We start from the raw sequence: 125,746 nt of genomic DNA on the forward strand, positions 1-125,746 counted from the left end.
TTGGAAAGAACACTTTCTGTCAGTAGTTTCCTGGGCGGATTATAACATGAAATGAAATTCAAATTACCATATTGCGGTAAGTACACTGAGACTGCGACCATCTCATGTCCGTCGTTTCTATCTTGGCTAATCAAACAGGACTGTAGCGAGTTTCGCACATAAATTGCGGTCCCACCACCACGGTGACTCAAACGATCGCACCTATATGTGCGGTAATTAGGCAAATTTATACGCACGCATGGCGTGGCAAAAGTCTCTGTTACAAGGGCAATATCAATATTGTGATTGTTAAGGAAGTTTAAAAATTCCGTCAACTTGTTCTGAATGGCATGAGCATTCCAGAATGCTAATTTTATGGGATCTCCTTGTGTGGTGTACCTATCCATTAAGATCTTTATTTATGGTAGTTTTGTCCTTATGAGTAGGTGCATTTTGTCCTATTTGCTGTGTTAAAAGAAAGCCGGAACTCTTAATGACCGATACAAGCTCGGCCAGGTGTGCAAAAACAGTTTTTGCTTCCTTGATCGTGTCTGCATACAAACCAGTAGACAGGGCTTGTGCAAATGATTTATTTTCTATAACCCTACTAGTATAGACTTTTGGCTTATCCTGTTTCTTTTTAGGGAACATCTCACAACCCCTAAAGTTCGAGGTGTGAGATTGTTTACAGTTCGCACAACATGGTGGCAAGTCAGAGTTTTTATTAGGGCATTCAAAGGACAAATGTCCCTCTCCGCATCTCACGCACTTGGGTGCATAGTTACAGCTAGTTTGCGTATGATGAAATCCTTGGCACCTATAGCATTGTAGCGTGCCCGATCTACCTTTATAATTTTCGACTTTAATTCCTACGTCACATAAATGAGTTTCGTTGTGTATATCTTTGGATTTGGGTTTCTTAGGCAGAGTAACTAAAAATAGCGGGAGTTTAATAACCTCCCCTTTTCTTCTGCGCGTAAGTTGCTTAACTGATTCAACTTTGTATCCTAAATCCTCTAACTCCTCTTGTATTTCTACCGTATCTGTATCTCTTAAAAGACCTCTTATCACAACTTTTATGTCTTTATCCTCAGGAAGCGTGAAAGAGTGATGTTCCACTTTCGTGTCTTTTAAATAAGTAACAGTCTGCCTGTAATGTTCAGGGTTTCTGATGAAAATTTTAATCCCTTTATTATTCTTATTAGAGTTAAACTCAATGTTTCTCTGTTTAAGTGCCCTAGCTATGTTTTTCCAAGTAGGGTAATCTACTTTAACAGTTATGGGGGGTATCCGTGACTTTTTCACAAATTCCGCTTCTATGTTTTCATCTGAGCTTGTATTTTGTTTAGACGTACTAGCGTCTGTGTCCATACTATTGTTATCCTCACCATTAGTGACATTTTCACTAAGTCTCTCCTCCATAGTGTTCATTTGAGTTGCGCCAGCCTGGGGAATATGAGCGTCAGTTCGCCCAGTCGGGCACGTGACCTCATCTGGATAACTGAGTGGTCGCGCTGCGTTTTCGGTTCCAGACCTACTCGCTGCAGCCTGTTTCTCAGTTCCTTCACGAGATGGCGCCACATTATTGTGGCTGCTGACCGCAAACTCAGAACTCAGTGTTTGTGTAATTTTACTACCTATGTCCTGACTAGGCGAGATTTTTAAACTTTTGGGAGCCTTCGGTTTGGGATTTCGTTTCAAGCTAACATCACCTTCATGTCTGGTACTGTGCCATTAACGATAGACTACTTTTTTATTTAATACTCATTTTCATGTGCATTTTGCTGTCATCTGGGCACTCCTACTGCTAAGCTCCGCCCACTGCTCATGATTGGATATAACAGCACTTTTACAATTTTTCGTGACATGCTCTTACCAGGACTATTACTATTATGAGAAAAATAAGTGTTCATAATTCTACTCGGCAGATAAATTTAAAAAAAAAAGTGTTTATACGTTTTTTAGCCCTAGCAAATGGCAAGGACTCTCGGCCATCACATGACATGGTCGACTACTGGACTTTTATTCTCCATGTAAATATTGTAAATACTTTTTCATATTTTATCAAGACTCTCAATTATCGGTACTCTCATCTGGAACTTTTTTCCCCTACTTGAAATTATCTTTGTATCTTATTAATGTTTCTGAACTCATCTAGTATTTGAATTATTTATTACACCACCCCACGATGTAAAATTCTGCAAAGGCAAAGTGCCACCTTTCCCTTTATTTTTCACATCTTGTTTCTGTGACACCTTTTGCTGATGTTCTTACTTCCAAGATGCCATATTAGAAGACAACTGGCAAAAAGCCTGCAAATTCACGCCGGCTAGGCCCAGTATAACAGCGGTAAATGGAATGGTTCATTTATTCTGGTTCCTGTTTCTTTGCTCCTTGGTGTCCTGTTCCAGCCCCCATTGGAAAACGATGTTGCGATGCGTGCCAGCCAGCGACTAGTGCCGTGGTTCCAGTTTGCAAGATGACTTTTCCTGGATTCTCAAAAGAGGCTACGATGTGAGCGACTGCCGTGGCCGGCATCCTGTCTTCATGAAGGCGGCATCTTCAGCACAAATGGGTTTTTTTTTTTTTTTCGAATTAGCGGCGATTTAAAAAAAAGTGTTTATACGTTTTTTAGCCCTAGCAAATGGCAAGGACTCTCGGCCATCACATGACATGGTCGACTACTGGACTTTTATTCTCCATGTAAATATTGTAAATACTTTTTCATATTTTATCAAGACTCAATTATCGGTACTCTCATCTGGAACTTTTTTTCCCCTACTTGAAATTATCTTTGTATCTTATTAATGTTTCTGAACTCATCTAGTATTTGAATTATTTATTACACCACCCCACGATGTAAAATTCTGCAAAGGCAAAGTGCCACCTTTCCCTTTATTTTTCACATCTTCTTTCTGTGACACCTTTTGCTGATGTTCTTACTTCCAAGATGCCATATTAGAAGACAACTGGCAAAAAGCCTGCAAATTCACGCCGGCTAGGCCCAGTATAACAGCGGTAAATGGAATGGTTCATTTATTCTGGTTCCTGTTTCTTTGCTCCTTGGTGTCCTGTTCCAGCCCCCATTGGAAAACGATGTTGCGATGCGTGCCAGCCAGCGACTAGTGCCGTGGTTCCAGTTTGCAAGATGACTTTTCCTGGATTCTCAAAAGAGGCTACGATGTGAGCGACTGCCGTGGCCGGCATCCTGTCTTCATGAAGGCGGCATCTTCAGCACAAATGGTTTTTTTTTTTTTTTTCGAATTAGCGGCGATTTAAAAAAAAGTGTTTATACGTTTTTTAGCCCTAGCAAATGGCAAGGACTCTCGGCCATCACATGACATGGTCGACTACTGGACTTTTATTCTCCATGTAAATATTGTAAATACTTTTTCATATTTTATCAAGACTCAATTATCGGTACTCTCATCTGGAACTTTTTTTCCCCTACTTGAAATTATCTTTGTATCTTATTAATGTTTCTGAACTCATCTAGTATTTGAATTATTTATTACACCACCCCACGATGTAAAATTCTGCAAAGGCAAAGTGCCACCTTTCCCTTTATTTTTCACATCTTCTTTCTGTGACACCTTTTGCTGATGTTCTTACTTCCAAGATGCCATATTAGAAGACAACTGGCAAAAAGCCTGCAAATTCACGCCGGCTAGGCCCAGTATAACAGCGGTAAATGGAATGGTTCATTTATTCTGGTTCCTGTTTCTTTGCTCCTTGGTGTGCTGTTCCAGCCCCCATTGGAAGACGATGTTGCGATGCGTGCCAGCCCAAGGAGGTTAGAATACATGGAGATGCCCTGCGCGCAGTCCAAGTGAAGCCAAAAAGTGGGGGAAAGCATGCCCTTAGTAGTCGTGGCTTTAGAAAGATTGACGAGCTCTTCAGCCAATGAGGCAGAACCTAGCCACACCCAGTTTCGTAAATTAAAGACCGTGGATTCTTCGCGCGCTTTTTCCTTCACTTTTTCCCGCCATTTCATTTTATTTCTACATTTTCTATCATCTTGTAGACGGCTGCAATATTGTTCCGAGAAGCAATTTTTATTCCTGCCAAAATGGTAAATTCCTGCGTCGCTTTCGGCTGTACAAATAGCAGAATAGCAGCATCCGGTATTACATTTCACAGGTAAATATTCTTTTAACATATATACTATCATTTATTTAATTATACTTTGCTCAAAGTTAGATAAAAGTTTGCTGTGCATGTTTAAAACATATCCAAGGAAACGGCTGCAAGTGCTGATAATTGTATCAATTCTAATGATTATCAGGATATGCAGAGGGAAAATATATGTACAAAGGGACTGATTCCATTAAAATGAGTTAAATGAGAAATGCATTATGTAATTACATGCTGTCATTAATGAATGCTAGCAATAAAGGTATTGTGAAAATAAATAAATAAATACTCAAACCATTAATTGATTATATTTTAGTTATTCTAAATATATACAGGTATAATTCTCAATTTTCCATGTTAGAAATAGTACTTACGTTTTGAAAAATATTAAATTGCATGAACAATGATAAAAAATAATATTTAAATTCTGCATTATTATTTTTAAAACTCCCACAAATTTCACCCCAAATTAAATCCTGTTATTAAATATTTACTTGAACAGAAAATAAAATTAAATACATAAAATATGACTTGTAATATAATATGATCACACCTTTAAAATGACGCGTTTTCTTTTCCAGGATGAGCTGACCACTCCCCCTTCCCTTGTTTACTTACCGTTTTGCTTTTACAACTCAGTTAATTACGAGTATAATACTCAAACCATTAATTGAAGAAAAATCTGAGAATTATAGATGTTTCTTCGCGCACGTCACACCGAGAAAATACTCAAACTCTTTTCTGACGGCTTTTCAAACGCACATTTCAATTATTCTACTTATTTATGCATGTTAAAAAAACATTCTTTTATATGGAAATGAAATCCGAAATGTAGACATTATTTCAATGTAACCATTCAGTACCTTATAACCCTCTCACTTCTTCACATAAGAAATCAGAAAACACACTCAAAACTTCAAACAAGCTGACGTTTAACCTCACTTCACATAGTAAGGGAAGCGTTTTCTTGCCCTCACGAGGCGTGGCTTATTTGCTTCCCCCGGCTTCACTCTCCTCGTATTGCGACAGCAGAGACGCCATCTCCATGTATTCATTCTAACCTCCTTGGTGCCAGCCAGCGACTAGTGCCGTGGTTCCAGTTTACAAGATGACTTTTCCTGGATTCTCAAAAGAGGCTACGATGTGAGCGACTGCCGTGGCCGGCATCCTGTCTTCATGAAGGCGGCATCTTCAACACAAATGGTTTTTTTTTTTTTTTTTTTTTTCTAATTAGCGGCGATGATTTCCCAAGCTGTGACTTCTCGTGTGTAACTACAGTGAGCGGCGTTTTGCCGGTTTAAGTGCTCTCGAGGATTTAATTTAATTTTCAGGTGCCTTCTTAACCACGAAGCATGGACTTACTGAAAGTGTAGCGAATTTCATTAAAACCGCGTAATTTCTGTTTAGTGATATGTTTTTCGCATATTGAATGCTAGTATTTGGAGATAAGGTAAAATATTATTTAATAGTGTAGCATTCTTTAAAGGAAAAACCCTTGGGGTTAATGGATGATCAATTAAGTGTAATTTTTTTTTGATAATGGTTATGTTTCTCTTTAAGTTTCTGACATTGATTAAATTTATTCATTGTGTTTTTATTTTATATATCGTTAATAAATTGGTTAAGTTTAAAACTTTTGTCTTCAATGTCTGCACAGTACATAACCCTAGGGAGCTTCTATTGCTACTTTTGCTAAAAGTTTAATTTTACAACTTTAAACTTTGTTTTTGCATCACGGACCTCAAAGCCACAAACTTACGCATGCGTTTACAGGGTTTACACACATGCGCTTCCGATAGTGAAGAAAATGACAGAGAAGAAATGAAAAAATTTCGATTGACAAAGTTAGTCGGTATTCTCGACACAGCAATTACAGGACTTGAACAGTGGAACTTTGTAACTGAACAAGAAATTATGTCTGTTTATAGAATTAAAGAGAAAGTATTAGCACAAAAAACGAAGCAACTTAAACAACTTACATTGAAAGAAGGAAAGAAATGTTTAATAAAGTAAACAAATAAATATTAAGCTTTTTTTTTTTTTTTTTTTTTTTTTTGTAAATTTTGATACCCTTTAGATCACAATTGCTCTTTATTTCATAAAGTACGGTTTCATATTTTTAATTGTATAATTTTTGCATGCCAACTTACCAGATTTAAATTGATGATCTATAATCCGGAAAAAACCCTAATCCGGAATCGCCGAAGTCCCGACGAGTCCGGATTTCGGACTTTGTACTGTATTAAAAAAAATGTCTGATAAGTAAGCTAGTTTAGCACACCATATTTTATCTTCCAACGAATTAACAAAATCATAATTTTTATTTTGTTCAAAAAAACATTTTCATTTTGTCTTTAAATGCCAGCACACGAGATAAAACTTTTCTTCTGGACAACCACCTTAAATGTGTATGCATTAACAAGGATTCATACTTAACTTCCATAGCTTGGCAGAGATTACTAAATAGTGACATTTTAATGGTCTCGATTTTACATAATTGACTATTTTAACACATTGTTCCAAAACTAGTTTCAATTCTGATGGCAAATCTTTTGTAACAAGTGCTTATCGATGCAAAAAATGGGTAACTTATACATCCGCTTTCAGTTCTTTAACACATGCTACAAATCCTTTTAGATGTCCAGTCATAGCTGGAGCATCATATGTGCAAATGCCAATACATGAATTCCACGAAACTTTAATTTCTTCTAATCTCTTCTTTACATGAAAAATACGTTTGCCAGTTATAAAATTAGGTAACTCACAACAACATAAAAATTGATTAATTATGTCATTTTTGTGAATAAACTGAACAAATGTAATTAATTGAGCCTTTCCCATAATATCTGTTCTTTCCTTGATCTGTAGAGCAAAATTTGAATTTGCGAGAGTTTGTAGTTTCATGTTGAATATTTTGCAACATATCTTTGATTCTGCGATGGATTGTGTCATTTGAAAGTGGTATTTTACAAATATCAATATCTGCTGATTCAACAATCATTATTTTTATAATTTTACGGCAACCTGGTAATATTAATTGGAGCTTACTTGGAACATTAGCACTATTTGATAATTACAACCACATATCACACACTCTGGAACAACCATGTCATTTCCCAATGTAGATGTAAATCCAAATTTCAAAAAATCATCATTCTATTTCCAATGAACAACATATTTTTTGGAGTAAGAAACACCTTTACTTGTACCAGGCGTAGGCTCATTAGCCTGATTGCTAATGTTATTATTATTATCATCATTAAGCTTTCTTCTTTTTAACCATCTATCCATTTTCAGAAGGTTCTGTTAAAATAAAAATAATACTGTCAAAGCATTATTAAAATAAGCCAAATCAAATAGTACCTTTGAATATGTTTTATTCAATTTTGAGAACACAATACTGCAAAGCAAATTTGTATATATAATTTTATAAACCGAACAACCCAGCAAGCAAATAAATAGTAAACTGAACCACATGTTCCTATTTGAACGAGAGAAAATGCACAATAGAACCTACTATGCAACTTGTTGGGAATCCACTGTCAATGAAACAACCTGTTTTTGTATGCACTAGTGAGGTTAGCCATCCTTTGGATGCGTTTTCATCCAAACACATTTCGTCAGGAAACGAACAATAACTTTCATCAGAATTCTCATATCTTTCGCTAAACATGATCTTGTGCAGTAATAATACATAAGCATAGTATGCATTGTGTTATGTGATAGCAACTTTAAATTGTTATTGTCAGATAACCAAACAAGCTACAACATTTCTCATTACATCATCAGAAAATTTGATGTTTTCTCCGCTTATGATAATCGATACACCACTAAGATATTTCTTGAAATAAAAATTTTCCTCTCTGGTCAAAAATTCCTCGAATGGGAAAGGAATGCCTTCATGGATAATTTTTTAAGAAAATTAATAAGTATTCATATAATACGAGGGCTATCCAGAAAGTAGATTACGTTTTGGAATAAAAAAATAAACAAAGTATAGGAAACAAATTTTATTATATACAGATGAAAGCCACACTCAAATACTACTTTTCTACATAGTCACCATACAAATTAAGGCATTTATCGTAGCGATGTACGAGCTTGGAAATTCCTTCGTCGAAAAATTCGGCCGCCTGCGCCTTCAACCACTTCGTTACCTCTTCTTGCCTTCCATCTTGCACAAAACTTGTGGTAACCAAGCTTTTCGCTGATGATTTCGTGCAACAAACTTCGCGAAATTTGTGGAAAACTCAAAGAAAGTTCCGTTATTGTGAAATTTCGATTTTCACGGACTTTAGCATCGACTTTTTCGAGAAGTTCGGCGGTCACTATGCTGGGTCTCCCACTTCGATCTTCGTCGTGAACATTGGTTCGGCCATTTTGAAATCTTATGACCCACTGACGCACTCCACCTTCAGTGATAATGTTGTCCCCATACACTTCACGAAGCTGCCGATAGATTTCTATCGGTTTACAGTTTTTTGCAGTCAGAAACCTTATTACTGAGCGCACCTCGCAGCTCGCGGGATTTTCAATTAACGCAGACATTTCAAACCGTCACAGTATCTGAACGGAGCACAGCACGAACCTCTCACTAGCACGGCTAGATGCAGACTGAGCTGCGCAACGCTCTGACCCCAAGATGGTCGCGCTAGCCCCGCCCCTAGCGGACACAGACGGAAACGTAATCTACTTCCTGGATGGCCCTCGTACATGATAAAAATATATAAATTTTTATGCAATTAATCTATTTCAAAAGAACCAAACTCGGAATGAACAACTAAAGTTCAGCAATCTTATCATGCTAATTACATATGGGTATAAACTGAAATGAACTTCCAGTTTTGACTTTTAAATACTTATGAAGTTTTATATTCATGTAACAGAAAAAATACTTGAGATAATCCTCTGATCTTTTTATGTGCCTAAATAAAAAAATAATAATAGCATCAATATCTACAGCAGGAAGAAAACAAAAAGCAACAAAATAGAAATCCCAAGTAAGATACGAATTTTGTCTAATGTAAAACATTTTCCCTTAGGAAATTCAACTTGAAGCTTAATTCTTTATCTGCCATTCTTTAAATGCTAATTCATGTTTTTATGGTTTCTTTAATGTCTAACTTGAACTAGTTTCTTTTAGAAAGTTCACCATGAAGGTATACCTTCCCTTAGGCAGATAGCCCTTGTATGCTTTGTCATATTCAAATAATCAAACCTATTACACAATTTGATGAACAAATGGATGAATTCTTCTATAATTCAAATGCTGTTTTCTCATACAGTCTTATTTATTTAATATAGGAAAAAAATATACATAATGCTAATTTCTAAATAACAAGAAATGAGCTAAAAAAACTTATAATCTAAAAATTTCAAGATTATAGTCAAACACTTTGAAAAAGAGCTTAAAATTAAATACATTTAAAAAACAATTTTTTTGTAATGAATAGAGGTAAATACTGTTACTTGCATATGGCTTTATAATAAATTTAATACACACAAATCCGAAGACAGCTTAATAAAATTTATTTTCCCAAAAGAAACACTTTACAGTTCTGGAACTTTCCACAAAAGTATTCATATAGCTCTTCCAAGTATGACAGAGCACAATCAGTAGTCACTACTTCAAACAACTAAGATCATTAAGTACAGCCCAATGCAAAGCACAACTCAACAGCAAAACTCATGCAAAGATCTCTCAATACTCTGAAGTCAGCTCTGATTTAAAAACTGAGAACTGATGCTATCCCTGATCTTAAATGGTTTTCCCTTGGTCACCAAGAAATCTCTAGGACTGTACATTTCCTGAAATTACTGGAAGGCATACATGACTAAAATTACAAGGGCCGGATATGGTTACAGTTATTCAATTACAGTATCAATTACAGTTATGCAGGGACCTGACCAAAATGGCATCAAGCAATAACCAAGTTCCATTTAAAAGTTCATTTCTTAAAGTTCCATTTAAAATCTACTTTTCAACGTAATTACCTCTGTTATTTAAGCATTTGTTGAGGCATGATACAGTCAAAAGTCGTTAATTCGGACACCCATAATCCGGAATGATCTATAATCCGGATCTCAAAGCTACAAACTTTCTGCGCATGCGTCGCGTTGAAAGTTTACCGCTGCGAATTTGCGTGTGCGCGTGCGCAAAATACGTTTACGAATGCGCGTTTAATGTATAACGGACGGATAAGCTAAGCTAAAATTATCTAATTATCTATCTCAGTTAATGTTGCAAATTGCGTTGTTCCTTAATCTTCGAATTGGATCCGGATTATTATTTTTTGCAGACTGTTAGAGCAATTTTATAAAAGTAAGCTTGAACTTTCGATTATGTCAAATAGAATTTCCGATATATATTTACTAATATGTAAAGGATATACAAAGCGAAAGTATCTTTCGGAGTCCATTAAACAAAAAGTAGATTTGCTGCAAAAAATGGATAAAGGCATATCCTTTGTTTATGTAAACTTTAACGTTTGTTTATCTAAACATTGTTTATCTTTAACACCGGGCGGCGTGCAATGAATTGGAAGTTGATCCAGCACTATCCTTATCTTAAGAGCAGATGTTTTTATTTTATTTGGCTTATAATTGCTTACTCAATGTAGTATTTCATCTCGATGTGTCTTTGATATGATTTAAATCAAATGCCTCGTCATTATAATTCGCTTCGGATAGCGAAGAAAGTGATAGAGGTTATTGAAAACGAAAAAATTTCGATTGACAAATTAGTCGGTATTCTTGACACAGCAATTATAGGGCTTGAACAGCGGAACTTTGTAACTGAACACGAAATTATGTCTGTTTATAGAATTAAAGAGAATGTATTATCACATAAAAAACGAAGCAACTTAAACAACTTACATTGAAAGAAATGTTTAATAAAGTAAACAAATAAATATTAAGCTTTTTTTTTTTTTTTTTTTTTTGTAAATTTTGATACCCTTTAGATCATAATTGTTCTTTATTTCGTAAATTACGGTTTCATATTTTTAATTTTATAATTTCTGCATGCCATTTTACCAGATTTAAACTGATGATCTATAATCCGGAAAAATCGATAATACGGAATCGCCGAAGTCCCGACGAGTCCGGATTAACGACTTTTGACTGTATATGTTTTTCGATGCCTTCTGCAAAGAAATCCTGTCCAATGTCCAATAACCACTGTTGGGCTGCAGCTTTCACTTCGGCATCCAAATGCTTTGAAAGTTCTTGTTTCATGGGACCAAACACATGGAAGTGAGGAGGATACTGGTCTATAAGTCTGGGCTATAAGGAGGGTGATTCCACACTTCCCACCTAAACTTTTTCAGAAGGTCACACGTTTGTTTTGCTGCATGCAGTCTTGCATTGTCATGCAGGAGCACAATGCCGTTCGACAGTTTACCTGGCCGTAGATTTTTAAATGGTTGTTGCAATCGTTTTAGTGTTTCAAATTAAGAAGATGCATTAATTGTGGCACCCTTCGGCATGAACTCTGTATGCACTACGCCTTCTCTGTTGAAACACAGCGTCATCGTCACCTTTCCTGCAGATGGAACAGTTTGACACTTTGTTCATGTTGGGGAATTGCAATGTTTTCACTCGCGCAAGCTGCGTTTCATTTCAGGTGAGAAGTGGTGAATCCAAGTTTCATCTTCAGTCACAATATTATCTAAAAACTCATTTCCTTCCATTTGGTAACGTAGCAGAAATGCAAATGCACTTTCAAAATGCTTTCCTTTATATTCCTCTGTCAATAGGCATGGCACCATCGAGCACAAACTTTAGGAAATTTTGGCAATAATTCTATACACACTTCCATGAGAAATATCCAGTTCATTTCAGATTTTGTCCATCGCTATGCATCTGTTTGCAAGAATGCGTTCATTCACGCGAGCAGCGATTTCTGAATTTGTTGCAGTTGATGGTCTTCCCTCGCGCTCAGTGTCGTCAATATCTGTACATCCATTCTCAAACATGTTGCACCATTTCGCAATAGCTTGACGTGACACTGCATTTTTACCATACACTTCATGCAACTGCCCATAAATTTCAGTGCAGTTGCGCCTTTTTGCCCAGAAAAAACGAATCACTGCACACATTTCCAATTCGGATGCTATTTGCAGCTGTCGAGATATGTTTGCGACTGATTATCAGAAAAACTAAACTTGCCTTGGGAAAGCTGCTACGTCACGCTATAAAGGTACATGTCTGAAGTGTTGCCACGCAGTGTCATCCAAATAGTCTTAGATGAAACATATTTATGCAGTAGTGCAACAAACTTTCTGACTGACCTACGTATTTACATAATGAGGTGAGGCAGTTATGCCATGAAGCTGTATTAAAACAATTTACACTTTTAATATATAAGTAAAAAATTTTATGACACAAAAATAAACAAACAAAAAAAGGTAAAATCATCAATTATACATGGATAACAGATTCAGACTTTTTTGTTATCTTAGCCAACGTTAAAATACTCTCAAATAAGAGCTTCAAGAAAATAATAAACTTATTGACATATATGCTCGTATTAAATCTTGCAACAGTTAAACTGCAATTAAAGAAAACACAGCTTCAATCAAAATAGTTCATGTATTTCCTACTAACATATTATTTCAAATGAGAAAACTAAAAATATGCAAGAAAAATAGTATTGTTATAATAAAAATTTAAAAAAAGAGATATTGATTTTAATGGTTTGTACTCCAATTTTATGTTACTTTCATTACTATTAAAACGAATGCGAATAATACAATCGGAAAATCTACAACTGGTGCTAAATCAATTTACCAAGATTATACATATTTTATTCAAGGACTTGAAGACACAGATTTAATTAGCTTTTCTTCGCAACTGTCAACATTTAAATAAATACCTTCAGTTATGAATTTTTTAAATGAGAATAAACAAAACAGAAGAGAAACACACTAAAGTGAAATATAGAATTAACAAAGCAAGCAACAACCCTGTGCTTGGAAATTTAGCCAATACCACAATTGATTTCAAGTGCAAACAGGTATAAGTCCCTCTTCATTAGTATGCGATGCATTGCAAGATTGGAAGTCTTGCATGTAACAAAATTTACAAAAGACTTTTTTTGAATGGCATTTAAGGGGAAGGAAAAAAATCAACCTTGAATTACTCTAATTTATTTATTTATTTATTGATCCTTCAGTGTGAACGGAATATGATGTGAAAAAATTTTGAAATTAATTTGATCATTTTTTGTCATACAGTTTTTGTCGTGTCAGACTTTGTTTACAAACTTCTCTGCATGACTTTAAACATTTTTGTAACTGGAAGTATATGTCTATGAACAATGAATACAAAAAGTAACGCCAGTAAGAACCTTTGTGGACACAGTGAATATATTTAAATTCAGTCTGATCTTGTTAATTAAAAAAAAAAAAAAAAATATTCACCTATTAACCACTTTCAAATCTTGCATTTATCCCACATTACATAAACACAGTAACAGAGAATTGCTGTTTGTGTATTACTATAAAATTTCATGATCGCCATTAGATTTTAATTTATAATTTTATGATCGATATATTATATATTATTCGAAACACACAACACATTTCTAGAACAAAAGAACATTTATTTCAACATATTACTAAAAAGTGTGAAAGAATAATATGATATAAATTATTTTTCTCTTTATGGACTTTTTTTTTTCCCCTCTTTATGGCACTTTTATGTAAAGAAAAATAAAAGATTTTATGCATTACTGATTGGCAATGGTATGTTCTAATGTTTTTGATTTGATTCGTAATTGACAGGATTTTTAACACGCAGTGAAAATAATAGCACATTTTTTAAAAAAATTTTTAAAAACTCTCCCCTCTCCCAAAACTGGTATTACAGTCTTGGTTTGACTCTAGAGATGATTTTTAACATGAAATCATTATCAGCTGCTTATATTTTTAACAGAAGAAATCCTCAAATTTTATAGTACAAGACTGTTTCAGAAGAATAAGGGACCATAATTTTATGAAATAAAATAAATAAATAAATACACAAATAAATTGATTTATACACTTTGTCACAAGTTCCTTGGTGTGGTGTATTTAATTATGGCAAAGCACACTAGGGTTATCTGCCTAAGGGGAGGGATGCCTTCGCGGAGGTCTTTCTAAGGGAAACTGGCTCGTTTACACGTTACACATGGGGAAAACCACGCAGCCAGCCCATTCGCGGGATTCGAACCTCGGACCGAACTACCAGTGTTCAGCGACTTTACTGCTCGGCCGCTGGTGGGCCCACAAGTTCCTTAAAACAGAGAGATTTTGCAAATGACCCGTCGGCTTCGACAGTTTTGATAACAACCATTTAGATGTGTCAGTTTGCAGCAAAAATAATTGTAATTAATAGCACTTCATTAATTAAATATAGGAAAGTCAATAACATTCTATAATGGGCTAAATAAACTTAGAATTATCAATAACACATGCCTAAAAGTAGCCTTAGAATCAGAAAAGCACTGAAACCGCTAGCAGGTGATATTGCTATAAAGAGTATCTCTTCAAGCACACATATATCTGGACAGCTATTCTTAAATGCACAAGAATCCAAATCCCAAGACAAACTTCAGAAATCTGTACCCCAAACAATCCTAACCCAACAATGAATGGAAGAAAAGACAATATGACCCTGTTTCAGATTCTAGATAATAAAATTTGCAGGCCATTCACATCACATCATAACTGAACTCTTAATATGCTTACACCATAAACATCAGTTTATTTCAACAGTGGAACCTCGAGATATGAGCATCTCTATATACGAGAAATTCGAAATACGATGAAAGTATGAGAGAAAAATTTGTCTCTAAATACGAGCAATGGGCCAGGCTGTTAGTATGTGTAGCATCATTTCCCAATCCGGCTCGACTCGGGGAATCCCCTCAGTACTCAGTAGATCATTCAGTGTAATTTGATCTACATTGTTGTACGCTAGTGAGTTAATTGTTTATTACATTTAACGTGAAAATAACTATTTCACGATGCCTACCAAGAAGACTGTTGCCTCAGATAGATAAATAAGGAAGCCAAGCCCATTTAAATTAAGAAAGAAATCATAGATAAACATAAGCGTGGTGTAAGAGTGATGGAATTGGGCGAACACTTACGGCCTTTCGACATCAACAATCTGCACTATTCTGAAGAAGAAGGAAGAAATTAAGAAACTTGCTGTAGGCAAAGGAGTTACCGTTACTTCCAAGCACCGTCTAAAACTCCTAGAAGTTGGTGTGGATTAACGAGAAGCAGTTAAGGTGAGTGTCAGAAACTATCATAAAGGTAAACTATGGGTTATATTATTTACCTGTGTTGTTTATTAGAAAAATTGATTTTTACGTTGATATTTTGGGTGTGCAGAACAGATTAAGTAGATTTGCATTATTTTCAGTGGGGAAGTTTGTTTCTAGATACGAGAAATTCGCTATGCGAGCTCAATGCTGGAATGAATTAAACTCGTATCTCGAGGTTCCACTGTATATTTATTTTAACTATAGCCAACAATATGCTCATGGTGTAAATCAATCAAATAGCTTCAGCATTTACTGCACCTAGGCCAAAAAGTGCCCTTCAAAATGCACCTTTTTAAAGAAAAACTTGTATCTAACATGCACATGTAAAAATTAGCAAAAACCCTAAGTAGTCAGCCTGCTCAACTATCAAAAATAAACACAATGATAAACTAACAGCTTTTAAACACTCAGCTACACTAAATAAGCTTCTGTAAGAAAATATTTTTTATTCATACTCTGATATTTTAATATATTTACATATGAAAACTGCTGCTCTACCTGCTACAAAATACACCAAATATTTTCTTTGTTTCTGTGCTAGCATCACTATTTTTCCTGCAAGATACATGTGATAAATAGAAATATTATTCAGTGTAATGGTACTCCAGACATTGTAAGACTATATCAGAATAAACTGTATCCGACTGCATAGTTGCTAATTATAACTAAGATTTGTTATAATATTGAAAGAAATCTGAAAATAACTTGAAATAATGTTGGGTTAAATCTTAATCTTTCTTTGATAGAAATTCAATATTCGACGTCAACATGAGCTTATACAAATTTATTCAAATTACATTACTGCATGACAGCTTTCGAGATTGTCAACATCAAAAACTTGATGAGCTGAATTAACTATTTTCAAATTACTTATGAAAGTTCTCCATGCTCGTTTTAAAATATCAATCTAATAAAAGGTAAACAGGTAGTTGTGCAAATTACTGATTATTATAAGAAAAAAAACAAATGAAAAATACACTGCATCTGTTTCTCAAATTTGTTTTTAAAAGTAATTAATAGAAAATGGAAATCAATAGTATAAAGGATAATGAAAAATTTTCTACAACAAATAATTGCTGGTTCTGCTAAACTAATATTAATTCAAATTCAATGTATGGAACTGTCAGCTCCAAAATAATGATACGAATGTAATAAAAACCAAAAGTGTAATTTATGCACTTGAAGCAAAGGTCTGAATGCCTGAAGAAAACAGTAAAATAGAATAACAAGGATGAACTTCCATATTGAAACTGGATTTCAAGAAACGATTTTAAGGTATTTTAAAAATGGATGTACCTAAGCCTTTTGGACCCATTTCCTATACAATTTCACAATCTTCTCCAAACTTAGAATTTATTAAGAGCACATGAAAAGCTGAAATTTAAATTTAGATCGATATACTAACAGTTTTGGCTGCAGCAGCATATAATTGTACTTTATCCTACTTTATGCTTGTACAGAAATTTCTCATAGCCTTCTCATCTTGGTAACATCTCCAACAGCTGTAAAATAAAATCGGCTGCAGTTGAAACCATGGAGATACAAACCTGCTGTTGACAAAAATCAAACTGATTACTGACAAACTAGTAAAAACTCAAGCTTATCCTTTTCATTAAACCTTTTCAGTACTGTATTCTTGTTCTTTTGTTAGTAAATATGATTGTATATTTATTATTAATTTCATTTATATACAAATAATCCAATCTTACCATTGCTGCTTTATTTTTAGCCCAGAAGGGCTGTTAATTTAGTTTTGGGATTTTGTATTGAAAACTTTAAATGTCTGTTTTCCTTATCAAATTGTTGTCACCAAATATTATCACCCTGGACTATATTTAAAGAAATTAAATAATGAAGAATCTGCATAAATATATGTATGTGTCTCCCACTGTGATAAAATGACAGTAACCAGAGCCATCAAATTTTGAATAACAGAATCTTACACAGAATATGGGCATCTGGAATCCTAAATTTGGAATTTGTTTTATTATCAATTTCATATTTTGTAACACTTTAACAAATTTTTGAGTAACAAACTCCACGACTTCAATGCCAGCAATGTATGGGGGGGGGAAATTTACCTCTAGCGTGCGAGACTGTGTATCGGAAATTCTACAGTCTTTTAAAATTATTTTGCGATATTGCTGTTGAACTGAATTTTATGGTTTAGGTGCGAAGAACATGATATTTAATAAATAAAGATAACACACAAAACATTAAAAAAAGGTCCCTTTGGGTGTAATGTAAAATCTGAAAGTTTCAAGTTTTTTTTTTTTTTTTTTTTTTTCTTTTTTAACAACAAATAAAGATGTGAATTCATATGGGATGCTATTCAGTCAATTTTTTCTAAAAGTGGACATGGAACCAAAGAAGTTTGAGAAACAGTGGTTTAGAATAACTAATGCAATCCAGATTAGTCTGAAATTTCTGCTTACTAAGATGTTACCTCAGTTACCTGTGTTTCCAAACTATAAATTTTCACAATTGTGATGAGCAAGTGTTGCAGCAACAGAAGAAAACCAATAACATTATACAAAAAATATTAGATTAAAATTCTGAAATTCCAAAACTCACAGAATTCAAATTAGAATAAAAAATTAATAGAACAGAACTCATAGAATTAAAACGGATTCAGAAGGTGATAACATTTTGTAGAAAAATTACTTTTTTCAAATATAAGAAAATTATTTCAAATTAAAATATAATATACAAACAATGGAATAATCAAAATAATACACAGAATGCATAATATGGAATAAATTTATTCATTTTAACAACCATATGTATTGAATCACATATGTCTTTTTATAAATGATTATGAAATCCTTTTATACAGTTGTTAATTCAAAAAATATGGTAGGGTACGAACTGCGCCAAATTTGATCGAAGATCCTCGTCCCCCCTCTTTTCTAATCCACGAACTGTGCGACGTTTCCTGTCCCCTATTTCTTTCCCAAGAAGATTGGGTGCTACAAAAAGTCATTTATTGCCATTAATGGGACATTCTATTGACACTGCAAGCCTTCATTTTCGTTTATCAATATTGTAAAAATTGTGCATGCAAAAAAAGTCTGGCGTGTGCTAAAGTAAAAATTAATTTCTTTTACACTCATTTTAAAGTTTTATGATGCTTAAAGGAATGATGAGCCAAATCTTTTTCATTCTCTGTAAGAATTAAAAACTTTCCAAGTTGTAGATTTTAATCGCTGATTTATATATATATATAAATCAGTATAGTATATCATTAGTATATCACTTTTGAATAGTAAAATTGATAGATTAATGACATACACAAAGCTGATACATGATCAACGTATCAAATATCAGATTTGTAGGTCACCTTAAATAAGTTTCTTGTCTAGATAAATATTAACAAATCGTCTTAGATAGCAGAATGGTTTTAACTTTTAAATTTATCATTTTATTTAAACAGTTCTAATTTAATTTAAAAATTCTCTTTATTAAATCTAAAAATTGGACTTCTCAAGTCGTTCTAAATTCACACTAATATTATTGCAATGTATTCCCATATTAAGCTTTCCATTTTTAATCAATGAAATTATTTTAAGGTTATTTAACTTTGTTACAAATTCCATGTTTTAATACTAGAAATGTTTAAATATTTATTATGCTTTCCACCTGATGTACTTTGGCATACATTTAATTTCTAATACACATTTAATTAATAAATTAATGAGTGTCAGCGGAATTTTCATAATTAACAAACAAAAAAAATCTAACTCCCTTATATTCATATCCTGGGATTTTCAGTTCCCTTTTAATCCTCCTTTTTCACATATTGTTGCACTGTACTCAAGTTTTCATCAGGGTTCGTACACATTTCTGCACATGGAAATTAAGGACTTTTAAGGACCATTAATGAAAAAAATTAAGGGGACTGAATGGGAACTGAATAAATTCAAATGGGGACTGAATAAATTCAATTAAAAATATTATTTATGCCTGAAATTCACTTTTGTAATACCATCCTAAAAATAAAATAGATCCGCAAGTAGTATGCATTATTACTAAACATGAATTAATTAACATAATTATTAATAAGTAAGATAATAAAATAAACTTTATGCAATTTATCAAGTAGCATTAAATATTTTAAACTTATAATAGTTGAACATATTTGAAAGAAGATAAGTGACATTTATGTTTTATTAGCTTTATGTTTTTGTCTCATTTTGTCACATACTTGGTCAGTCTAGAGGTTTAGTAAATAGCATGTAGATTTTATGTAAAGCGGCATAGGTTAAAATGAGAAGTAAGATCTTGTGTGTATATCTTGTGAGTTATGGGGTTGCAATGAGACAGGCCGTTGACACTTTTGGAAGAAAGATATACAGTCAAAAGTCGTTAATCCGGACTCATTCGGAGTTCGGCGATTCCGGATTATAGATCATCAGTTTAAATCTCGTAAGATGGCATGCAGAAATTCCAAAATTAAAAATATGAAACCGTAATTTATGAAATAAAGAACAATTATGATCTAAAGTGTATCAAAATTTACAAAAAAAAAGCTTAATATTTATTTGTTTACTTTATTAAACATTTCTTTCAATGTAAGTTGTTTAAGTTGTTTCGTTTTATGTGATAATACTTTCTCTTTAATTCTATAAACAGACATAATTTCTTGTTCAGTTACAAAGTTCCGCTGTTCAAGTCCCGTAATTGCTGTGCCGAGAATACTGACTAACTTGTCAGTCGAAACTTTTTCGTTTTCACTAACCTCTCTGTCACCTTCTTCATGTCTTTATCCATTTTTTGCAGCAATTCCACTTTTTGTTTGATGGACATCGAAACATACTTTCGTTTTGTAGATCCTTTGGGAGCTCCAGCATCAGAAATTCTATTTGACATAATCGAAAGTTCAAGTTTACTTTTATAAAATTGCTCTTACAGTCTTCAAAAAATAATAAGCCGGATCCAACTCGAAGATTAAGAACAACGCAATCATCAACATTAACTGAAATAGATAATTAGATAATTTTAGCTTGTACCGTTCGTTATACATAAAACACGCAAGTGAAAACATATTCTGTGCTTGCGCACATGCATATGCGCAGTCGTAAAGGTCTAACGCGCAAGCGTAAACGCCTATGCGCATGTGTCAACGCGGCGCATGCGCAGAAAGTTTTTAGCTTTGAGGTCCGGATTATGAGTGTCCAAATTAATGACTTTTGACTGTAGGTACGGTGACCTGTTTCACTTGTGTTCCATTCATGTTGCCACTCTCTGAGGACTGCTTGATACAATATTGGTTTTAGATGAGACGGCGGAACTGGGATGTTCTCTCAATGGGCGTCGGGTGAGTTGGCAGCTTCCTTTGCCAGACGTCTGCAGCCTCATTGCCCTCGTGCGCCTTGACTGCGGTTAGTTGAATGCTGCTATATCTGCTGTGGTAAAGTTAACTATGCATGCCTGTAATTAATGGTGATGAGTGATGGTGATTCAGGATGACATGGAGAGATGATTGGCTCTTGGAGCAGATGTAAATGGGATGCTGTGTGATTCTTGTAGTTTGTAGATTTTATGTCAAGCGTCATAGGTTAAAATGAGAAGTAAGCTTAATCAGCATGATTCATAACAAAAGACTGAATGTTGTCACTGCTACTGCTTGTCCAGAGAGAGACCTGCTGATTAGAACAAAACCTGAAAAGCCTGATGTGGGCACAGTTGGCAAGTTTTGAAAGTTGGTTGGGCTTTGTTTGCTGTAGTTAGTGTCGTAGCTTCGTGTAGAGTTCCAGGGCTTGTAACCCAGTTAATATACTTTAAGGTTTCAATATGCCACTAAAGCACTAGAGGTGATAAGTTGTTTTGTATTATTTTAAGTTTCAATAGATGCAAAGAAAAAGTTGTACTTGAATTTTTTGTGCTTTATCTTGTGACCATGGTGAGGATTAATGAAAGGCAATAAATAACTCGCTTTAATATGCAGGGATAACTTTTAAGGGTATGCAACTAGTTATAAATAATTAAATTAAGTTATTAGATAACCTTAGTCATTATGGATTTACATGGCCACCACTAAATTTTATTTTTTAACAATATTTGTTAGAAAAGCCCTATTAAAATCAAAATTTAATCAAATTTCACAGTTTAAAATACATGTAATTTATGACATTGATTCTTAAATGATATTAGACATTAAAAGCTACAAAACACATTAAAAGCTACAATAAATAACACATTAAAAGCTACAAAACATAAATGTTTTGTAACAAGAAAACTCAACAAAATATTTATCCGTCATTTTAATTTGAAGCCTTCCCAAACATTTTGGTTAGTTTATATCGATTTCCTTCTCTTTAAGAATCTTTTCTAACAATTAGAGATTTATCTCAATACGCAAACCAATTCTCTCGCTAGTTTCTGCGTGCTTTATCTCCTAACTTGTCAACCTCTCCACAATGTACCTATGAGAGTTTACTTGATCTGGTAAAAGTTAAATAGTCCAAAACCCCTGACAGACATGAAGCAAATTATCACTATGTCTGAAAGTAACTACAATATCAGACAAAGGCTTAAATAAACCTCTTTTTTAAAAGAACTTAGAATTTAAAGGCATGTTCTAATGCTAACAAAATCAACTACAGCTCACGGTGACGTAATTAAACAAGAACAGTCAAATTCAAACTAAAAATGTGGACTAGTGGTCAAAGATTATACAATTTAATTTTAATTTAATCTGGCTCAGTAACTCTATCATATGAAGAAATAGAAAGGGGACATTATACTAAAGGCTGAAATCATAAATCTTTGGGTAATTTACATAATAATAACTGCACATATTTTTGAAGAATAATTTTCTTTATGTATTCATTTCTTTCTACAACATGTTTCCTTTTCATTTTAGGATTTTAGGATTTGTGTTATTCTAAAAAACATTAAATGCATTTAGAATGTACAAAAAAAAGTGGCTAATTTTATTTCTTTAGTAATATGAACATTCTGAAGAAATATGAAATATATATGGTAAAGGCCCGTTACAGGTTACAGAGCTGGTGTCTCAGAATTTTTAGAATTTAGTGACACATCGAAGAGCAAAATTTAGAAATGGCAAAACTTTTAGAATTTAGAGCAGGCACTGGAAACAGAATTTAGAAAGGCACTAGGCAGCAGAATTTAGGATCCACAAAGATTGCATCAGGTGGGAAAATGCCTAGTGTCAGCTCTGTGTATGATGCATTAAAGACATATTAGATGAACCTTTTAAATTTAAGTTTTTCAATTTCTTTATTAATAAAAAAAATCCCTTTCTATAATGCCTGCCCATGTGATAAGATTAGAAGCATTTTTGATGTTTTCCATGTTTGTGCCAAGTGAAAAGTAGAGAAAATAAAGGAAAGATAAACATGTTAAGAAAAAGATTCTAATATCGGGAGTAAAACATTCAAATATTATGTTTTCATTCTTCCAGACATTCTCCAAAAAGTAAGAAATTCATCACTAACTTTCTGTTAAATACATACATTACGTATTGATACCATGGAGACATTTTTTCTTTTGTCACATATTTCTCGCATCTTCTAGAATTGTGGGTCTATAAATCTTGCCTTCAAATCCTTCTAAACTTTCCAAGCTGCAATATCTAAAATACTAAAGAAAAATTATCCCTACCAATTCTGTAACAGCAAAAAGCCAGAAATATCTTGGGGGGGGGGGAAAGGAGGGAAAAACTTTAAAATTAATTTTATAGATAAAACTGATGCATATTCTGAAAATTTTGAATATTTTAAGACAATTAAATGAGAAAAACGCTTACTATGAAAAAATTAAAAAGAAGACATTTTTAATTAATTGCATAGCTAATTTTGCTTTTGCTAAGTGCTGTTTGCTGTAAATTGTGCTTTATAGCATTGTACCTTGTTTATTTTTCAGATTCAAAATATTGTATAATAAGTGGCCAAAATGAAACTTTATAACATGAGAGCGAAAAATAAAAAATTTTTATTTTAATGTTGTTTTTTAAATATAATTTCAATATAATACCATTATTTTAATGAAATTTTTCAATGTTACAATGTTTTAGAAAAAAAAATCGTCGAAAAATTCTGAGATCTCGGAATTAAACATTTTTTATAGAAACCGATCTTAAAATCGCCAAAATGTTGATAAGTCGCCAAATTTAGAACCATTTAATAAAAGAATTCACATTCCCAAAAGCAAAAAATTGTTTAAGAGCTCTTTATTAGAAAAAATGAGTTTCAAAATGCTTATGTTTCAGTCATAAAAACAGATAGAAATTTCACATGATTAAAATTAAGGACCTTCTGCTAATTTTGGCCAAAATTAAGGACTTTTAAGGACCAAAAATCGATTCCAAAAAATCTAAGGACTTTTAAGGACTCTTAAGGACCGTACGAACCCTGTTCATGTATGTCGAAGTTATATACTTTGTATTGTATTTATGCCAAGTTATATTTAAATGATAATTTTTACAAATTCTTGCATCACAACTCTAGTTAACAGAAGTTGTTTCTAATACCTTGCCAAAGCTTAATCTTCAGCATGTAGCTTATTTTCCAACCTAGTTTCAGGCTGAATTATTTGTAAAATTAATTACTTGAAATTTAATGAAGTAAAAATACTTTTTAAATTTATTCTTTAAAAATATTGCAAAAATTTTCACCTTTACCTTAGCATATCTTTTTACAAATCCCTCTAATAATAAAAAATAAGGAAAGAAATTAACTCGGTTTCGATGATTGATACCTCGGTGCAAATTATATGTAACATTTTTCCAAAAGCATAGAATTTATATGGATATCAATAAATTAAGGATTATTTCTCCATCTAATTTTCTTAACAAGTTTATTCCAGAATTTTCTTTTCACACTGTAGCGCTTAACTTTATGAGTTTTCTATAATCATTCAATTTTTCTAGCCATGACAACTTTGCATACCTTCTAACAGGTAGTTATATTTTTAACCATGTATTTTAATTCCTGTTGACTATCAGTACATTATTCACTTGTTTCACAAGTGCAACTTTTATTTATAGTACTCAAATCTACGTAAAATAGTATTAAAACTTCAGTTATGCGGAGCTTCTGATCGATTGCTTGTTTTAGATTGAATGAAATTAAGCTTAATGTTACTGTTAATTAGCTTGTTATTAATTTAATTATACTTTTCTAATTAATTATATGTTCAGATATTTCCAAGTACATTACTCAAACTTTTGCATCCCAATTTTTAAATTTCGGTTAAAAAAATAAACTTTTATTTATTGAGAGGCCTGATTGATTATATTAATTTGCAGTATTGTTTATCTAATTCCTTTCTTCTAGATAAATTTTAGAAAAAACTTCTTAGCATAATAATTTAAATTTATTTACAATTTATACGTCAGTGTTCCAAATGCATAGTAATGTTGTTATAATAGATTTCATGCTAAGCTTTTTTTAAATTTAACTAAATTTAATTTCTGCAAACATTTAGATGATTACTTTAATTAACAAAAAATATTTTTAGCACACTTTAACACACTTTGATATGGAATGCTTTATAATTATTTAATTTATGATATTATTATAATAAATGAAAGATGTTTGTAATGCTAATATGCATGTTTACCAATACCTTTTATTTTCTTTGTTAGCTCTCGCATTTATTACTGTTATTCAAGTAATTAGCCTGCTTGTTAGATATTTTTTACTTGTTCTTGTGATATGTAATTCTATTTATTTATTTTTATTTTCCTCTTGGCTACAATTGGCTTCAAAAAGTTAAATTGTAACCCCGTAGGCAGCAGGGGGAAGAAATTTTGATTGGCGCAGTTGGACTATAGCTCGACCTGGAGGGGATTTTCATTAGCGCAGTTGGAGTACACCCAAAAATATATATGAATCAATCTTCCTGATATATACATGTAAGATATAAAAATGTGAATAAAAATTATTAATAAATTACTAATTTAATTGGAATAAATTACTAACTTAATTCACAATAACCCTTTTAATTCCTCATTTTAACTTAAATACAAACCCCTTCAAAGTATCTGTGCTGTGCAATTTTGCACAATCTCAACATATTTCTAGCAGCTTACTTAAACTTTCCTTCTAATTCATTAATAAATTAATTCATTTCTTCTATAAATTAATTAATAAAGTTTTTTAAGTTCTTGTAAAATCTTGATAAAAAAATTCTCCCAATAGATCTTTAATTTCATATTCATCAAATTCTGAAATTGTAAAATTTAGAGAGTTTCCAAACACAGAATCAAAGGAAAGTACATACAAAACTCTGTTCTGCATACAACTCTGTTATTTTCCCTGTACCAATTATTCAAATAACCAGTAAATCATGTAATGCAAACTATAAACATATTTCCTACACATAAAACTTCTAATAATTGTCCAAAAATATTTGAAAACATAATAATTGAAGAAATAGTATTTCTATGGCCTTATTGACCTCAGTTATGTTTATTAAAAATTATAATATAATATACTTGCTTATATAACTGTACTAAATACTAACATTATAGCTTGATAAAAATATCTTGGAAAACTTACCATTAAAATTTTATGTCTAATTATCAGTTACTTAGCTCATGAAAAACTGTGATAAAAAGAGAAATAATACAAATAAAAATCAGGAAATAACAAGAAATTATGATGCTTCTTATTCCCAAATTAGTCTGATATTTATTTTTTAATAACACATCCTTAATTACAAACAACAATTGAAAGCCTTTGTTCCCGTATTATTATGGATGCCACTTAATGTGATTGTGGTTAAAGTGTCATTCAGATATTGTTATCGAATTGCTGAAGTCCCGCCCATTCATATACCAAAATATGAAAAATAAATCACTTAATGTTATCAATGATTCAATTAAATATTACAGAATGATTTTTTTACAACTGAAGTAAAATTGCCAAAAAAAGATAAAACTCACCAAATAAGTAAAATCAATTAAAAAGTCGCCGAATAAAATATTTTATAAATCTACTAAATGATAGAAAATGTTGCCAAGCAGGAAAGAGTCACCAAACAGCTTGATTTTATTTTTAGTCGAAAATTTAAAATTAGGCAAAAATGCAGCCTTACTTTGCTATAGATTTTAAATTAATTTCAAAAGCAATCATACCCAGGTCCATCTTCTGCAGAAGCAAAACAATTTCTGCTGATCCCCCCCCCTTCTGTACAATTTTTCTAAAAAAAAATTATGCTGTACTAAGATTGCTTTTTTTATCTAATTTTAAATCTTGCATTGGTATTTCTTTTCCAATTTGATTAAGTGAACCATGAACAAATAAGGCTGTTTCCTAAATGTTACAAAGATCTTCTAGACTAACCAGCTTAAACTGGCTGCAATCTGCTGCTTGCTCTTGGAAACAAATCCAAATACATTATGTGACAAACTTTCTGAAGATGATTATGATGAAATCAGTGAATTTCTTTAAAATGCTAAGATGAGAGATGCCTTTCGATTACTAAGATTAAAAATAACGCATTAATCAAATAATTCCCAGAATATTATGAACAGGTTCATTAATGAGCATAAGACTTGCAGATATTCCACTACTAATGACCTTCCTCCTAATTAAAATGCCATAAAAGTATGTATTTATATGTTTCTAGCTACATTAATATTAAATTAATTAAATTACTATGATATATTTCCTCATTATTTAATGTATCATTTGGTTAATATTATCGAAATGGCCATTGACAAATATGATCATATAAAGTGGTGCCTACTGTAATAATAATTCTCTAAATTAGACTGAAAATTCCCGCTTCCATATTATTATTTTTCTTTATGTTGTTTCTCAGATGAACTCATCATGTATCAATATACAAATTATAGACTAGTCAAAAATGACTGTCTTTTCTCCTTACTAGAAATAGATGTACATCATTCATCAGTATTTCTAATATTAATGGTAGTAACACAATATACTTTTTTACACGTATGCATCAAAATTTAAGTCCAATAACACCAAAGTCCAATTCTAACATCTTAGCCTTTTTTATTTCATTACAGTTTCCCTAACAAATTAGTTGGTCCTCTGTTACTTTTCTACTGGTTTGATTATACTACCACACTTCAGTTCCAAATCAATGAAATATTTACTCATATAGAGGCATGATATGTAAACAATAAATCGAAATTTAAATTTGTTTATGATGAAAAATACTTACGCATCTATATATAATGCAAAAAATTTTTTAAAGTTTTAAAATTCATCACATATTCAATTTAAAATAAATCACATGCAAAAAAACAAATCAAAAACACAGTGGGAAACTGCAAGAAATAAGGGGGAGGGCAAAATATCGCAAAACCAAAAATGAAATTTACATCTTTCGCTGCACTGTCATTAGGGATTAGCGTAACATAAAATAAATGCTTTTGGTAAAGCGCTCATAACAGACTAAAGTTTTTTTTTTTTTTTTTTTTTTTTTTATTTATTTTATATTTTATATTACATTTTACAGTTGACAGCTGTCACACAGACAATGAGAAGTGAAAGCTGATCATTCTTAGACACCCTGCAGATACAGATTTATTGCACACAATACACATGCAATACAACCTGCCAAATGAGAAGGCATTAGCTATTTATACAGATGGCTCAAAGACGGAGAAAGGAATAGGCTGCGCCTACTGTGTACTCCAGAAGGAAAAGTGGTTAAAACCTGGGAAAGACGACTGGCAAACAAAAATACCGTCTTTCAGGAAGAGCTTCTTGCATTAAAAGCAGCCATCAATTTGGCAAAATATCAATTAGGAATAAAGATCAACATATATAGCGACTCTGCCTCAAGTTTGGAGTCTATCCGAGGGCACAAGACAAGGAGTCCTTTGGTGCAAGATATTCAGAAAACTATTTTAGCCCTCTCAGCGTTACAGCCGGAAAATTCCATATAGAAGGCTGCCTTCTATATTCATTACAAATGAAAATTTCTGCTAGCTTTTAATGTATTTGATTTCGGTTTGAATGTATATTGGAAGAAAAAAAAAATCAAGGTAGAAAATGAGAGATTCATTTTTTAATTAAAATCAAGAAAATACTACTTATTCATGACATTTTGAGGAACTTTAAAATTTCAGGGCTAAATTCGTAACGCTCGGAGGGTTAAGTATCCCACCAGATGAAAGACCTATCCTGATCTGGGTTACAGCTCATGTGGGTATTACTGGCAATGAACCGGTGGATGTGCTTACGAAATCTGCAGCCAATGACCTCAGTAGATTGGAAAATGAAGTAAATGTTCTGCAGTCCTATTTTAAAAAAAATCACGCTCAATAGCCTTTTACACAAATGGCAGAAAAGATGGGAAAGGGAAAGCACACAGAGGAGAAACTACAAGTTCTTTCTGAAAATTACACGCTCAGTTAATACATACAGCGGAGCACAAACTCAATTCTACACTGGCCATGGTTCCCTTCCCACATTATCTTAAAGAGATTTGGCAAGCGAGCATCAGAATTGTGTGAATGTGGTGCGGTAAGTGATGCACATCACTTCTTCAACTGCTGACAAACTGCATTTAAAAATGCCAAGCAATGAATACTGGCCGCAATGAGCAGAGAATACTTGCAGCAACAAACAGACGAAAACTAAAATAGAGGAGGTAATCAGGCTATGCTCAGCAAGGTACTAAGAAATTCTCCCCCTCCCTTGAGAATTGTATTTTCGCAGCATAATTTTAATAGCAACTCAAAATACTACAACTGAAAATCAACACTAGAAAAATAGCTCACCCTGTAGAATAGTAACAGGACTGTAAGAGCAAAACTATTGTAATGTAAGCATATTACTATCCAGTTTGTATGTACTTGATAAAAATAATATTGTAAAGCAGTTGAAATGATACTGAAAATCCAGTCAATGTGTAGATGAATTACAAGTTTACTTTGATTATCTCAGTAATAGTATTGTAAATATGAATTCAGATAATGTTTAAATGTACACATAGCTGTCATGATTTTATGTAACTATCATATGTAACTTGTACAAGATAATGTTTGTAATCAACATATCTATACTTATATACAGGCCTTGTATGCCCATGTAATATTTATATTTATATTTTTATACCGAGGAAATATTCCCTTCTGTCAGGATGACTATTAACACTAAGATTTTTACAACAAAGTCAGGTCAGTGGTTATCTGAGGCAGAGCTCAGTTGACAGCTGTATACTCATTTGGAATTTTTAAGTGCACCCTCCAATGATAATGAAATGCTTTATACTATATGTCAGCTAGCAATGTTGTCAAAAAGAAATTGTGAAAGGCATGCATTTTGCAACAATGCTGGTAGGGAGAGCTACCAGCAAAATTCATAAATTCTGTAGATGAGAAATGGATGCAAACATATAGTTGACTTAGCAATCTCTGCAAATCTATAATAATTAACTTAATATGACTGAATAGTAGTTTTCTTCTTTATAAGTGTAAAACTTCTTACTCAAAAATGCAAGTTTCATTTTCAGCTATTGAAAAAAGTTAAAGTTTAAAATCAGTCTTTTGTAAATTTCACCTCAGAAATGTGAATACACAAACACAATATTTGACTTTAATTTAAATAACCTAATAAAATCACCATATATATAATGTGAAAAAATTTAATGATCACTAAATGAAGATATTTATTTTTTTAACAAAACAAACTGGGATCAAACGAGTACTGAAATTCGAACATGATATAAATTAACATTTGATACAGTTTTCTAACATAAACTTGCTGCTAATGTAAAATCAACATAAAATATATTAGAAATATATAAACAAATATCAAATATTTTGCAACCCATTTTATCTCCCTTCTATTTTAGGTTCATCAGCTTATTTTATCTCTCTTCATTCAGCCAGAGATAACGCAACAACATGATTTTCTGTTTAGGAAGCATACTTGTCATAATACAGAAACAACACAAATTCTGGGAATACAGTGGCCGATTACTAATGATACACTGGTCATTCAAAAGTTTGATTAAAAAAAATGATACACTGGTAATTCAAAAGTTTGATTTAAAAAAAAGCACCTGTATCAATTTAAATAAATGTCAGCGGATGAAAATAATTGCTCAGCTAAAAAAAAAGTTTTACCGGCACATCTACAGAAAGCTTAGGCTTAAAATATAGGAATAACTGCAGCTAAAAGTCATACCTAGTACGGCCTGAAGAGCTTGATCTTCGTTTTCTACATCCATTGGTTTCGATATTTCTTCCAATCAAATTAACAACGCAAAACCATAGCTATCTAATCCTTGCTTCCGGCAAATCCATCACATTCACTTTCAATTAACCTGAGGCATTCAACAACTTTAGATTACATAAAAGATCACGTGAGGTACCTGCGCCAAAACTTTAGTAAAATGTTATTTAAGCTATATACAATGTAGAACCTTGATTTTGAAAAGTAACACATATAACTTGTTATAGTAAAAACAATACAATCATCTCCAAGACAATCTTAGAGAAACAAACAAACAAAACATTCTTTTTATTTACTTTCACCTTGAATTTCGAGAGCAACAAGTTGTACTGTGCGCCCTCCCCCCCTGAACTTTTTGAACCAATCACCATGCGATATTACGAAGAGATCTTTCAGCGCGAAACACCTGTTCGAAAAAGCAGGCTGAACATTGCGCATTGCAAATTTAACTACAGTGTAATAACTACAGTGTTCATTAAATCTCTAAATAAACAATGTAAAAGAAAAAAAAATGTTTAGAAAGTAGTATTTAATCGGTTGTTTGTATAATCATGCATATTATTGTCTCTTTGCAAATATGAATAGAAAATTGATAAATGGCATTTTTCATATTAATATACAATTTTCTGAAAATTTCCTTATAATCAAATGTATTCCTGTATCAGATGTTAATTACCTTACACGCTTCATAATTTAAACTACTTTTCATACCCCCTTCTTCTTTTTCATTTAGTCTTCTTTGTCAGTAATCACGAATACAATAAGAGAAGAAGGAACATTTGCAAAAGAGATCGCAGCCAGTGCTTAAATTGCGCCGGAGCCCACCGGATTCTGGCTCCAGTACTTCTTAATTTTTCAATAAATCATAATTCTAGCCGGAGCTCACCGGAGTCCTAAACCGGCTTCTTTTATGTAACTAAACAACAATTTCAGTAGAAATTTCATCTGAAAAATTTTATTTTTTTGCAATAAAATTGTATTACAAATCGCTTATTGAATTTTAATTTATTTCTTTACATTTTATTTAATTGTAATTTTAATTATGTAATTACTTTAATAATTTAGTTATTTTAATAATAATTTATTTTATTTTATTAAATAATAATCATTAATTAAATAATAGGCAAATATGAAATATTAATGTTAATTAAATAACAGTTAATTAATTTGTAATAATTAACTATTTAATTTTAAAATTATTAATGATTTTAAAAGTCATTTTATTTATTTATTTACTTTTCTTCCCCTTTGCTGACGGTCTTTCATAGGGCTCCGTCATTTCTAATTTTAGAAATTAAGCCCTGATCGCAGATACTGAATTTCACCGGCTGTATGAGCCTTTTTCTTGCATTTCTTCACGTTCTCCTCCAGTGGAGATTTCTCAGGTAAAACATATTCTCAGGCTTCTTAGGAAACATTATGAAATTCTGGAAAATATTGCCCCGGCTATAGAAACTCAAACTAATACAGAAGTATCACAGTAAAAGAGATCGCAACTTTAAATTTTGGTTTTAGAGAAAGAAGAGCAGATCATATCTCATACCATTTCCAATTATTTTCCATATTATATTTTGAATATGGAAATTCAAAATATATGTTATATATTATTAATTAATTTTATTAATGCGTATATTATCAATAATTATATTGGGCCATCCAGAAAGCTCAAACCGCAGCATGTTTTCTTCTAATGATTTTGTTGCTGTTGATAATTAGAGACCTTGATAAGAAGTATGTTTAAATGCGGATTTTTCGGCTTACGCTGCCTAATTTTGCCATGTATTACGGCACTTTTTTTTTTAGGGCTAAGAATGGAGAACCCTAAAAATTTATTTTCGTTATTTTATGCTCTCCTATTTCAAAAAGTTAAAATATGCTACTCTGACTGCTTGTAAAATGTGGTTTCCTATGGTATTATACACGGATAACGATATTTTGGACAAAGTGCTGCTTTGTATACAGTGATAGAATTCGAAGTTGGTTTGAGAAGGGAGAAATTTCAGCCTCAAAGATGACGCTAACTCTGAATGACCATCTCCTGTAAATAAGGAACTATTAAAAGAAGCTATCAATGAAAATTCTCGTTATGCAGTTTTGAAACTAACAGAGTAAATATTCCGAAAAGTACAGTACATCAGGGCTTAATTTCTAAAATTATAAGTGCCGAAATTCTACAGAAAACTGTCAGAAAAAAGGAACAAAAATAAATAAATAAAATAACTAATAAGATAGAAAGTACCAATTCAGAAGTCAAACAACAAAAGTCAACGTTATATTTTATTTTCAAAATTTTCACAGGACTAGTTTCGATGGTTTTACCGAACCACTATTCTCAGCTGCAAAGCCGCAAATTTATTTTATTCATGCGTTTTATTCATGGTTTTGCAGCTGAGAATGGTGGTTCGGTAAAACCATCGAAACTAGTCCTATGAAAATTTTGAAAATGTAACTTTGGTTTTTGTTGTTTGATTTCTGAATTAGTATTTGTTCGGTGTGTTATTGTGTCTTAAAGATAGAAAGTAATTAATAACTGAAATAATAACCTGTATAATAGTTAAAACAATTAATTAATTAAAATTAAATAAAATGTAAAGAGATTAAAAATTTAATAAACTATTAAATTAATGGTAAATAGTTAAATAATAAAATAAAACATTGGATTTCTTCTTATTTGGGGCTCCGGTTGTAATTATAATTTTTACTCAAAAGGTTACTAAGAAAAAGTTCAACCTTTTCTGGCTGAATTTAAGTCCTAAATGTACACTATAGTATATGTAAACAGCACCTCGATAACTCAAGAACCAAGAAATGTAATGACCTTTTCAAGAAAAGAAATTTTCCAAATGCTACAGAGTTGGCAAAAAAGTTATACACCAAAAATAGTGCTTATGTGATTCAGTGAAATTTTCTTATGCTTTTGCTCTGCTTCATTTGTATTTATTGCCAAAAAAATCTCAGAACTTTCTAGATAACCCAATATTTTATTTATTATTCAGTGTAATTTATCATTAACCTAATGTTTAATATGCATCATTTATATAGCATTCCTAACTAAATATTAAATTTTCTTATTTCTTTATTACTTCTAAATCACTGCTTTCAGCGCTTTCTGAATTCTACTCAAAATTATGAATTTTATTCAAGATTTAGAAGGTCCAAACTATGCATTCATTCACATCTTGCGGAGTCGATCAGATGATCTAAGAGGCAAAGTTATGTTTATATTTTGGAGATAAGATAAAATTTATTTTGACAAAAAGCGAAAGTTTACATTGACAGAAGCACAAAACTGACAGTTGTTGATTACAGTAGCTGACCACAGTAGCAGAGAAGAGTTCAACTAAATTGACTTTACGCATGCTATCCAAAGTAGCCAATGGATCTTATTAGCAAATTTCCAGATTATTTTATCCATCTGTAACCGAGAGCCGTTCTACAATAGCTTTGAAGCTAGATTTTATTATTAGAAAGTTTCGCTAGAGTACTATTTTTAAAAACATTTAAAGAAGAACTCATTGATGGATAACCATTATTTTTTATGAGCAACTTCTTGCACTGGTCAATTAAGACACTTACATCGATGTCGTATAGGTCTTTTTAACGCAACAACATTCTGTCACAAAAACTTCTCACTTCAAGACCTTCACAATCTCATCAACAGCGTGGATGCTAAGAGAAATTTTTTAGTACTACCTATAATATAGTGATTACAGATAGAAGACAATGACTCCAGGAAGACAATATTGAGCCTATAACAAAGCTTTAATTTTTTTTCATATTATAGTAGTAATTTATTCGATTACAATAGGTTCGAAAAAACTGTGATTTGGATTTATTTATTTTGCGAATTAATGCAAAATTTTCATTCATGAGTTTTAATTTTTGAGAAATTTCATTTTTTTTTCTATGAGAAATCTGCGTATCCTTGCTGATTATTTTTCGTTTCTCAACAAAATATTAATTCTAGCAAGGGTCTTCTAGCTAGGCGTTTTGCCGGCCCGTGCAATCTTTGCGATCCTAAACTTTGCATCTGATATCTCCCAAAATTCTAAAAATTTTGCCATCTGTAACTTCTGCTAACTAGAATCTCACCTAAATTCTAAAAATTTGGTTGTATTTAAATTTTGTTGCATGCTGCTTTTCTAAATACTAAAAATGTTGCTTCCCAATGAGGCGGCACCGGTTGCGCCGGCTCTGGTGCGACCCTTAATGGCATTTGACCCAAAATGTCATTTAAGCTATAAATTTCAGCATTGATTTGCTCTTCGTGGTGTTAATGATGCTACATTTATTCACCTTTTATATAATTTTGAAAAAATAAGTAAAGATACAGATACACTAAATAAAAATTTTCATCAAAGTGGGAATTTATTGATTTTTGCTCGCAAAAGAAAAGATAAAAATATTCCACTCCTCCATTCATGATTCCTCCTCCCCCCGCCCACATCTTAGCATGAGTTGTTGAAAATAATAATATTTCAGGTGCTGATAAATTTTATGTGCAGCATACTTGAATTATGATTAAATAGTGAATTTTCATACTTAATTTATATTTTCTTAACTAGAGAATTTCGATAAATCTATGTACATCCATAATTTGGAAACAAAAATGTAGATAACTGAAGAGAAAATTTTGAAAGAAGAATTTGTTATTTCAGATGGAAATCTAGGTATTTAGGAAACATTTTCAAATTATCTGACTCAAAAATCAATGGAATTAATAAAGTTAGTAGATTCATATTAAAATGCTTCGGATACTTTAATTAAAAATTTGGTGTAAGAAGTAAATGTCTGGGAAATTATTGCTTTAAAAATGCTTTTACTGGCCGTTGCCATATAATTTTGTCAAAAACCATTTCCAAGTTTCATTTCACTTCATTTTATGTTCGTGCTGCGTTAACAAGCAATACAATGTTATTAGCTCCTCGGTCTAAAATAATCGTTTATGTAAAGCGTTTGGTTACCTTATGATGGATATTTAAATAGTCATCATTGAGTACATAAGAAAACATGAATTATTTTTGTTATTGAACTATCACAAAATTGTAAAACTACATATCTATATTTATATTCGTTTCATAGTTGACAAAACAAATAGAAAAGCAATTTAATACAAGTGAATATTAAGCACGTGTATGATTTAAATTGAATGCATTTTAAACATTCTTCGAACTGTAACTGTTTTTGCACTGTTATATATTTGAGTTCTGAGGTTTGAGGTGATTAGATGTATATTTATATTTTGTGTATAAAAGATATGTAATAATTTGCAGCGTTCCTAAATATTTTATGGGTAAGATTTTCAAAGATTTATTTTATTGAATGAAATGATCATTTTAAGGCTATACATATTTGGATAGAAATTGTCCTCTCTCTGCCTTCCACTTTCTCCCCTCAAACGATAGAAATGAAGTTTCAAATTTAATGTGACATGAAATAAAAATTTAGTTCTAAAATGTACGAATAATCATATACAACTACTTTTTATTTAAATATCTTAATAGTATAAATGATTATGATTGATTATTTTGATGAAGAATTTTATTATTGTATTTTGATGAATACGATTTAGCAGTGTTAAGATGTTTAAATGTAATAAGAGAGCACTACGAAAATGCAGTACTTACGAAAATGGCAGGTTACAAGGAAGGTCTTCCAATCCTGAACGCTCAAAATTTCTTTAAAAAAAAAATCGGAAAGCTTTCAGATTTTATATTACTCCCAAAGGGGCCTTTTTTTTTTTTTTTTTTTTTTTTTTTCCCCTTCCCATTCACACACAGATACACGTTTCCAAAGCCATTTCTAGAGCCTTTGGACTAAAAATATTTAAAAAAATGTTTTATTCTTTACAGTGTCGCCACTGCTGTCTTTGAAATCGTTGAGTTTTTTTAATCAAATATTCGTTAAAATTTTACAAAATGTGAAATAGATAATAAAACAAATTTCCACGAAAAGCGTTATTAGTTATTAGTATTTGGAGAAATATTGCCGAATAAACGCATTTTTAAAGACAACTGGAATTTCGATCCGTTTCAATTAGAAGCTAAATTTTAAAATTTTCGAAATCAGATAATTTCCATACTGTACCAGAATAAATATGATTCATTATGTAACGAATAGAGAATGCAATGCACTATGAATTTGTTGTTGAGATTTTATCTCTTTTATAATAGTTTTATAAAATTATTTTTCTTGATTTATTAATGATTATTTTCGAATCTTAAGTTTCCGAAAGTTAGTTATATTTCAGACTAACCGAGCTACATTAAGACGACTTTTTGTTGATGATCCTGATCCACAATTCATTATGAATTATATTGAATGAAATGTTCATTGAATTAAATATAGATTGTTTTCCCGTTATGCATCTGGCCACGCTTTTTGGCCCTTTGGAAAAGCAACCAAACACATGCCGACAACACATGCCATTCGGGGACAATGGTTGTATGCGCGTGTGTGTGTTAGAATTATTAAACACACACACGCACATATATTATTACAACAACATCGTCAAAATACGTGGTGGTACTATTCGGTTTCGAGGGCCGTAAAAAATTGCCAAACTATTGTTGATGCCAATGCTGCCAAAAATAATTGCGACAACCCTAATAATTGCAGCCAAGAAAGGAAGTATAATAGTAAATAACTATCTAAGATTGATGTTTTAATTTAGATGAAAGGTTAATTTCATATAATACTTTTTTATTATTGTAATTTATATGGAAAAGGCTAAACATGACTGAATGGAAGCATAAGAGTAAATAACTATTTCAGATCATTATTATAATTTATACAAAAATTGCTAAACATAACTGAATGGATGCCTGCATCGCTATTTCGCTACGACTTATCGTTAAAGCATAATTTCATCTCGTTGGTAGTTCAAACGTAATTTTCTATAATGAATGATACCTTTTCTTTGAAAATATTCAGAATCGGAATTCAGAAGTGCAGAATCGCTCACTTATTTGTTTGCCACATTTTACAAGGGTAAAAACAATTGGATTTTTGTCAATTTTATTTTACTTTTTAAATGAAAATAGGTCGATATGTACATAGATAAAGTCAAGGGGGTGCGCAGTGCCATTTTTTGTGCAATTCTGGGATGTGCACATGGATACCGAGTATATGCAATTCTTAAAAACGCGTCAAGCAGTGAGTGATTCTGCACTTTACCCAAAATTCTATTGAAGACTTTCCATCATGGCAATTTCCAAATTGTTAAATCCATAGGATATCAAAAAAGGATTTAAAAATTAAATTAGTATTTCAATGGCGTCTTAAGAAATATAGAACTATATAAACTTACGCAATCTGAAACCAGCGCGTACGCTACATTTGGCGCACTGTTAAATGGGCGCGTTTGCTAAAATTGGCGCTTTTGTGCATACATTTTCGCTGCAATTTTTTTACGGCCCTCAAAACAGAAGAGTACCTACGTGGCAAGTGCATAACGGAAAATACCCTTTATACAGGTCACACATTACTATAAGGGATATTATGATACCAAAAATTATTTTTTACAATTTACTAAACCATGTAATTTAGAAAGTTTTGCGTGTATTTCATTTTATACTTTTTAAGTTACGGAATATGTAAAAATAATTTTAGGGTACCGAATGTGTAAAAAAAAGTGACCGCCTTTGAAAGTAGAAAAATAATTTTTTTCAATCTCGCGTAAGATTACATTTAAAGTTCCGTTTGATTTACAAATCCGATCCCATCATCTAAAAATCACTGGTTTGCTAACCATGAAAGATTAAATCTTTTAATTTAAAAATTCATCATTGTTAAGAACAGTAAGCTAACTATACAAATAATCATATCACTTAAAAAAATTTTTTTTTAAGCTGGAAATTTCGCAAACTGTATTAGAAATTCCGAAAAAAGTTCATTTGAAAATTCTTATTCGTCCTACAAAATGATATAAAAATTTAAATTGTAAAGTGATTAATTTGACCATTAAACAAGGATTTGAAAATAATAATAATAAGCGTTAAATTTAATACTGCTCAAATTTTCAAAGTTATTGTCATGAAACATTTTTAAAAAGTATTGTTCTGTTTTTATCTTTAACTTTTTTTTTTTTTTCTGAAATAACTAGTTTAAGAGATATATTTCTTACCACAGTACTAAAGTTCTTCAAAAATGAGCTGTTAACGAAAGTGTATCTTCTAGCTGGAAGTATTAAGTTGGCGCATATTTTTCTAAAGAAAATTATTTCACGCGTGTTATCCTATACTGGAATAGATCCAAAAGCTGTGCCCAAAATTAGGTTAAATGAAAATCTCCCACCCATTCGTTATCGTACATTTACACTCTGTCCCAGAAGTTTGTAGGGTTTATATTTATTTTAACTAATATTTATTTTAAGTTTAAGCTATCTTTCCTGTCAAGCCTTTACTTTCCCCTGGAATTGCCAATGCCAGAGTATGTAAATTTTAGTAGAACGCGCAAAGGATTCAAATTTTTAGCAGAAGTAATTTTGAGTTAAATAGAAAGGAAACGAGTTTGTAGGTGTGCCTTCTTGATTCACGAGCGTGAAGGTTGCTAGGTAGAAATTTAAGAACCGCGCGTTTCGGCCTGTGTGCTTGCTTCGGCAGTTAGTTGAATCTTTCAACTTTTTATTCAGAAAGTTTGCTGAAATCTCAGGTGTATCTTAGAACGCGGTTAAGTTAGTTACGTTTAGAGAGCCTCGTAGGTAGTGACTTGTTATTATTCATTTTTAGTTGTACTTTCTTATTTTTATTTAACCGCCGGGTCGGCGTAGTTCGTGAGCGTCAAGTGAACGCATCTGTAACTTCTAAAATGGAATAAAAAGGCAGTTAAACCGTTCTTAAGAGTTTGTGTACTTCCCAGTTCTTAGCAGTCACCACTATTGTTGCGTGCAGGTTGGAAGCGCGCAACATTACATTGGCGCCCGAACACTTGTCGAACTGAAATGGCCGAAAATTGGATGGAAGCTGCTGGACATCAACAAGAAATGGCAAGCCAATTGGAAGGATTTGGATACCTCGTCCAGACGATGAGAGCGTCAATTAAGCCAAACGTCAATTTCGACGGAAAAAATTCGGTGGCGATATTTCTAGAAAGCCTCGACAATCACTTCCAGCTCTACCCTGTGCCTGAAAGACAAAAAGTTGCCATCGCCACATCTGCACTAAGAGGATAGGCCGCGCTATGGTGGAAGAATATAGGCAAATTTTTATTAGGGGAATTCGGAGGCCAGACATATACATTTGAAAATTTCAAAAAATCGTTATTAAAGGCCTTCCCCATAGTGAAAGATCGAGCAAGGCTAGAAGCCGAACTATATAGTTTTTATCAACGGAATATAGAAGAGTTGACGGACTTTATTCAGCGAAAAATTAAGCTGACGGATATGCTGTATGGGAAGAAACCCGACGCGGAAATTATTGAAATAATCTTACCAAGATTGCTACCTGCTGTTCAAGATTACTTTGAAATTCGAAACCCAAGCACATTGTAGGAACTCTTCGAGTTGGCGGTCAAGTTCCAAAATCGCAGAATAGCGGAAAAAGCTAGAGGGGCATCGTATTCTCAAGGTCTCCGAAGGCAATCCTCAAATGAACAGACCAGAAACACAAATCGCTCTTATGGTGGAAAGAGCTATCAAGCTAACTCATCGAAGCTCGAAGGTCCAAGCCCAAAAAAGGAAATTTGAAAACAACCGTCCGCGTACCCAGAAGGCAGAAGTTGAAAGGAAAGCTTTAAATGAGTAGAGGGGCCTGTAAAAGCGAGGGTCCAGACCCCGGAAGTTTCGAAAAACCCTCAAGAAGATACCCAAATGCGGTCGTCCTAAAGAACTCACAATTACCGATTATACAAGTCCTGGTTGGCGATGTACCAGTAGAAGCCCTCATCGATACAGGGGCAGAAGGTAATTTTATGAGTCATACTTTTTTAAGAAGAATTTTAATAGGTTACGATTATTTAAAAATAAAAACACAGAAATCATAGCAGCGCAAGGACAAACTTGTCAATGTATTGGCAAATTATCATTACAAATACAGGTTAAAAATGAAAGCCTTAAAGTATTAATTTTTTTGGTAAAAAATTTGAAAAGTCCACTTATTTTAGGTATGGAGTTTTTAAAAGCCGCGAAGGCCAAAGAAAGAACAGTAAATTTACGTGGACAGCAGAAGCAAATACTACATTTGAAAGGTTAAAAGAAGCACTCATCAATGCCCCTGTTTTAAAATTCCCGGAAGGGGACGAAACCTGGAAATTGCGGCAGATGCGTCGGACTATGCTGTAGGTGCTGTTCTCATGCAAAATGGCCATCCTTTGGCATTTTTTAGTAAAACTTTGAACCCTACGCAAAGGAATTATACAGTTACAGAGAGAGAAACATTAGCCGTATTAATGGCTGTACACAAATTTCGAGTTTATTTCGCGCCAGTAACAGTCTTTTCGGATCATGCGGCTGTTGGTAGACTTTACTCGGGGAAAAGCCTAACGCCCAGGTTAATAAGATGGGCTTTAAAACTTCAAGAGTATAACCTCATAATTAAATATAAACCGGGTAAGGAAAACAATGTAGCTGACGCACTATCTCGTATGAAACTGGACGATGAAGGCAATGAATTCAAATGCGCTGTGTTGACTTCAAAAATTTTAGATTCTAGAGAAACAATTATTGCTGAATTAAAAGCTGATTCTGAATTTGGAAGTATCTATGCGTATTTGAAAGACCCCGAAAGCTTTGAACACACAGATATCGATGCGATAAGAAGTAGAGCAGAAAACTATGAAATAATAGATAATTTATTATTTTATACGAAAACAACAAACGAAAATTTCGAATACAAACCAGTCATCCCAGCCTCGCTTCGATTAAGCATTTTGAAGGAATTACACGATGCGAAAACAGCGGGTCATCTAGGGGTCAGAAAGACTTTAAAAAAGGTACGCGAGGCGGTATATTTCCCGCAATTATACAAAATAGTAACTGCGTATGTCAGGTCCTGCAATCAATGTCAGTTAATAAATGATATTAATTACAGCCCGGCCGGGTACTTAAAATAGCATTCGCGATACATTTCCGAATGAAATTTTAGGCATAGATCTTCTTGGTCCTTTCCACCAGAGTGAGTTAAATAAAAATCGGTTTCTTTTAGTAATTGTAGATCATTTTTCAAAATGGACAGAAATTGTTCCACTTAAACGCGCGTCAGCCAAAACAGTCGCAGATGCATTCTTACACAGATACATTTTAAAATACGGTGCACCGATAAAAGTCATTAGCGATAACGGTAAACAATTCGTTAGCTAAATATTTGAAAACATTTGCACTGGACTTGGCATACGCCATATCAAAATGGTTCCGTATAGACCACAGGCAAACATAGCAGAAAGAGTTAATAAAAACAGTGTAAAAATATAATTCGAAGTTATGTTAGCACACATCACAAGCGCTGGGATGGCTACATAAACGAGTTAGCTTATGCTTTAAGAACAGCAAATCACGATACTACGGGGAAAACTCCAGCAGAATTATTTTTAGGACGGAAGTTAATTACGCCTTTAGATAAATTATTCTTTGTGCAACAAAGAGAGCAAGAATTTAAACAAAAATATGTACAAAAACGCATTGACCAGGCGGTTAAAAGTTTGGATACGGCAAGAAATAGACAGAAATTGTACTATGACCGAAAACGCCGTGAAGCAGATTTTAAAGTTGGGGATAAAGTGTTGAAGCGGAAATTTTCTTTATCAAGTGCCCCAGACAATTTTACTGCAAAGTTAGCTCCAAAATTTGAAGGCCCCTATGTAATTCAGGAAATCAAGGGAGTCGTATTGTACCTTAAGAACGAGAGAGGGGAAATCTGTAAAGCAAGTCCCGACCAGGTAAAAAAATATTGTAATCAAAATGATTTTGAAATCCTTAAAAGTTTCTTGCAGGACTCAAGCGCAAAAGAAGTGGAAGGTCCAGAAGTAACGTCACCCTCTCCACCACCCAAGAAGCAGAGAACAGAAGAGAAACCTAGCCCTTCTACAAGTCATGCTACGGTCCCGAAAAGAAGAAAGGAAAATGTTCTGACTCCAGCATTTAATAAATACAAGAAATCAAAGCCGCCGTGTAAAGAATCTTTGGTAAAGAGGAAAAGACCAGTTACAATGCACCGCAGTAGAAATTCTGCGTCGAGGAAACCACTTCCAGGGCCAGATAGTCAGGAGCAAACAAGGCCGCCGTTCACGAGAACAAAAAGACAGCAGGAGGAACGAAAAGACCACCACCAACAGAAGAAATTCAAGCACGATTCCAGACCGGAGGCCGCCAAGACCAGCCGTCCAGGGGCAAAACGGAAAAGACAGGAACCCGACGACTACCACTCCAAGAGGCCGGCGTACAGAGGGAAAAAAGAAAAATCACCATGGACGAAACTCGAAGAACACAAAGGCGACGACTGACTTCTATGATCTCCATAACGTGGGAGCAGTTCTGCCGGAAGAGGATGTCGGAGTTCCAATCATCGAAAACTCAAAGATAAGTTAAAATCTTCTATAAATTTTTTCTTTTGTTCCGAAATGTTATGCGTAAATACGAAGTTATATGTTTTGACGGAAGTCAATTTGTCTCGGTTGAGACTTAGTTTTGTTTTACTTTATTTAGCTAAGGGAAAAGTATTATTTTCTTTAAGTATAAAATCTAAGTACAAGCAGTTCCTGTTGGTCGAAAGAGTAATTCTGTTATGTTAAAGCCAAAATTTGGCCGAAAGTGAAAATAACTTCGTATTCTTGTATTAATGAGAAATTTAGTTTCAGTGCCGCCAGCCTGGCGAAGAAAGCGTGAAGTAAAAATTTTATTTTTATCTTATTCATTGTATGGTAAATTGTAAAAATCATGTGTATTAGAATTTTGTAAATATACGTAAATACTTGAAAGTTATGTTCTAGAATTTAGTCTAGAAGCATAAAACTTAAGATGCTAAAAGTAAATACTCGAAATGAATTCAAATTTAAGTATTAAACTGTAGATAAAATCATGCTTTAGAGCGAAAGCCTGCATGTCTAAAGATGAATGAGGGGGAATTTAGAATGAATGTGTTTTGTAGGGTTCTCCACCTACACTTGAATTTTAAGAATGTTAAATATAGCTCATCGAGTTTTAGAATGTCGATTAAGGTGTGTCTATTTGGTCGCTGAATTCTAACAAATCATTGTGGTTAGGGGAAATGTTGCAATACTAAAACACGAATATTGCTGTTTGACACCACACATGGTGGAGAGCCAGGGTAAAGTTAAATTCATGTTTGAATACTTGAATGAATGTGAATTAAGCAGTTAATTAAGGAAAATAAAGGATCGAAAACGAAAACTTTATCCAATGTTAAGAAAGTGTAAATCATAATGTATTTAGAAGATACAGATACTTATTCCTTCCAGATGCTGGAAGGAAGGGAACAGATTGATTGCTGAAGTCCAGGAAAAGTTCCTATAAGAAGAGATGGTAAAATGATGTATCGACAGAAATTTATTCTAATTTTTCAGAAAACAGTTTGTTTTATGTAAACGAAGCTCTTGAATTTTAGTTCAGAATATGGAAAGTTTTCAACAGGTCGTTTCTAGGACCTGCTTCCAAGTTTACCAAATTCTGGCAGCGGCAAATGTAGGGTTTATATTTATTTTAACTAACATTTATTTTAAGCTATCTTTCCTGTCAAGCCTTTACTTTGCCCTGGAATTGCCAATGCCAGAGTATGTAAATTTTAGTAGAACGCGCAAAGGATTCAAATTTTTAGCAGAAGTAATTTTGAGTTAAATAGAAAGGAAACGAGTTTGTAGGCGTGCTTTATTGATTCACGAGCGTGAAGGTTGCTAGGTAGAAATTTAAGAACCGCGCATTTCGGCCTGTGTGCTTGCTTCGGCAGTTAGTTGAATCTTTCAACTTTTTATTCAGAAAGTTTGCTGAAATCTCAGGTGTATCTTAGAACGCGGTTAAGTTAGTTACGTTTAGAGAGCCTCGTAGGTAGTGACTTGTTATTATTCATTTTTAGTTGTACTTTCTTATTTTTATTTAACCGCCGCGTCGGCGTAGTCTGTGAGCGTCATGTGAACGCATCTGTAACTTATAAAGTGGAATAAAAAGGGAGTTAAACCGTTCTTAAGAGTTTGTGTACTTTCCAGTTCAAAGCAGTTACTACTATTGTTGCGGGCAAGTTGGGGCCACGCAACACCACAAGTTTATAGAGTCGATTATATTAAGTGTTTTAGAAAATTAGAAAAGAACACACACATCAAATAAAAATCTGTTTATTTAGCATCACATGTGACTTGCATTGCAGTAAATATTCAACTAAAATAGCAAATTGTATTTTAGGAAAAATAAAAACACGCAAGAATAAGCGTCCCAAAAGTTTGCTGTTGTTGCTTTTATGCTCACTTGTCTGATGTAGTCAGCTCAAGACCACGAAATTCCTCGTGGCAAAGAGCGCAGGATTGCGCCTGTTGTTGGCAATAGCCTTGAGCACCTAACGGGTGACAGTGCAATATGGCTCAGTTCCGCTCTCAATTTTGATGAAAAGCCCCTGGGGACGGGTCCGGGGGTCTCCCTTCCCTCTCCCCTTGCATTGAGCCACAAGAGGGGACTTTCGGCTTGCCGCATATTTGGAGTGCCGCCATGCCGCACAGACATTATACATTTACAAACATCCATGCCTTCTCCGGGCGTTCGACCCCGGGCCCGTCGGCACGGTAGTCAGCGACGCTAACCACTATGCCGGTTGGGCGGTCCCGAAAGTTTATAGAACATTTACATTTTAACAACTTATGATCAATTTTAAATAACTTAATACTTCAAAGTCGCCCCATTATTCCGTATGATATCGAATACACGTTTTTCCATCCAGAGAACTAAGTTTTGTAACAATTCTGATTCCACATTGTACCATGCACTCTCAAAGGCTGCTTCTAAGGCATTCATTCACGAAAGAAAACAGCCATTCTCGTAAAATCTCTGAAACATAATACCTCACACATTTAGACTGAGTTTAGATCAAAGCTCATTCGTGGCCACTCAAGAACAGAGACATTTTCTATGTCTAAGTAATTTTTTGTAGTATTAGAGGTATTGAACGGGAACATCGTCATGCTGGTACACTCAATTTCTGTCCTCCAATGTTTTCTCCAAATGGCATAAGATGGTCTCTTCTATGTATTTTAACGAATCTTGCCGACCATCTAGAAAGGTGAAACCCATTTGCCCGTTGAAACCGAAAGCTGCCTACATCATAACAGATCCACCTCCAGTGTTCCTACTGAAATAGCTCCGAGGCTCTTTTCGTAAGTCATGCCAGTAATATGACATTTTTGTGCAGTCAGAATCATATAGATTCCTTTTTTTCCCCCTTCATCACTGAAAATTATACAGAAATACATTGGTCACCATATACCATGTGTTACGGGCCCATTGCAATCTCATTTGTTTGTGAAGCTTTGCAATGATCGAGTTCATTTTTAAGAAAATTAATGTAGCCAGATTCCTTGATTCCCTTAAGAACAATTTTTTTTTTTTTTTTTTTTTTTTTTCTTCTGGATATTTGCAGTCCACAAGCCCTTGTGATTCGGCGAACGAACTTTTTCTGTGTCGAAGTCATTCTTTGTATCCGCCTGTCTCTGCCACTATCCGTCATTCGGGGGGAACGTGGTTTTGGTTGATGTGGCTTCTTACGAGATATTACACAATAAATCATGCTTTCAGATCGATTCAGAAGTTTCGAAATTTCTTTAACTTAATTATCGTGCTATTTAAAGTTCTAACTTCAGCATCAGAAAAATGCGTAGCTTTAGAAAAATGCGTATCAGAAAAATGCGTAGCATACTTAAACGCAGTTCAAATTATCTTTTATTCTTTTTTTTAAATTGGAAGCTTGAATCAAGGCATTATCACATAAAAGGTTCAAGTTCCCCTATCATGATTGTTGCTAACCAATTTGCATAAAATTACATTTATTTATAAACATTTGGGACACACGTTTTTTGTGTTTGCTTTTATTTTTTTCTAAAAGACAAGGTAATAATTTTGTTAAATATTTGCTCGAATGCAAGGCACATGTGCTTTAAGTAAACATATTTTAATTGGGTAATTTTAGACATTTCTATTTTTCTTAAACATGTAATTTTTTACTTTAGTCTATAAACTTTTGGAACAGAGTGTATTGTGTGATGCAGAGCTCCAGCGAAGTTATCATTTCTACGTAAACTTTATATAAGGTCTCGTGTTTCCTAACTCGTCTTCTCATTTTCAAACCTATACGACTATCTCGATGTTTTTTTTTTTTTTTTTTTTTTTTTTTTTTTTTTTTTTTTTTTTTTAACAAAAGCCTTGTTTTCTAATTGCGCAGCAGAAAAAGTTTTTCCCAACATAATGTTACGATCATTGAAGAAAAGCTAAAAATACATAAAAATCATTACGATTTAGTTGGTTTTTTCCTCATCGCATTCTTTCTAATATTGCCTTTCCTTTAATTTTATTTTTTTTTTTAGCCCCAAATGGGCGTTAACCCAGAAGGGCTATTAGTCTTGAAACGGCATTTTGCGTTGAATCAAAAAAGGCGTTGTATCACTTTTCAAATTGTTGCCACCAAATATTATCGCCCTATATTATATTGAAGGAAATTAGATAGTGAATAATCTGCATGAACGTATGCATGTCTCTCGCATTATGAAAAATGACGGTAAGCTATAAAATTTTGAATAACGTAATCCTCCACCCAAATATGGGCACCTGGAAGCCCGAATTTAGAATTTTGAATTTGTTTTACTATCTATTTCATATTTTGTAAAACTTTAACGAAATTTTGGTTAACGAACTCAACGATTTCAATGCGAGCAATGGCAACACTGTACAGAATATATAGATAGATAGATAGATAGACTGTTTATCGGAAATTATAAAGATATGTTGTTCTTTAATATTTTTAGCCCAAAAGGACATCAAATGCTCTCGAAATGTGTATGTGTGTGTAAATGCAAAAATAAACGCCCCTTTAGGCGTAATATAAAGTCTGAAAGCTTTCAAATATATATTTTAAAAAATTGACAGATTAAACTACATTTTAAGATAGCTTTATACTTTCGAAAAAGCAAGAAGTGGAGTGGCTCAACAAAATACATTCCATGCGCAGATCTTATACCGTAATTTGAGTAAATGGTATATTTCATATAAATTAGCAGGAAGACGATTAGTACGAATTCATTATTTATGCTTGCTTTCACTCAAGAATAAATAATAAGCGGAGGGGAGAGAATGCTTCTTTGTTTAAAATCAATTTTGTAAAGCGAAAGATCAGACATTTTAAATTAATAAATCGAATTCTTCAGTGTTTTCTCTGAAACGTGCTGAAATTTTTAAGAGTAAATACTTTTCTTATGACCCTTATATCTGATTACCCGTATTCTGCTGACAGGTGAGAAAAAATAAAGGAAATAATAATAATAATCATGCGGGTAGTCTAAAGACCTACTGTTCAGCGATGAGGACTCTAATACCGAGGGTCTAGTATAATTGTTACATCTGTGAAAAGCCTACCTTCACGTTTCTATGAAACTCTAAAACTACATCTTTCTGTTGATACATAACATCAAGCCTAATTAATATTTTACAATTACGTATTTAATATAAACATTTTAAATAATTTCGTAGACTCCCGAAAGCTTAGAAGACTGGAAATGACGACCAAAAGATGTAAACCTACGGTAATAAACCTTCGTGAACATCTCCCAAAATATAAGGAAACCGAGCGGGGTGTCTCAAGAAATCTAGAAAAGAAAACGCCCAATATTTTCGCTTTGAAACTCAAGGCTGAACTCAGTTCGGACGATCGAAGACAGTCAGTGGTCACTGAATTGGATGATGAAATGAAAAATGACTTTAGATGGCTGATTAATTTTGATTTGAAGTCTGTTTTCCTTTATGACATCGAGCGAAACAATCCTTTTGTTAAATACCCTAATAATTCGAAAAGTATTGCTCCTCGTGTCTGCTCTAAGGATCCATTTGCATGCAAAGTTCTAAGGAATAAAATCAAAGGTAAGAAAATTTTTGAATTTCCAAAAACTAACCTGATCGAAGTCCAAAGCAGCTTATGCTTGATTTTACAGCAATAGCCAAAAATGAAATAGAGAAAATAGCAATATAAACGTATAGAAGGCGAGGGGGGAACTACCTTGGTAAAATATTTTTATTTTGCTTTGCTAACTTTTTTTTTTTTTTTTTTTAATCTTTTAGGCTATTCTATAAATACATGATGAACTAAATTAAAGAAATTAAGATGAGAATGCAAACATTTTTAATGACTGAGATTAATTCGTAACCCTAATAGGTAAGCTGCCTCCTATAATTTGGTAGTGAACTTTGGGTAGAGTGCTTTAAATTTAATTACTGTGAGAATCTGATAGACAACTTGGCGAGTTGTGAAAATGATTGCTATAAAATGATACACTGTGGTAAAACAAGGACTGTTGAAAAAAAGAAAAAGGAACTTAAATATTTTTCAAAGTTTTTTTGCCGCATGGAACATTTTATAATTATCCCCAATAAAGAAATTGCTTGCAAATTTATAATTGAATGTCGGGATCGTTAGAAAGACTTTCATGAAAGGCTAATGGAGATTGTAAGCTAATATTGGGATTGGGGATGCTCGATAACGCTTTATCTTGGTGAAAGACGGTCAGTAGAAGATATACTTTATTTTAAAATCTGAAGAATTTAGTGAAAGCCAAATCCAGGGTTCTTTAGCTGTGTAACGACCATAAAAAAACTTTATCAAAGCTATTAATTTCTGGAATTTCGACTAAAGTATTTTTTACCACCAATCAATTCTGCCAAATTTATTAAACATGGATCGAATAAATCCTTCTTAATAAAAGAAAAAATATCAAGGTTTGGTTAAACAATTCTAGATAAAGTGAAAAGTCATTATGTAATGAATCTTCAAACCCCTTATCAACTGAAAAGTCCTGATTCTCTCGTAATTTGTAAAGTGGTGATATTACTCGTATTCTAAAAGAAATAGTGAATCGAAACTTTTAGAGAAATATCGTAGGGTAGCGCATTTTCTTGTGGTCACCGTCGTCGCTGCGATGACTTGAAAACTTTTGAAGGAACGATAAAAAAAAAAAAAAAAAAGGGAAACACACCTAAGTTTCAGCTTCTTTATCTAATCTGAAAAGTATTATGAATTACTGATAAGATTGAAACCTGTATTTCTCTTCCTTCTTTCTATTCAGTTGTTAAATTCAGGAAAGAAATATTGTTAACTTGTTTAATATTCTATTATTATTTCATATGATTGTGAAATTTTGTTAAACTGAATGAAGAATTTTTACATTGCTAAACATTTAAGAAATTTAAGAAAATAGCTCTTACATACATACTATCCCGTCGACTCTGAAAGTTGGCTACCATCTACCCTTAAGCGGTGGCAAAGATCCTGTCAAAGTTGTGCTGATCGTTTCAACGCAATTCTGAAGAAACGGAAATTACTTATTTAATAACAAAGTAGTACCCAACGGGTTTCGTTTCCGCGTTTTCCTATTACTACAGCATAAAATTTTGTTGCTTTAATAATCTCCGTGGTGTAGGAGTGTAATTTTTTTAAAGAAAAGTAATTATGATTTTATCATTGTTACAGTTTCGTTATTAATACTCTTAAGTGAACATGAATAAAAAGAAAAAAAAAACTAATAAACTAAAAATGAAAATAAATTAAATTAAATGATCCGCCGTTATATAATTTGATTTTAAAATCAGGTATTTTCAGTATTATCCCTTCAGGCATTTAATATTTATAGAAAGAATAATTGAGGAATGGCATAAGATCATATTTTATTGATCTTTCTTTATGTACACGTAATGACAATAATAACATTACTAAATATTACTAAACTTTATTACTTTTTTTCATAAAAGATGGCACAGAAATCTCAAAAAGAAGTTTATTATTACCTTGCATTGAATTGATAGAAAGCTGTCTGAATGAAGTCGGTGCAGTCAGAATGAAAGTTATCTATAACTGGATAAGGTGAGCATTCTTGTATCTCTTTTCCATTTTGTATAATAGAACAGTATATTGCAGATATATGTACGTAATTTAAAGAAATTTTTCTATGAAATTTCATCGGTTGAGTCGCAAGATCTTTTATCCATCTTTTTACATGAAATCACAAAATGCCTAAATGCCTAAAATATGAACAACCAGAGTACATATTAGTCCACTTCAGTTACATAGATATATCATTGATTCAAACCAGTCTTGATGTACCAATCACCGGTAACTAAATTCATTTTGCTATGTACAGGTGTTTCCCTTTCTGCGAAAAATAACGTTTCACCGAAATTTAAAAACTGTTGAATATGATGCTATAGCCTACCACTCTTAAAAAGTCTTTATATCATTTTCAAAATGTAAAATATCAGTTTAGCAATATCTCGCTTTACTGACGATTTTGCGTTTAGGCTGTCATTGACATAAGCTTTTCAGGGACACGAGTATTACTGCTAAATCAACATCTTGTGTAAAAATACAAATTTTGTCAGCATATCATATTCTTGAATGTTACACACCAACAAAGTTCACCACCACCCAAAAAACCAGTTTAAGATATAGTAAGTAGATATGCATACGGCTTAAGAGTTAATAGGTTTATTTAAATTAGGCAAAGCCTACGAGGGCTCTCTGCCTAAGGAAAATAATACCTTCGTGGAGGGCCAGTTCGCCGAGTTCGATCCCATTTCTCAGATTCGAGTTGAATTGTCAGTGTTTAGTCCTCCAACCGTTGGTATACTTTATGTATTGAACTAAATTAACTATTTTTTTACTCAAATTGAATTTTATTGAATTTAAAGTCTATTTTTCGGCTTTTTTAATCTCGAAGTTTCTGATTTTTCAATATTACTTTCCGCTAACATGGATTTATTTTATCTTTTTTTGAAGATTATTAGCAATGACCTTTGGAAACAGTAGCATGCCATCAGAAGGATAACATTAAAGGTTAATGCGACAGAGTCAACCTAATCCATACCGAGAACCCTCGAGTGTTGTTCTCTGTATCGCACTGAAAGATAAGACAGAATAAATAGATTCTTGATATTGAAGTAGAAAGTGTTTCAAAATACAAATATAAATAGCATTTATTATTCTTATTTTTATACTAGTGATGTTACATTCTTAAAGGCAACCTAGCGCCCTCAGTTTAAGAACTGTAATCACACAATGTTACTCGTTTAAACCCAAAGAGGAAAGTTAATTCATTTTATACTTATGGAGATTAATCAATAATCAATATAATGCGGATTCTTTGTTTAGAAATATTTTTGTACTGTAGCCACTTTTTATTGTAATGGTTTTATTATAGTTTATATGCTGTATTCCTAATTATTCCCTTTACTATGTGAATAAAATGCATGCTATTAGCATAAATATTATATCTTATTTTACAGAACACGTATTCCTGCATTAAAACCAACAGATACTAAATGGAAGGTAAGAAAACGTGTTTTTTATTTTCACTAAGTGTCATTGGGTATCCTTAAAATTCTACCCCCGACCTAAGACTAGGGTAAATTTTAAATAAACTCTCTCGATTTCGAAGACGACTAACATGGATCTTCTTTCTTCAGGAGCCAAATAATTTTCTTGCTGTTGTGACGTTCAGACATATGAACCCCTCGGACTTCCAGGTGCTTAATGAGAGATATCTAGTTCTCAGCGACAGAATGGACAGCAGACCTTTAGAAGAAAGGTGCAGCGGAACCTCCCCCCCTCCCCAGTGGACATAAGGGACTAATTATTCTCTTTCCAGGTTTTTAATAAAACGAGGAGAGAGCTTTGTGTAAAAAAGCTTTTGATGCTGTAAACGAGTGAAAGCAGACGCATTTTAGCGTCGTCACCTCGTCAGCGGCTTTTGTATGAATTATGGTTGAAATGATTCAATTATTTTAATATTTATTCAAGAATTTCTTATTAAGTTTTAAAAGAGAACCTGTCTTTTCTTGCACCCAACAGGGGGTTCTGACGTTACACTGTTTTGCGGTTTGTCTTCTTGCATCATTTTGCTGTTTGGCAACAATCGTGTTTCCTCCTGAAGAAGACAAAAAATTTCGTATTGCCCTCGAAATCGATTAGGTTTTATTGGTACTTTCTAATTATCTGCAACACCGGTCTCAGCATTTCGTAGAATTGCCGTGTTTCGGGGTATTTTTGATATATACACCACAATAGCCAACGTATACGCAGGCGTGTAGCATATGCGGGTTTGAGTATACGTAAATTTATACCCTTTATATTTAACTATCAATTCACTGAACAGTAGCCATTGGTTGTAATTGTATAACTATCAGTGATATAGATTTTTGTATTTTCTTAAACAACTTCTTGCTTCTTATAAAATGCTTCTATTTATTATAACCTATCAGGCATTAAATTTTGAAACCTCAAACGTGTTTTGGCAATTCGTAAAATTGCCAATGAGTTCGTTATTTTTCTGGGGGTTGAGGATAATCAGAAAGTATGTTTTGTTTAAAATTTACGCCAGTCTACATTCCCGTTCTCTTAATTTTATAGTTCTCACTGCGGAATTTCTCCTTCATATAGGTATCGTACATATTTAGTTAGTAATCACTAATCAAAGATGAAGATATTGCACGTGCGCAGGGAAATTTGGGAGAGGGCATAATAATACTTCAGATCAGTTAAATGCAAATACAACAACCAAAAAACATATACATACCCTAAAATTATATATAACCCTCAACATATTATTCAGAAACAACGGGAAAGGTTTGTTAAATTACGATTTTCTCAAAAGCAGCATTAATTAAGCTATAAAATCTAATTAAATAAGTTAATTAGATTAGAAACATGTCCGAACAAGATCTAAAAAGGTGTTAAAAGTTACAGCATAAATTAAACTAATATTGTGTAAAAAATGATGGATGCGTTCAAATAAAAAAACTAGGCTACCTTCCTCTGTTTTTCTACATTAGCAAGTGAAAGCATTTACACATTCACACAAGATTTGACATAACCAATTGTGTTTGTTTCATTGCTTTCCTTTTATTTCTCTTGCTACATCTCAACCGTTTCTAAATGATGGAATCTAGTAAAGTATTAAACAGAAAACGAAAAGAGTTAGGTAGAAGGATTAGCAGTTATACCCACCGAGGCGTTGGCGACAACTCTTTTGTAACACCGCTGCCATGAAAAAGGAGTGATGCGTTCGTGAAGGACTTTCTAAAGGAAACTGGCTCGTATCCACATTTCACATAGTGAAAAACCACGGAAACTTCCGTGCAGCCAGCCAGTTCACATGGCATCGAACCCAGGAGGAACTAACAGTATTCAGCGACTTTTACTGCTCGGCTGCTGTTGGGCGCCATTAAAGGTGGAAATAGAAGGAATCTGCCTTCAATTGCTGCCTTTATGGTATCTCCTGATTAAACTATGGCTCAGGAGAATGAGAATTCTAAGAACATGTAGCTTTTGCATTAAGGTAGAAATTCAAAGAGGTTTCCAATTACTATTTTAAGCTAATTTAATTTATTCCATCAATTCGCAGCAGATCATCGAACTTACTTTTTACTTAGTTTCCTTTTACATATTGAAGACACCAATAAAGTATTATAACTATAGTTTAAATTTGAGTTTTTACTCAACCCATGACACTATAGTGAAAATTTTTTAATTTTGCATCGGCTTACTGCCTCGAAAGTGACAACCAAGATTTCTGTGATGAACCAATACCCTCTAAATATTAAGAGAATTTCGGGGAATGCTCCACAAACTGCGATTATCCAGAATATTCCAGAAATTTTCACACGTGTGGTTATAAACATCTCAAGGTTTGTGCTATGTGTAACCGTATAACAAACATATCGATCTGCTGACAAATCAATTTTAAACGTGGACTTGACTCGTGAACACGTTGAGGCTGCTTCTATATATCCTATGGTTTCAAATTATATGATTTCATCAGATCAGATGATTCAAATGAGATTTCAAACTCGATGACAATAACTCGGAGAAACTTGCGCTGATGAATAGATGAAAAAATGGTCTCCTATAATGTAACGAAGGAATAGTTTAATCGCTTTCTAGACAGGGGAATGCGATCTTTCGTACAAATCTCACCCAACACCTCCGGTTAGGAGGAAATACCCTCATATGCGGTCAGGTCGTAAATTTAGAACCCCTTTTTTCACGGGGGGGCTGAAAAGCAGGGGATAATCTTGCTCCTGCTCTTTAAAAAATGTCGGGGTCGTTTAAACATCTAACTTCTCTACATTCAGTTTTATACAGAGGAAAATACAAATTGAATTCTTCGAATGAATGTAATTTTGTACAATGAAAATGTATTACTTAACGATAAACTGTAAGATAAATAACATCTTTTTTTAAAGCCATAGGTGTAGAAAGACAGATATTTGTTACACCAATGAATTTGTAGTAAATATTGAGTTTTTCATTTCGAATGCTATGTTCCATGTATGCGAAGTAGCTGAGTATGTGAGATAATAGTCATAACCGAATGGCTTTCAACCTTTTCACGGCTAAGGACTGTTTCTCAATTACATTGTGGTCGCTGCTTTTTGGTTAATTTTCTAATGACATATAAAGAATAATTGTTTTTATTTGAGACTTATGAATAAAATAACGCAAACTAGACTGCAGAAAATTCTTAAGAATGAAGTTAAATAATACTGAAAAATGCATTATTGATGCACTTTTGTTTTTATATATAGTAGTATTAACTACTACTATAATCCTTAAATGGAATCCTTAAATTATATATATCTATGTATAGGTATATATAAATGGAACCAAATACAGAACAAGGTATAAAATATCTTTATTATACAATGTTCATTACCATACGTATATTTACGTAATATCAATATAAATAGTTATTTAGGTTTCGTACATATATAATTTATTTTTATATTTTGTATTTTTTGTATTAGATTCAGTATTGTATACGTATCTGAAGTTTAATTTGTTCTCTTTTTGGGTTACGACTTTAAGTGAGAAAGAATTGTTAGGGCCTTCATAGGGATTACATTATATACAATCATTTAGGATCCGACTTTTCCTTTCTTTTAATCATTATACATATTGAAATACTACTTGATAAGTATACATAAAATATAGCAGTTTTTTAAGCTACTTATTTATATATCTATTGTTTTGTCTGGTTTGTTTGATTATAGCAAAGCATTCGACGGTTATTTGCCTAAGGGTAAGGGTGCCTCGTGGAGAACTTTCTAAGCAAACCTGACTCTTATGCACGTTACACGTGGGGAAAACCTCGAAAACGCCAATACAGCCATCCCCGTCGATCCGGATTCGAACCCCGGATCGACCTGCCACAGTTCAACGACTTTACAGCTCAGCCGCTAGTGAGCCACACACACACACATCCACACATATACATTAAATAGTATTTACATGTCGTTTATAAAGTATAATTGAGTGCAATTTAATCATAAAGAGTTAGAAAATATTCTACGGAATTACTTCAGTTCGTAGACTTTTTGTTAAGCTTCACCACATTTCTTAAAGAGAATCTCAACGCTAGTTCCATTTCCAAGCTGTTTATGTACCTAATTTTTCATGCTTTGAATTATATTTAGAAAATTATTTCACTTGGTTATAGCTGAAAATGCAGTTTTTTTATTGAAGAATTTAAGGGTAAGAAGTGAATTATGCCCTTTTCTAATTATTCTTGAAGCATTTAAATTTTTTTTAAAAAAGCGCATATTAATACAGATCACTGAACTAAAGTGCTCGATACAAGACGGATTAATTAGCTACTAAATTTTGATTTTCGTTGAGTAAAAATGAATTCATCTGCATTCTATAAGAAAGTAAATATTCAAAAAAAATTTTTTTCCTATTCTCGCAGTCATAATATTTTTCTTAAATATTCAGCTAATTCACATTCAAATATTCCAATCCATTACAATAAGTAATAAATCGATACAGTAAATAAATTGCCCTATTGCATACATTAGAAATACTTATTCTCGTAATAACAGATACGTATGTGTTATTCTCTTCGTAATTTTCAGTATATATATTTATATTTATAATTAAGAAATCTTTTGAAAGCAGAGTCAAACAGCTGTCAAAATTATATTTTAAAATTATTATTTAGAAATGCGCTTATAATGGTTTTTATATTTACGAAAGGTACTTCCCGTTTACTCAGGCTCACTGTATTCAAGTCGATAGGACCAATTGAATGGAAAGATCGATTTGTTAATTCATTTCCAAGTTTCAAATCGGATGAATGGACTTGCGAATAAAATAGCACATTAAAATACGGTCACTGAACTACAGTGAGCAATGAAAATTTTAACAAAGGTTTCGTACTTTATCTTATGAAAACAAAATATCAGAATCTAATTAAATGTTTCACTTATTAGAAAAATAGAAAATATAAATATTTGTGAATAAAAAGAAGTTATCTTTAAAAAAATAAAATTTAAATGAAAAAATAAAAGAATTACAAAATATTGCAGAAATTACATAAAATAGCGAATAAACTTATTCGGCACAAGCTCGCTAAATGTAAAACAGATTGTACAGTCAGAAAGCTCGCCTTGTCACAGAAATATACTGTTCATCGGGTTTAAAGGTTATTCAGACTAACGTGCGAAGTTCAGTGAGTAACTTATATTTTCCTTTGAATGTATAAACTAGCCAAAAAAATTGAGCACTTGACAATTAGATGCAAATTTAACAGATGGGAGCACTTGACAATTGCATGCAAATTTAACAGATGGATTGAAGGAACCCTACTGCAACGTACCACTTTGTGTAAGCATTTTCGTGGATTTCCTTAAGGTATGTAAATATGAGCCCATTTTCCTTAGAAAATTCTCCATGAAATCATGCCTAGCTAACCCTCATATGTTTTGCCATATATTCAACACAAAATCATTCTTAAAATGATTAATTAATTAATTTTATGTTAGATGATACGAAGCTTTTCAAAAACTAGGATGCTCTCTGTAAGCAATTAGTATTAATAAGCGCTGTTCAACTGGAATTAGGTTGGATTATTTGTTTATAGCAGTGCTTTTCAGCCGACTTACATGTACCTGTATGTATTGCGCAGAGGGGATGGAAGGAAATTCCTGAACGAAAACAATGTAATAATGAAATGTTAATAAACAAATAAATATAACTTTTCGTATCTTATGTAATTTGTCTCCATTCTGATACCATGTGCATCATTTATTTCTGATATACTGATACTGAATGAGACCTAAAAACACTTTTTTTTTAAATATATCTCCCCTTATGATCCCTGACACAGCCGTTTACTTTCCCCTTCTGTAATTTAACGTCAGTCTCCTGCTCTTGACCGCATTTGCCAAGCCACCGTTAGGAGAACCGAATCATGATAACTGATGATAAGAGGCTACAAATAATGGTGCTGTATTATATGCTAGAGAACTGAAATGCTTTTTAGTACAAACTAGATTTTTAAAATACCTTGTTTTACATCCCAGTTTCCGTTAGACAGCCTAATAGCAAATTAGTAAATTAGAACTATAGTTTTCTTTTGATATTAGTTAAGCCTCCAATTCTCTAATTAATCAAATAATGGCTTAAACTTAAGACAGTATGTTAGTTAGTGTCCTGTACAACACTCAATCCCCAATCATCTATCTAAAATGAATTTTTTTGACGTATTAACACTGATGTTAATTCTTGTCGAGCGCACACAGCTAAAAATTTTTTGACAGCTCAATGATCTCTCTCAGATTGCTTTTGATTACTCTCATTTTCAAAAATATTACTTGTAAATGTAAATATTGATCTACTAAGTGCGTCTGTTGTGGTTTAAAATCGAAATATGAATTTATTTTCATTTTCTTACGTACACACGTATATTTTTAAACATAGTTTTTTTTTTTTTTTTTTTTTTTATGCTTGTAATATTTTTGTAATTTTAGCTGCTTGCCAAGGTTAGAATAATTCTTTTAGTAGTACAGAATGTGCGGGAGGGAAGAACCAAAACATTTTAAAACAAAAGTGTATTATTGAAGTTCGTTTATCAAGTGTTCCTTTTCACTAAATAAGAAAGTACGTAGTTTTTATTTTTAGAATATCACCAGCAGCTATACGTCATTGCCATACACATTTTTTTCTCTTCCCCTTTAGAAATCGTATTAACCGTGATGTTGATGTCCTTGCTAACGCTAGGAATAAACAAAAGTAACAAAAAATAATAACTAAAACAAATAATATTGAGGCAACTCATGCCTTGAAACTCATTCATCTCGTAATATTTTAAAGCGAACCTCAAAGCGGTTCACTGAATGCAAAACAAAAAGTTAGATCATAACAATAAGGCTTATAACATCTTACAGGTTGTATTTCTGGAATCTTAAAATTCACAGTTTTAAATATATAAAAATAGCATCTTACCTGTTATCCAAAACAGAGTTTTAATGCTTATGGTTCTGTTTTTAATTGCTTTGCAAACCAGTGCCAACTACAGCTTCAAAATAAAGAATAATTAGATTAAGTATTATGATATTTTCCAATGCTTTCAGATATTGAATTAGTATTTTTGTGTGTTAAGAGTTCGTATAAACTTCATGAATAAACATGCCAGAAGAGAAAAATAATTAAGCAAAAATTTCGAACCCTTCTTGAAACTCCAAGAAATAACAATTTTTACAGATGAAGATATCCGAAGCAAATCATTCGGATACTGTCATTAATTTATATCCCAAATGTAAATACTATATCGAATATAAAAAAAAGTATGGCAACACTTAAGACTCTGTCTGCGTCCACGGCACACACATTCGCCTTTTCTAATACGTAGCGTATTCGGAAACTAAGTATCGTTTCATTCTAGCGCCGTCACAGCGCTGTGGTAGGCGTCCCGCACATGCTCACTAGTCTTTCTTGTTCACTGACTTTCAATTGCCGCCATTTTGGTTGCTCTATGTTGTGTTTTCAGTTTGCTGTGCGCATTCAAAATGTTTAAAACAATTAGTTCTCCCGCTGACTGTGAGATTCGTGCCGTGATTAAATTTTTGAAAGCGAGGAATGTTAAACCGGCCGAAATTTATCGTCAAGAGGCAGAAGTTTACGGTGAATACGCGATAAGTGATGGAATGGTGAGAAAGTGGGTAAAAATGTTGTTTAATGCAGGTCGAACAAATGTCCACGCCGAGGCTCGGAGTGGTCGGCCTTCTGTTGTCACCGATGATTTGGTAAGGAAAGTTGATGAAGCAATTCATGAGAACAGACGCTTCACAATGACAACTCTTTCAGAGGCATTTCCACAAATTTCACGTACTGTTTTGTTCTAAATTGTGTCTGACCGCTTGAATTATCGCAAACTGTGTTCCCAATGGGTTCCAAAAGTGCTCACTGATGTTCACAAAACAAAGCGACTTGGTAATGCCCTGACATTTCTCACGCGGTACAGTGATGAGGGAGAAAACTTTTTAAACCAAACTGTGACAGGTGATGAAACTTGGGTGTGTCATTTCACACCAGAATCGAATCAACAATCGATGGAGTGGAGACACACTCATTCTCCGAAAAAATAAAAGTTCAAAGTGACAATGTCATCACAAAAAATCATGTGCACTGTCTTCTGGGATAGGAAAGGCGTTTTACTTACTGAATTTCTTCCCAGAGGTGAAACCATTAATGCGGCACGATATTGTGAGACTTTAACAAAACTAAGGCGTGCCATTCAAAGCAAACGAAGAGGAATGCTCAGTAAAGGAATTGCGTTGCTCCATGACAATGCTCGGCCCCATACTGATGGTGTCACTCAATCGTTAATTCGACAGTTTCATTGGGAGCAGTTCGATCACCCGCCATAGAGCCCGGACTTGGCGCCGTCCGACTATCACTTGTTCCTGCACATGAAGCGCAGCGCGAGCTTGGTGGCAAGCGCTTTGGATCTGACGATGACACGAAAAGTTCTGTGGAGTCGTGGTTATCGAAACTGGCGGGAAGTTTCTTTGACGATGGTATACAAAAACTGGTCACCCGCTATGACAAGTGTTTGATCATTGGCGGAAACTATGTTGAAAAATAGTTTAAGACATGTATTTTCATGTAAAAATAAAATTGGATTCGAAAAAAATTGTTTTACTTTTTTTTTTTTTTTTTTTTAACGGTACTTAATTTTCGAATACGCCTCGTACTAAAAGATCCTTGCACCATGGCATATGTTTCGCTGGGGAGTCTGATTTCGCTACTATAAAGCTTCTAGCTGCACTTCAATGTCAACTAATCAAATTTAAGAAATTTAACAAGAAAATCCAAAAAATAAATGCTAGTCCTGAGAAACTAAAGGAGATAAGTGCAATGCTTATTTGCAAAATTGAAAGGTATTTACTTACTTCTTATTTGCTTCCAGAACGCAATTCGTAATACTCTGAAACTAAACCCGCAGTTCAGGAAGATAGATGGAAAATATTACTTACAGAGACAAGTTGAATCTGAAGAAGTTATGAATCACCACTCTCACAAGCAGGTAATATATTTTTTAGTTTACAATCTGAAATACTTTGCATCTGAAGAGCTTACAATCTAAAATATATTCCTAATAGTAAGGCAAAAGGATAACCGAAAGGTTTTTATAATGAGCTTGATTACTTCTATTATAAAATATATCTAAGTTTGAGAAATAAGTAGACAGACCTCTTTATATTGCAGACTCCCCCCCCCGAAAACTGCGTAAGAGCCTGTAGTATGTAGACAATAAAAAAATACTCAGTATTTGCAGTATCTCAAATAACCTCTTAAATCAAATCCTTCTTCCTTCTGAAAACGAATCGATATAATGGTATTGTCGACAGTAGTGGGTAATTGATAGTTGTGTGCTAGGAGGCACAACGCTCAAAAGCCCGTAGGCAGAACATGGAAGCTGGATAACTGGTATGGGGAAAGACAGCACAACCGAGATAAGAGATGTTGATGAGATGATATAGTTCGATAAGAGTTCGAAAATATTTTAGTCATTATTTCGGCAGTAATTTTTCTAATTAATTAATTTTTAAGATCTTTTATGTTTTCCCCTTAGCAACTTATGTATATGTATAAAATTTAAGGAAATAAATCACTACTCATCGGGACATCATTTTTAAAAATTATTTAGCTAAATTTTAAATTGAATTGCAAATAAAAACGAATTTTATTTGAGAAATCCAACTATGTGAAAAAGGCCACTTTTTTCTTTTTATTTTGTCTTCCTAATCTCAACTGATTTAGCGCTTGATTTTTTTTAAAGTCCTAATTACATCTAAAAGAATTATATCAATTTTTTTTCTATCTATAATTAGTATGAGTATATTAGATAGTATTATTAGTGAGTTATTAGTATGTTAGGTAGTATCTATAATTAGTATGAGTATGTTAGGGAGATAGATGGATTTGTTAAGAATCCGTCTATCTCCCTATTTGTCAGTCTATCTATCTATCTCCCTAGCTTTCTATCTATTTATCTATCTGTCTGTGTATATATATCAAAATTAAATACGAAAGGTAGGCTACTTCCTAAAAGCAAATACACGAATTAAAACAAAAACATATACATTCCAAAATACAAAAACAATGCAAACATTTTAAAAACTATAAAATAAAGAATACAAAATTGTAAAAAAATTATTGGAAACACCTTGGTATTTTTCAAGGAACAGAAGAATTTTCACCAGAGCCATGATTCTGAATTATATCTAGATGATTGTTAATATTGAAGACTTTAAAAAAATATATAGTAATTGTCAATAAAAATAATTAAAGTGCTCCAAAAGTGCAACAAAATAAAGATACACAATCCTTCTTTTGTAGATTCTTACCATGATCAAATATTTACTGGTAATCTGGAAATAGTTAATGATTATTATTTAAAACAACTTATGAAAAAAATAACTAAGTTTAGGACAATCAGTAAAGTTTCTATGGCGTTCAAAGCGTCGAAAGAAAACTGATTATTTCATTTTTGAAAACCAACTTTAAGCTTAGTCTGCCAACTCATACCTTTATGCAGTGGAAAAAAGAAACTTTGAACTTATAAAGTATTTCTCCTGCCTGCTTAGATGCTTTCGTGGTGTAACGACAAGCACACTCGGCGCGTATCGAGAGGTCCGAGGTTCGAAACTCGGCGAAGGCATTGCTCATTTTTTCATGTTTCTTTGTTTAAAAAAAATTAATGCTTCTACAGTGGCGCCCGAACTAAAAGGGTGGTGTATTATTATTCTCTACCACCAGGATTTGGTGATTAGATCCCCTAATTCCCAGTCGCTCTTTAAAAGGGGGAATATATAAGGTATTTCTTCCGCCCTCTTAGCATGCCTTCGTGGTGTAATGGCCAGCACATTCAACGCGTATTCGAGAGGTCTGAGGTTTCAGTTCCGGCAAGAGCATGGCTCAATTTTCATGTCTCCTGCTTCGAAATAACCTAATGTCTCTACAAACTTTATAAAAGAATCGAACTAGCACTTAATTTTCACAGTTTCAAAGGTTCTTGGACAAAGCGAAAAGAAAACTTCTGAGCTTAAGACCAAATTCACCATAACTAAAATAGACAAAGCTAGTAAAAATTTCCGCATTATCAACAAAATATTTTACTATTCCCTAATTGAAAAAGAACTTAATTTACCTACTACTTATTGTGTTTCTAAAAGCAAAGGAAAAACAAATATTAACAAAAATTTCATGCTTTTCGTAAGAAACTTCATTGATTATTTAATTCTGAGAATAATAGATTTGCAAACTTGTATGCACTTCCCAAGTTTCACAATAACCCTATTAAATTCAGATATAATATTGCTAAGGGTACCAAAAACCAGAAGAAGAATTTTAACTACATTTTTTTCACTTAACAAGACATGTAAATTTATTTTTAAAAAAGCTCACGAAAAACAGCACTTTAGATGGATCATTAACAGCAACCTGTATTATGTAAGCAGTTAAAAATCTCAATATAATTAATACCAATTGCTATGACTTCAAGAACCTACGTAGGTTGGGGCAAAAGTCATGGCAACTAATTTTTTTCTTGAAGATAACAGTCCGGTTGGAAAATGTGACATATACAGATGAAAGGACAAGGTCCTAACTACATGTGTGGACAATGAATAGCACTGAAATATCGTAACACACGAATTTATTACGGTAGTATACAGGGTAATATGGCCTACACCGTGCAAAAGAATGATAACACAATACACATAAAATTGACATGAGTCCCTGTAGTACCGTGCAGTCACTGTTCTGCCAAGAGGAACAAAGTGGCAAACAATGACACCCCTGACGTCATACGATCACCATCAATTTGACTGGGAAAGGACTCTGACGGACCTTCTGCTGCCTTGGTGATCCAGGATGTCGCCACTCCTCGGATTGACATTTCAGTTCTGGTTTGTATGCCCTGGCCCAAAATTCATCGATAGCGATTATTCGTGAAAAGAATTGATCGCCGTCCCGTTGCCAGCGTGCAAAGGGGTCGAAGCATATTGCATAGCGCACCCACCTTTGAACTTCCGTCAGGGCATGCGGTACCCACCGCGAAGCGATTTTGCGTAGCTGTAGCTCATTACGCAATATCCTGTGGACGGTGCGTTTCTCGATGTCACTTGCCCTCTCCAACTCCAGTAACGTCCATCGTCTGTCTTCATTCATGAGGTGCTCGATGACGGCACACTCACCAGTCGTCTCGAACGTTGCTCATCACTGGTTGACACACGTCCTTGCTGAAACTTTCTTACCCACGTGCTACTGTACGAGATGGTAGGGCATTATTCCCAAGGGCTTCTACTAATTCACTGTGACATTCCATCGCATTTCGCCTTCGGAGAACGGCTATTTTGATGTAAGCGCGCTGCTCAACACTGGTTATTTCCATCTCGCACGACACTCGCCAACTGAAATGATTTTAGAGCCCTCGCTACCACACAGCCAGCTATCACAGAGCTATCTGTTGTTCTGCATACACACTATGCCTGCAGAACTTCCACATGACACATATATGTTTTGTGATCCGTTCACATATCTACAAGAAAAAAATAGTTGCCAATGACTTTTGCCCCAACTCTCGTATATATATTTCTCTGCCACTTAAAGAAATCTACAGCAGTCTTCTAGAACTCCAGAGATGTTTAATCTTTGATATAATTTTAAACTCTAAATACATACCATATGCAATTAGAACTTTTCTGTTAATAGCGGTAGTGCAGCAAATGTTCATAAGTATTCATTGGGTATATAACAAATTAAAAAGTCGTCCAGCCGGGATAGTGTTTAGTAACTCTGACTGTTGTACTGAAGGGCCCAGGTTCGAATCCCAGAGAAAGCATGGATATTTGTAAATGCATAGTGTCTGCTTTGAGACACTCCAAATATGCAGCGAGCCGAACGTCCTCTCGAGAGGTTGGTGTTAGGGGAAGAGGGTGGGAGATCCTCGGGCCCGTACCTTCGGCGTACTTCCCAGCAGAGTTGGGGGGGGCGGAACGGAGCTAAAGTCGGGCTTTCAACCTATATGGTGCTCAAGGCTCATGCCAACGCATATGATTTCCTGCCACAATGAATACCTTGCCTGGTGCTGTCCATTTTCAGGCAAGTGAGATTGGTAACAACAATAACAAATTAAATGTAGTATTTAAAATTATATCAGTTAGAGATGTAACTGAAAAAAAAAATAAACATTTAAGTTATTAAGAAAGGAGTTTATTCCCTCCATATTACTTATTTTACTAAGCAGTAAATGACCCTATCCTAGAAAAAAATTGTAAAGGCCATGTAAAAAAGTAAAATAAAGATTTTGTTTCCAGCAATGACAGCACAGAGAGAGAAAGAGATTTAAAAAAAAATATGTAAATCAAAATTCTAACTTTAATTTGAAGTAGCCCTTAAACTCTCAATTTTAATTTGGTTACTTCGTTTTTCTGTTTTAAAAATTGTAACTGCTTATAGAAAATTGCTTAAATTTCGTCATTTGAAAATTTATCCTTCTCGTGCGATTCTTACATAACACTAATAATCCAGATACTTATAAGTATGATACTTATGTTTACATAGCATTCAGCCATTACATAACGTTCAGCCAATACTTATTTCAAATTTGAAAATAGAATTTAAAATTAATCGATTGAGATAAAACTGACTAAAATTACATTGTTCTGAATGGGGTTTTCATCTTAATAGACACATCGCATAAGCTCTCTGTGTTTCTTTTCAGGAAACTCATTGACACATGCTGTTCTTTCTTCCATAGAAATAATTGTTATAAAGATGTACAAATAGCAGTAATATAATAAAGAACGAGCGAATAGAATGTGCCTATTAAGCTGTGTACGAAAACATTAAGAATGTGCTTCTCAAGAAAAAAAGAGTTAAATCGGTCACTAGGACTATTAACACCTTTTTATGCACCAGCTTTTTTCGTCACTCCGTGATAATGTTCTGTGATAATGATAATCTCTCCGAAAGAAACAAAAATTATCTAAGTTGTTTAAAAATTAAGAAAAAAACCCCGCGAATTTTAGAAGATGTAGATGTCAATCAAATTCTCATTGCGCGTGGAAGGTACCCTGCTTACTTAAAAAGGTTCCACCTCCAGTGAAATGACATAAGTAAAGTTTGTAATAAATTCGGCGATTCAAAGCACTTCGTCGAGGATTGTTGCCAGACTGGAAGTGTAAAAGGAAGATATAAATTTAAAAAGTTTGAAGATGTATTTAGTAACTATAAATTGTTTCGAAAATTTGAAAGAGCTATTATGCAAATTGTGAATAAGAATAAGAAGGAAAACAGATATGAAGTGAACTTATAAATTTAGGATGAATTTTGATAATATAGAGAATATTTGAATAATAATAATTGAAAGTAAAACTTATAAAGGTTTTACACTTAGGAAAGAACACAGAAATGGAAACGATACCTCTATATACGAATTTCACAGAGAGTGCTTGGGATGTATGTATCTGTTTTACGTGTTGTGGTTTTATTTCTTTTATAGCCCGTTTTTTCTTTCGAGTTTATTATGTTAATTTTATGTATCCGTTATTTAACCGTTTATTTTGTTATGCTTGTTAACGTTCATTTGTTGTTTGATTGGCCTGTCCCCTCATAGCCAGCCATATGACAGGCTTCGCCTGCTAGGTGGACTGAGGACCAATGCTTAGAGCTAACTAACCTTATGCACTATGTATTTTAAAATTCTGAAAGCGAAAATTTAAGCTCTAAATAAACCCATAAACGTAGAAAATTATACTACTTTTCAATTTTTAGGGCGTAACTCGAAATGTTTACTTTAATCACAAGAAAAGTACTTTTCTTTTTATAAATATTTAATTAGAAAAATCTGAGCTTCTGACTTACATACGATATTGCTTAGATATCATTTAATAAATTTCTTTTCGTTTCAGTTTAAACAACAGTGGACTTCTCAGACCATAGGGGAAAACATACATTTTTCCTCAATTCCAGATTATGAAAAAGGTAATACAATTGGCAATTCATGCATCAGAAATCAGCATTCAAATTCACGCACAATCCAATCATTAAAAGAAAGTGCAGTTATGAAACAGATTACGAAAGAAGAAGCAGAAAATATTTCAGTAATGGATATTTCCACATCACGTCCAACTTACGTCAGCAACAGTACTTCATATCTTCTTGCAATGAATATCACGAAAGTAAGCACCGAGAATGAGCATGCAAATTGTTATCAAGAGAACTGGTCGGCAACATCAGGTATGAATTTTTAACCATGTCGTTCAAAATTTGTAACGCATAATATTTTTACCTCAGGAACAATTTGTTTGCATGCTAAATCTGGATATTTGATACACGCATACAGTTGTGAGCATCAAAGATTGCTTTTAAAAAATATATGCATACAAGCTTTATTAGCGCAGATGCAGGAATTCATTTCGTTACACATGAATTCAAAGTATTTTGATAGATCTCTAGATCTTCATTAGATCACATTACGCATTATTCCTTTAAATTTTTGCTATTACCGTGTTGCACAAATAAGCAATTTTAACCGGAAAACTGGGTAATTTTAGCAGGATGCTACTAAAGGACTAAACATCTGTACAACGATTTGTCACAGCGCTATGGTTTAAAAAATATGAAAATTTCCATAACGTGAAAAAAGAATGTAAACGATTATGTAACTGACCTTGGTTGACCTTGGGAAAACTCAAATATCACATGAAGAAAGAAATACGAAATCAACAATTTCAGAGGTCGTATATATTTAAGTTTACATTAAAAATTTTCAAAGTTTAGGATTTCTCTAAATTTGGGATTTTTAATTAATTTTTGTAACAAATATTAATTTTGTATTTTACGTTAATGAACATCAGTTTTGATACTGTAAATGATAGGTATCTAAATTTATGTTTGTAGATGTAATAGTTATGCATTGTGACTCATGACTATCCATAAGTTCTTCCATTCATTTATCAGATCTTCCGGCTATCTTATAGCTGTAGTCAAACTTGTATGAGGCAATGAGGCAAAGAACGTTGAAGGAAAGAGAACATCTACAAAGTCCGAGATCCGGAATCGTTGGGACTTAGCGATTCCGGATTTTAGATCATGGTTTTAAAGCTACTAAATGACACAAAGACATGGCAACATTAGGAATTTTTATTTAGGTTAGGCAACAAAATGTTAACCAACGTTGTCCCAGATCCACAGCAAATGCAACTGGTGCCGTTGCAACCGGGTGTCAAAATTTAGTGACGATAAAAATTTTAGAATTTGGAAGTAGCAATCAGCAAAAATTACAGACAGTTGGATTTTTAGGATTTAGGAGAGGCAGTAGGCAATAGAATTTAGGGGTGACGAAATTTTACAGTTTATTGTGGTATCGGGCAGCAAACTTTAGGGCCCGCAGAGACTGCACCAAGCTGCAAAATGCCTAGCTCCCGCCCATCGTCTCTCATAACTGCTTAAGGGCAAAAAGTATGGACTGACTGACTGTTTGTATATTGCCAGAATGCAGCACATGGCCGCTTGTCCGGCTCCATAAATTGCCATGAAGGCACATTGCAGTAGTACAATCATCAGTTTAGAGAGGTAGGTGGTAATAAGGGGGGCCAACATCGCAGACCAAGCAAGGAAACGATCATGGACAGACGGGTAGTGTGAAAGTCATCAGTGTGAAATAACAAAATACATAAATACATAAATACATAAATAAATACAAAAACTTTTATAATAAAGATACAATCATAAAGTAAAAATATAAAATACAAGATGCTTTACAAATATTTACAATTCTTGATTATGTTGGAAAATTAGAGTCGTGAGTGAGGTGAGCCGCGAGAGGTCTCAGTTTTTCGTCGTCAGAGAGGATAATATAATTAAAAGTATCAAATATAGCAAGATGGTCACAGTTTAGTGCTTTATTAAAAAATTGTGAATTCAGCTTGTGCAGGTGTTCTTTAATTGAATGGAGTTGAAAGTCATGATGCAATGTGACGTTACTAACGTACATGTGCGCATCAGTCATTTGTCTGAGCATTTTATTCTGTATAATCTGTAACTGTTTAATTTCATTATCTTTTACAGTGGCCCATGCAGGCGACGCATAAGTTAAAATAGGCCTGATCATGGTAATATATAGAAGTCTTTTCCTGCGAAGATCAAGGCTGGAGTATTTGCCAAGTAAAGGCCTGAGGCAGTTAATAATGCTGTAAGCTTTTCTCTTAAGGTTTTTAATATGATTCTTCCAGGTGAGTTGTCTGTTAAATACGACTCCTAAGTAAGTGGCTTCTTCAGCATGCGGGACTGTTTCCCCAAACAGTGTAATATTTTCATTTAATTGTATAAGTCTGCGTTTCTTCCTAATCATTAAAAGGTTCGATTTTTGTGCATTAATAGAGATACGCCATCTTTGGCACCATTCTTCAATGTCAGGCATGCGTTGTTGTAGCTTGAAAATAGCATGTTTGGCGCTAGCGGACTCAACGGCTAAAGCCGTGTCATCCGCGTAGCAACCAAGAAAATAGTTAGGATCATTGTCAACATTAGGGAAGTCTGCGACGTATAGGAGATATAAAATGGGTCCCAAAATTGATCCTTGGGGGACTCCAGCATTTATTGGTTTGACACAAGAAGAGTCATCTCCTATGGAAACTGAAAAAGTCCTGTTAGAGATGAAAGAGACGATGAGCAAGATGATCTCTCTGTCAAGATTGTGATGAATTAATTTGTAGATGAGTCCTTCATGCCAGACGCGGTCGAAAGCTTTCGCCACGTCCAGCATGAGGAGAGCCACATTTTGATTTTTGTGCAGTGCGTCACCGCAAAACTCGACCAATCTAATCAGTTGCTTGGTGGTGGAAAGTTGGCTGCGAAACCCGAACTGCTCAGGTGGAAGTACAGATAAGTAGGGTCTTAATCTGATAAGTATAATGCGTTCAAATATTTTTGCAAAACCGGCGAGCAGACTAATGGGCAGGTAACCATCCGGTTTTGTGATGTCTTTTCCGGGCTTTGGAATTAAAATCATCTTTGCATGCTTCCATGCGGTGGGAAAATATTTCATATTCAAACATGCGTTGAGGATGCTTGTATATTTAGTGACACAGTTATCAGGTAGGTTTTTGATAGCGTTATTGCTAATTGTATCATAACCTGGTGCTTTCTTAGCTTTAAGTCTTTTAATAACTTCTTTAACCTCAGTAGGCGAAGTGAACTTGGTAAGATTCCTAGCGGTCGGTGCATTTAGCCAGTCTCTAATGAAATAGGAAACTTCATAAGTAAAATTGATGTTTCTGGGTTCTCTGTTCGGCATAAATTGTTGTTCAAAATGATTAGCAAAGATCTGTGCTTTTTCACTATTGGTGGTGGCAACGTAGTTGTCCGAATAAATGGGTCTGTTGCTGCAAGGCTTACGTTTTAAATTTTTAGCAAATTTCCAAATAGAGCCGTCAGCAGGATTGAGATTGAGAAGTTTCTCTTCCCAAACTTCGTTACGGTATTCAGCAATTTTCTTTTTAATATCTCTGTTTAATTTATTCCATTCTCTTTTAACATGGGGACTCCAGGTCAAATGCCATCTTTTGCGTAATTTATTTCGTTCAGAAATAAGATCTCTGATACTGCGGGGGAGAAAATTGGCGAATTGCTCTCTGCTGATTTCTTTTGAGGCATTATTAATGGCAGATTTGACTCCATTAGTCAAGTTATCAATAGCAACATCAATATCTTTTCTAGTTTTGAGTGGACCGATATTCGGGGGATTTATCTGAAGAATATCTTTATAGAGATTCCAGTCAGTGAGTTTAATTTTATTTGCGTTTTTATCCCTGGCAACTCCTAGGGTGACAACCACTGGCAAATGATCAGAAGTGAGTTCGTGTAGAACTTCAATAGTCATGGGAAAGGAAGTGTTAGTAAGAAGGAGATCTAAAATATCTGCTCTGCGAGGATCATTTGGCCGGTAAGTGTATTCAGCCGGCGCCTCTAATGCAATGGGGTGATTCGTAATAAAATCATGTAAAATTTTTCCATTTTTGTTTGTCTGTCTGCATCCCCATTCTTTATTTTTTGAATTAAAGTCTCCAGCAACGATAAACTGATGATTGTCATGCAAATACTTTTCAGTATATCTTCATTAAGCTCAACATAGGGTGGGTTGTAAAAAGCACTAAAATAAACAGTCCCTATGTAAGGTAGTAATATTGAAACTGTGACCATTTCATTTGTGGAGTTTCTTTTATCGGAAATAAAACAAGATTGCAGGGAGTTTCGTACATAAATTGCGACTCCTCCACCTCTTTGACTCAAGCGATCACATCTATATGTGCGATAATTATTAATATTTATGTTCTTACACGGAGTGGCGTAAGTCTCAGAAATTAAAGCGATGTCAATCTCATGAGTAGTGAGGAAATTGTGTAGTTCCGTGATTTTATTAAGAATGCTGTGAGCATTCCAAAAAACTGCTCGAATGGGGGCCTTATTAATGTTGTGATTGGCCATTATGGTCTCCGGATTGATGAGTTTCTTGAATTACTGCTTTGGTCTGTTGAATTTGCTGTGAAAGCAAAAAGCCTGAGCTTTTAATTACATTAACAAGTTCAGCCAAGTCGGCGAACACCTTTTTCGCTTCACTAATCGTGTCAGAATATATTCCAGTAGAAAGAGCTTGTGCGTAACTTTTGCTTTCCACTACTCTGCTTGTGTAGGCTTTGACTTTCTCTTGTTTTTTCTTAGGGAATTTGTCACATCCTCGAAAATTCGATGTATGTTCTTGAAGGCAATTGGCACATTTCGGTGGTTTTTCTTTATTTTTATTGGGGTAAAGATATGATAAATGTTCTTCAGCGCACCGAACACATTTGGGCGTAAAGTAACATCCTGCTTGGGTGTGGTGGAACCCCTGACAACGGTAACATTGTAGGGGCCCAGCTCTACCTTTATAATCTTCAATTCTTACTCTAAGCCCGCATAGGTTAGTGATGTTATGTATTTCCTTCGATTTATCCTTTCTGGGTAGTGAAACAAGGAATAGAGGCAATTTAATTACCTCGCCATTTCTCCTGCTAGTCATTTGTTTGATAGAACTAACGACTAAATTTTTAAATTTTAATTCCTCATTAATTTCCTTGATTTCTGTGTCATGAAGTAGTCCTCTAATGACTACTTTAATATCTTTATCTTGTGGCAAGATAAATGAGTGATGTTCAATTTTTGCGGCTTGAAGCAGCTTAACTATCACCCTGTAGTCTTCGTCATCTTTAGTCATAATTCTAATGCCTTTAGGAGTTTGACGGCTATCTACTTCAATATTACGCTCTTGAAAGGTTTTCCTGATATTATTCCAGACCTTGTTAGTCACTTTAATGGTAATAGGTGGAATTTTATATTTTCTGACAAAGTTTGTGTCAGTTATCTCATTTTCGTCTTTATTTTGTGGGTGTGTTTCGGTTTGAGAGTGTTCCGTTTTCGGAGCAGTGGTATCCATTGTATCATTTTCGGTTTCAGCAGTAGTGGGTAATCCCTGTTGGTGTTTGTTATTTTGTGTTAACTCATGTTGTTTTTCTTTTGATTGTGTATCATCATTAGATTTCTTATCAATAATATCAGAGTTAATGTGCTTGGTGGCACGTGGTAAGTCATTCGGCATATTTTGTTTTTGCTTTTTCGCCGGCGGTTTTGCCGATCTGGTGTGTACTGTCTGGTCGCCTCTTCGTTTAGTATAAAATTCTTCGTCAGAACTAGTTTCCTGATCGAGTGTAATTTCTTTTTCGGTGTTTGTTCGGTCATTATCATTAAATGTTAGTGGACTGCGTGAACGTTCGTTGTCGCTGATTTTATCAGCTTCGTCAGTTTTTTGTGTGTGTTTCGTTTTATTAGTATTACTATTTTTGTCAGCTAAGTATGCGTTGATGCACGTAAGCATGTGCACGTAGAATTTGTAGTCACGTTCTTGTTCGCAAGTAAGCGCACCATCATCGCAACGCTTATGTTCTAGCTCTTCAATGAGCTGCTCGAAAACAAGGCTAATTCTGTCCATGATCGGTCCGAAAAATCCAAAATCCAAAAAAATCGCAGCGCCCAAGAACGCAGAGAAACCCGCGCCCTGGAACCGGGCCCGCTCAACGGCGTCCCGGCAGACAGATGGGCGGGTGGAAACTCACAAGGCTCCTGACAATCACCTGACAGTGAGAGCTAGGGAGTAACTATGTGAGTTGAAAATCCAGCAAGGAAATAAGCAAATAGCAGTAAACACTCAGCAATTAGGCGTGATAGCAAGAATATGGCAAGATAAGCAAGGCATAATCATAATCCGAATAACAGTCACTGCGTTAGCATGTGTCCGTGCTCATCGAAACGTGAAAACGGCGATTTGGATTTGGCGGAACTCCCCACGATTTCGTCCTTCGCAAGCGAAGGCAACCCTGAGAATGAAAAAGTATGGTCCTTTCCAACATCAATAAATGGTCATCAGTAGCATCAATTAATATCAACCAATCAGTAAAACGTTAATGAGTGCACTTTTATTGGTTACGGTGGGACTTCTTAGCTAGCAGGTGTTTGAAAGAATATTGCCCCGTTGCGGTCACATCATAAATTACAAAAGGGAAGCAAACAACGGGGATGCTACAGTAGGGTAGTCATTTTTAGTTGCCTTTAAAGGCGAAACTTTCCAGGCGAAAAACAATTAAAAAATTAAACGTACTCTGTATTTAGCACTTATTAAACCAATTTTGCTTTAAGCAATGTAACGTCGTCAGCTATTTTCCCACGGACTCCCACGAAGTCTGGGAAAAGGAGACTTCAAATGGGCGCCAGATGACCACCCTGATGACACTTACGAATTCTTGAAGTCGAACGTGACCCCCAACAAAGTGCGGAAAGCATATTGTTTTACGAAAGGAGAAAACTTTCATACAAGTTCTCTCGGGTTGTGGAGTGTCCATTGTGTGTATGCGATAGACTGTCGCCAACTGCCTGTTTCTCGAAATAATTTAGATAGACCTCCCAAAAAGACGTTCTGAATTTTCCCACGGAAAATCTCAGTTTCTCAGGCTGTCAAGACAGTATCTGAGAACGAATCAGCGCCTGTTAACCAATGGAGAGATGCTCCGAAAAAGACGTTTAGCGAATCACTGCAGCAGACGCACAAGACACGCCCAGAAAACCTGGACATAAAGACAGTGAGTGAAAATAATTAGAGAGTCACTTTTGGTTTGGATTTGCTTCGAGCTGGTTGTTTTTCACGCATCCGGATTCTTGGTAAGCATTTTCAAACTTTGTTTTTAACGATTGTTTTCTTTTGATGAAAAATGCCTTGCTTCGAGTTACGTTAAGGATCTCGTAAAGTTTAGGTTTTGTTATGGATTTAGATTTTCTTAGGAATAGGGATTTAATTCATGATATTATTGATAATGGCACTCCGGAAGATAAGTATAAATTATGGATTAACTTAAATACGCATCGTAATCAAATTCTAAATGGAAAGGTTACTGTTGCTCCTGATATTCTTGATGAAATTTGTGAACTCACTGAAGTCCTTAACTTAGGCATGAAAATGTTCAAAAACGTTGATGAACTTAATGAAAATTTTCCCATTGATAATGAATCTTCTGTTAGTAAGCCTAGTACTAGTAAACCAACTGATTCTCAAAATATGCAAAGCATAATAATACCTCCCGATAATATTCAGAAGGCTACTGCTGATAAACAGAAAGAGGAATGGATCTATCCCAAAAAAACCCACAAACGCAATCTTAGCGAAGATAGCAATCATTCAACCACATTTGTTAAAAATAAATATTCCGCTCTCCCTAACGAAGACGATATGGATGTTCAAGTCATCAGTTCTCAGAATTCTCAAGATAGCGAAGGATTCGTTAAACCCAGAAAAACCGCTAATAGAATACCTTCTATAATCATTTCGGACGTAAACGATTGGAAAAACCTCCGCGATGAAATTAAGAAACTAACTTCCCAAATGGAATGCAACTTTAAAGGCACTGATATACACATCAAAGTTAAAAGTTCAGATGATTACAGATTAATCACTAAATTCTTAGATGATAAAACTATCTCGTATCACACATTTCCTCTGCCAATTGAAAAACCCATACGCGCTGTGATTAAAAAACTCCCAGCACACACTAAAACAGAAGACATCTTTGAAGAGTTAACTGAAAAAGGAATCCCGGTTAAAGCTGTTAAGCAGTTCACCAAGAAAATTAATGGCGAAATTGTCAAAATGCCCACCTTCTTAGTGGAAGTAAAAAGAAGCATCGAAGGGAAAAATATTTATAAAATTACACATATCCTAGATTTAGGAATTAAAGTTGTTAGCTTCAAAACTACGCCAGGTCCGACACAGTGTCACAACTGTCAAAGGTACGGTCATAGTAAAATGCACTGCAAGCATAAAACGCGCTGCCTAAAATGTGGCCAAAATCATGCTACGTATACTTGTACTAAAGATAAAAATCTACCTGGTACCTGTGCCCTTTGCGGAGGTCCGCATATAAGTTCTTATAGTGGGTGTGAAATGCACCCTGATAATTTGCGGAGGTCCGCATATAAGTTCTTATAGTGGGTGTGAAATGCACCCTGATAATTTGCGGAGGTCCGCATATAAGTTCTTATAGTGGGTGTGAAATGCACCCTGATAATTTGCGGAGGTCCGCATATAAGTTCTTATAGTGGGTGTGAAATGCACCCTGATAATATAAAAGAGAAGATAGCCCAGCAGAAATCAAGAGAAGAAAATCGTAATACCAGAAGAAATAACCCACCCCCACCTCCAAGGGACTTAAAAAATTTTCCGCCGCTTCCTACTCAAAATCAAACCCAAAATGTTGAAAATAATAACAACGAAAATAATACAAGTCAAACCAATCGGAACACAGAAAGTTCAGGAGAAGCACAAAACTCCGCCCCCGGATTCATATTATGGCTAAAAAACTTATTCAACCGAGGCAAATTACTTTTCCAAAAATTTATGACAGCAAAATCACTAATTGACAAAATCCAAATCGGATTTGAAGCATTTGAACTCTTAAGCAATATGAACTATGAATTCTAATCCTTATATTAATGTTACTAGTTATCATATCACTGCCTCGAGTAGTTTAAATGTCGCATATTTTAACGCAAATGGTATAAAAAATAAAAATACCGAGATACTTAATTACATTAATCGTCATGATATTGATATTTTTCTCGCTAACGAAACTCATCTCAGAGCATGTGACAAATTTAAAATACAAGGATTTAGAACTTATCGTTCTGACCGCTCTCATAATAGAGGAGGCGGGACTTTGATTCTTGTTAAAAATTATCTTCGCTCCACTCCATTTAGCCTCAGCGGCAATACCAGCATCGAACACACAGCTATCATTGTACACTCTCGTACCAACGAACCAGTGGTTTTTATCTCTGCCTACAATCCACCAAGGAACACCATCAGTGGTCACGATCTCATCAGCTTTAGCAACATCGCTTTTCCGGTTGTCATAGCCGGAGACCTTAATGCCAAACATAATTCATGGAACTCAAGAATCAGGAACACTAATGGTAACATACTCTATAATTTCGCACTAAATAACGATCTCAGAATTTATGGCCCTACTGACCCTACCCGTTACCACCATACAGGTACAGCTGATGTTCTTGACATTGTCATTACGAAAAATATTCTTCAAATTCCATATCTTAAAGTGAATAATGAAATGAGTTCAGATCACCTTCCAGTCAATTTCACATTTTATGGATATGAAAGGTCACTCCCTCTCAAAAGCATCACTAACTGGACTAAATTTAAGGAAATCCTTGAAACACTACCTGCACATCCGGTTTTAGCTGATATTTCACACATCGAAGAATAAATCACTAAAATCAACAGAAGAATTACCACTGCTATTATCAATTCTACTACTTTTAAAGAATATCAGAAGCCCAAATTACCTGACTACTTAATTGATAAAATTAAAGACAAAAATAGGACTGCCAAGCAATGGAGAAGGACGGCTGATCCTATTATTAAAAACGAATTAAATAGAAAAATCCGTGAAATTCAAGAAGCTATCTCTGAATATAGGTCAAATTATTGGGATGATCTCCTTGATTCCATGGACTTTAACCCAGGAACCGTCTGGAAAATTGCAAAAACACTCCGTAAAAATCAAGACTATAATATTGGTCCTATTAACACTAATTATGGCATCGCCTACTCTGAAAAAGATATTGCAGAAGCTCTTGCCGCCCATCTAGAAAATACTTTTACTAACAACAATTATTACAATGAGGAAATAGAAGAGGATGTTTATAATTTTAATATTCACCTCTCGGGCCGTATTGGTAATGAGCATATTAATCCCACCTCACCTAATGAAATTTATGAGATTGACATACATGATTGATTCGCGTCATGGACGCCAATAGTGATGGACGTGCGAGCTCTGAGCTCCGCAATGGAGATATGGAAACCACGAATACGGCGCCGCCAGCAGGCAACCTCTCTAATCCTCAATCTCTTCATGTACTCACGGACATGGACACCCATTCAACTCCTCCAGCTTCTCCTTCAGCTCTAGAACTATCCAAAAGCGCTCTTCAAATCTATGCACTCAAGACCAGACATACCGACCTATTATTTGATATCCAACGTCTTCAAAGATCGGACACTCCGAATAAGGATTTGATGTTGAAACAACTTCAGGATGAGGGTGAGAAGATTTTATTTTCTTTACATTCCTTATGCACCAGACTCAACATTAATCTTTTTACATTACCTGCTACTGAGGAAGAATTCATTAGAGAATTCCAAAAATCTACCACGATATCTGAACCCGAAGCCAAAAACCCTAACACTAACTCACCCTCATCCTCTGACCTACCCAAAGACAGCACTAAGCCTGACAATAAAAAACGATCTAGACCTGTAGACAGTGACGGCTTTGTAATCCCCCCCAAACACTTGATTGCAAAGAAATTACTCAACACCAATGATAAATCTAACAACATTACAACTACAAATTCCTACACAAACATTCAAAACGTTACAGAAAGTACAGATAATATAGCGCAGCAGCCGGCAGAAAATACAACACCAAAAATTCAAACACCACCACCCATCTTCATTAAACCGCGTGCTGATTGGTTCTTTTTACTGAATCAGTTACGCAGACACGCACCGACTGTCCAATCCAAACAAGACATTGAATTTCTACGCCTCAACACCACTAACGAATCAGATTACAGGACAGTCGTTAGATTTCTTACTGACAACAACATTCAATTCAAGTCACATACACTAAAATCAGACAGACCACTCAAAGTGGTCATTAGGGGCTTACCCTCCAACACACCCATCAACGTTGTGCAGACTGCGGTGGAAGTGCTTGGCTACAAAATCCACAAAATATCGCAACTAAAGAAATTCAAAACCAAGATGCCCATGCCTTTATTCTACCTACAAATCCATAATAGCCTAAAAGCCTCCGACATCTACTCTGTCACTGAACTCCTTGGAACAGAAGTGACAATGGAGCACTTCAAAGGCCAGAAAGGTCCCTCGCAATGCTGGCGTTGCCAGGGATTCTTCCACTCTTCTGAAGTATGCACACTACCCCAACGGTGTGTAAGATGCGCTGGTCCGCATCAAGCTAAAGACTGCAAAAAGCCCTTCGAAGAGCCGAATAAATGTGCCAACTGTTCCGGGAGCCATGCAGCCAACTGGAGATCCTGCCCAAGATTCCCAGGATCAAAGAATCGTCAGCCACCAAAACCAAGCACCAAGCCCAGTCAGACCGTTGACAACACTAACAAATTTAATCTACAACAGAACACTTTCCCAACACTGCCGGCTGCACACTTTCCCAGTGCAAATAATACTCGCCCTGGAGTTTCATACTCTGCTGCCCTTACGGGTATGCAACAGGCAGCACCTCAAACTATTCCAAATTTATCGGTCCCTTTAGGAGCAAATTCGACTCTAAATTGCACCGAAATTCTTATGGCTATTATCCAAATTTCTAACCAGCCTGGTATTGACCAGAGCAAATTACTTTTGGCATTCAAAAACGCCTTACCGCAGCTCAGAGTGGCTCCATCTGGTGCTGACGCGGCCTACTACATCTTTGAGAGCTATGTCACTCTCCAATTCTCTGATTCCCACATCCATTAAAATTCAATACTTTGAAAGGGTTGAAAAATCTTAAACTATGCACCTGGAATGCAAATGGCATTCTTTCCAAATTTCATGAGTTTAGAGACTATGTAGAAGAGAAGGATTTTGATATCATTTTTGTCCAAGAGACCAAACTCCAGCCAGGGAGAGCTCCCAAGCTTGTAAATTATGCACTTTATAAAAATGACAGACAAGCTTCGAATACACGTGATGTTTATCATGGTGGCACTTGTATTTACATAAAAAACTCAATCCCGCATCGCAGAATTGACACTCCAAATATGAGCAAACTTGAAGCAACAATTATTGAAATTTTTATTCAAAATTCGCCATCCCTAGTCATGATCTCTACCTATCTTCCACCAGGTGGAAATTTTCCTGTGGTCGATTTTAATAAACTGCTCAATTTTTCAAATAATCTTATCATAGCTGGAGATTTAAATTGTCACCACCAGCATTGGCGTTGTCATAGATCAAACCCTGCTGGTCGTGGCCTCCTAAAATGGGCTCAGTGCGCCCAAATTAAAATCATTGCGCCGGATTCCCCCACTAGATATGGTTCACGGGGTGCCCCTTCATTCATTGACTTGGCACTCTTTCGAAACATCCCTTTTGGATATCAAGTGACTGTTGAAAATTGTTTATCATCAGATCACAACCCCGTAACCATCGACCTTAGCTGTACTATTTTTACTCAAAATTTTCCGGCACTCGTCTCTACAAATTGGGACAATTTTCGCTTTAAATTAAATTCTAAAAGCATACCCTCCCTCGAAATTAAATCCAGCCATGATATAGACAAGGCAGTAGATCAATTAACGAACACCCTGACTGATACTTATAAGGAAGTATCAAAACCCACCCTTAGACCCAATTTTCGTAAAATACCTCAAGAAATTAAACTCAAATTTAAAGAAAAGAATAAAGTACGGAGACTTTGGCAAAGAAATAGAAATCCTGGCTTAAAAATTCAACTCCGTACTCTCCAAAATGAGATCAAGGCATCATGTGACCAGTTCTTCCAATCACAATACACGAATTACATTCAGTCCTTAACGACCAATGATAACAGTCTTTGGCGCGCATCAGGCCGCCTACGCAAACACAAATCTAACATTCCGTCCTTAGCTACGGACGCAGTGGTGGCTCACACAGACGCTGAGAAATCCGAATTAATTTCGGATTCTCTTCAAACTCAATTTACACCACATAATGAAGGAATTTTTGCGAACTGCGCAAATTCTTTCCCACAAGATGTTGAACGTTTCCTCTCCTCGCCTTTCGCGAGAGAAATACACTATACATTCATGAGCGAGGTAAGCGAATACATTACCAAGCTCAAACCCAAAAAAGCCCCTGGTATGGACTCTATTTCTAATCGTATGATTAAAAATTTACCCACCAATTATCTATTTTTCCTAGTAATGCTTATAAATTTTATGATACAGCATTGCTATTTTCCTCAAAGCTGGAAACAAGCACTTATTGTGCCTATTCCAAAACCAGGCCAAAGCCTTTCTAACCCTCAAAATTATAGACCTATCAGCCTCCTATCCTCGTTATCTAAGATATACGAGTTTGTGTTACTTAAACGCCTGAATGATTTTCTCCGAAATCACAATGTTCTGATTAATGAACAATTTGGATTTCGAGCAAAACACTGCACCACGCACCAGCTGCTGAGGACAGTGGAGTTCATTCACGAAGGGTTTCGTAACAAAATGCTTACTGGCGCTTTATTTCTTGACATAGCCAAAGCATTTGATAGGACTTGGCATATAGGAATTATTATCAAGCTCATACGACTTGATGTTTCGGCCCATTTAATTCATATAATTAATTCGTACCTCACTAATAGATCTTTTTCTGTACGAGTTAATTCTTTCATTTCGACACCCCGTCCTATACTAAGCGGCGTCCCCCAAGGGTCACTTTTAGGCCCAATTTTGTTCAACATTTTCATTAATGACATACCAAAATCACCTGGTATCACTCTTGCACTTTATGCAGATGATACGGCCATCCTAGCTCAACACAAACGCCTGGAAAACTTGGTCCAAATCATTCAGAGATATCTCTCTAGCCTTGAGCACTGGCTCATCACTTGGAAAATAAAAATTAATGTTGCTAAATGTGCTGCTATGATATTCAAACGTAGCCCCCTCCCGTACCCTTCCATTAATATTAAATTCTTTGATGACTATGTTCCCTGGTCAAATTCTTACAAGTACCTAGGAGTTGTACTTGATTCAAAATTAACCTGGCGCCTTCACATTGAAAATGTTCTCAACAAAGCGAAAGGTGCTAGAGCCCAACTTTACCCATTTTTAGCTCGAAAGAGCCAACTGTCAATTAAAAACAAAATTCTTCTCTATACATCAATTATAAGACCTGTCTTCATGTATGCATGTACAATCTGGGGTACTGCTGCAAAAACTCATGTCAAAAAACTTCAATCTTTTCAAAGTAAGACCCTACGTATGGCCCTGAATGCAGCCTGGTACGTCCGTACAGATGTGATTCATTCGGACCTTAACATTAAACCTGTGGATTATCTTATCAAAAAACATAGTCAAAATTTATTCCTTAAAATTGAACAGATTGATAACCGAGCACTTCAACAGATGCCAGCATACGATCCTGCTATTCGCAGCTCACAGAAGAGACCGAGAGCCGTGATTGGCCGAGAGTTCGGCATCTACCCACCATCAAAAGGGCAAGACACGCCCTCTCAACATCATTTTAAGACGTGCATCTGCTCGCTCCTGATTTTGTGATATTAGAACTCTTCTTTTATTATACCTGATCAGAGTGCATGCCGCTGTAACAGTAGGTCGGCATTGCAATAGACTCTGGTTGCTTTCTCCGCTGCTTCATTTTCTCCCATCCGCTCCACCATGGATCGAATGATTGATTTTATTGCCTCTGAGATTACCAACTTAGAATGCATCAAAGAAGCTGATGGATCTCTCTCATCTAAGGACGCACGAGACCTTAAATTCCTTCGACGCCTCAAACTTTTCATTGACAGAGAACTGAACGCTGATCGTTCTTCTACTTCTCTTCCCAAACCAAACATCCCTGCTCCTAAGGTTAATGACAGTGATTCTTCAATAACTGGAATCAACAAAACTAATGTCAGACGAGCCAGCAGCCCTGCGCGCTCAGATGAAGAGCAGTCGAAAAAACATAAAGCACTGAATGAAGACAGCTCCGACACGGACTCAGGTCCTACAGGAGATTTTACTAGAAGACTAAGAAAACCCTCTCGAAAGTCTACTCTGACGGATTCCTCTGTTTTGTCAGAAGTTTCGACAGTTGAGCCGACCACGGAAATAACTTATGATAATATGGATACAGCCCCAGACGTGGATAATATGGATAAAGCCCACGCTAATGTGGCGCCATCTAGTGAGATCCCCGAAAAGCCGGCTGCGAGTACGTCTCAGACGGAAAGCATGGTGCGGCCTATCGGTGCTGCAGATGAGGTCACGTGCCCGGCTGGGCTAATAGGTGATGCTCATGATCATGAAACTGGTACCAATTCTGCCGAAAATAATGAGCAGGATGTGGATAAATTCATACATCCAAATAAAGTGAGCAATAAAGCTCCCCCGATTATTATACAGGATGGTAAATACTCCTGGTCAAAATATAAGGAAATGTTTAAAGATGCAGGAATTAAGCTAAAATCAGGTATAATGAAAGCTCAAGACCACTATGAGCTAAAAGTTGACAGTATAGAAACTCATAAGAGTTTAACTGCATTACTTAATGCCAAAGGAGTGAAATATCACTCATTTATTTTACCCGAAAACAAGAAGGTTAAAGTTGTTATACGCAGCTTACCGATCGACACGCCAACCTCAGAGATATCTGATGAACTGATAGATAGAGGTTTCCCAGTTGAACGAGTCTCGCAATTAGTAAGACGCAGAAATGGAGAAAAATTTAATCTGCCCCTGTTTCTAGTTATTTTGAAGAGGAATGAAAAAGCGAGAGGGATACATAATATAACTAAATTATGTTTGCTGAATGTTAAAGTAGAAGCTTACAAAGGAAGGAAAGGGCCGGTACAATGCTTTCGGTGTCAAGCATTTCATCATGCCCAGGCAGGATGTATGCATGACCCGAAATGCATGAAATGCGCTGGCGATCATTATTCAAAAGACTGCCCCAAGCCAAGAGAAGATAAACCTAAGTGTATAAATTGCCAATTAGATCATACAAGCAACTACAGGGGTTGCCCGAATTTTCCCAAAATAAATACTCAAAATCCGCCTTTGAAGAATTTCAGTGATAGAGTAATTATCAATAAATCTTATGCCGCCGCTGTTGGCGGGCAAACAATGAATACTCTAGATGAAGCTAGAAGTATTTTTGAAGGGCTTAAAAACCTTGTTGAGGCTATTAAGGCTTCCGGCATTCTACAAGTAAATTTAGCTCCTAGCGCCAATGCTAGTAGTTTCAACGCGGTCAATAATGAACCCAATCATGGATAGGAAAGATAATAATTTTAGGCCAATCAAGATGTTAGTGTGGAATGCTAACAACATAAGAGGAAAGAAAGATGAGTTGGAGGACTTTATGTATGAGAACGACATTGATATTTGCCTGATCTCCGAGACGCACATCACCCCAGGAGACAGAGTTAGCATCAAAAATTATAGAACCTACCGATGTGATAGGTTACATCACAGAGGAGGTGGAGCACTCATCTACGTTCATTGTAAATATTCATCTTGTTTAATTTCGACTGAAAGAGACAAGGGCTATGAAATTGTGATTGCCTCTATTAGTTTGCCTAAGATTGGAGATACCTTATTTGCGGCAATCTACAACCCCCCTACTAATAGGCTAACTGAGGAAATGTTACAAAATATTATTCCGGATTCTTCAATAATGATTGTTGGTGGCGACCTCAATAGTAAGCATAAAGATTGGGGCTGCCGTAGCACTAATCACAATGGTAAAGTACTGAGAGAGTATATCAGTAACCACCCAGTTGGTATATTTGCGCCTGACGTACCGACGTTCAGGCCCAGCAACATCAGGTACACTCCTGATATTCGAGATATCATCTTGACTAATACAGGAATTAATATGGTGCTGGAGGTTCGAGACGACTTAAGCTCTGATCATACTCCTGTGATTGCTACACTAGGGGTCACCAGTATTAATTATACGAATGTTAAGACCCATACCGACTGGAGAATGTACCACAATGTTGTGAAAGTGAGGCTCCCTAAATTAGGTGCTATGAAAAGCCCTTCTGATATTGACAAGGAGATTGATAAGTTTACTACATGTCTTAATGACTCTTACTATGAGGCCACCAAGGTTACTCAAAGGTCTTGTAAAATCGCTAAGATTCCAAGGTACGTCAAATCTCTCATAGCCGAAAGAAACAGGCTGCGAAGGAGGTATAATATCACCTGGGACCCAATTATTAAAACGGAGTTAAATAGGATCAGTAAGCATATTAAGCTTGAAATGCATAAATTAAAGTGTGAGGCTTGGAATGTTAAAATGGAGGAGTTAAACTTAGACAGTGATGCCTTCTGGCAGTTTACAAAAATGTTAAAGAGGACGCATCAGTGTGATAGGCCAATTATTGACAACGGCGTCACTGCTTATTCAGATACTGACAAATGTCAGATTTTTGCTTCACATCTTGAAAAGCAGTTTTCTCCCAATCAGACACCTCGTAATATTCACTTTGAGACCCAAGTCAGAATGAAAGTAGAAGAATGGCTAGGTGCTCCCACGGCTCTAAATGCCGATGGTTTAACTAATCCAAGAGAAGTTACGGATATTATCTCCAAATTGAACCCCAAGAAAGCCCCAGGTATTGATGGAGTTACAAATTTAATGATCAGGAACCTCCCGCGCGGTGGAATCACAAGACTTTCCAGCATTTTTAATATATGCATTACGTTATGCTACTTCCCGGACTGTTGGAAGTACGCAAAAGTTTTCCTACTACCGAAGCCTGCAAAAGACATCACTAAGGCGGAAAATCACAGGCCCATAAGCTTGCTCTCTAATATAGGCAAGATCTTTGAACGAATAATTTTAAGGAAATTCCAGCCTTATTTACAGGTACTTCCGGAAGATCAGTATGGATTTAGGAGCGAACTTTGCACATCTAAACAACTGATTAGGCTTGTGGAATTTATCGGCTCTGCTCTGCATCATAAGAGTTGTACTGCAGTGCTCATGCTGGACGTGGCCAAAGCATTTGACCGTGTCTGGCATGAGGGCTTAATATATAAATTGATAATGATGAATTTGCCTAGAGAACTGATCTTACTCACCAGATCTTATATTGCAAATCGTTACTTTACAGTTAGCTGCAAGCAAAGTCATTCTGGATACAAAACTATCGCTGCAGGCGTCCCCCAGGGGTCCTGTCTTGGCCCAGTACTCTATCTTTTCTATGCGGCTGATTTCCCGCGGGATAAACTCAACAGAAATACATTGCTGGCCTGCTATGCGGATGACACCGCTGTAGCGGTCAGATCTATTCAGCCTAACAGGGCAATTTCTGTTATGCAGGATATAATTATGGACATTGAGGAGTGGTGCTCCAGGTGGAAGATTTCCATCAATGCGACTAAATCACAGCTACTTCTTGTTAGAAGGAAGAAAATACTGGTCTCAGTTCAGCCACTTTACCTATTCGGCCAACGTGTCCCGATGGTAAACAAGGCCAAGTATTTAGGTGTTTACTTGAATCGAAGACTCACGTGGAGTACGCATGTCAATTACATTGCAAACAAGACCAGAGGAATTGCTCAACAATTACAAGTACTGCTAGGGCGCAGCTCGCAGTTAGATCTGAGAAGGAAAAGATAGATTTATATTTCCATTTTAAGACCAATTATGTGTTATGCGTCCCCTGTCTGGGCGACTGCTACGAGCTCAGATATCAACAAATTGCAGGTGACTCAAAACACAATCTTACGCACCATGACAGGAGCGCATTTTTACATCCGTAACAAACTCCTGCACGATGATTTACAAGTTGAATATATTGACAAATATCTGCAAAAACTTAACAGCAAGTTCTTTGACAAAGGCTTGAATTGCAGTAAAGGAAAGTTTAATGCTGTACTGAACTATGTCTGCATTCCTGAGGACTACAATATCAGGCCTTTTACGGCTCACAGAATGAGGGATCACAATTTTGTCACTTAGCCCACTCGTTTTCAAATATGTAAATAACACATTTTTATGCATACATTACTTCACTTTCATTTGTTTACTACATGTTCAACACTGTATCCTATGTACATTTCATGTATTTTCATTTCTTTTGCATCTTCATAGCTCCATAGACGTGATTATTACTCTTGTCTCAGGGGTAAGAGTTAAGTTACTTTGAAGATTGGACTTTGTCACTATGGCCGATGGGCCCTCTTTTCCTTACCCGCTCCGATTTCCTGGCTGGGAACTAGCTGATAGTTGACATTCTGATTGTCCTTAGGGGATTAGATCAATATAGCTTATTAAAGCCCAACTGGGCTAATATAAGCATAAGCAATTAGCATTTAAGCATTTAAGCATCTCAACATCAGTTCCAGCTCCCGCGCCATGAAGGAAGGACGTCTCTTCAGCGAGCTGCCATATAATTGCTTATTCCATCCTCTGCTACTACTACCAAGATCTTCAAGCAAAGTTATCAATCTGTTTACTTAAGAATCACATCTCCCGCAGATTTTAAATCTGCCCAAGAATATTTTCATCGCGATCTCAGTAATTATTTGCACTCTCCAACACAAGCCACATGCCAATGAGCCTATTAATCGTAAACTCCTTCCTCTCCGCTTTTTGCTTTAGTGTTTGTATTGTGTATAAAAAATTTATAAAAACCAAAAAAGTATAAAATATAAAATACAAAAAAAATTATAAAAACTTATAAAAAGATTATGATACTTAAGTTTTTATTATCTTATCTCTATCCTTAAACTTTCTCGAGCCAGTGGCTCCCTCTAGTGTGCATCATGTTATTCACTTATGCCAAATTTTTCCTATTTCTGCTCGCTTTTAGTAATTCTGATGTGGAGGTAGATGGTTTTGAACCATAGGCACTCCGAAATTTTTAAATCATTGGCATTGGCATTGAAATTTATGACATAATCAAAAATCTAAAAATCAGAAAAGCTCCGGGTTTCGACGGGATTTCAAATAAAATTCTAAAAATTCTGCCTAAAAGCTACATTGTCCTAACAACTAATATCATAAATGCGTGTCTCAGGTTAAACTATTTTCCACAGCAGTGGAAACATGCAAATATTGTTACTTTCCTTAAACCGGGGAAAAATCCAAGAGAGCTTAACTCATACCGTCCAATTAGTCTGCTTCCTGGGCTGGGCAAAGTTTTCGAAAGGGTCATACAAAGAAGACTTACAAAGCACCTTCAAGATAAAAATATCATAAATAGTGAACAATTCGGCTTCAGGACTGGACACAGTACTGTTCATCAACTGCTTAATGTAACAGAGTATATCGCTGATTCATTCGTTAAAAAGAATACAATTGCAAGTTGTTTTTTGGACTTAGAAAAAGCATTTGACAAGGTGTGGCATGATGGTTTAATTTACAAGCTACACCTTGCTCATCTGCCAATTAACTTCATTAAACTTCTAAAAAGTTATCTGAGAAACCGTACCTTTCAAGTAAAAATTAACAAGACTTATTCTACGAAGAAATATATCAAAAGCGGAATTCCACAAGGAAGTGTTCTTGGACCCAGTCTTTTTTGCATTTATACAAATGACATGCCCGTCCCACTTAATTCAAAAATAGTTAAGTTTGCTGATGATACAGCGATATTGACCAGATCAATGAAACCACAACTTGCTGTTGATAAGCTTGAAATTGCAGTGAATCACGTTGTGCATTACCTTAAATCATGGAGACTCAGCATTAATCCCTCTAAAAGCAACATTCTACTTTTTCGCCGACATCGAAAATTCACCCCAGTTGAAGTGAACATTAAAATTAATAATCAAGAAGTTCCTGTGGTTAACAGCACTAAATATTTAGGTATCTATTTTGATTCACAATTGCTCTTTAAAGAACATTCCGAATATGCACTCAGAAAAGCGACTGTCGCAAAAATTGCTCTTCAACCCTTGATTGGCATAAAATCCAAGTTAAATGTGAGAATTAAAAAGAAAATATATATTACACTTATTCGTCCGATACTTCTGTACGCTATCCCTGTTTGGGCCACCGTTTATAAAACCTACAGAAGAAGACTACAAATTTTTCAAAATAAAATTCTACGCGATATCATCAATGCGCCGTGGTTTGTCAGAAACTTACAGATTCATAAAGAATTGAAGATCCGGCCCGTTCCTGATGAGATACTCACTACAAGCCACAATTTCTTTCAAAAAATAGCTAACTCAAGATATGACCATATAAGGGAGCTAATTAATTATGATCCTACCCTGGAATGTGCTGCAAAAAGGCCCAGAAGCATCTTCCATAATGTGAAGTGGTGAATTGTAAATAGTGTATATAAACAATTTTATTATATGAGACTACAATATCCCACAGCATCGGACTTTGGATTAAAGCTCACTTATTCTTCGTATTTTCAACTACCTCAGATGAACATTGCGACATCCTAATGGATAATGGCATTGCTCTTTGGTAGCTTTTTATATTTTTTATGTTCAATTTCTTTTCTACTACTTATGATTGACTTTGCGTCACCCAAATGGGTAATGGCTTAGCTCATAGGTATCTGCTTTTGTGTACATATTGTGTATATAGAGAAATTCACCACTTCGCGTTTTGAGAATAACAGCTACAGAGTACAAGACTAAAACCACTGTCTGTTGGTTGATCAAGTGTTCTCTTGCTGTTTCATTGTGTATACATTTAATTTACTATGCTTTACAATTATTGTGTGTCTTCAAGTGTGAATTCTTCATTTTCACTTTATTATTTGACTGTGCTTACCTGCAAGTACTGATTTCTTTTTCCACCGGAGTGTGAACTTTCAAGAAACATTGGCCGAGGTCAGTTGACGGGAGGGTGACCTACGACGTTTCAAGCCACACCCACTGGGTAGAACTCATTGCAATTCAGCTAGTGCCATTTGATTTAAATTATGAAATTCAAAGTATTAGTGATTTAATTATGATTCTTCATCACTAGTTTACTACATAACTTAATATATTTTCATATTTTGTTGCCAGCTCTAACAGTTTCCCAGATGCACTTCTAAATTCTAAATTTCATTGTGTACTCATGTACTATTCTAGCTCCGCCTATAGAGGCGCGGCGGTTACCGCCTTGTTCTCATTTTTCCAAACCTTAGGGCAATACCATGATAGGCAATTAAAGCAGTGGGCTGCTAAATGCTGTCTAAATCAGATAACTGAACTGAACTGAACTAATTAGAGAGATTAGTCTGAAGAATACGCAGTCGTTGCGTAGAGAAGAGAGAGCCTTTCTCTTGTATTTTACGGCTCTTCCCGAGTCGCTAGTAAGCTTTAGAGAGCCCCTTTCTCTCTTGTGTATTTTACGGCTCGTCCCGAGTCGCTACTAAGCTCTGTCAAGAGCGGAAAAAGAAACTCTCAAAGAAGCGCAGCCGGACTTTTTCTCCGCTACCTCTGTTTGGACTTTGTTTGAACTCAAGTGATTATCGTTTCCTATTGTAAACGGACTATTTTGCTAAGCAAACTACTTTGTTATGATAAGCAGTTGAACTTACCTTAAAATTCAACTTGTGTAATTTAACACTTACCTTTATTTTATTTACGCTACCCAAAATAAAAATCTGACTGTTCTCAAATCGCTACAGCAGCCTCGGCCTGGGCCACGGCGTGAAAGACTGAACGAAGGAAAATTAACCTCCTGCAAAATAAAAATACTAAGAGCGATGGTTAATGCGCCTTGGTATGTTAGAAATACGATCATTTATGTAGATTTAAAAATTAAACCAATACCGGAACAGATACTAATGGATGCTCACAACTTTTTTGAGAAAGTGGAGAATTCGCCAGTCAATACTTTGAGAGAACTTGCGAACTATGATCCCACTGTGGAAAGCGTCGTGAAACGGATTGGATAATTCAATTATGGCAAAGCACACGAGGGCTATGTGGCTAAAGGGAGGGATGCCTTCGCGGAGAATTTTCTAAGGGAAACTGGCTCGTATACACGTTACACATGGGGAAAACCACGAAAACGCCCATGCAGCTAGCCCGTTCGCGGGATTTGAACCTCGGACCGAACTACCAGTGTTCAGCGTCTTTACCGCTCGGCCGCTGGTGGGCCGCGTCGTGAAATGACTTAGGTCAATTCACCACAATGTAAAGTGGTAGCTGTAAATATGTATATAGTTTTATTCAACTTATCTAATTTTATTCAAGCATTTAATCTTCGTATTTATCCAAGTATTTAACCAAGATTTATTTCGTGTTTGTGAATTTGTGTTTGTGTTTACTACTAAATATACGGACTTAGTGCCTGGACAGGCAAAGACTTTTAGTCTTAGTTAGGCGACGCAGTCGCAGACCAGGTTCCTAGGCAGCAGTCTTACCCTGTGTATAACACGTGAGACTTGTACATAACATTTTCTTTGCTATCATAAGAATGGACGGGTGCTCCGAAAAGAGCAACTATTTAAGTTATAGAAGTTAAGTTCTTGGTGGATGCAATTATAACTATTTGGCATGAGTAGGATTGGCATATCTTGTTGAGGGAGTAGCTTTCAGGTATCCGCATAAATGTGAGGCATTCATTTCGTCTCTCAAAGCGTAGTTCCTCTTGCCCTGACTAACTGACCGCACAGAGTGCAGTGTGTCCAGCTCTATAAAGTAATGCCGCAAGGGCGCATCACGTGGTACAATCCGGGCGTAGTATCTCCGAAGGGAGCTAGGCAGGTAGGAAAGAAAGGGGACCGATACATCGCTCGGTCAGAAATAATCCAATCATGGAGAGCAAGGCATGTGGAGTAGTATAAAAATTTTGAAATCACAAGGGAAAAGAAACATGATGCAGAAAACAATTAATTTAGGTATATAAACATATATCTAAAACGCTAAATAAACATATGTACGGCTATATAAAAATATACAATGATCACATATCGCACTATGTATTAAGTCGGAAAATTGGAGTCTTTAACGAGGTGAGCCGCTAGTGGTCGCTTGTCGCAGTCTTTATTCAGAATGACATAATCGAAGGTATTAAATTTCTGCAGGTGAGTGCAGTTGAATGCCTTCGTAAAGAAATTTCTATTTACTTTCTGTAAGTGTGCTTCAATTGGGTCGACTTTTAAGTCTCTATGCAATGTATCATTTCTAACAAAAAAGTAGGCATTTGTAATTATACGGAGTACCGTGTTTTGAATCACCTGGAGCCTGTGCAGGTATTTTTTCTTCGCTGCGCTCCAAGCCGGGGAAGCATAGGAAATAATTGGCCTGATATTCATTATGTAAATGAGACGTTTTCTACGTAGGTCTAAGCTGGAAAATTTGTTTAAAAGTGGCTTCAGGCTATTGATCACACCGTAAGCTTTCTTACGAACATTTGTAATGTGTTCGTTTAAGTTCAGCTTATTGTTAATCACGACGCCCAGGTATTTGGCTTTATTAACCTGCGGAACTTCCTCACATTGAATAAATGAAGTTTTCTTTTGAGAGGCGTTTTAGTGGGCTTTCTTCTGATTACTAAAAGTTGGGATTTCTGGCCATTAATGGAGATCCTCCACCTAGTACACCAATCCTTAATTTCCGGCATGATACTTTGTAGCTTCTTGACGGCATGATTAGCATTGGCGGACCTCACAGCTAAAGCTGTGTCGTCCGCGTAGCATCCTAGAAAATTGTTCCTGTCTAGGTGGGCCCTTGGGAAGTCGACAACGTATACTAGATAGAGCAAAGGTCCAATAATGCTCCCTTGAGGGACCCCAGCGTTGATCTCCTTTGTGCCAGATAAATCATTACCTATAGAAACTGTGAATTTCCTCCTATTGACGAACGATACGATAAGTTCAATCAATTCTCTATCAGTGTTGAAATTAAATAATTTGCAAATAAGCCCCTCATGCCAGACGCGGTCAAAAGCTTTTGCCACGTCTATCATGAGGATAGCAACATTATTACGATGATGCAGAGCATCTCCGCAGAATTCTACGAGCCTGACAAGTTGCTTCGTCGTGGAAAGTTTACTGCGAAACCCGAATTGCTCCGGTGGCTGTACGTCTAAGAATGGCCTGAGCCTATCCAAAATAACTCGTAAATTTTCCTCAGACCCGAGAGTAAACTAATGGGCCTGTACCCCTCAGGTCTGGTAGCGTCCTTACCAGGCTTTGGGAGTAATACAATCTTTGCGTGTTTCCACTCACTAGGGAAATAGCTGATATTCATACAAGCGTTCAATATACTTGTGAATTTCGTGATTCCATTAAGTGGGAATTTCTTAATAGCCATATTAGAAATTGTGTCGTAGCCAGGTGCCTTGAGTGCTTTTAGCTTTTAAATCAACTCTTTAATTTCCAACTGCGTGGCGTACTTAATTTGCTTTCTTGCCGTGGGGGCATTTAGCCAGTCTCTAACATTATAGCAGATATCGTAGACAAAATCAAGGTCTCTGGGCGTCCGATTAGGAGTGAATTGCTGCTCTCTAAGTATTCCGCCAGAACTGCGGCTTTCTCAACATTAGTAATAGCAATTTTCTCGTTCGTGAAAATCGGCCTTGAGCAGGTGGGTTTATTCTTTAACTTTTTAATAAACGCCCATAGGGAACCATCCATAGGGTTCAAACTTAAAATTTTCTCCTCCCAGGAATCGTTCCTAAATTGATCGATCTTATTTTTAATAATTTTGGTTAATCTATTGAGCTCCCTTTTATCTTGGGGTGACCATGTGAGATGCCACCATTTCCGCAGACGATTTCTCTCCTTAATTATATCTCTAATGCTACTAGGGAGTCTTTTTACATACTGCTCTATTGAGATGTTACGAGAAGCGTTATCAATGGCTTTGTTAATACAGTTAGTGAAGGAATCAACAGTGAGTCAATATCTTTCCTGGTCTTCAGGCTCCTAATAGGTGGGTTCAACTGTAACGATTCTTCAAAGATATCCCAATTTGTAGCTTTAATTATCTTATCGCAATGAGCCTTTGATGTGCCAAGCGTGGACAATAACTGGGATATGATCAGAGTTTAACTAGTTTAACAACCTCCATAATCATGGCAATTGCAGTGTTGGTTAATAGAATGTCTAATATACCGTCCCTTTGTAGATTGCTCGGCCTATACGTGTATTCGGCCGGGACATTTAGTGCAACAATGTGCTTTAGTAAGTATTCATATAAAGTCTTCCCGTTCTTATTGTTGCAGCGGCATCCCCAAACTGTATTTTTAGCATTCAAGTCTCCAGTAGTGAAAAAGGGCTTGTTTACTAGGCAGGAGCTTGAAATAATATTGTCATTCAAGCGTACAGTGGGCGCGTTATAAACTGAATTAAAATAAATAATTCCATAAGAAGGGAAATTCACAGCCACAGTGACTGTCTCATGTCCGTTGCTTCTATCAGTATCAATAAGGCATGCCTGCAGAGACTTGGGAACCCCACCTCGATAACTCCATCTATCGCACCTATAAGTGCGAAAATTGACGCTATTAATACTTCAACTGGGAGTGGCAAGGGTCTCGCTGATTAGCGAAATATCAATATCATGATCAATAAGAAAATTGTGAAGCTCCATGAGCTTATTTAGAACGCCCCAAGCGTTCCAAAACGCTAATTTTATGGGAGCTTTGCTAATGGGTATCTTATCTATTATTGAGTTCAGGAGTGAGGTTATCTTTGTTTGAATTTTGTACTTGTTTAATTTGTTCCTCTTGCCCTCCAATTCCAATATCTTTCGCTCGCACTTGGTTTCAACTACACAGAGTTATTACCAAAAATTCAGAGTTCACAAAGGCCAATCACGGTAGTAAAATAAAAGAGATGTACTTTAGGTACATCTGTCATCCGGAGGCGCAGAAACTTTTAGAGCTTGGGCCTGGCATTCCTGGTTGTGGTGGCAAATGTTGCATTCAAAAATAACAAAAGTCGTAATTATAAAACTCAGAAAAAAAGCTGAAAACTATTTACATAAATACAACTACCAAGACGGGTTGTGATGTATGGTGCGGGGCCTTTTGACCACATATTCAACAGTAGGGTCATAATCGCACTTCTAATAGAAGTGCAGGAAGAGATTATAAGAATTTCAAAGAAATTATGTGAAGTGATCAAAGGTTCATGCATGGCCTTCACATTCAAATCCTCATGAATTTGAGAGTTCCTCACAAACCACGGTGAGTTCACAATCGCTATAAGTATTTTATTTTGTACTATGTCTAGTTTAGCACGCTCAGTCTTGTTGGCTGTCGCCCATGCTGGCACTGCCTATAACATAATCGGTCTGATTGAGGAAAGATACAGTGTTCTTTTGATTTTTATCGATAAGTTAGACTTTCTGCCAATCAAGCTGTAAAGGGCACAGAACGCAGCATTCGCTTTTTTCGCTACGGTTGTAACAAGGTATTTAAAGGTGAGCTTGCTATCTATAATAACTCCTAAATACTTAACAATTACATTCTGCCTGTAGCGTCTGTAAAGCACAACACAGCATTTACTAGAATTTAAATTGATTTTCTAATCCTCGCACCATTTCGTAACGATATTTACTTTGAATTGCAGTTTTTCCATTGCAAGAGGCGGGATGACAGAATCCGTAAGTACGACCGTGTCGTCGGCGTATTTTAGAATCTTGGAATCCAAGGGATTTGGAAGGTCATTTATAAATATATTGAAAAGACAGATAGCCAGTACTGCTAATTGCGGGACACAACTGTAAATTATCTTTTTCATGGAAATTGCATTTCCACACTTTACTTGGAATGTTCTACGGTAAAAATGCGAGATCATAAGTTGAATAAAGCTGACCGGGAGCAGGAAATTGCTGAGCTTATGGATAAGTCCTGCGTGCCACACTGGATCGAATGCCTTTTCAAAATCGAGGAAGCACGCAGCGACTGCCTTCTTTTTTTGAAAGTTGCCTGCAATATATTCAACCAGATTTAAAATTTGATGCGTAGTGGAATGACCGCTTCGAAATCCAAATTGCGAACTGTCGATGAGGTCAAGTCTCTCAAGGTGATTGGTAAGTCTGATTTTTAGAACTCTTTCAAAGACCTTTCCCAAAGCAAGAAGCAGACTAATCGGCCTGAAACTAGATATTAATTTCGGGTCTTTACCCGGCTTCGTAATTGTAATGATGATGCTGTGCTTCCATTGCTGGGGAAAATATCTAAGTCGTTCCCCTTGCCTTGTCAGATGATCGACTGAAGTATCAGCAGCTCACAGCGTAGAGAAGGTAGGACTGTCAGGTGACTGCGGGAGCTAAAGCTATTGGAGGAGAGATAAGCATGGTGCAGTAATAATTATTGGCAGGCAATGGTGGGGGGAGGAGCTAGGGGAGGGTTTTCAGAGCCATACGTAATTTTGGGATAGGATGAGACGAAAAAGGGCGGAGGGGCTAATGTATTAGAAATTTATCTAGACATTATTTCTAAAGTTAAGGCACATCATCCAAAAATTAATTTTAATAACAGTACTAAACTAATTCAGAAGTCAAACAACAAAAATCAGCGTTATATTTTCAAATATAACTAGTTCCGATGGTTTTACCAAACCACCATCCTCAGCTGCAAAAAGCGCAAATGAACGAGATAGGATATAATGATCAGATAAGATAAGAAATCCTGGACACAAAATAAGCTAGTGGCGCCATCTGTTGATGAAACCAGAACTAAAACATAATTTCTTCAAAAGGCCGAAGGCAAAGTTGGATTGAAATTAGGATCGTTAACTAGAACAGAAAGATATTTTTGAATGTGAAATGCCTCTAGAAAATCCAGTTCTCCAATGGAAGATGTTTTTTGAATTATTTTAGCAGCAGAAAAATTGAAAGTGTGATTTTCGGAACAACAATGTTGGGCAACAGAAGACTTCTGTGTTTCCTTTTTTCTAACATATGCTTGATTTTCCTTGACACGAAATTTTAAGGCTCTCTTAGTTTGACCAATGTAAATTAAACCACACTGGCAAGGCTCATATAATTACCCGAGGAATTCCTATCAGAAATGGGGTCCTTGAGTATGGAACTCGGAATTTTATTGATGGAAGAATAAAGGGCCCGAAAGTTAAATTTCTGCAAAATATGTGCAACTTTATAGCTAATTGATGGAAAGAAGGGAATGACAACAGAATTTTTATAATCTCCTAAAATAAGAGTGTGCCTTTTAGTGTGTTGAGATGATAATTTTTTAACTGCTTGATTAATAATGTTGGGTGAAAAGCCCCTGTCAATAGCTATTGCTTTTAAATAATTTAGTTCTTCATCAAGGGATAGTTTGGAGGAGCAGACTTGAAGAACACGGAAAACATAGGAATAAAATGAAGCTAACTTTTGTTTATTCGGATGACATGATTTAAAGTGTGGTGGAAGGCAAACCGATGAAGGTTTACGGTAAACTGTAGTACTGAAGTTGGATGTGTTTGTGTGATTTGACATATCAGGATAACATTACTAATAATTACCAACTGGGCTTATATATATATATATATATGTGTGTGTGTGTGTGTGTGTTTATTAATATTTCACAATTGCATTCTTTTCTTTTAGGAATTACACTTTTTTTCCCCTTTCACAGCAACTACATATATGTAGATCACGAGGATGAACAGATCTGAAACACTGCGACAAAGTAGTAATCCGATTCAGTCCTAGTTTATCAGCGCTAATTAACGCTAGAATTATTTACGATAAGTAACTTAAACGACAACGTAAGCTTGATTCTGCGGTTTAAGTTACTTTTCCGAAGACTTCGTATCATCTGAAGAGAAGTTACTTAGTCCTGCTAAGAATAATTTTAAAACTTATATCACTGCTTTTAATACACAAATCACCTCCTATTTAAACTCAGCCGCTTAATAATCTCAAATACGTTTGAATGTGAGATGATTTTAATAAACAGCGGGTACTATATATAATTTATTGACATTGCTTCAAAAGAATAATGTAAAGTTAAATTTAATTTTAAACAACTCTCTTGCACCATCGCCGCAAGGAATGAAATTTCAATTTAGCAAACATTTTCTACTCGTAAAAAGCAAATTAAAAGAAAATTTAAAGTTAATTTAAATTTAATTGAATGAAAACAAATAAATGATCAATGTTGTTGCGAACTAATCTGCAATATCATTTAAATTCTGAGAGCATATGTAAATCAAGTGCAAGTATTAAATTCATGAATAAATATAAAATTCTAAAAAATTATTTAGAAAATTGCATAAGTGAATGATTATTGAGCAGTCAGGAGACAGACTTATCAAGCGGAAGTTGCTCCAAACCTAAACTCTTCAGTCATTCAATTCGTGTTCATTTATCTGTTTTCATTAAATTTAATTAAAATTAAATTTGCTTTTTAATTTGCTTTTTTCCGAATAGAGAATGTTGTTAATTTAATGGCATATATATATATATATATATATATATATTGTTACGAATTTGGTATTTAAAAAGCTAATGTTAGTTCAATTATAAATTAAATGGTTTTATTTCCCGCGCAGTGCAGCGCGTGACGAATATTAAAAGAAAGCTAAGCCGGAAATTTGAAAATACAAGAGCGCGTGCATGTAACATTTAATAAATATCTCTTTTTGATTTCGAGAAAGTACTAGAAAATTCTCGCGCGCGATTTTAAAATCTTATAAAAGGAGGAAAACCTCTCAGTTTGTAGCAGTTACTTTTGTTGTTTAGAAAACTGCTCTCGTTGATTGTAGCGAATTCGCGGATTAGCTTTCTTTAGCTGTTTTGAATTAAGTTCTATTTAACGTTTGAGTATTTAGAAGATAACTATTGCGGTATATTGTGATACTGCACGATTATTTGAGGACATTTAATCATTTTTATTGTGATAATAATAAAATTTTGTCCATTTTTCATCGGACTTGTGCATTCATTTCGTAACGAACCCGTACGCACGCAACAATTTTTGGTGTCAGAAGTGGGATTTGAATGCCAATAACAAGAGCTATGGAAGAGCAATTAAAGCAGTTAATATCAGCCTTTGCCTCGTTTAAAGAAGAAATTAAAGAGGAAATGAAATTGGGCCAAGGAATCCGTTAAGGAAGAGATGAAACCGTTAAAGATGAGATGAAAACTGGTCAGGACGAAATGAAAAGATAAATTACCTGCGTAATAGAAAATAAATTTGAGGCTATGGAAGGCAGAATAGACGCGGTCGAAATTAAAGTTGGACAAATTGAAGAAAACGTTTCTTCTGCCAAAGAGCAAATAGAAGACAGAGTTTCTGCCTTGGAACAACAAATAGGTTACAGAGTTGATTCAGTCAAAGAAAAAATAAAAGGAACAGTTTGTTCCGTTAAACAACAAATTGATGAGAGAGTTTTTGCAGTTGTCAAAGAAATGGATATTTTAAAGAAATTCGTAGCGACGGCAGGGAGCAGGAGTGATGATTTTAAACTCTTACCGATACCTGCTCGTCCATCTCTGAAGTTATCCACATATGATGGGAAGACATCCTGGCAAGTGTATAAGACCCAGTTTTCTATAGTTGCGGATGCGAATGGATGGGATTCCCAAGCTAAGGCCTGTCATCTCGCCGCTTCTCTGAGAGCAGACGCAGCGGATATCCTGCAGACGCTTTCCGAAAACCAGAGACTAGACTTTGAACCTCTATCCGGGGCATTGGAGCTGCGCTTTGGCGAAAAGTGTTTGAAAGACTACAGCAGGCTTCAACTAAAATCCCGTCAACAGAAGCCCACCGAAACACTTCAGGAGCTCGCCATGGATGTTGAAAGGCTGTCACATCACGCCTTTTCGGAGTGCCCGACAGAAACAAGAGAAATCTTCTCGCTGCAATATTTCATCGATGGCATCCGGGACCCTGAAATACAGAAAGCACTGCGAATGGCGAATGTTAAACATTTGAAAAGCGCTTTAGTGTACGCCATGAAATTCGAGGCAGCCCAGCAAGCCACTCGTCGAGACCGTCACCCAGTCAGAGCTGCTCAAGTCCAGGAGCCAGGGGATCAAGTCACTGCTCGTCTAGACGATTTAACTAGACAACTGAATGCTTTGAGACTGAATATTGGTGATAAGAAACCGACCGTTAAGTGTTGGAACTGCGGTGCTGAAGGACACATACGACGAAACTGCAGAATACCCCAGGGTACGGATGTTAATACCGCTCCTAACAAACAGCAAGGAAACTAATTAGCGGCCATCTCGCGGGGCGGAGGTTGCCAGATAATGAAAAGCCCCAGTTTAAAGCACTTCAGATTTCTGCAGTGAGAGGCGGAAGTAATGGACTTTTCATAATAGGACATATTAATGGAGTTCCCTGCAATATGACGATAGATACAGGAGCCAACGTTACCATCATCCGAAAAGATTTGGCTCAATAATTGGGAAACAAACTTATCTGGACGCCGCCCTGCGTTATCCTCCAGACTGTGTCCGGTGAGAAGATTGACATCAAAGGAAAAGTAAATGTTAACATCACGTTTGGAAGTGCCGCTTACCATCACACGGCCTATGTAGCAGAGATCACTGATTCTTGCATACTCGGATTGGTCTTTCTAAGGGAATACAATTTTTCCTTGGACTTTAAAAATAACGAATTGCATTCTACATCTGAGGACATAGCTCTATTCGGAATTAATGATGGAGTGAAATCTATCCACAAAATTATAGCTCAAGATGATATCACAATATCCGCAAGAACCGAGTTTTTACTTCCTGTATCCATAGCCGAAAATAGAAATTTCCGCTACGGCATCATAGAATATCCCAATAACTGTAATAGCCCAAAAGGAGTACTAGTAGCCTCAACACTCGTCGACCTATCCAGAACGGTTATCCCGGTGAGAGTCGCCAATGTAACTGAGAAGGCGTGAGCTATTAAGAAAGGTGAAGTGGTTGCAACATGTACTCCAGTAACCAGCTTTGAAAGAAGGAGTAACATCCTAGAATCCGTGTCCTCAGAGAGTATTACATCGGAGTTATTGCAGCATGCACAATTAAACGATAAAGAGAGAAATGCTGCTGATCGCGTCATTAAAGATCTTCAAGTTGTTTTCTCCCGGTCGTCTTCTGACGTGGGTCGAACTAGTTTGACACAACATAGAATAGATACCGGCGATCATCCCCCGATCAAGCAACATCCAAGACGTCTACCTTTTGCTAAACAGGAAGAGGTGCGTACACTGTTAAAAGATATGGAAGAAGGCGATGTCATAGAGCCTTCAGTAAGTCCATGGGCATCTCCCATCGTTCTCGTCAGAAAGAAAGACGGCTCAACAAGATTTTGCGTCGACTATCGCCGGTTGAATGAGGTTACGAAGAAAGACAGTTACCCTCTTCCTAGAACTGACGACATTCTAGACACTCTTTCTGGAAGCAAGTAGTTCTCAACACTTGATTTAAAGAGTGGGTATTGGCAGGTAGAAATACATCCTGAAGACCGAGAAAAGACGGCATTTACTACGGGACAAGGGCTTTGGCAATTCAAGGTAATGCCGTTTGGACTGTGTAATGCGCCGGCAACATTCGAACGTCTTATGGAGACTGTTTTGAAAGGCCTTTCCTACGAAGCCTGCTTGATATACCTGGACGACATCATAATCGTCGGAAAGAGTTTTGAAGAACATTTAGAAAATCTTAGGAAGGTGCTTCAGAAACTGAAAGAGGCCAATCTGAAGCTGAGTCCCGCTAAATGCAAAATGTTCAGAAAGGAAGTGACTTACCTGGGGCATGTCATCTCTGCAGAAGGTTTGTGCACGGATCCTGAAAAGGTATCAGCGGTTAAATCCTGGAAACGTCCCGAAAATGTCCATCAGCTGAGGAGCTTCCTAGGGCTTTGCACCTACTATAGGAGATTCGTAAAGGACTTTTCTTCCATCGCAAGACCCCTTCACAAGCTCACAGAGAGCAACCAAACGTTCTTGTGGACAAAAGAATGCGAGGATGCATTTAACAACTTAAAGGAGGCTTTAACATCTGCTCCGATCCTGACGTATCCTCAGCTCGACAGACCATTTATTCCCGACACAGACGCGAGCAATGAAAGCGTCGGTGCTGTTTTGTCCCAAGGAATAGACGGCCAAGAACGTGTAGTAGCTTACTGGAGCAAGTGCTTGTCTAAACTGGAGAGGAATTACTGTGTCACTAGGAAAGAGTTGCTCGCCATAGTTAAAGCCGTAGAGCATTTCCATCATTATCTATACGGCAGAAAATTCCTCCTCCGCACGGACCATGCCTCATTGGCCTGCTTTTAAATTTCAAAAATCCTGAGGGTCAAATAGCCAGGTGGATACAGAGACTCCAAGAATATGACATCACTATCCGTCATCGTAAGGGATCATCACACGAAAACGCCGACGCCCTGTCTAGAAGACCTTGCCAAGAAAGCTGCCGATATTGTTCCAGGGTGGAAGCGAAATACGAGCTGCTGACTCCGGTCGCAAGACAAATTACAACATCAACATCGGCTGATCGAGACCCGTGGAGTGATGATGAAGTCAGGAAAGACCAGCTGGAAGACCGCGACATTAAACCCATACTTGGATTTTCTGTTAGTCATCAAACAGAAAACCTACATGGCAGGACATTTCTATCTGTAGTCCTACAACAAAACAATACTGGGCACTCTGGGATTCACTTCACATTCGAAACGGCGTCCTATACCGTAAATTCGAATCGGATGATGAGAAGACGTTCCGATGGCAACTGATACTTCCAAAATCCCGGATTCCTTATGTCCTTAAAGAACTACATAACAGCCCTATAGGAGGTAATGAAGACCTTGCAGAAAGTTCGTGAGCGCTTTTACTGGAATAATGCAAAGATGACGTGCAAAAGTGGTGCCGATCTTGCCATGCCTGTGCAGGTCGGAAAGGACCGGAGAGACGCAGCCGAGGCAAGCTGCAACGTTACTACGTAGGGGCGCCTTTTGAACCTATCGCCTTTGACATTTTGGGACCTCTGCCACGAACTGCTGATGGCAACAAATACATACTCGGTGTCATTGATTACTTCACCAAGTGGCCTGAAGCGTACCCTATTCCTGGCCAAGAGGCTGTCACAATAGCTAAGGTGATGGTACACCACTGGATTTCGAAGTTCGGAGTGCCTCTTCAGTTACATTCCGATCAGGGAAGGAATTTTACGTCGGCAGTAATCGAAAAACTCTGCAAACTACTTGGCATTGACAAAAACCCAAACGACGCCATTACATCCCCAGTCGGACGGCATGGTAGAGAGGTTCAATCGAACCATCCTTAATAACCTCTCATTAGTGGTTTCCAGAAACCAATAGGACTGGGACAAGAAATTACCACTCTTTTTACTGGCTTACCGCAGTGCTGTCCACGAGACTACCGGCTATTCCCCATCACAAATGCTCTTCGGTCGTGACCTTCGTCTGCCTTGTGATCTCTTGTTTGGTAGCCCTCCGGATGCTCCTTCATCTCCTGAGGAATATATTCAAGATCTCCAGGCCCTGTTTGAAGTGATGCACAACTTTGCACGAGAGCGAGTCAACTTGGCGACGGAGAAGATGAAGACCCGATACGACACAAGAGCTACTGAACATCAATTCCACGAAGGAGACAAGGTGTGGTTGTGGAATCCGACTCGACGGAAAGGACTTTGTCCGAAATTACAGTCACCTTGGGATGGCCCGTACACAGTCCTAAACAGGCTGAATGACGTCGTGGTTCGGATTCGTAAGTCTTCGAACTCTAAACCTAAAGTCGTTCATTACGGCAGGTTAGCTCATTACTATGGCCATAGTACGTAATGTAAATAATTGTAAATAATGTAAGACCATGGTCCTTTTTGTTTCTAAATGTGTATTTAGTATTTGATTTGTTTTATTTATTGCATTTATTGTTCATGTTGTTTATTATTGTAATGTAATGCTTATTAATGCATTTATACCACAGGTGTAAGTTTGGCTTCCTGTCCAGGGATTGTACTTCCTGGGACGTGCAGTCCTTGGGAAGGGCGCAGTGTTACGAATTTGGTATTTAAAAAGCTAATGTTAGTTCAATTATAAATTAAATGGTTTTATTTCTCGCGCAGTGCAGCGCGTGACGAATATTAAAAGAAAGCTAAGCCGGAAATTTGAAAATACAAGAGCGCGTGCATGTAACATTTAATAAATATCTCTTTTTGATTTCGAGAAAGTACTAGAAAATTCTCGCGCGCGATTTTAAAATCTTATAAAAGGAGGATAACCTCTCAGCATGTAGTAGTTACTTAGTTTGTTGTTGTTTACAAAACTGCTCTTGTTGATTGTAGCGAATTCGCGGATTAGCTTTCTTTAGCTGTTTTGAATTAAGTTCTATTTAACGTTTGAGTAGTTAGAAGATAACTACTGTGGTATATTGTGATACTGCACGATTATTTGAGGACATTTTAATCATTTTTTATTGTGATAATAATAAAGTTTTGTCCATTTTTCATCGGACTTGTGCTTTCATTTCGTAACGAACCCGTACGCACGCAACAATATATATATATATATGTTTCGAGGTCAAGGATAAAAAGGTAAAAAGAATCAATTCCGAGTTCAAAAGAGAATTCTGATTATCCTATCTAAGGAAAAGTGAGGTGAAATAATTATCAGTGATTCTACTGTACGGGAAACATTAACCGGAACAATTAAAAGGTGTACTAAAATTAATATGAAAATTCATCAAAGCAGGAATGAAAAGTACACATGTAAAACTGCAAAGAAATTGACAAAAAGTTGACAGAAGTTAAACATAATATAAATCTCCCTTGCTTATCGCTTCAAACAGAACTTCTCAAGGGGAGAGTGTTTGAAACTTGGGCTATTAATGATTCCGAATACATGTTTCGTCCCTGCGGACCATTTGAGACTTAAAACAGTTTTGCACACATTTCCATAATAATAATTAATATAACAACGAGTCTCAAATGAGTTTAAAGCTTGCCCTACATGCATTTGTACTCCAGAAAACAAATATACGCTCTACGAATAATTATGTGCAAAAATCCTAAGTATTAAGAATAATCAGAAACTACAAAAATGAATAAAAATAATACAACCAAAACAGAAAATGGGACATGTTGAAAAACACCAAGGGAAAAAAAACTGTAATGAACAAATCGAAAAAACAATTAATCACTAAAAACAGCACTTTTTACTATAAATAACTGGGCTGTTTCAATTACTTTAAGTAATCTTCGTTTCATGATAACAGTTTTTTTAAAAGAAACCGCTAAACAGCAAAATTCATTGCCCTACAAACCTAACCATAACTTTACGTTAAGACTAGCCAACTATCTGCATCAAATTTTTTACATTAATACATTTACATTTATGTTATCATAACATAGTTTTTTTGGAAGGAAGGGTTCTGTAGTTTGTTTATTACTCTCTACTTGCTATTTAGTTTTCGGTTTTTAATAATTTTTGGCGAGCATTAGTTAATTGTAACACAAGTACTGGTTCATTTTTCACCAGATATCACATCGGAGGCTATATTTCTTTTAATGTTTCAGGAAAAAATTATTAAAAAGAACGCATTTATAATTTACTAGAATCCTCTAATACTTTTCATCCAATTGCTTGCAGTGTCAATAAACTGCAAAACGAGTAATAAAAACGAGTGAGACGAAGATATCACAGCAACTGGCCTACTAGTGTTACTATAATATCATTTTCTGAATCATTTTTTAATTTGAAAAATTTAACATAGCTTCAGAATTGACATCCTAGTGAGAAAAAGCCATTGTGTATTGTATTACATGTCAAAGTTTATTTTTTTAAGATTTATTGTTTTAAAATGGTTCAATTGAAAAAAAAAATCTTCTTTTGTATCCAACTCTAAACTATTAATAGTTATGGGAATTGTTGCAAATTCAGGTCTAATTTTGTTTTAATAATTTTAGAGCGACCCATGCAAGAATGCTTTCAAGAAGAGAAAATTGAACATCCTGCGGAATATTATGAACTGCAAACTCCAACAGATTTTCTAAACGAAAACGGAAATTACACTGAGCCATTAGAAGTGAAGTGTTTGTTAGATGAAAATGCAGCTTCTATTCCAGTTCAGCTCATATGAAGTATTAGCTTATAAATATTTAAGCTTTTATTAAATAATACTGAAATATAATGAACATTTCGCAAGTAGTTAAGATTATTGAATGCCGCCTTTAAGGTTGAAATCATTTGTACTTGACTGCAAATTACTCGTATGTGTGTTATTAATTCGTAACGATATGCATGTACTGGAGAATAATTTTTTCAAGCAATGTCTTTCTCTTTTTCTAAATGATTCAGAATTTGTTTTAATCAATTTTTAATGATTTTGACACATTTTTGTATTTTTAGATGAAAAAATCTCTATCTCACCTGATCCATTTTTCGGCATTCACAAATTATCACCCAACACTTCATCATCAATGCATTCCTTATCGGTCACAATGCCTGGCTCTGGGGGAATCACTATTAAGCCTATTTCATCTTGACCATCATCATCTGATGAAAGTTCTAAAGCATCATATTCATGTAACTCCTTCATAAATCATAATGTTACATTCAACATTAACAACCGTTCTTCGGGGTATTCTTTAGTTTGAAACTCATTTTTGTAGATACTGTAAAATAAAATATCACTATCAATAAAAATTTGTATATGTTCAGAAAGGCAATGCTTTGAGCTGACTGTTTGAATAATACCAGCTAAAACTCAACTCTGTTTACGTTTTATAGCTCTATCGTTTTTTTAAGAATAACTGCTTCTAAATTCTTTGGAAATATCTGCAATTAAAGTGTTTTTTCATATTAAATCCATAGTTATTTTCGAATCCTTTAACCCGCGAGCACACGCACCGATCCTACGAACACGAGAACACGCGCCGGGTATGTCATACCCGAATAAAAAAATTGTAAATAAAAATTTGCCGAAAAAACTTAATCGGTTTTTTAAAAGAAATTAAAATGTAAAACCAAATTAATACTTCATTTTAGACAAAATAGGAAACAACAAGGAGAGGAAAAATTATTTACTTACAATTTTTTTAACATTGTTTACAAAATGAGGTTATATGTTCCATACATATACTTTTGCTACAATTTTCACAAATGAATCTAGTCTTTCTATCCTTTTTCTTGGAGCACTCTGTACGCCTCTTGTAAGTCATTTTAGGTTTTTGAAGGGCGGTCCATTGTTAACATGTTCATTGGTGGTCAGTGTTCGTCCAGAATCAGAAACCACAGATTCTCGTCGTCGTTTATTTCGAACATTTTCTATCAGCTGCATCCCTAAGGCTTTGAGAAAAGTACTCATCCCGTTCACGTGTGAAATTTTCTCGTATTGAATAAATATAAATATTTGTATTGTCAACTACGTGTTTTAACATATCTTCATCGATAAGCTATGACAAGGACTCTAAAGGTGTTGAGACGTCTTTAGAATACTTTGTATTTCCAGGGAGTTTAGTTATAATATTTTGGCGCCAATTCTAACATTAGTCCGGAATTTATTTTTGTTCCATTTTTCCCAACATAGAACTCATTGCTACATTCCAGAGTTTCATTTTCTGTTTCTCTATCTGAATCACTACTCTATATGGATGAATCATGATTACTAATTATATTCTTCGTCATCAACATCTTCCTCTTCTTCACTAAATGAATCCTCATCAGAAGAAACTGTTTCAAGGAGATTTCTCAATCTTTTCATCTCTTCATTGTAAAGAATATACGGCGCCATGCTTACAACTCAAGAAAAACTTATACTAAAAGCTTGAAAACGAGAAGTGCGAAGTGACTCACTAAGAAACGCCAGTACACGCGCGGGTATGACATGCCCGAACAATGCTGGTCGTAAAAAACCGTTGCCACCTCAGGAATTTCCCACATTTAAGTATATGACCTGGAACTCAGCTACACTAAGTTTCGTCCTTTTATGAAAGAATGGGCAAGAAATATACAAAAAGAAAAATGTATATAGGTATGACATACCCGCCGCGTGTGCTCGCGGGTTAAAATACTGGCGTCCGTGGAACAGGACTATGGAAAATTTAAAACGGGAAAGAACACAATTACGGCGATATTTCACAACTTCTTTGAAAGAAGTGGACACTGTTCTAAAAGATGAAGCAGTAAGTAAGATTGATTTGATATCTGTATTTAATATATTTAACGATAAAGCTGACACATTATATCAGTTAGATGAAAAAGTTAAAATAAAATGGCTAGAAATGGAAAATTTTAATGAAAATGAATTTTCTAATTATATGGATTTAACGGAAAGCTATCGAAATCAGTGGGTTGCTAAGAAAACGAAAGTTGATTTAATGTTATCAACCACTGAAAGAAAGGCCGATATTTCCAGCGTAGTAAATGAAACCAAGCGAAATTTCCGTCTTCCTAAGTTAGTATTGAAACGTTTTGATAGTAATATTAAAAACTGGCTAGGATTCTGGGGACAATTTAAAAAGATTCATGATGATGATAGCATTGATGCAGATGACAAATTTCAGTATCTTTTACAAGCAACTGAAGAAGGTTCATCGGCCAGAGATTTAGTTGCAAGTTTTCCACCATTTGGCGAAAAGTATTATTATGCTATTGAACAGCTGAAATCCCGTTTTGCTAAAGATGAACTATTAATTCAAATTTATGTTCGGAAACTTTTAAAGCTAGTTTTAACGCAAGCGAAAAGTGGCGAAATTTTTACTTTGCGGATTCTTTATGATAAATTGGAGACTCAGCTGCGAGCATTAGAGACTTTAGGAGTAACGTCTGAAAAATATGAAGCAATGTTATATCCTTCAGTAGAATCAGCTCTGCCAGAAGTTCTTATCAAGGAGTGTGAACGCATGCATAACCGTGTAGAAAATAAAGACAAGATGAACATGTTAGGAAATTTATTAGAATTTCTTCGTTTGGAAGTCGAAAGTGGAGAGCGGTTACAACTTGCTCGATCAGGGTTTGCGAATGATCAATTTGAAAAATTTTAAACGAAAGAAAAAATTCCTACTGCAACTTGTATTGTATATAATAAAAAGCAAAGAGCTCAAAAAAATGACAAACATTGTTTCTTTTGCAATAAGTCGTTTCATAATACCTCAGAATGTTTTAAGGCTACCGAGATGTCATTGGAGGCGAAAAGGGAAACATTAATGAAAAGGGGAGCTTTTTTCGTCTGTTTGAAACCAGGACACAATTCTAAGATCTGCAAAGCTTATTTAAAGTGTATTATATGCAAGAAAATACACCATAGCATTCTGTGTCCAAATATAAATCAATCAAAACAAGACAAACAATCTGAATCGGATGCACAGGTTCTTTTGTCACCAAAAAATTCTCCAACGTTATTGTTAACTGTACTGGTGAAAATCATCAATGGTGACAAGTCCGGAATCGTTCGTAGATTATTTGATACTGGTGCTCAGAGATCTTTCATACGAAAAGATATTGCGGAGAAACTAGGATTGAAACTTGTAGATCAAGAAATGATGAGCCATGGACTTTTTGGGGGCAGTGAATCTAAACAAGAGTCCCATAATGTCTACAATATTACATTACAAAGCTTGTGCTCAAATTTCAAGTACACTATTTCAGTTTTGGACGAAAAGAAGATATGTGGTGCGATTCCACGTATAGAGGATCCTGATATTTATCCAATTTTGAAAAAGAAAAACATACGCTTAAGTGATACAGGAGAATATGTGCCTGAAATAGGTTTATTAATAGGAGCTGATTATCTTGGCGCATTATTGACTGGGAGAATTGAGCCCATTGATAATAATTTGGTAGCTATTAAAGCAAAACTTGGATGGACGCTTCAAGGTAAACAAAGAAACTTCTCAAAATCTTTGGAGAGTAAAGTATATGCCAATAATTTGGATTTGACGGAATTATGGAGCCTAAATGTCATCGGTATAAGATGTCCTGCAGAAGTAAAGTCAAGGCAGGTAACCGATGAAGAAACGGTAGATTTTTTCCGTAAAATTATTAAAAGAAACGAAGAGAAAAGATATGAAGTATGTTTGCTATGGAAAAGTGGACGTCCAGAATTAGAAACGAATAAGGAATTAGCCACTAAACGGTTAATGTCAACTACCAAAAATCTCATGCGATCTGGACATTTAAGAGAATACGATGACGTGTTTAATGAGTAGGTTCGGGATTGAATTATTGAAATTGTAGATAAAGACGAGAAAAAGGGACACTATTTACCACATCATCCTGTGATAAAACTGGTGTAACAACAACAAAAACTCGTCCGGTTTTTGATGCGTCGACGAAAGATTCCAAAGGAAATTCCTTGAATAATTGTTTAGAAAAGGGGCCAAATTTATTAGAATTGTTACCCAAATTGATAATGCAGTTTCGGAAAAACGCAATTGGCGTAACGTCAGACATCAAAAAAGCATTTTTACAAATCAGTTTGAATCGAGGGATGAAAGTGCCTCTACGAATATGCTTCTACGGCCTGCAGCTAATGCTTCAGATTCCAGTTAAGATGATGATTCATCACCCAAAATTCCAGATTTTGTTACTAGAGCTGGTCGATGTGTTACAATTCCCAATAGACTTGATTTATAACTTTTGTTGCAATTTATAGGTATCCTGCAAATTGCAAGGTGGGAGGTTGTTTGAGTAATACCAGCTACAAGTCAACTCTGTTTAAGTTTTATGTTTTAAAAATAAGCTCTATCGTTTTGGTAAGAATAACTGCTTCTAAATTTTTTGGAAATATCTGCAATAAGAAAGTATTTTTTTATATTAAATCCATAGTTATTTTCGAATCCTTTAAAACTGACGCTGCGTTTCCGCGGTGCTACTTTGGTAGACGGTTGCACGGATTTTGGCTTTTTTTTCGGGGGGGGGGGCGAGCGATACGACTTATAGTAAACTCATTGCTAGACAAGTTATTTATGGTACACTTTGTTGTCATTTTATTTAAAAAAATAATGCGTTTTATTATGCATAAATTCCGTGTTTCAAATATTATTTATGACTCTTAAATATTAAAAATCACTTTAATTTTGTGTTTTTATTTGAGGTAAAAATTTTATTGTTTATGATATTTTATATAATTTTATGTTGTGGATGATGTAATCAATGACGTAACCTTGCTTTAAAAGTAATTGGTTTTAATATCTATAAATTTAATCTGATGTTTTAAACATTATTTATGTCTGTTAAATATTAAAATACAATTTAATTTTGCATTTTTTAAAATGATTTTATTATGTATGATTATTTAAAAAATATTAATTATATGCGTGATGTAATCAGCTCCCAGATTGGTTACAGAATATTTGTGCATTAACGAGCTGTAATCAGCTCCCTGATTGGTTATTGAATATTTGTGCATTATTGCGCCATTTTAAAATTTTATCATTCATCTCTTCGAATTTCTTAGATTTCATAGGGAACGGATATGTCCCTTTCAAAGATTAATGTTGTTATTGGTAAGTACCAAGAATTATTGGTATCGGAATAAAATTGTCCTTTGAGACCTTATTTTGGCAAACCTGGCTTTCCTAATCAAAGATTTATTTATAAATGGTTACAAGGGTCACAGGAAATTTATTTTAAATTTTTGGAGGAAACCTCGCTAATTGCTCCTTCAATGAAGAGCGAGAAATATGGATCACAGATGAAGATCGTTAACCCTTTGCGGCACAGTGTGTCCAGTCTGGACACACCTAAAAATGTCCTTCTGTAAGCACAGAAAAATTGAATGAAAAAGGATTTATAGGTTACTCTGAACCTTCTTTATTAATAGTAGACTCAACACAAACCAGTCCATATACTTTAGCCATGTTTAGTTTTTAAGACCCTCATTTTTCAAAGAAATCTTCCAGATTATTTTTAGGGTATAAAAGGAACTGTTTGAAAAGAAATTTCTATGTTATTTTTTGGCTGTATACTAATCTCCTTATTCTATATTAGTTTTAAATTTTTACCTTGAAATCTTGCCTAAAATCAAACGGCGAACCCTAGGTGTGCCCAGAACGGGCTCACCGATAACCTAGGACAACTGAGAGTCTGTATTCTTTATTTCTCCGCATCTCATCGGTCAGTTCATTGATAACAATGCTTGTTTCAGCACTCTTTTCGAAGCTCTATTCAATCAGTGGGCCCACTTTCGGCACACCCACAGAATTAAAACGATAAGTGCTATCTTCACAAAATTTTACTTGTGTACTCCTCTAGGCCTAATTGGACCGCCTACCTTTTTTTTCTCAAAGCTCCGACTTTAAAAGGTAGCGTGCCGGAAAGGGTTAATAGAGCCGATTCTGAGGACGGCCGTATATGGAATTGTGGTCACGGTGGAAGAAAAACCGCTGTAACAGTAAAAAAATTATTAGACATTCCTCGTTTTCTACCGGCAGTAAACTTCTAATTGCTGTCATTTTAGCTCTAGTGTACGAAGCGTTCTTATTTACTTATTTTAATGTATTTGAATTTAAATAATATTTTAATTCTCTTAAACGTTGGTATGATGGTTTTTAATTCAATATTTAGTTTAAGTAACATTTTAATCCAATTAAACGTTAGCGCAATGTTATAGCGGTGCTTTTATTCTATTTCATTGCTCTATGAATGTAATAATTTAACCTTACTTTAGTATTTTATACTCGTAGTAAATGTATTTATTTACGTTTGCTTGCCATGTTAAAAAACAACGTTTTCAACAAAAAATTAAACCTTTATTTTTTTTAAAGTTTCGAATACTTTACTATGCGCAAAATACGCAAAAACAGCGTTTTTCAAGATGGCTGACGATTGTAAAAACCTCGCCAACGATTGCACCAATGTAAATCGCAAAAAAAATCCGTGCAACCGTCTACCAAAGTAGCACCGTTTCCACAACATTCTAAAATATGCATATTTATACCAACAAAAACAAAATAATAACCTTACCTTTTGACGCCGTTATACAGTTCTTATTAAGCAGCCATTACACAGTCAGCATTTATTCTAGAATGTTCCTAGAAGATTGGCATGTCTTCATAAAATTATTTGATTGGTTCCCTACTAAAAATGCCCCATAGAAACCAGTAAAACTTTTTATGGGTACCCATAAGATTTTATGGGTTTTTATTGACTTTTACTGGTTTCTGTTGGTCTCTGTGGGTTTTTTTTACTGGTTTCAAAATGACCCATAGAAACCAGTAAAACTTTCTACTGGTACCTATAGAATTGTTGATGGTCTCTATTGACTTTTACTGGTTTCTATTGATCTCTGTGGGTTTTTCTTACTGGTATCAATTGACACCCATACAACCAACATTCAATGGAAGAACTTTGTACTGGTTTGTATAGGTTTATATTGACTTTTGCTGGTTTTCTTACTGGTATCAATATAATAATAAATCTTCTGTTGGTTTATATGGGTTTGTGCTATTTTTTAATCTGACGTTAATATACTTCTTGTAAACAATATTATGAAAATATGATCTCTTTAAGACCACCAGAGTAACCTGTAAACGCAGGTGGTCGTTTTAGAGAGGGTTTTTACTAAATATGCTATTTTTTTTATTTAATTTTTTTTTCGGAAACAATAACAGTAATCATATACACTACACACAACGAGGTCTCTCCAAGGCGACCAGCCGCAAATAAAAATTCATCTTTGCAAGTGGTCGCCTTAGAGAGGTGATGCTCAATACCAATAGATACTCGCGTTCTCAGAGATACGTTTATCTTTTAGAGGTGGTCGTCTTAGGGAGATTACATCTACGGGATGAATCTCTCTAAGGCGACCAGACACACTTGCAGAATTTTCTTCGTGAATGGTCGCCTTACAGAGGGAATATTCAATACCAAAGTATACTTATGTTTTCAGAAATACTGGTTTCTTTCAGAGGCGGTCGTCTTAGGGAGGTGGTTTTTGCTACGAGTTGGTTCTCTGAATACACACACATAAGCACTTACATTTCTGATATTACAAATAAACACCGGTATCAACCAACATCTCTTTAACGCGAACAAGTTCATTCACAATCGCAAAACTTTTCTCCCTGTTAACGCTGACGTGAAGAAAAAAATTCTCCCTCCCTCTCCCACTCTCAGAAGTTTCCCAAACAAGCAATATGGCGCCGCGCTAGTTATTGTTGTGTGATGGTGGTGTTCGTGGTTGTAGTAATGCAATATATTATTTACTAGGATTTACTGTATTACAAATTTTACTATGTTTTACTGTATAGAAATTAGTAATAAATAATAAAATACCAGCACTGACTATGAATATACCACTAAAGCCATGCACGTGTAATCGTGTCTAATGTTTGAGAGAACGTTGCTGATAACTGACTATTTGTGAAATGTAGTTTCTGAGCGTGAAATTGATTTTCCATCTTTACTTTTATTCTGAAAAACAATGTGCTTAAAGACTGAAAAGTGATAATTTCAGGCTTGATAATTTGTTTCAGTGTGCAGATGCAGAAATGTAGTTTTTGCATTCTACTGAAACTGTATTTTGGAAAATTTATTTTTTTGATTGCAGTTTAGAAATACTTTTTTAAAGCTTGTTCATGTAGATGCTTTATCATTTGAATATTATGTACTAATAAATTTGAGCATACCTTACTTAAAAATGATCTTGCATGATTTAATTTTGAATTTTTCGACTAATGTGATGTGGCCGAGCAAAAAGAATGTTTTTTTATGTTTTAAAAAATGTACTAATTATATTTCGCGAGCAAAAAAGGTAAGTTTTATTAATGAAATAAACATTGAAGTATTTAATGTGTTTATTACTTATTGAATGGGGTAGACAAGACATACAAGCTTAAGGAATCTTTTTTCCACTACTAAAATTATGTGAAAATTTAGATGATCATAGTAGCTTACATTGTTTTTTCTTTTTGGTCTATTTTTCTTTACAAGTATGAGACTAGAACCATATTTTTACATTAAATATTTTGTGCTATTTTGTTAAAACACATATAATCATTTTTATGCATACTTTAATTTTCATTATTTTTAGTTTGATGAAGAAAATTTCAAATGTGTTTTTCATAAATTGCTTTTGAAATAGAAGTAGATTTGTGAATAAGATTTATGTAATATTAAATGTACTAGTCTTGGGAGTATAAAAAGTGAATTATTTATTTGAAAAAAATTACATTTAGTTGAAACCTCATGCAGTGGTTATTTTCTTAAATGACCACCTCTGATAATGGCAAATTTGTCAGGACAATAATTAAATAACAGGACTTAAAAATCATTCATAGTTTTGTCAGGCTACAGGAAACTCGCATTATCTCGAATTGTGGAGTTGATTGTTTTAGGAACGTTTTGCTGTATAATCAATTGGTGTAGTAATTTTTACGTGGGTATGAATTTTGCAGAAGTAATTGAAAGTTTTTACGAGACATTTAAATCCAAAGCTTTTCGGATCATGAGTCTTATAAGGGCACTGTTATAGCATTGCTTTCAAATATAGTTAAGAGTAATATTTAAACATTTATTTTCGGAATCACTTCCACAGGGAATCCGGTTGTTCTCTGCGGATGAAAACCCATATAAATAAATCTTCTGTACAGCCTTATACAAATGCAGTTAAACTTACTGTCATTACAATTAAGCGAATATAGCCACATTTGTTTACAAAAAGTTATTATTGCTAAATACTGCACTATATCAATTTCATTTAGCATTGTAATTTCAGAAAATGCTCAGCATGAGGTATTTTTATATTATATAATCTACTGTCAAAAACAGCTACCTTTTCAGTACTTTAAATTTTACTATTGAGAATTTTTATGGTTCAAAATAATATTTCTATACATTATTTCAAGTATTCTTTCTACAATAGAAATCTAAATAACTTGCACGTAAAACACTGACTCAAATTTATTCCAATAATGCATCGCTTTAATTAAATTTATGTTCCTTTGAGATGATATATGAAAAACCTTGTGTAATAATAAATTATTAATATATATAGGTAAATGGTATTTTTATATATTTTTCGGGTAAAGTGCAGAATCGCCCACTTATTTATTTGGCACTTTATACAAAAGTAAAAGGAATTGGATTTTTGTCAATTTTCTTTTGACTTTTTAAGTGAAAATAGGTTGATGTGTACATGAATAAAGTCAAAGGAGTGCACAATGGCATTTTTGTGCAATTCTGAGATTTTTTTTTAAGTGAAAATAGGCCGATGTGTACATGGATACTGAGTATGTGCAATTCTTAAAAACACGCCAAGCAGTGGGCGATTCTACACTTTCCCCATTTTTCTATAGGAATTTAGTTTCATTAAATTAGTTATTTAGTATAATTATGTGTATATGAGTATATTCATACTTATTCACATAGATGGAATTTTTACAGTACGAAAGTTTATCTTTTTTACATCAAGAACTACATATTCTATAAATACCCATTATGTTATAGATTTTATTTATATAAAATCTGTGGAACATTATATAGCACTAAAAGTGAGATACGGAATAAAACATTATACGCTATGAGATATTTTCTTAATTCCCGAACTGCGCGTTGAGAATTGGTATTTGTTGAAACTTGTAAATTTTTTAAAATTCATTTTGTTACAATATAATTTATTGTATTTTGGGTACTATTAAGTTTATTATATGTTATCTTCATGTTTCATTTATCTTTTGAGAGATACAGGTAACATTCAAAGTATTGTAATAAGGGGTCGACACGGTATTTGTATATTATTATTTCTTCACTACATTATATTCTTGGATTCATCCTTTCTTCCACGCAAAACATCTATGTGTATGCATGTCATAATAAGCTGCAGGGTGTTACTATCATTGGTAAGCGAGCTTGAAGGGGATAGCAAGTATGCTAAATTTGAACTCTATGTTAAGTTTCTAATTTGCAAGTCCCATATTCTTTTTGCTTGCTTGTTAATAATGTTTCTCTTCCTGAAAATTTGGGTTTCTTCTAGTTTTGTTTTTTAATTTGGTTTAGTGCATTGTAGGTAACTTAAAATTTAAGCAGATGCTAGAAAGTACCATCCTTTGGCAATACATTTCTCATTAGGTATCAAATTGTTAAACAAGCTGATGTGATTAAATACAATTGTTTAATTTCCCAATTAAAGAACTGAAATACAAATATATGCAGTGAGGTACAGTACTATATGTATATATTTCTAATGAAATCGATAATATATATACAGTCAAAGTAATGATTCGCAACCATCAAATGAAATGATATTATATATATATGTAATAGATTCTGTAGTCAAATACAAGCAGCTGAATCCGTAATGAACAGCAAGAATTTTGATGGCTTAGAGATGTTGAAACTCCAATCCACAATGAATAAGAAATTTGGCAGTCGAGGTAGATTTAATTCAACTTTTCTTTCAGCAAATATGTTGCAGCCACAAACAAGTTGGCAATTTATGCCTATTCCAAAAATTAACATTTTTGATAAATGTGTAGTAAGAAACAAGGAGCAGACAGACTGCAATCCAGCTAATACAAAGCGTAAAAAGCAAATGCGTTACGTTAAGGGTGAAATCTTAATTCAGACCGAGTTAATTTTCGTTCTTGATGCATTTTTACTCGTCTTTGATAGTTAATACTGCTGTAAAATTACTATTGGCTGTTTGAGTTTTAGTTTCTTTTACAACATCAAATTATGTAAGAGTCATATGACATGAATTAATCTCCAAATGATGCAGTGCAGAAAGATTACTGTTTTTAGAATAGAGAAGGAAAATTAATTTTATGCTGCTAATTTAATCTTTTGCATATTCCTTATTTTTCTTACATATATATATGTACATATATCATTCGATGGTTGTGAATCATGACTTTGGTTATTATCTTTCTATTCATTTTATTTTCAGAATTATATAAAGGTAGTTTAAAATTTTGTAAAGAGAATTTATACAAATATTTTGTAATATGTTTATAGATATTGACGTGCATTAAGAAGGACGGGCTCGTAGGCTTCTAGATATTTTAAAATTTTTATTTATTTGCACTGAGTTTTATTTAAAATTACTTTACATGCTATCTCCGCAATTTAGTTCTGTACATTTGATCAGTGCTAATTATGTACTTCTGCTGGTTTATGTTTTTATGGAAATTTGATTTACAGTTCTATTTTTGTGTATTGTTTTTTATAGGGATTCTGTATATGGATACCCGTTCTATGTACAATTCTATGTATGGATACTCCACTATGGTATAATGCTATTGGTTCTGTTTATGGGTTTTGTGCAGCGATTTTTCCAAGAGGTACTTTTATTGGTCTGTGGATTTTTGTGTAGTGGTTTTTACAGGATTTGGCGTATGGGTGCCTGTATAGGTGTACATGCTTTTGTTTACTGCTTTTTACAAGGCATAGACCTACGGAATATCCATTTTTTAATGGAAATTTGGCCAATGGATATGCATATAAAGTTTTGATTTTTGGCTATGGGTATTACTGGGATTTTGTTTATAGTGCCTACAGTTCTACAGAGATTTGGCCTACTCGTAACCGTACAGTCATACGGGTTTCCATTTACAGGTTTTTTATGGGTATTTCGCCTACAGGTACCTATACAGCCGTGCATGTTTCTTTCTATGGGTTTTTACGGATATTTGGCCTATGGGTACCCGTACAAACGTACAGGTTTCTTTTTATGGGTATTTGGCCTACGGGTACCCGTATAACCGTACGGGTTTCTTTCTATGGGTTTTTACGGGGATTTGGCCTACGGGTACCCGTGCAAACGTACGGGTTTCTTTCTATGGGTTTTTACGGGGATTTGGCCTACGGGTACCCGTACAGTTGTACGGGTTTCTGTCTGTGGGTTTTTATGGGGATTTGGCCTACGGGTACCCGTAGGCCAATTCCCCGTAAAAAAATTTTATGGGTTTCTACGGGGCATTTTTAGCAGGGTTGTGCTTTCTTTTTGAGATCTACTCAGAATTAAAAGAAAAAAATCTGATGTGTACACCAGATGGCTTCCTTGTACGGAATATTAAATTGTATGCACTTTTTCCCACATTTCATTTAAACGTATTTCCTCGAATTTCATTACAGATATAATTATCATTCAATTAATTGAATTCTCACTTCGCGACAAGGCAAAAAAAAAAAAAAAAATATACAAAACCTCAAAATATCTATATTAAAAATGGAAAGATAAAGAAAAACATAAAACACCAAATACAGTTAAAACAGTTACATTTTTTTACAATTAAAATTAAAGTTTCTACGCAAAAACAAGCAATTCGGCCAGCAGGCAAGAAGGCAGATTTTTCGGTGCACAAAACTGAAGGTTTACTTTCGATCTCACTCGCCAAAAAGACATTAAAGGCGTAAAAACTGACTTTATTTGTAGTGGACGCTATGCTGAGTCAATATATTGGATAATTTGATAACTTAAATGATAATTCCAGAATGGATTAAGCATAAATTTAATTCGCAATAATAAAAGCTGACGTTACGTTGTTGATGCAAAGCTTAGTTTCTCTAGATTGGTAACAAATCAACTATTCTACTAAGTTATGGCTGCTATGGTAAAAATATTAGGCTTAGCCGCACTTAAAGAACTTTAAATTGTTGATAATCTTAAAACTATAACATGCAGATTAACTAGAGGCATAAAAACCTTAACCGGAAGATAAGAACAACATAATTCAATCACTTTTAAAGCAAAAAATGCACAATTTGCAAACATGTAAGAATAATGAAAAAATTTTTAAAAAATACCTGAGCTCACTGAACTGAGTAACACAGCGAATATATATATTTACTAAAGAAATATTGATTATATTATCTCCTAAGATTAATTTTAGTAGAATTATCTTAAAAGAGTGAATCCATAATTAGTTTATAACTAATTTATATACGTATACATATATATATATATTAAATTTAAATTTTAACAAACACGTATAAAAGTAAAAAAGCAAATTTAAAGCCTAAAAAAAGAAATTAAAAAATTTAAATTTTTTAAAAAAGTGCAAACATATAAACTATTTAAGTTAATTAAACTATATAATTTAGAGAGCGAGTTTAAAATAAGAACAAAACTATTAGAAAAAGAAAGTTGTTTTTAATAAAAAAAGAGAAACAAACCAGGTAATTAGCGCTAAAGCTGCTAAGTACAAAACAAAATTGTTTCAAAAAAATAAATAAATTTAATTAAAAAAATTAAATTTTAAAATAAATTTAATTAAATATTCTTTGCACCAATTGCTACAAGGAATGAAATTTAAATTTAAACAAATTTAAATTTAAATTTTAACACGTATAAAGGTAAAAAAGCAAATTTAAAGCCTAAAAAAAGAAAATGAATTAAAAAAATTTTTTTTTTAAATTTATATATATATATATATATATATATAATATATATAAATTAGTTCGCAGCAATAATATTTTTTTTATTTTTTTGCAATTAAAATTTCTTAATTAAAATTTAATTTAATATTAGCTTTATACGAATAGAGAATATTTGTTAAATTTAAATATATATACACATATATTTATATACCTTTGATGCAGCCAATTTCAACATAAAAGCACATCTACATGTTACAGCAGTCCTATATACAAAATTTCAAAATTCTGAGGCTACTTGCTTTTGAGTAATGCGACATACGTACGTACAGACGCTACGAAAAAAATCTCTTCTGAATCCATTTTAAATCAGTTTTATAATTCCGTTTGGGGAAAAAGAGTCATTTATTCTATACTTACGCAGAGATGTCACTCAAAAACATCGTTAGATTGCATTCGATAGCGGTCAAAATAGATATTTTCTTTGAAATATGGTACCCGGAATTTTTACTTCGTAAAAAACTTTACAAATTTTTTTTTTTTTTTGCGAATTTTCGATCAAAACGATTGTTTATTTGTATAAAAATTTTTGATGTGAGAGAAACAACATTTTTTTGCTCAAAAACAGTGAAGTTTTATCTAACAAAGAAGTTAACGAAAAAAAAAAAAAACACCATACAAAAGACGATAAAAAATGTTTTCACTAATATTACGAAAACGCAACGTCAGTAGTTTTTTCAATGGGTTCACTGTTGTGGTACTATGTTCTTTTTTTTTTTCTAAATAACGATCAAATAAAAATAATTAGATAGAAAAAATTTCCGTTAATATTAGATACATAAACAGTTTTTTATTTCTGACTAATTTTGTGGCAATTCTTTTTAAAAAATCAGTTATTTAGAACAAAATATAAAATTATAATCGCAAGAATTCAGGTAATAAACATTAATGAACACACAAAATTGTAATGCCTTTATTACGAATAAGTATGAAATTTATTATATTAATGCTAGGAAGTCTTAAAACAGTGATAATTATGAGTAAGTACAGTTAAAACTGACCACTTCGAAATACGATAACATTAACCGTTAGTAACCACAAAATATATGCCAAATGGAGAAGAATAGGGTGTGTCAACTGATAAGGTGGATAACTAGCATCTTAAAAAAAGGGATAGCCAGAGCTGTTCCTAGCCGCAGTGGCTAATCGTACCGACAGTGCGAATAGCTAAGAGGCTATTCACACTACCTACGTTCGCGCATGTGCACAATCAGCCCAGATACCAGCATTTTACGCCGATTTCCGTAAGGCAGGCGGTAGCAAGAGGGAAGGTTGTTAACCCTAACTCAGCAATAGAAAGGGTTTTTAATAGTTCACCAGCAAGATAATAATTTGCAAGTAATAATTATCAGTTACAAAGACGAGGTCAATCTATATACATGATAATGTTCAGGAAATGATTAGATAAAATAGGGATTTAATGATGGTTCTAATTGCAAGCGAGGACGTGTAATTAGTTAAAAAATCTTTAATGTATTGACAAAAAAGCTACAGAAATTACTTAAATTCTTTTATTTAGCAGAAGAAATTTTATGGAAACTTAGACCCTAGTCTTATAGCATAGGACTATCAGAATTTATTATTCAATAAGAAAAATTACTGAAAAATTATAATATTCTTATATATTCATCACTTTTTCAGTGTCCACACATGTTTATAGGTTCAAATGCCATATTTCAAAATCAAAGTTATTTATGAAATAAAACCTTATAAAATCTGATAAATCATTTGTGTGTGCAAATTTTTAAATCTAAATCTCTTACATTAAATTATTTCTGTCTTTTAAATTACATCTCATTATTTATTTCAATTTAATTTATTAATGTTTTTGTACTAATATTTCAATGTTATTTGAAGTACTTTTTGTGTCCTGAAAATACCAAGTATTTCCATAAAAAAATAAACAGGCATACAGAATTGTTATTAACCAGTGTTATATGATTAATTATTCATTGAATAGTTGATTTAATCGCTAAGATAGTAACCCGCCTTTTAAAAAAAGATTTACTACAACACTTAGGCAGTTCGTGTACGTAGAACCCGTTCTTTTCGATTGGGTTCAAATGACGGACCTGACAACTCAATGCGCATGTGTGGTTAATGTTGGTGCGAATAGCTTAAGCGGATAATCGCACCGCTGGTACGAATAACATCGGCCGTTCCTAGCGGGGATGTAGTGTGTAAAAGTATGCGGGCGGCGAAAATCAGGGGCTGTCCGACTCTCGCGATACCATGCCTAAACATTTTTAATTCATTGTAAGTACTTGTTGTTGTTGCTTATCCTCGAAAGATCTGACATATGTCTGATCCAGCTCCAGAAGGTTGTTGACCGCCAAAAAATCAATAACAGTGAGGGGATCAGATGTTAAGTTATCCTTAGAAAATCCGATGCAACCCAATATGTAATCCGATGAAGCTGGATGGTCACAGCATTTTTTACAAGCGATGCGGATTTTTCTGCCACTACCAAAGGAAAGACATTGAAGGTGTCCACTTGTTAGTCTAGCCAGAGCAGACTGGGAGCCACGGTCACATTTGATTTCCAGTAGGGTTCCAGGGGATGTTCCAGTGTACCATTGGTGCATAATTGGAATACGCCATATTATATTTAGACCTTTCATTTGAGTGAAGTTCTTGGTAAGTGAGGAGCCAGTGACCGTTTCATTTTCACTTCCCTCTTTTACCAGTTTATCAGCGACCTCATTACCACTAATATTAACATGTGATGGGATCCACTGGAGGTGGACGTCGTGTGTCTGATAGATCTTCCTCAGTTTGAGCAGGATAAATATGCTGGTTTCATCACATGCGGACGACCAGCCACTAAAATGTTGTAGTGCACTGCGGCTGTCCGATAAAATCCATAGTTTACCAAAATCACAATCGTAAGCCAAGATGGCTTCAAGCCCCACATTAATCGCAATGAACTCACTCCTCAAGACAGAGCAAGTGTCAGGGTTGCTTTGCTTTATTGTAGTTTCAAAGTGAGGGGTCTTGATAAAGATACCGCTGCGAGTACGATCTTCTGTACGACTACCATCAGTATAGACATGCACTGCATCTTTAAGAATGCAACTGATAATTTCTAGAGCCAGTTGCGTAAGCAGGTCTTCATGGTAAGTTTGCTTGTTTGCAGTGGATTTCAGATCAAAGTGGAAGAAAAACTCTCGGTAGTTCCACTCAGTGATCAATAAAGGATCTTAGAGGTACAACCTCCTGAGAGATCAGGTTCTGAGTTTCTGCCAAGCTAAAAGGGCTGTATTTCTTGAGTTTTTGATTGTTGTGCCAAGTATGGAGATACAACGAAGTACGATGCTGGGGGCGTAGCTGTAGATTTCATTAAAATACTTTATTGACTCTTCTTCTAAACTAACTTTGGTTTGTTGTTCTACAGGTGTTTATTAGTAGTAAAAAAGGTCACTAATGATTTAGCTAGATTGAAAGTCAATTTATGTTTTGTTGCAAACTCAGTGCTATCAAAGTGGTGTTAAGGTTCGTTTCGATGTTACTCCCATCTGTGCTTGAATGCCAAAGAACAATATCGTCAGCAAAGATAGCAATATCAACAAATTTCGTTTTCCTTTTCTCTACACTGGCCAAAATGAGGGAAAATAGAGTAGGGCTTAAGATTGATCCCTGAGGAACGCCCTGTCCCAGTCTAAAAGGATCCGAGTAGGTCTTGTTAAATTTAACACTAATGGATCTCTGGTGCAGAAAGTCAGCTTTCCAAACCAAGGCAGAACCCCTAATGTTTAAAGTGTCGTGGATTTTAACAATAAGTTTGTCTTTCCAGACAGCATCAAAGGCCTTATATAAGTCCAGTAAAACCGCGACAGAATGTCGAGTTGGTTTAAGGTTTTGGGCGTCTCTGATCTTTTCGCAAAAGTGAAGGATTTGATCTGTGGTACTATGCCCTTTTCTAAAACCGTATTGTTCAGGTGGTAACAGATGATTGAGATCCATAAAGTAATGAAGTCTTGCAAGAATCATTTTTTCCATTAGTTTACAAGTCAGATTGGTAAGGGCCATAGGTCTATAACTCTGAAGGGAGCTTGCTTCTTTGCCAAATTTTCTGATCGGAATAACAGTGGCTGTCTTCCAGTCTACAGGAAGCCGTCCACAGGATCAAGAATGTTTAATAATATCCAAAAGTCTTTGCTTGCCAATTAAGCCCAGGTTTTTCAGCATTTGGCCCTATTGCCATCAGGGCCAGTGACTTGGTTATATCCAAGAAGACTACAGTTGAGAGTAATTCTTGAGAGAAATATCTCTGAGTGAATTGGGAGGACCCAAGATCGGTACCGAGACAACCACTGATAATGCTCTTTGCCTTTTTCTTAATATGTCGATCTTTATATGAGAATTTGAATCTTCTAGTTTCTTGATAATAGGAATTCAGTAAATTGGCTGAAGTCTTATCATCTGGAGAGAGATGGCCAGCAGAGTTCATTAAAGCATTGCAAGTCTCAGATTGTGGCTGTTCTCTATTTATGCTTTTATAATTTTCCAGAGCTTAGAATTCACATCAAGCTTACTGCATAGCTCTCTCCATTTAGTTTGCCTTAGCTATGCGTAAGGAATCTTGATGTTAGTATTTATTTTATTTAGCTCGGCTCTAGATCTAAGATTAAAATCATTATCGGTATTCTCCTGCAACAGGAGCTTTCTCTTCATTAAAAGAGGTTCCAAAAGTAGATCTTTATGAATGAAGAATGGCGCATAGTGTTTTATACGAGGGTTGGGGCAAAAGTCATGGCAATTATTTTTTTCTTGTAGAAATGTGAACGGATCACAAACATATACTATGTGTCGTGTGGAAGTTCTGCAGGCATAGTGTGTATATGCAGAACAACAGATGGCTCTGTGGTAGCAAGGGCTCTGAAATCCTTTAGGGTGAGTGCCGAGTGAGATGGAAGTAACCAGTGTTGAGCAGAGCCGGATCTTTGATTTTTCTGATGTGGGGCAAAAGCTAAAACTGTCGCCCTCACCCATCATCCTTTACGTTTCTCTAAAAATTTTAATTTCTTTAATAAATACACAAATAGGTAGTGTTTGAGGTAAAAACCTAAGCTCCATTTTATACTAAATTCTTAACGTGCCTCCTTGTTTTTTTTCCCCCTCTATAAAGGGAAAAAAAAGTAACGAAGTTACATAATTAGAAATTTGTCCCCTCCCTAGGAGAATCGCCTTTCTGGTGAGCTTACTTTTGGATTCAAGCCTAATCCTAACTCTAATCCTGAATGCTTCTAACCCTCCAGTCCTCGCCACCATTCGTTTTTCGTTTTAGGACAACGGGCAACACCTAAGCTTCTCACTATTCCCTATTATTGCATTACTGGTTAAATTAGGTTGAGTTAGATTATATGAATATGGCAAAGACAGGCGGGCTACCTGCTTAGAGGAGAGGTGCTTTCGTGGAGGAACTTTTTAAAGCAAACTGGCTTGTATTCACATTACACATGAGGAAATCCACGAAGAGAAACCATGCAGCCAGCCCGTTCTTTTGAGTTTGAACCCAGGCAAGGTCGAACTACCAGTATTCAGCAGCATTATTCACTCGGCCACTGCTCAGGACATTTGTTTGATTATTTGCTATGTGTTTCGCCATTAGGCACCGCATAGAAAGGGAGGAATGCCTTGTGGAAAAAAGTTTTAAGGAGACAGACTGGTATCTGCTTAGAGGAGAGGTGCTTTCGTTTAGGAACTTTTTAAAGGATACTGGCTCGTATTCACGTTACACATGAGGAAATCCACGAAAACAAACCATGAGCCAGTTCGTTCGCCTGGGTTTGAACCCAGGCAAGGTCGAACTACCAGTATACAGCGATCTTAATCACTCGACCACTGCTGAGGAGATTTGTCTAATTATTTACTATGTGTTTCGCCATTAGGCACTGCATAGAAAGGGAGGAATGCCTTGTAGAAAAAATTTTTAAGGAGACTGACTGGTATCTGGAAAAAGGAGGAGTATCCCGTGGAAAGAACT

General features: G+C 34.9%; 1 protein-coding gene and 1 long non-coding RNA gene across 3 annotated transcripts; one reads left to right on the plus strand and one right to left on the minus strand.

The window, feature by feature from the left end:
* Positions 1-6,415: 6,415 nt before the first annotated feature.
* LOC146995876 (uncharacterized) lies at positions 6,416-30,958 on the minus strand. Its single transcript, XR_015042605.1, has 2 exons — positions 30,571-30,958; positions 6,416-7,416 (listed from the first exon to the last, which is right to left on the minus strand). It is a non-coding gene; the product is annotated as an uncharacterized LOC146995876 (long non-coding RNA).
* Positions 30,959-35,810: 4,852 nt separating this feature from the next.
* On the plus strand, positions 35,811-106,196 carry LOC118195637 (uncharacterized). Of its 2 annotated transcripts, XM_085822948.1 has the most exons (8): positions 35,811-35,911; positions 48,287-48,673; positions 50,555-50,666; positions 52,085-52,127; positions 61,048-61,164; positions 67,058-67,385; positions 105,351-105,524; positions 105,793-106,196. In XM_085822948.1, exons 1-7 carry the CDS (start codon positions 35,908-35,910, stop codon positions 105,521-105,523), a joined length of 1,164 nt encoding a protein of 387 aa, XP_085679074.1. In that variant the 5' UTR covers positions 35,811-35,907; the 3' UTR covers position 105,524; positions 105,793-106,196. The 2 variants fall into 2 exon arrangements, with proteins under 2 accessions (XP_085679074.1, XP_085679072.1); XM_085822946.1 differs by having other exon boundaries at positions 105,351-106,196.
* The last annotated feature ends 19,550 nt before the right edge of the window (positions 106,197-125,746 follow it).

This window comes from Stegodyphus dumicola, chromosome 8 (assembly GCF_044657685.1).
Source record: "Stegodyphus dumicola isolate Sdum_Otavi_A_Nest chromosome 8, ASM4465768v1".
Classification (NCBI taxonomy): domain Eukaryota; kingdom Metazoa; phylum Arthropoda; class Arachnida; order Araneae; family Eresidae; genus Stegodyphus; species Stegodyphus dumicola.

Bases quoted from the DNA above. Each gene is read 5' to 3' on its own strand.
- LOC118195637 (XM_085822946.1), top strand. The intron at 48,674-50,554 runs GTAAGAAAATTT...TTTTCATAAAAG, and splicing joins TCTAAGGAATAAAATCAAAG to ATGGCACAGAAATCTCAAAA. The intron at 50,667-52,084 runs GTGAGCATTCTT...CTTATTTTACAG, and splicing joins GTTATCTATAACTGGATAAG to AACACGTATTCCTGCATTAA.